The sequence below is a fragment of the Miscanthus floridulus genome, chromosome 6 (assembly GCF_019320115.1).
Source record: "Miscanthus floridulus cultivar M001 chromosome 6, ASM1932011v1, whole genome shotgun sequence".
In the NCBI taxonomy this organism is placed as follows: domain Eukaryota; kingdom Viridiplantae; phylum Streptophyta; class Magnoliopsida; order Poales; family Poaceae; genus Miscanthus; species Miscanthus floridulus.
In genome coordinates, this window is record NC_089585.1 from 76054660 (window position 1) to 76198838 (window position 144179).

General features: G+C 45.0%; 3 protein-coding genes and 2 pseudogenes across 3 annotated transcripts; 3 read left to right on the top strand and 2 right to left on the bottom strand.

Moving 5' to 3' along the window:
- The first annotated feature begins 24873 nt into the window (after nucleotides 1-24873).
- Nucleotides 24874-34580, top strand: LOC136456157 (uncharacterized; annotated as a pseudogene).
- Nucleotides 34581-35865: 1285 nt separating this feature from the next.
- LOC136456156 (uncharacterized) lies at nucleotides 35866-92716 on the top strand (annotated as a pseudogene).
- A 433-nt stretch (nucleotides 92717-93149) lies between these two features.
- Nucleotides 93150-95791, bottom strand: LOC136458399 (large ribosomal subunit protein eL19x-like). Its single transcript, XM_066458345.1, has 5 exons — nucleotides 95570-95791; nucleotides 94462-94584; nucleotides 94074-94387; nucleotides 93546-93595; nucleotides 93150-93416 (listed from the first exon to the last, which is right to left on the bottom strand). The coding sequence occupies exons 1-5, from the start codon at nucleotides 95679-95681 to the stop codon at nucleotides 93392-93394; spliced, it is 624 nt and encodes a 207-aa protein (XP_066314442.1). The 5' UTR covers nucleotides 95682-95791; the 3' UTR covers nucleotides 93150-93391.
- A 2746-nt stretch (nucleotides 95792-98537) lies between these two features.
- Nucleotides 98538-101191, top strand: LOC136460719 (uncharacterized). The gene is made up of 8 exons (XM_066460312.1): nucleotides 98538-98612; nucleotides 98715-98853; nucleotides 98991-99039; nucleotides 99494-99615; nucleotides 100112-100276; nucleotides 100369-100462; nucleotides 100679-100853; nucleotides 100949-101191. The coding sequence occupies exons 1-8, from the start codon at nucleotides 98538-98540 to the stop codon at nucleotides 100967-100969; spliced, it is 840 nt and encodes a 279-aa protein (XP_066316409.1). The 3' UTR covers nucleotides 100970-101191.
- A 147-nt stretch (nucleotides 101192-101338) lies between these two features.
- LOC136456158 (uncharacterized) lies at nucleotides 101339-105393 on the bottom strand. Its single transcript, XM_066455936.1, has 8 exons — nucleotides 105134-105393; nucleotides 104471-104589; nucleotides 104237-104319; nucleotides 103724-103845; nucleotides 102969-103133; nucleotides 102789-102882; nucleotides 102457-102638; nucleotides 101339-102374 (listed from the first exon to the last, which is right to left on the bottom strand). The coding sequence occupies exons 1-7, from the start codon at nucleotides 105351-105353 to the stop codon at nucleotides 102458-102460; spliced, it is 984 nt and encodes a 327-aa protein (XP_066312033.1). The 5' UTR covers nucleotides 105354-105393; the 3' UTR covers nucleotides 101339-102374; nucleotide 102457.
- Nucleotides 105394-144179: the final 38786 nt, after the last annotated feature.

Genomic DNA, 144179 nt, shown 5'->3' on the forward strand with positions numbered 1-144179 from the left:
ATCTTGTTTCACTAAGTGAGTGGCACATGTTGCACTTATGTGTTGCACACTTTACATTTCATAAAAGAAACAACACACATAAACTATTCAACATGTTGCAATGTTTCGAAATCATGTTTCATGTAATATAAGTTCACGAATGGATGCATGATGCTCAGTGTTCATGAAATGCAGTGCAAATGTGGAAGCTAAACACCATGGGGTGTTACAGCCCTCCCCCCTTATAAAAATCTCGTCCCGAGATTTGAAAAGCGTACCATTGTTGATAGAATTCCTTATAACCATCCCTCAAATAGTCTTCCCTTTCCCACGTTGCATCGCGTTCACTACCCTGATTGCTCCACATGACTTTATAGAACTTGACTACCCGACTCCGAGTCACTCGCTCACGAGTGTCAATCACTCGAACCGGTTTTTCTTCAAAGGTCAAATCTGATTTTAACTCGATATCCCCCAATGGAACTCTCTCTTCAGGGACGCGAAGACATTTCTTTAATTGGGATACATGAAAGACATTGAAGATAGCACTCATCTCAGGAGGTAATTGAATCTTGTACGCCACTTTACCACTTTGTCCAATGATTTCAAATGGACCAACATATCTCGGCGCAAGCTTTCGCTTCACACCAAAGCGTTGGACACTCTTCATAGGTGAGACTTTCAGATAAACAAAGTCTCCAACTTCGAACTCAATAGGTTTCCTACGTCGATCAGCATAACTCTTCTGCCTAGCTTGAGCTGCGGCCATGTGGGTTTGGATAGTACGGACTTGTTCTTCAGCTTCTTGAACGAAATCAATTCCATAATATCTCCTTTCACCGGCTTCTACCCAGTTCAACGGGGTTCTACACTTCCGGCCATACAATGCTTCAAACGGTGCCATCTTTATGCTCTCTTGATAACTATTATTGTACGAGAATTCAGCTAGGGGTAACCATTTTTCCCATGAGCCCTTAGCCGAGATGACACAAGCTCTCAACATATCTTCCAAGATTTGATTTACTCGTTCAGTTTGCCCATTGGTTTGCGGATGATAGGCAGAACTTCTTACGAGCTTAGTCCCTAATAACCCGTGTAAGTGCTCCCAAAAGCGAGCAGTGAACTGAGGTCCTCTATCTGAGACAATAGTACGAGGGATCCCATGAAGTCGGACTATCTGGTTGAAGTACAACTCCGCGTAGTCGGTTGGACGAAAGTCTATGCGGACAGGAATAAAGTGTGCTGACTTGGTCAGTCGGTCCACAATTACCCAAATTGAGTTAAAATTCCTCTGAGTGGTAGGGAGTCCAACTATAAAATCCATACTTATCTCTTCCCATTTCCAACCTGGAATAGAGAGTGGCTAAAGTAATCCAGCTTTCATGTGCACAGCCTTGACCTGACAACAAGTGTCACACCTAGCCACATAAGCGGCTATCTCTTTCTTCATTTTGGTCCACCAAAATCGAGGCTTTAAATCATGATACATTTTACTACTACCAAGATGAATAGATAGTTTAGAGGAATGAGCTTCGGATATGATTTGGTTTCTGAGCTCTCTATCCTTTGGAACTACTAACCTATCCTTGAACCATAACACGCCTTCCTCATCTACTCGAAGATGTTTGGTTTCTTGCTCTTTCATCTTGCGCTTGATGTGAAACACACCTGCATCTGTCTTCTGTAGCTCGATAATTCGACTCTGTAGAGTACAACTGACAGTGATGTTGTGCAGGACTGCAGGATGAAGGAGCTTTGACAAATGGACATCACTCTCAATCAACGAGTGGCAATGAGACTTTTTGCTTAAGGCATCCGCGACGACGTTTGCCTTGCCAGGGTGATAGTGCACTTGAAGGTTATAATCCTTGATCAACTCGAGCCATCTTCTCTGACGCATATTTAACTCTGGTTGAGTGAAGATGTACTTGAGACTTTTATGATCAGTGTAGATGTTGCACACATTGCCAAGCAGATAATGTCTCCAGGCCTTCAAAGCATGAACAACAGCAGCGAGTTCCAAGTCATGCGTTGGATAATTCACTTCATGCTTCCGAAGTTGGTGAGAGGTATAAGCGATGACTCTACCCTCTTGCATAAGAACACCTCCTAACCCAATACCTGATGCATCACAGAACACATCAAAAGGTTTCTCGATATCCGGTTGTGCCAAAACCGGAGCCGATGTTAGAAGAGTTCGCAGGGTATGGAAAGCCGCATCACACTCAGGAGTCCAGACAAACTTCATGTCTTTTTGCAGCAATCGAGTCATAGGCTTGGCTATTTTAGAGAAATCCGGGATGAAGCGACGATAATAGCCAGCCAACCCCAGAAAACTCCGAACCTCATGCACCGAGATGGGAGCCTTCCAGTTCAATACTTCTTGCACCTTGGTGGGATCAACCATAATTCCACCATCGGACAACACGTGTCCAAGAAAAGGTACCTCACGAAGCCAAAATTCACATTTGCTGAACTTTGCATACAGCTGGTGTTCTCGCAATCTAGTAAGAACCACCCGCAAATGTTCAACATGATCTTCTTCATTCTCAGAATAGACCAGGATATCATCTATGAATACCACCACAAATTTGTCCAACTCAGGCATAAACACTGAATTCATCAGATACGTAAAATGTGCGGGGGCATTGGTCAATCCAAAAGACATAACAAGGTATTCATACAGACCATATCTTGTAGAGAATGCAGTTTTTGGGACATCCTCAGGCCGAATTTTGATTTGATGATACCCAGATCTCAAATCAATCTTGGAAAAGACTTTTGCTTTAGATAACTGATCAAACAAGATATCTATGCATGGCAGAGGGTACTTATTCTTGATTGTAACTGCATTCAAGGGTCTATAATCTACACACATGCGTAGAGATTGATCCTTCTTCTTCACAAAGATGGCTGGGCACCCCCACGGAGATGAACTAGGGCGGATAAGGCCTTTCTGTAGCAGTTCATTCAACTGGGTCTTGAGTTCAGCTAGTTCATTGGGAGGCATTCTATATGGCCTTCTAGATATGGGAGCTGTACCAGGAAGCAACTCTATCTTGAACTCTACTTCTCGATCCGGGGGCAATCTAGGCAAATCATCGGGAAAAACATCCGGAAAGTCACACACGACAGGGATATCTGCCATAGACTTTGCTTGCACCGCATTGGTCGTGCAAGAAAGATTGATGTCCTTGGGTAACTGTACTAGAAAACCCTCCTGATTACCAGGATCTCTGAGCATGACTACTCTAGTTGACGTATCAATAAGCACTCCATGATGGCTCATCCAGTTCATTCCAATATCACATCGATACCTAGCCCCGGTAAAACTACCAAATCAACCTGATAACTTCGCCCCTCTATCTCAAATTGTACGTCCCCAACTACCAGCTTGGTTGGGATAATACCACTGGCAGCCCTAATACAATAACCCTCACCCTCAACAGTATATGTTTTCTGCATAAACTTGGATGCAAATGATGGACTAATGAAGGAATGCGAAGCACCTGAATCAAAGAGTACAACTGCGGGGTGTTGGTCAATCAGAAACTTACCGGCAGTCACTACCTCACCTGAAGGAATCTCAGTAATATTAGTGTGGTTCACTTGTCCTTGACGGCCAACCTGGTAATTATTCTTCTTAGGGTAAGGGCATTCCCTTGCCCAGTGGCCTGTCTTATTGCAGTTCCAGCACGGCATGTTGCTTGGTGGAGCCCTGGAACTGCCCTGACTGGTAGTGCCCTTGGGAAGAGCAACTGTAAATGCCTTGCGGAACCCAGTCTTGGCGGGATTCTTCTTCTGCGGGGGGCGAAACTTGGCGGCTGATGCTGGAGGACGGAATGGAGCCCTTTGTGCCGACGGGAGCCTTAGATTGTGAGGCACCCGCCTCATAGGCCCTCTTACGACTTTTTGAAGCAGCATACACAGCATTGTTGTTCTCTTGCGATAAAGCATCACTCACAAACTCATTAAAATGAGCGCACTTGCAATTTCCCATGGTCTTCATCAGTTTGGGGCTAAGTCCCCGCTTGAAGCTTGCAATCTTCTTGGCATCTGTGTCCACAAACTCGGTAGCATACCTTGCAAGGTTGTTGAAAGCTTGCAGGTATTCGTTCAGGCTCTTGTTTCCCTGAGTCAGCTTCATGAACTCTGTATGTTTGATCGCCATAAGACCAGGAGGAATGTAATTTCCCCTGAAAGCAGACTTGAACTGATCCCATGTGATTTGGGCATTAGCAGGCATAGTGGACCGATGATGACTCCACCAAATGCCAGCAGGCCCATGAAGTTGGTGCGATGCGTACTCAGTTTTTAGCACCTCAGTCAAGCGGAGCAGACGGAACTTCTGCTTCGAGAGTATTCAACCACTCATCAGCTTGTAGAGGCTCCTCAGCCTCCTTGAAGATTGGGGGTTTCGTGTCAAGGAAATCCTTGAAATCACTGTATTGATTTGGATCCGGTCCTTGGCGTGGACCACGGCCATCACGATTCGCAATCGTACGGAGGGCCTCGGCCATAGTGCGCTGTCCTTCCGCAAGCATTGCTATTAGTTCCGTGGGTGTGGGTGGTGGTGGCAGAAGATCATCATCATCACTCGCACCGGTGGAACGAGTACGAGGCATCTGCACAATGCGCAACCAGTAATTATTGATGATGTCAGCACATTGGAGAGGAACAATATAATCGTGCCAAACTGTATTTACTGACGAGAATGAAAACTTCATACAATAAACAGAGGCAATAATTCATTCTCCAATCCCCACATCATCAAGTAGATTACTAGCGCCATACGCAGTGCATTCCAACATGACAAGTTTTAAACTTCACCATTACGATACACAATCCCCAAGGGAGCGAATTAAAGTACATTACCAGTATGACTGCAAAAGCTTAACTCGTGAGACTTGCTAACGAACTACTCGTCGAAGTGATTACTGTCCACATTGGAGACACCTTGGACTTATTCTGGGTATTCCTCTCCTTCAAACTTCTTGCCGAGAGATTTCACTTTTAAACTTGGGATAAGCAATTATAAGGGAGGGAGTAATGCAATATGAATGTCATGAGTGAATATGATGCATGCTCGTTCCGTACGTCCTCCCAAACCTAAGAAAATTTAAGCTTTAGCGGACTATACGGTGGCATACATACGTTCTCTCAATTAGCGGTAACTAGTCGATCTACACGGTGCGTTGTTAGCGTACCTGCAGAAAAACTTCATTGCAGCCCAACCCAACAAGATATAATGCTAATTACACAAGTCATACTAAGATACTCTCCATATATACATCCCCCGATATATATACTTCGGTATCCAAGCTACCCGAGAAATGTACCCACAATTAAGTACTTTCATATATACATGTATGCAACATGTAATTACTCCAGTAACCACAACTAGCTCTCCCCTAGACCGACGGTTGGACGGTCATGCTCTCGCAACTCACACTTACCTTAGCGTAGAGGCAATTGATCCATACATTACCATTCAAACGAATGGCATCCATGCAATATCACGCCGCATGGACGACGAAATAGAGACAATCAATTCCCCCAAGTCAGTAATTATATATAAGCCACCTAGAAGTCCTTAAGTGGGCTATAAGGGATGTGATCACCAGTATACCATAAAAATTTTGATTTTTGAACACTTATATATATAATTATAAGTTTGAAAACCATTTTTACAACAAAAGCTTTTGTTTTAAATAGCCGTAAGACATGTTTAATGTTGAATCTAGCTCTGATACCAGCTGTCACGGAACCAACCAATTTATAAGAGCACAAGTACAAAAACAATCGCCGGAACGATCAAATTCTCGAACTTGAGCCCATATAAACCCGGTAGTCAACCGAAATCTCGAAGGATTTCAAACCAACTTGCATACAACCAAGATCACAGTAATCCAACATAACATATCGTACGTTACAACATTTCACAGATGTTCGCAAATAGATTACATCATCACAGAGTCATTGTTATTACAAAATGAGTCTTGTAAAACATGCGGAAGCAAATAGTTTAACTCACACACCGAGTTCAAATACACATACTGGTTCGCTGATCACAGACCGCAAAAGCATTCAGATAAGAGAAAGGAGATCATGCCCATGATCTAGTCCTCATCACCCGCCGGGTGGAGACAATACTTGCAGAATCCCTGATATAGGAAGGTCATCTGCAACAAGAGGGAATAAACCCTGAGTACGGGAATGTACTCAGCTAGACTTACCCGTCGAAAACCAAACAAATGACACCAAGGATTATGCATAGCTTAAAGTAGTGGAGCTGGCTGACATTTCTCTTTTGCAGAAAAGCATAAGTAATAATGATCAACTCTTAACCTGAACTAGCAGTAACTTTTTAGCCATTAACCTGTCATCTATATTAGCACCTGTACTAAGCAATCATTTTATTAGGGTGCAAACATTAATAACCATATCAGGTATTCATTGTGGCAACCTTATCATCATCCATTTAACCATATCGTTAAATTAATTGAATCTACGTTGCCGCTGCTCAGTCAAGTTCTCACTATCCGGGAGAGACGGCGATTCGAATCGATTCCTATCCAGCTGGAGGGGTATTCCTAAACACAAACCCTGCTTCCCCCGTCAGGGTCGCAACAAGTCACCTTTGGTACAATTCAGGAGTCACGGGTCCGAACAGATCGGCATTCTCAGAGAACCACTCTGCCAAGGTTGTTCGGGACTCTAACCCGCCTTGGACTTATGCCAATGGCTCTCCGCACATCCTTACTACCTCCAGAGTGCCGCCACTGCTCGCGTTCCTGGCCTGAATCGAGCTACTAGGCTTCGCGGTCGGAACGACTTATCCGGCCAGCTAAGTGTTAGGCTGCGTTCAACATGACATGAGGACGTACAGCGTATCGGTCCTTAAACGACTCAGACGGAGTCACTATGTTCAAACCTACACAAGACCCCGCCCGGTCTTAATTCATTATTTACATGGTTCTTTTCCACGATAGCAAATATAGCCAACCGTGATCCACCTCATCCTAAAGCTCGCAGGTGACAGGAAATCACCTGACTTCTACCGCACTAAGCATGGCTAAGCATTTAACCCGTCCTGGACTTAAATGGGATTCCAGTGCGATATCTGGACAAGGAAGGATATATAATGCAGCAATTGGTTCCAACCAATTCCTATACTTAATGCATCATCAACAATAAAAGATACTCAATGTATTTGTGAAAACATAGGAGGCTTAATATGCTCCGGGGCTTGCCTTTCAGGAACGAGGAAGGCTGGTGGTCAGGGCACTCGGGCAATTCCTCCGCGACGACTGCTTCGTCGGCTTCCTGCACTTCGGGTTCCTCCTCCTGGTTGGCTCCCTCGAACTCCAGCAACGTCACTCCCTCCGGCACACCTATTGCATGAATGCGCAAGATAAATATCATGGATGCACATGTACGAATGTCGGGGATGCTCGGGGAATGCACATGTTCGCTGTAGTTTGCATATTCCAACTTAAGCCCTATTCAAATCACTTTCACTTACCACGTTTATACAACCTAAGGTATAATTGCTCATCTTCCGTTAATGACCTAGCACCTGCACCTAAGCATATTCTTAAGTTAGGCTAACCCCTAAACAATCAACGAGAACCTTGCAACAACATACATTCAAGCATTTGTATTTCAGCAAAAATGAATACTATGTAGCGGCGCAGTAAACTAGTCATAACTGAAGATTTATAAATCCAAATGATATGCAACAAGACAATCTGGAAAGCTTATAAAATTGTCTACAATACAATTTCAGACCTCAAAGCATGATTCAAACCTTTACCAGGTCGAATTCATAAATCAACAGAATTCTATCCTCACAAGGCAGAGAATAAGCAAAATCTGCAACCTAACTTTAAACAGCTGTAGTTTCTAAACTACTGGGCCAATTGCCCTCAAATTTTGATAGGAGCTAGACACATACATTATATACAACTTTTGTATTCATCACAATCACAGAAAACCAAATTATCATGGGGAGCTTTCTAAAGTCCCCAGATCTGTCCAGAGGGACATAATGCAAACAAGTAATTAGCAACTTATGATGTACACATATAATTAGACAAAACCAACTTTACTATCTCATCACACATATCATAAGAACACCAGAAAGTAAAGTGTTCATCACCAAAACATTTCTTTTAATACCTTTCTTAATTTATTTAATTAATTAGTGGAAATAGTAAACATATATGAAAACTACCCCATTAATTCTACAAAAATTACAGTAGACACTACATGCTCTAAGTAGACTACCATAAAAATTTCACACCATTTTAGTAAGTACAACAGCCTACACAAAAATGGTAAGACAGAATGGCTTAAAATGGCATAATTAGGAAACCTTAGTGAAAAGTGTCAAGCAACAGATTTCATATTTTTCCTAGCATCTTTCAGGTACCAAGATACTACCTACCAAGTTTCATGGCCATAGGATTCATAATTAATTTACTAAAATTCACCCAAGTATCTACCAATGATAAAAGGAAAATCTATAACTCAAAAACTACACATGCAATGACTCTCAAATTTTAACCAGAGCTTCTACTATACAATACTAGCTTACCCACAAAATTTCATAATTTTTGGATCACAGAAACTCAAGATATGATTTAAACAAGTTTGCATGCATTCAAAAACACTTTTCAAGTTCCTATTTAATTCACCCAAAATTTCCACATAATATGCTCAAGATATATTTTTATTAAATACTAGACCTAACAGTGAGTCTAACAAAATTGGAAGTACTCAATTTGAATCTACCAAGTAGGAGTTACAAAATTTACAAAATAGCACTAAAAACTGGAATTTTTGAACTATCCTTAAGAACAACAGCCACTGACGTGTGGGACCCGGCTGTCAGCCGACCCCACCGGTCAGCGAGACAAAACAGAGGACACGGCTGCGACGGCGCGGAAGACGGCGCAGCTCGCCGACGGCGAGAGCTCCGGTGACACCAGGGTTACCTACATGATCTACGTGATGCGGTGAATCGATTGGTGCGACTAGCTCGAGCTATGACCTAATGGAGGTGGCTCGTCGCCGGTGATGGCGGCACGGCAGAGCTCCGGCGTGAGATGCCGGCGACGGCAAGCCACGGCTAGCTCAACCGAGCATGGCGTGAGCTACCAGAAGTCGCCACGGTGCTAACACGGCAAAGAAACAGGGACTAGGACGATTCCTAGCTACCCCGGCCACGGCGGCCTCATCTCCGGCGAGGTCACGCCCATGGCGGTGACGGCGGAAATGGTCACTGTGACCTTACCAAAGCACGAACGGCGCAGCTAGGAGGTGGAGAAGGTAGAGGAGGACACGGCGGAGCTATGGTGAAGACTGGAGTTCGCGTTTTTGCAGTGGTTCGCGAGCTCGGCGACGGCGAAGCTCGCTCGGCAGCAATGGCGGGCGCTGAGCTCGGTCGCTGCTTGCGGTGGAGGCGATGCAAATGAAAATTTGAACTGCGAACTGGTCGGGCAGGTGCGTGTGAGTGTGCCCGTCGTGGCTGGCCTTGCCAGGGCGTCCGCGGCGCGTGGCAGCAAGCTCAGGCGACCAGGCGACGCGCGGCACACACGCGTCGAGCGTTTTCTGAATCGGTGAACACTGTAGCTCGCCATTCAGTGCTCCATTCACCGACTGACAGCGTTAATTGATTGTGTTTGATTTCTCAATTCGTGGCGAATCAGTGGAAACAATGTTCATGAAAGTTGTAGAGTTATAGTAGGGCTACAACTTTGGTTTAGCAATCAACAGCCAGTTCTCCATGGATTAAGAGTTATATCAAGCCAAAGTCGGCCCATTCAAACTGAAATGGCAGTTAAGACTTAGCAAAATTTTCAAGTGTTGACTCCACCTTCAAATCTGACTTGTGGGACCTTTTTGAACATGTTGTGCACATTTTCAAGACTTGACTTCTAAACAAAGTTTGTTCCTTATATAATTCTCTACAACTTTGCTTTAGGTTGTCCAGACATGCAAACATCCTAAGCTACACTTTTTAAACAGTCAAACACAGGAGCTCTAGGGGTCCAAATTGGTCAACCATGACTTGAAAACCTAATTAGTTAAAGTGACCAACATGAACAATGTTCCAAAAGACATTCTAGGTGTAACTAAGTTACTTAAGATGATTATTAACCACACCACACATTGGTCACACAAGAATCAAGCAAGGTATGTACTAAAACAATGAAAAACACATGAAATGTTACAATTGTTTCATAGTCATGTTTCACACGTTTCATGATCTTGTTGCATAGTATTAACTAATCTTGTTTCACTAAGTGAGTGGCACATGTTGCACTTATGTGTTGCACACTTTACATTTCATAAAAGAAACAACACACATAAACTATTCAACATGTTGCAATGTTTCGAAATCATGTTTCATGTAATATAAGTTCACGAATGGATGCATGATGCTCGTGTTCATGAAATGCAGTGCAAATGTGGAAGCTAAACACCTGGGGTGTTACACTAGATCTGATCTCGGAACCACCTCCGAGGTTGCCTTCACCAACAACTCACCGCCCGTTAGGTGCTCGTCGTCAACGCCGACTAGATAACGTCATATGTCGCCAACCAGACTTTCTGTCTAAAGCTAAGTCATGCTTTAATATTTTTCTAAATATTCTCCAATCTTCGTATATCGCCATAATATTTATCTGGGCTGTTTTCTCCATATTTGCACTCCAAATGATTTTCTGAACCCCCAAACAGTCCTATTGACACTCGGACGCCTCCAGAGATGGCCCTATCTCCGGCTTCTCCCTACACGTGCACGAGCGTCTGCCCTCTGCGTTATGGGTGGTCGGCAGCGGCTCCTTAGCGATGCTTTATTCTTCTTACACGTGCACGGGCTCTGCGCCCCGCGTTATGGTTAACGGGCTAGCTAGGGTTGGAGACTCAGCTACACACTAACTATTCGGGCGGTTTATATTAAGTATAAATACATCTTTGCACCAACTGATCGCCAAGCTACATACGCTATTTTTTCTCTGGAGTTTGTTTATTTTTACATCATGTACTATCCATTCTACATATTTGTTTTCTAGGATCAGAGTACAGGTGATCGGATCACCTGGTGCTCGGACTTCTCCACTGATCAACTAGTCGAACCGCTAGGTTCATGGACTTCATCGCCGACCAGTTGATCGGACTGTTCGCCAATCGTTTCTACTCAACGCTCACTCCACCGCCATCTAGTTGACCAGACTGTTCATCGCTCATGCTTCATCGCCAGCTATGCTGGTTACTCCTCGGCCCTCGGATTCTTCATGCTCAAGGACTAAGTGGGCACACTTCACCGCACGCACGTCGCCAGCTACACCAAGGACTCCTCGGTTCTTGGACATTGCCTACGCCGGGGACTCCTTACACATTTGGTGACTGTTGTGCTGGTGGTTGCCCCCTTGTCATCTGACATTGCCCTCTGCTATTGGTAGGGCTTGACCTTGCTCCCCTGCTAATTGTAGGGTTCAACCTTGAGCTTGTCCTCCTAGAAGCTGCTGCACTGGTGGCCACTAATACTGCTCACCATTTGGTTGCTGGCTAGAACCAGGTACGTTGCTTCCCATAGCCAAAGGATTAAAGCCATTGAAGTATGCCAGTCCCACCTGATCAACTAGCACTCCAAAGAAAACTTCTATCAAAACATTATCAATTGTGTTGGCTAATACCTTATTGTGATTTGTAAAGGCTTTGTGAACAGTCTTATGGACCAAACAGGCATTAGTTCTTGCTTCAACATCTTCACTTTGTCCATGTAGGAGGGCGCTTGGCAGGAGAGTCTTATGGATGACTGAATCACTCATCCTACTATAGGATAGCAGACACTTCTCATGGAATTCCTCTGTCGCCTGCTTAATGAGTGCTTTCTGATCATCGGGTAGGTCTTCAAGGTTGACCTTGAGGATTGCTTCGTTGTCCATGTTGATGATTATGCTCCCACTGGCATGCCAAGAGTGTGTGGATGGCGAAAAGTGACAGACCCACCACTAGAGAACACATGGCAAGCCGAGAGAATCTGCATGGAGTAGATCTCGAGCTCTCCCCAGACTTAGGAGGACACCAGACCAGATGGTCATGACCTAGAGTGTGCTAGTTAATTTGACCCTATAATTAACAAGGAGACAAGATTGATCAGTAATTTAAGGTGGAACATGGCGGTGTTTGTCTAGATAGTTCCAAATGTGCGGCTAAGTAGCCAATGATACAAGACTATCGACTAGAGTCAATATCCAGCATGTTCATGATGCATGATAAGCAAGACGAGCATATCGGCAATTATCAGTTACTCAATTACATAGATCTAAAAAGCCGATGATCATGAAAACATGCAAAAAGGTGTAAGAAGTAGACATGGAAGCATTAAATGAGAAACATACTAGCTTTTAACTAGGACAAAAACAAGTAAAAGCATGTAAATAGCCAATATATTCTCAACGTATGGGCTATCGGCTAAAATAGCCGATTCTAATGAAAGTAAAGTCGTAGCATACATACATCCATCCGTTGAATGTGGATAAGTCCATACACTTATTAGATCCAATCTACCAAATCAAACAGTGGGGATAAGAGACGGACCGATGCAATTGTGATAGAGATAATAGGTTAAACCCTCAAAGCATACGAATCTATACACGCTTAACGGGATCGTGAAGGCATGCTACGATCGACTAAATAGCCGATGTAGACATAGCATGCAGCCAGGGGCTATGTTTGGCCATAAGCAAGACTTACTATTTTACGATCTTTGATCTATAGTGCTAACAGTGGGGGTCGACCGAATCGATGGCAGCCATAATAGCACTTCTAGACTAGATTTCATTAACTAGCAAGCCTTACCTAGGGCTAAACATATCCTGACCACATGCTATCTTCGATCAAGATTGGATCAAAATGACTAAGTTAACTGAAACCATCGTCGAAGTGAGATGTAAACAGGTAAAGCAACAGGACGATGAATCGAAGAGATATAAAGCCGATTTGTTTCAATCTTAATCGGGCAAGGGGTGATTTTGTTACAAATAGTAGGAAACTAATTGTAACAAGATCGATAACTAGCAAATCTATTAAAAGACGACAAGGAAGCCCTACTAATCTTAATAGATTTAGCCAATAACTAATCCGTATCAAAATTTGTACGAGATACGAGCCGGACTGATGCAACCATATGAATTTTGATAAGAATCGAGGGTAACTTGTATCAAATAATTGTAAGAGATACGAGCTGGACCAAAGCAACTTTACAATTAACCAATGATAACTAACTTATACCATGCTTGCAAGAGATCAGACTTAACTAAGGGTAGCCTTATAAACAAAATATAAGTCGTGGTGGATACTCATAGACAAATCGGTGGTCGTACTTAACCAATGGTAGCCCTGCTTGCCAAAGAATTTGCTGAGATCTACTCTACTCCTACTCCTAGGGGGTGGCGCAAGCCAAAAGGTAAAGGTACTAGTTTTTGATTGATCACTGAGATGTCTGTTACAATAGCCAGGGTTCAATATTTATACCCTAGGCTCGACTATGAGTCCAGGTCAAACAAGACCGTTCTCAAACTTGGAAAAGAAAAATGAAGCTTCCTAAATTGGGATAACTTGGGCCTCAATCTTTCCTTTCTATGAAGTCCGACGCGTCTTCTTGGTTTGTGCCTTGTCATTCTTGCCAATGGGGCCTATTCCCTTGAAATGATGGTGTCACCTTATCCAGTTGATGGCAATTTAGTTAGCCAATCTTTGCTGAATATTTTGGCTTTCCTTGATAAGCTTTTGACCTCATGGTTTCCTCATCTCGAACCAAATTTTGGTGTCAATAGAATCAATGGCATTGTAGATGGCATTGAGTGCCATTATGTAGCATTGCTTGTTGGCCTTGTCATTATTGGTGAGATTGTCTAGATCAAGAATCACATTGTCACTCTCGGTCATATCCCACACTTGGTCATTGATTGAACCAAGGTACATCTTCATCTTTCTCTTCCAATAATCATAGCATGTGCCATCAAAGAACGGTGGTTTGCCCCCACATGGTTGAACACAATTTGAGCCATCTTTTGACACCGAGGTTGTTAAGCCTTCAATCAAACGGTGACCATGGCTCCAATACCACTTGAAAGGTCCTAATATGGCTAGAGGGGGGTTAATAACCTATTTAAAACTCTACAAAGTCACTAGAGTAATGTGTTAGTACGCTAAACAGCGAAATGTAATTTGCTCTAGCTCTATAAGGGTTGCAAGCCACCTATCCAAACAATTATAGTTACTATGATTACTAAGCACATAACAAGAGCTAAGTCACTACTCACTAAGAGCTCACAACAAGACTACACTAAAGAGCTCCACTAGGTGAAACTAAGCTAGCTAGCAAGCTCTCAAAACTAGCTACACTAAAGAGCTTGCTACACAACTAGTTTTCAAGAATGTAAAGGAGTAAGTAGGGTGATTAGACCACTACATCGAGGAATCAACCAATCACAATATGAAAGCCAACAAATCACCGGGAGAAATCCAATCACAAGATGACACACAATTTTTCTTCTGAGGTTCACGTGCTTGCCGGCATGCTAGTCCCCATTGTGTCGACTAACACTTGGTGGTTCGGCAGCTAATAGGTGTTTCACAAACCTAGCTGAACAAATAGATGCTGCAAGAACATACCCATAAGTGAGGTAACTCAATGACACAAGTAATTTACTAGAGTTGCCTTTGGTGCTTCTCCGAGAAAGGTGCAAGACCCCTCACAATCACCGAGACATGGCCACGAACAATCACCAACTCATGTTGATGCTCCTCCACTGCTCCAAAACATCTAGGTGGCAGCAACCACCAAGAGAAACAAGAAATCTGCAGCCATAACGATCCCCAAGTGCCACTAGATGCAATCACTCAAGCAAATGCACTTGGAATTACTCCCAATCTCACTATGATGATGAATTAATGATGGAGATGAGTGGGAGGTGTTTGCTTTGGCTCATAAGAATGTTAAGTATGTCAAAGTGCCAAGAGAGTGAGCCCCAAGCTGGCCAACCCCTTTAAATAGGTGGCCTCAAAGAATAGAGTCGTTCGCTCTGGTCAAACGCGACTAGACTCGCCTTAGCGTCTGGTCATAGGAGTCTGATCAGCTGATGGCCATCATGTGGCCTGCCTTGGAACTACAGCCACCAGATCTCAATGGTCACTTGCAGATTGCTCGCGTTGTTAAAGCGTGATCGGACACGCTACTCAAGTGACCAGACTCACGCCCACATAGAGTCTAGTCGAGTATAGAATGTACCTCGAGAGGTTTTTCTTGGACTGGACGCATTTGGTCAGAGGTGACTAGACATGCCCTGGCGTCTGATCTCCACTCCGCTCCTCTACGCGCACCCATGAAGCTTACGTTAGCATACATCAGCGCTGACCTAACGCAGCCCCTACGTGTCTGGTCACGTGATGTCTCCCACATTCAATCACGCCATCGAGCGACGCCCTCTCTACATGCCATGATTGGACGCTACGCCGAGTTAGGTCCCTCATCTGGTCAGGACTTGGTCCTCTCGGCCAGTGCTCACACCACCTAGGGCACACTAACTAGACGTGTCTGGTCAAGCCAAGACCAGCATCCAGTCACGTGCAGTGATCCCTTTTCCTTTTTCTAACTCCTCAAACTCTTCACCCTTGCTTCCAAGTTGCTAACCACAGTGTATACAACTCATGTGCTCATGTGTTCATGTGCGCATTTTTCAAAGCATTTTACAAGGGTCAAGGTTAGCACACTAGGTTCCTAAATGCATATGCAAGAATCATGTCACCTAGTGGCACTTGATAACCGCTTAGCCAAAGATTTCCCCTCTATGGTGTCTTGAGTGCAAACCAAAAAATGGTGTCTTGAGTGCGGCTATCGATCCTAAACCACTCACACCCTCTATGGTGTCTTGAGTGCAAACCAAAAATGGCTCCTATCAATATACCTTTGCCTTGCCATTTTTGTTTTTCTCTTTCTTCTTTTCCAAATGTGAAGCACTTGATCCATCTTTTTGTTGCCATCACCTTCACCATGACCATCATCTAGCTCCACCACTTGGATTGAGCTACCTTATCTAATTCACACACTTAGATCAAATGTTAGTCCTAGGTTTCATCATCCAAAACCAAACTAGGGCTTTTAGCTGGGCGCTCTTTCAATCCCCACAACACGCCCTGAGTGGTTGCGTGATGGCAGCCGTGCAATAAAGGTGGATCTAGGAGGGCATTGGCAATGAGTCAAGTCCCCGCTCCACTTTTCACCAACCATGCTACCCACTCAGCGCATGCCTCCTTGTGGGACTTGAGGGGATCTAACTCCTCTCAGGCCCACCGGTCGCCTTCAATGGCCCAAATCCGCGCATGCTAAGTGACGCGGCCTCTCCTCCGCCAGATCTGCTCCATGTGGCCTGATGTCCCATCTCCTAGACATGGCGAGACAACATGGGAGTGCACGCCATAACTCCACCCATGGGCATGGCAACCCATGCGCCATCAACTGCCTGCGTGGGACGTCAGAAGGCAGGACGCGCTTAGAAGCCACCTCACCTGTAGACAAGGAGGCCTCATAATGGCCTTGGGGGCTATGCCAACTCCCTAGACGGAGAGCCTAGTGCCTTAATCAACGGGTGCACAGACAGCATGCCCCTAAAATGAACCAACTCTCTAGAGTTAGGTCAGGAGCCACTGAGTGGTGGACCCAATGAGGGAACCCAACAAGCTTGGTGCACTCCCCGCACCCAAGCCTATGGCTACAAAGGTCGGACCGAGAAGCTCAAGGCCTGCTACCGAAGCCCCCAGAAGGGCATGGCATGTCGGGTGATCAGGCGGCCCTGAGCTAGAGCCCAAACGCTCTCAATCACCTAACCCACAGTAGGCTCAGACCAAAAGAAGAGGGTGCCCTAGGGTCCTAGGTCGGCAACTCCCAAACAAGTTCACTGAACCCTCGCTCGGGCCACAGGCGCCTACAACATAGGAAGAAGGGTCAACACCGCCAACGCTCGGTCCTGATAGTCTAGCACCCCTGACACATCGAGAAGAGCCCCACATAGGGCATCACACTCTAGTCAGAGGAAGACATCCCTGCTATGGCTGATTTTGGTCACCAGAAGATCGAATTTAGCCTTTTGTTGCCATCACGAACTAGGTCAAGTGAGGCCACAAAGGGCTCGAGGGCTCCTGATAAGATCCTAACATATGGGTATGTTAAACCTTGAGATCAAAGGTTCTCAACCAAGAGACCCCCCGACCGACCCTTCTAGGATCGCTCGGGGGCATGGGGGCTATACCCATCGGGTATGCTCACGCACACCCTCAAGTCAGAGGATCAGGCTGAGCCTGAGTAAGCCTATCACCTCTACTTAGCGATCGGGGGCTCACTCAAGCCTGGGCCCCCCTATTGATGAGAGTCTGGACCCGATCCTTGGCCTCCCCTCGGCCTTCGACGCTAGCCAAGGCCTAGGCACAAGAAGACACACCCCAAGCCATCAGGGCTTGGGGGCTCCTAGACGCCACCCCACAAGCATGGTGTTGTCAACCACTCCTCCGACAAGGTCATGCATGGGGCGTGACATAAGAAGACAAGCTTCTCCATGGTGTGGCAGAACCTCCTAAATTATAGGGCCCACATGCACTTGTCACTGTCCAATGACCTCTGATGAGTATGCATATGTTCCTGGTAACTTAAGAAGACTATTGGGTGTCCTTGGAGAACCCTGAATCATCCACGATTTTTGAGTAGGAACCCATTACAGAGTCATTGCAGTATTACAACATTTATTCAAATATCTACATAAGAGTAAAATAGCGGAAGTCTTACAATAACTTAGTTTATAAACCAGTTGTTTCAAACCTTACAAACTAAGTTTGATAAATATTATAAACAATAGTAGTGGAGTGGCATTAGAAACATAATACAAACACACAATTTAAGTACCCTGCCCAAGGGTCACACATTCATTTATCATCATTGATCGGAACAATAGTCATGCAGCACGGTCTAAAGCAGACCTGCTCATGAGGCTCACCTGCAACAAGGGTTAACGAACCCTGAGTACAAAAGTACTCAACAAGACTTAACCGAAATAACAATAGATAAGATTTAGGAATGCAGGCTCAGGGGTTCAAGGTATGGCTTTAGCATAAACAAAGTTCTTTTGTGTAAAAGCTCTCTAACAAGATTCTTTCTTTCAACATTTAAAACCTCATAAAAACCGTATATGAATCTACCATGACCCGTAATGAGATCATGAACTTCATAACAAACTTTCTCAGAACTAGCTCAAGATTCAGTTATTAACTACGATGATGAACAGTGAGTTGAGTCTCTATAATCGAGGAGCAACGACGATTCAAACCGATTATAACCTAGCTGGGGATTCCCAGCCACACGACATATGCAGGTCCCCGACCTACATATACCAACCTATTCTTAGATCCTCTAAAACAAGAACGGGTCCGTACCACTCGAGAATACAGTACTCCACCAATCTAGCCCATTGCCACGTGGGTACACGTTATTCTCACCATCTCTCCACTCCCAGTGCGCGAGTAGCCATTCTCGTAATGGAATAGCCAAGTTAAGGCTTACCGAAGTATGTGTCTAGTACTACAAAGTCTCACCTCATGCAATTCAACAACGGACGTGTCTTAATCGACACAGGCGGAAAGAACCCGCTCACAAGACCTCCATGTCTTGTGGCTCCCATACACCGAGTCCGCCCGGTCTAAATTTATTACTCCACATGCTCATATCTCATGATAACATAAGTAACCAATCATATCAAAATCTCATGTAATTCTCATAGGTGACAGGTAATCACCCAATGTTTATTTGTCTAAGCATGACTAAGCATAACTAAGCAATTCTTGAATTAAAACGGGTAACACGGTTGATATTGAGAAACAAGGTTGGTAATGCACCAATTAGGTTTTCACTCAACTCCTAATCACTTAATGCAGTAACAAAAAGCAAAAGCGATATAAATTTGTAAAACACAAGATAGGTTTAAATGCATCCGGGGCTTGCCTTGATTAACGAAAAAGTCAGATTCCGGAGACGTTCCACAATTATCAAACCCAACCTCAACAGACGGATTAATTTCCTCCTCAACTTGATTGACTACCACGTTCTTGCTTTCGTTCACTACACATAGTAACAATGCCATGTTTAATATGATGTGAGATATAACACACGATGCTTGACGATGGATGTAAAATTAACAACTTGAATACAACTTTCCTTCGCGGTACAGTTATAAGCCAACAACTACTTAAACCTTTTTGTAAATTCAAACACTTATTTTAAGTACCAAGGATCACTTTATACTAATGACCCAAAACCATCACTCAATCAAAAATTCAAACAAAACCTAAATCATTAAGGTTTACTATTTGCTTTTATGAATTAATTATTTAATTAAAATTATGAAATAAATCAACTTTCTCCAAATGAGCTCAAAATTTTTGTGAAGGCTTATCACATGATAACTAAGTGGAAAACAATTTTCATAATTTTTGGATAATTATATAAGCCTAGAAAAATCATGGAAACTTATTTATTAATTAATTAGAGCAATTTTTATCACATTCAAAATGTACTGAAAATCAACATCTAATATTTTTCCTAAATAGTTTACATCACAGAGAGGTCACACAAAAAATTTCATAATTTTAGGAGCTCTATTTAATTCTACACATAAATAACAAAAACTTACACTATTCATCCATTTCTGAAAAATAGAAAATCCATTTTCAAATCAAACCGATACTGACAGCGGGGTCCCACCTGTCAGCACCGTCTCCCACGCTCAACAGCGACGACCGTGGTTTGACCGCCGGTAACTCATCATCGGTGAGGTCTCCGGCCACGACGAAGGTACCAACACACTCCCCACATCACAACGCATTGATTGAAGGTACTAGCTAGATCAATTGCAACAGGGTTCGAGCTCGACACTGGCCATGGTGGCCATGACGGCGCGGCTACGCTACGCTGGCGAAACAAGGCCGGTAGTAGTTAAACAAAGTGCTTGGGAAAAATCAGGAGCTCACCCCAAACACGCTCGAGCAGGAATCGGGACCGGAGGATCAACGATGAAGCGGGTCGACGATCACAGTAGCCACGGCGGCACAAGCTACGTCGGCGGTGGTGTTTCGGTGGCTGCGGTGGACAAAAGGATCAATCAACAGGGCACAAAGCACCATGGCAACATGGCGAAGCAGGAGCTACGCTGAGCAAGAGCAAAGACGCACCGTGGAGTGCTGGCCACGGCGACGCGCACTCGACGGTGGTGTTGCCGGCCGCGAGGAAGAAAAGTGTGCACAGAGGTTTCCCGGCGGAGTCAAGCTTCAAGGGCTGGTTGGCTGGATGCGCAAGGAGCAAGCGGAGCTATGACGGGCTTTGCTATGACTGGTTGGCGCTCCAACAACGGCACAAGCTTGAGGGGGTAACGGCGACGGCGACGGGAAAAACAGGGGAGAAGAACGGAGAAAAATGGCGACGGTGAAGACCTTATAACGCGGGTAGGAAGCAAGGAGAAACCACGCCATGGCCTTCTCCATGCCAACGCGAAGCCGAACATGGCCACGAGCGCGCCTAGAAGCCAGAGGAAGCTCGCCATCGGTGAGGTGTCGCCCGAAGACACTGTTCACAGAAATTATTGAGTTGCCACTCGTCTATTTTCCCAAATTACTCCCAAATTTGTATGGTAACTCAAAAATCTCCAAAAATAAAAGTTGTTCCAAATTCAAAGTTCTACAACTTTTCTTTAATAACCATACTCTAATTTGGTCTACATTTTGAAATGCAAGTTTAAAATCAAAAGGGGACACTTTAAGTACATTTCGCCTTTTCAAATTACTTCAAATTTTATATAACAACTTTGAAAACTCCAAAAACCAACTTTGTATACCTTGACAAACTCTACACTTTTTCTTTTAGGCTCAACCCCAAAATGTGCTTAGATTTTGAATTAGGTTTTTCAGGGTAAAATTAAATACTGGAAATTAGGGTTTTTGGAAATTCAATTCAATACAAAGATTTTGAACTTGATTCAAACCATACAAGTCAACACATATAACATAAAGGTAAAATTGTTTTAGTGTATGCATATCAAAATTTTCACTAACCCAAAATGATGTGCAATGCATATGATGACATGGCATGTTTTAGGATTTAAAACACCCGAGGTGTTACACGTGGCCTCTAGGGGCTTGGGGGCTCCCGGACCCACACGTTAGCCCCATGAGCCGGCCTCCTTTATGACCAAGAAGTCTCCAAAAGGCACACTTGGGGGAGGCCCGTCCAAGCTGACATAGCGTGACACTCGGTGTGTCAGGACAGAGTAGTCGGATGACGCCTAGGGCTTCTTTGGCTCCACAACATCGCCACAATCCATAGAGCACTACTCAAGACCCTCCTGGACTCTAGCGCATGTAGACCATAGGCTAATCCCCAAAAACCGCCATGTACCCGACCTATCTCGGTATATAAGGGATAGGTCGAAACCCAGAGGGGGAGGATGATCTAAGATAGATCATCCCATTCCTCACCGATCCGCTCCTGCTCGGCACCAAGAGCAGAGCAACCAAAGAGGGACACTAAGAGCTCCTCCACCACACTCATCATCTTCCTCCTCTCCGATGAGGGGAAGACTCCACCGGCAGCGAGGCAACCTTAGGATTAGCACCGAGCTAACCCCCTAACAAATCTCCCTCTTCTCATGTACACTCTGTTGTTACCCCCCAATTCTAGGTGCTCTTGAGTATAAGGATCATCTGTTGCTAGACATAGGGCACCGATTGGCCCGAACTAGGATAAATCGTTACGTCCTCTATGTGATTCTTGTGTTCTTGAGTCCACCCGAGCCAACGGCAACATATCAGGTGTAAACCAACCAACCTGTGCAAACTTAGAAACTACCGATCAGAACCACTAGATGTTTATCCAATGGATGGGGTGAGGGGGCTTAAGCGCAAAAAAAAAGACCGGCGGGTGGGGGGCTTAAGCGCAAAAAAATCCCACCTCTCACCACATCCATTGGATCAGCATCTAGTGGTTCTGATTGGTAGTTTCTAAGTTTGCACAGGTTGGTTGGTTTGCACCTGATACATTGCCTACTCTAACACCACCTCAAACAACAATGCTTGTCGCGGTTCCGACCACGCGACAATGTGCTATCTCTACTACTAGCCATTTATGTTGCAGTTTCCTTGAGTCTACAACGGTCGACCAGATGTCTCAGCCCTTAGAGCAAGTATAACATTTGTCTTATAGCCAAGCTAATTAATATTTTTTTACTGATGTGGAAGAGAGAAGATAGCTTGGTTCTCATACAAGAAACAAGCTAGACATGGGAGCCTATGCAGTGGTGCGCCCTGATAGAGTAATATGTGAGGAGGAATATGAAAGAGAATATGAGACAAGGTGTCATATAATAATAAAAATAGTTTTTTAGACAAATAGAAGACAACTATTATAGTTTGGCTCTTATAACTTTACTTATAGCCGATTACTTGGCTCTATTATTGATCTTGTTCTTAGGAGCTCGGTCATCAATCGGCTTGGTTACGATAGACAAAGGAAACGAATCGCACTTGCAATTTATATATAATATAATGTGAGTTGATGTTTGACTATGGCCCTATCTAGGGGAGGTGTAGCTTTTCCAAAAACACCTCCTAGAGAAGCTTCCTAGAAAACTCAGAAAATTGCTCTGAGGAGTTTTTTTTCTATTTTTAGTATAAAGTGTAGCTTTTAGAGCTTTTTGTCTCATTAAAGAAACAAAACCCTATTCGGGGGAGCTTCTGCTTTTTTATCTCTACGGGGAAGCAAAAGCTCTCTAAACAGAGCCTATATATATGTCTAATATTCAACACACAACGGCCTGAATGTGGATTAAAATGTGTGTGTCTGGACTTAATTAATCAGCTAGAGGAGAAGGGATCGGATGGTTTGCAATAACCAGACCAGCAAGCTAATGGCTAATAATCAAGGAACAATTTTCCTTCTTTTTCTTTATATTATACCTCCCTTCCAGAAAAAAAATCTCCAGTTTCGCATTAGTTTTGGATCGAATACTGAGATGCACATTAGTTCTTGGGTCAGATGTAGGAGTAGTAGCACCTTAGTTTGAAAGTGCATGTAGGCCCTCTAATGGGTTTTGGTGCTTAAATGACAAAACAAGGCAAGCAAATTGATAAATCAAAATGAGGCAAAAGTAAATGGATATGGTTTGGTTTCAATGATGGCTTGCTTGCATAAATGAGAAGAGATCGATAGTCCATTGGTTTTGATCATGACTAATTATGTGAAGATGTGTGATCAAAATATTAGTTGATGAAAAAGAGTTTATATGAAAGCTTGCTTGATCACAACATCAAAATGAAGATATGTAAATGAAAATAAAAGTAAAGTGAAGGGTGCCAAGCCAAAATGAAAATAATACAAGGAATTGTAAATTAACTTGCCCTTATTGATGTTGATTTATACTCCCTCCATACCGGTAAAGAAAGTCGTTTAGGACAGCATTTAGCATACCAAGGAGTGATTAATTAGGATAGAGTTTTTCCTATCTACCCCTATTAAATATGGTTGCGGGTCCTTCATAGACAACAACCTCAAGCAGCTTGATTGGTTAGCGCAACAACTCTCGAGGTTCAATTCTTCGCAGGCGCAATTTTTTGCCGTGCGCTTCGATTTTTGCCATGCGCGATTTTAGCGTTTGCCTCTATCTGTTGCGCGTGTGCGTTTGCATGGCACTGTGTGGTTGCATGGCGCGCGCTGGCCGAGCGTTTTTTGCGCTTGCCTTCGTCTATTGCGCGAGCGTGGGTGTGTTTTCGTTGCATCGCGCGCTGGCGTTCCGTTGCTTGTTTTTCCTTCTTTCGCGCGCTGGCGTTCCGTCACTTGTTTTTCCTTCTTTCGCGCGTCTGTTTTCGTTGCATGGCACGAAGGACTCCGAAGTCATCTCCATGGCACCAGCAACGATAGTGGGTTCCTGCTCGAGGTCATCCTCCGTCATTATCTCCATGGAGTCCGCCGGCGCTAACTCCTCCGACGTCACAGAGTCCACCGCTGCATCCATGGAGTGACGAAGCGGCGAGCGCAGCGTCGGCGAGGAAGCAGCGAGCACGGCGTAGGTGAGGAAGCAGCGAGCACAGCGTCGGCGAGGAAGCGTTGGCGAGGAAGCGGCCAGGCCAGGATAGACGAGCGGTTGAGGATGAAGGGAGGCGAGCGGGCGGCGCGGCATGCGAAGCGAGGCTGCGCTATTATTAGTACGCGGTGATTAAATGAGCGATAAACGGTCGACGCGGCGTGCGAAGCGGCAGAGGCAAAGCCGTCCCAAATCACGCATGCAAGCGCTCGGCGACATCCTTTACGCAAACGAGCAGAAGTCCCAGAACGCCTTCATTTTCCTGTAGGGAGGGAGTATATGTAAGATATGTAATAAAGAGCAATGGAGATTCAATGCATATTACGAATATAGGTTACTTGGTCACTTGGATGATATTCTTTATCATGAAAGAAGAATGATCAAGTGCTTATGAATTCAATGAAATTCAACGTGGAAGCATAGTTGATCACAGGAAGCAAAACATTCAAGCAAGGATTATCAGTGTTGTTTAAAACCCACTCGATTCGGCTTCCACCAGATATTCGGGACTCCTTGGCTCGCTCCCGTGCTGGCACATACGCCTCTGACAATTTTACAGAGAAGCCCTCTATTTGTTTGAAAACTAATCCGCGGTCCAGCTCATCATCCATAAACAGTATCCACGTTGAGATACTTTTACGTAAACCCCTAATGTAAATTTTATTCTGACGTGAAGAAGAGGAAATTCAAGACTTGTTCCTTTTTTACGTAAACCCCTAAGGAAGCACTAGCTCCTCCCTGCCCTCTCCTCCCCGCGCCCTCTTCTTCCCGGCATGAGTGCCATCATGGCTCGAGCATGGGAAGCCATGCGGCCTCTGTGGCATGTGGGAGCTTGTGAGATCCGGCAGTGCGCAGATCAGGCGGAAGTCCCATTGCCATCCCCCTTCTCTCCCCCGAAGAGGCTCAAGGTGAGAAATGTGGGGGCTTTTAGGTCCTAGGGTTTGGTGGGGAGGGATTTGGACTTGATCTCATGGATTTTTATGCTTTGGTGCTTCATGGCTGCCGACACGGCAGATCCGGCAGCTGGAGCCTGGCGTTGGATCGGATCTAGCACCACGGCATGCTTGCCGCGGTTCTTGGCAGGTGAGCTCACGATTGGTTAGTTTGATTCGAATCCTGCCGAATGTTGATTGATTTACCTGTGAATTTGTGATGCGTCTTCAAAGTCACGGTGTTGAGCTTCACAACGACCAAGCGGCCAGGGCACACTATTTCTAATCAACTTGCGTCTATCAAAAGTATAATCTAGATCTTTGGTTGTAGAAAAGCTTGAAACACATTTCACCAATGTACACTAACATAGGAGTACCATTTTGCCCTTATCTGCATTTGGTCAGGCTAATCTTTGGACTACCATTGAACATTTCATTTCTACAATCACTCTACAGGTGGAACTTCTGCATCTTTCTAATGGCTCTGGTAGTCTGGTCCAAATATGAATGCTAATGTTTCTTCTTTAGGGGTCAGGCATGCTTCTGCTAATTTTTTTCATATGCATATATAACTTTGGCTAGGTAATATTTATGATCTAAATCGTGTATCATGTTGTACTGAAATTAGAAATTTCCTCTGTATAGTATTGGTTTAAAGGTTTAAAATCATATGCATTAATAAAACAAATAGTTCAAATGGCACAAAATGATTATGTACAAAGTAGCCACCTGTATTTTAAAGCTTCACACATTGAACAAGATATGATGGTATTGATATGAAGTGGTGATGAAGGATCCGCTTCTTGTCCTGACTTATGTGGTAATATTTTCGCATCGATTGCAGGATTTTTTTCCCCTCTAGGCTTACCTGAATTAGATGGCAGTGACGTGCTATCTGATGGTGCTTTCTGGTCGTTAGCTAAGACACTTGTGGAAGAAATGCTGACGAGTCCTGTTGTGATATGCTGTTAGTTCAAGAAGTAAGGAAACATATTGCTTCGTCTCTCAAAAAAGAGCAGGCACATGAAAGACCATTCTTTAAGGCAATCAATGTGAAGAAAGGTATTACTGATAACAGAAGGGGGAACACATCCTAAAGCACACCAGGGAAAAAATGATGCCTCTGATCATGTGAGTTCCCTTCATGGTCTACTAAATCAAAGTAGTTCTACATGCAGGCTATTTATGGTGGTTGCCCATGTCAATATTTTTGCAGGTACAAATTCATATGAAGTGAAATAGAAATTTCTCTAGCAAGGATATTTTTTGTGTGCTTCGATTGCCTCTCTAGAATGTCAAACAACTTTAGCTCAGTCTCGACAGGTAGAGTCTTCTAATTGAAAACTTTTGTGACTGTAGCTCTCTCCTTCCTATATTCATGTAGATTTTCTGTTTGACAATATATGTGAAGGTGTCAGGAGGGATAAGTAGCGGTTCAGATACTGAAGGTGTGGACTTTAAACAATGTAAATAGTTCCTCTTGCATTGATTGATTATTGTGATTGTTTATTAGATTTGATAATTGTTGTACAATCTGCAGTGGCTAGAAAGCAAAGTACTGGTCTTTTGGAAAAAGAGCTTGCTGCTACAACCAACAGGATCTGTCAAGGAACAATGTAGATTTGTGCTGAGCTGCTACAACTAACAGGACACTACTGCTAACAAACTGACAAAAACAACTCTCTTACTTATCCTAATCTTAGGTGTTGACTCCACGCTGATATTGAGAATTACTATATTAATGTCTGCTTAGATATTCAGGGCGTTCGGCTGGTAGCCTTTGTGCTGGTTTTGGATGATTTTGGATGGTTGAATAGTATTCTGTGAGAGAGAATAAGCTGAAACAAGCGGAAATAAAGCGGAAATAAGCTGGAACTCTACCAGCCGAATCATTTAGTTATAAAGCAATGACTATCAAACTTTGATAATAGCTTTCATTCTTTAGGCCATTGTAGGGCGCCCGAAGGGCGCCTAATGTTCTAGTGATTATTGAAGAATATGGATTTCAATGTGTGACTCTATGTTTAGTAAATTGAAGCCAAACTTAGTCTATTCCTTCACTTCATCTTCCCACCTTGAGGGGTTGATGTGCTTGTGAGCTGCTCCCACACTCCTACAACAACAACAACAACAACAAAGCCTTTAAGTCCCAAACAAGTTGGGGTAGGCTAGAGTTGAAACCCAACAGAAGCAATCAAGGTTCAGGCACGTGAATAGCTGTCTTCCAAGCACTCCTATCTAAGGCTAAGTCTTTGGGTATATTCCATCCTTTCAAGTCTCCTTTTATTGCCTCTACCCAAGTCAACTTCGGTCTTCCTCTGCCTCTCTTCACGTTACTATCCTGACTTAGGATTCCACTACGCACCGGTGCATCTGGAGGTCTCCGTTGCACATGTCCAAACCATCTCAACCGGTGTTGGACAAGCTTTTCTTCAATTGGCGCTACCCCTAATCTCTCACGTATATCATCGTTCCGAACTCGATCCCTTCTTGTATGACCGCAAATCCAGCGCAACATACGCATTTCCGCGACACTTAGCTGTTGAATATGTCGTCTTTTCGTAGGCCAACATTCTGCACCATACAACATAGCAGGTCTAATCGCCGTCCTATAAAACTTGCCTTTTAGCTTCTGTGGTACCCTTTTGTCACATAGGACACCAGACGCTTGCCGCCACTTCATCCACCCTGCTTTGATTCTATGGCTAACATCTTCATCAATATTTCCCGTCCCTCTGTAGCATTGATCCTAAATATCGAAAGGTATCCTTCCTAGGCACTACTTGACCTTCCAGACTAACATCTTCCTCCTCTCGAGTAGTAGTGCCGAAGTCACATCTCATATACTCAGTTTTAGTTCTACTAAGTCTAAAACCTTTGGACTCCAAAGTCTCCCGCCATAACTCCAGTTTCTGATTCACTCCTGTCCGGCTTTCATCAACTAGCACTACATCGTCCGCGAAAAGCATACACCAAGGGATGTCCCCTTGTATGTCCCTTGTGACCTCATCCATCACTAAAGCAAACAAATAAGGGCTCAAAGCTGACCCTTGATGTAGTCCTATCCTAATCGGGAAGTCAGTCCGTGTCTCCATCACTTGTTCGAACTCTAGTCACAACATTGCTGTACATGTCCTTAATGAGCCCGACGTACTTCGTTGGGACTTTATGTTTGTCCAAAGCCCACCACATAACATTCCTTAGTATTTTATCATAAGCCTTCTCCAAGTCAATAAAAATCATGTGTAGGTCCTTCTTCTTCTCCCTATACCGCTCCATAACTTGTCTTATTAAGAAAATTGCTTCCATGGTTGACCTTCCGGGCATGAAACCAAATTGGTTCATAGAGACCCGCGTTATTGCTCTCAAGCGATGCTCGATAACTCTCTCCCATAGCTTCATAGTATGGCTCATCAACTTAATTCCCCGGTAATTTGTACAACTTTGAATATCCCCTTTATTCTTGTAGATCGGTACCAATATACTTCTCCTCCACTCATCAGGCATCTTGTTCGATCGAAAAATATGGTTGAACAGCTTTGTTAACCATACTACAGCTATGTCCCCGAGGCATCTCCACACCTCGATTGGGATACCATCCGGTCCCATCGCCTTACCTCCTTTCATCCTTTTCAACTGCCTCTCTGACCTCAGATTCTTGGATTCTCCGTACAAAGCGCCTATTGGTGTCATTAAAAGAGTCATCCAACTGAAAGGTTGTGTCCATATTCTCACCTATTGAACAATTTGTCAAAATACTCTTGTCATCGATGTCGGATCTCATCCTCCTTTACCAAGAGATGCTCCCTTTCATCCTTAATGCACTTAACTTGGTTGAAGTCCCGTGTCTTTCTCTCACGAACCCTAGCCATCCTATAAATGTCCTTCTCTCCTTCCTTCGTACTCAAATGTTGGTAAAGATCCTCGTACGCTCTACCCTTTGCCACACTTACAGCTCGCTTTGCAGTCTTCTTTGCCACCTTATACTTCTCTATGTTGTCCACACTCCTGTCATGGTACAAGCGTCTATAGCATTCTTTCTTCTCCTTAATAGCCCTTTGGACTTCCTCGTTCCACCACCAAGTATCTTTAGCCTCGTGTCCCCTTCCTTTGGTTACTGCCACATACCTCTGAGGCTACCTTCCTGAATGTTGGTTGCCATCTTGTCCCACATATTGTTTATGTCGTCTTCTTCCTTCCAAGAGCCCTCTTTGATAACCCTTTCCCTAAATACCTCTGACGTCTCCCCTTTCAGTTTCCACCACTTTGTTCTTTCAATCTTAGCTTGTTTATCCCTACGGGCACGCACCTGAAAACGAAAATCTGCCACCAAAAGCTTATGTTGAGAAACAACACACTCCCCTGGTATCACCTTGCAATCCAAGCATGCTCGTTTGTCCTTTCTTCTTGCGAGGACAAAGTCAATCTGGCTACAGTGTTGTCCGCTACTGAAGGTCACTAGATGAGATTCTCTCTTTCTAAAGAAAGTGTTGGCTATCATCAGGTCAAAAGCTACCGCGAAGTCCAGAACTTCCTCCCCCTCCTGATTCCTACTACCATACCCAAAACCTCCTATGAACTGCCTCGAAACCTGCGCTTGTAGTACCTACATGCCCATTAAGATCTCCTCCTATAAAAAGCTTCTCACTACTAGGTATAGCTCTAACCAGGCCATCTAAGTCTTCCCAGAACTGTCTCTTAGCACTCTCGTCGAGGCCTACTTGGGGGGCATACGCACTAATTACGTTCAAGACCATATCACCAACGACAAGCTTGACTAAGATAATCCTATCTCCTTGCCTTCTCACTCCCACCACACCATTCTTGAGGCTCTTATCGATCAAAACTCCTACTCCATTTCTATTCGCGACTGTCCCTGTGTACCAAAGCTTGAAACCTGTATTGTCCACCTCCTTCGCCTTCTGACCCTTCCATTTAGTCTCTTGAACGCATAATATATTTATACGCCTCCTAGTCGCGGTATCAACTAATTCTCTTAACTTACCTGTAAGTGACCCTACATTCCAACTACCTAAACGGATCCTAATTGGTTCGACTAGCTTCCTTACCCTTCGCACCCGTCGACTCTGATGCGAAGACCCTTGCTCATTTTTCACTACACCCGGGCGCCGATGTAGCTCGCCACTAAGGAAGCGACGACCCGATCCTTGGTTACTTGACACCATGCCCAGATCACGACACGGCGCGTCACGGGGGTGACGACCCGGCCCTTGCCCATTTAACACCATACCCGGGTTCCGATATGGCGCGTCGCTAAGAGGGTTACGCCCCAACGATTTTCTTTCGGGTTTCATCTCCATTTAAGTGGCTAAGTTTTTACATTGGCTCGCCACGCCTAACACAACCCTCTTCCTTTACCAGGGCTTGGGACCTGCTATGCTGGGACACCAAAGGCTCCCACACTCCTAACTGAACCAAAAGTCTTTTGAGCTCTCCTTTGGCCCTCTCTTCTGGGTGTGTGATTTGTAAAAAATTACACGTTGAGAGATTGAGATGTTGTGAGCGCGAAAGAGCAATCCAAACCTAGAGCACTTGTGGATTTCATCAATCGATCATGCATCATTTGTTACTCTTGAAGGTGAAGCATCCTACACAATTTGGGCGTCACCTGACGAACTCACGTTCTTGTGGTGAGCCACAGAAAGTTTGTGAAGGCCTCGATCTTGCCTCCTCAAGGGAAAGATCAACTTAGTGGATCGAGAAAAGTGGTTGAAAGATACCCGGATAGAGCTTAATCGTGGGTGGTCGCTTATGACTTCCTCAATAGAGACGTATAGGGTTCAAGGGGGAACCTAAACTTTGGTGAGAACAAATCTCTTGTCTCCTTTGTGCTTTACTTTGTATATTGGTGTTTCTATCTTGATCTACTTGGTTGTGTGTTTGTGAGTGGAGGTGTTTTGTCGACTTGCTAGTGGACATCTCTAAACTTATATCTTCAAGTTTAGTTTGAGCTAGAACTCTTTAAGCTTAGTTTCATCTCAACTTTTTTTCTGTCTGTACAAACTTCCAAACCAAATTTCCGAACATTCAAAATTTCTAAGGATTCCTTCAGAACTTCCAAAGATTAACTAGTTTGCTACATTTTGAGTTGTAAAATTTGTAGAAATTGCTTATTCACCCCCTCTAGGCGATATCTCAGTCCTTTCACAGTTGTATTACCGACCCAAACTCTTAATATGACCTCTCACTAATCTTTAATACTCTCCGTCCCAGAAAGAATGTAGTCTCGTTTTTCGAGTAGTCAGATGATTTGAACTTTGACCAAAGTTTTTAAAAAACACTAACACTTATAATAAAAGATAAGTACAATTAGATTAATTATATAAATTTATGAACAAATATATTTTCATAATAAATTTATGAACAAATATAAATGTTAATATTATCCATTATAAATTTGGTTAAACTTGAGCTTGTTTGATTGACACGAATCTCATAATTGCATTCTTTGGGACTGAGGGAGTAACAATATATAAAAGGTGTAACTATGTGTCTTGACAAAAATCTATATCTGTATCTATATCTATATTATTGTAATATTAAAAAGAGAAATTCTCTCCAATTTATTGTTCGTTAGCCCATCCATTGACTTTCTCACGTCTGCATCTCTTGTTGTCCACACGTTTTCAATTCAAATCCAACACAAGACCATGCTTCAAATAACGCATGTCCAACTATGGTTATAATCCAATTTCAAGATGACATGGTCGTTATATGCATAATAAATCCCTAAGCCACAAGTTATTCATGTGATCGTGTAAAAAAATTACAATTTATATCTAAATAAATTAATTTTTAGAGTTGTTTTAAGTCAAACTTTTTCATATTTGATTGATCAAATTTATAAAAGCACTAAGATTTAATATGACACCATATTAATATTATTAGATACATCGTAAACTATATTTTTATATCATACTTATTTATGTTAAATATTTATGATCTTATCTATAGATAAATATGGTTAAATATAAAAATAATTTATTTTTAAAAAAATTAATTTATTTAAGGACGGAGAGACTAATAATTTTCTTCTAGTAATAGTTAATTATTAAAGGGTAAAAGCATTGCTTCTGGACGCAGTGACGCAGTTGCCTTGCCGCCGCCGCCGTCCCGTCCCAAACGTGCTCGCGGCCTGCCTTCCCGTCCAGGCGCGATGGCCGCCGGCGCCAAGCCCGATACCACCGCGTCTCCGCAGGCGCCTTCGGCGGCGAAGGGGGTCTTCATGCGCCGCATCTTTCCCTTCCTGCTCGCGACCAACGTCTTCATCGGAGGTGAGAAAAAAAAATCCCCCTCGACAGATCTCACCCCTTTTCGCCCCAGCTTCGACCTCAGTTTGGTCCTGGTATCTCCTGCAAAAAATGTTACCGTAAGTGATTTGCGCTTGTGGTCGTTTTACCCTAAATGATTGTGAAATTAGATCACCTCAGTTTGGTCCTGGTGTCTCCTGCAAAAATGTGACATTTCTCTTGTATAAATGCTGGGTTGGAATTGGATGGCCTGGCTTGTCGTGGTTAATTTTGTAGCTGATGGAAAACGGAAATAGATCGGGTTATCTTGTGCCCTCGATGTCAACGGGACTATATGTTTAGCTGGTAAGATATGGATGATTTGTTGTTGTTGTTGAAATCTACGTGTTTTTGTCTTGTGTCGGAAGTAGAATTTAGATCTTTAGAGTTTTATTTGCTTTCATTCCTGGAGATAAAGAAAATTATACATGCACTACCGTACCAGATGTTTAAATTAATGGCACCACCTAGTATGAATTTCTATATGTTATAAATGGAAAAACAGAAGGGTAGGTACAAGAGTCCCGACATTGATTGTTAAGTGAAGTTCATCATTGGTGTACTTATTAGCACTCATGACTTGGAATTTGGTGGTACCAATGTTAGCACATGCTATGGGGTTGAAATGAACCAATAGAATTCAATCTCAGCCATTTAGAATTTAGATGTGATTACTAACACAGTTGTTAGGAAGTTCCTGGAGAATATGGTCCCCGAGTAGCTTGTGTATGCTCTCTGTTTAGTAGGAAAATGGCAGGAGACACTAAGGGTGTGTTTGGTTTCTGGCTTGTTTCCACCCAACCAAACAGGCCCTAAGTGAACTAGTGCACAGTGGGAAACTCTAGAGGATCTCAGGCAGTTATACCTGCCATATAGGGAAGTTCAATAATTGCTTCCAATTGCGCCATTATGTATAAACCACGTATGCAAGTGACATTCTTCAAAGGAGTTCAAAGGGCATGATATCGTGTATTCACAATTATGTTTATGGCTGGGCACCTGGGTATGCCAGGTTGCTAATTGCCAACTTGATTTGCTTGTAATATAGGTTAAGATGAATAGGATGGATATCCATAGAGTTCACATGAGACAAGGATGTATTATGATTTCTATCTAGTTGGTTATTATCTTGTTTAAAGAAGGAAATTACTTGTAAGGTACACGTCATGATCTGGCAGATGTATAAGTGCACACATAAAACCATTGACATCAGCTTTCATGTTGAGCATAATAACTGGTCGGTACTTGATGATAACATCGCCCTGGTTGGTTTTATGTCATCACGCCTAAACTTTCACTGTTGTATTCTCTACTTCCTGCACAAATTCAAGGTAGTACCGATTAAACCATTGAAGCATGCCAAACAACTAAATCCTAAGCTAATATATGATCTGTTAATGATGTAAGCATGCCTGCTACACTATCATTAGAGTTAATACATGTAGGAATTTCTGCCACACTACGATTACTTGCATTGCATTGCTAATTAAATGACAATTCAGACCTTTGAGGTGCTGAAAGGTACTGCAAAAGGCATTTGGCACTTGTTTAGCACTCTTGTTTTGTTTTTGTGTTTCGTCACATGCTGCAGTAAGTTGACATTCTTGTCACATGCAGTTTATGTATTTGCCAAGACCTACAAAAGAGACCAGGAAAAGAAAAAGCTCAGGCTACTGCTGCTGCTGCTGCCGCTGCAGCATTGTCATCCCCAGCAAGTACAACTGCCAAGGCTCCAGATCCTTCTCCTGCACCTGTGCCCAAAAGGGTTCTCTCACCACTATCCGAAGATGAGCAGCGGCATCTATACAAATGGATGCTGGAAGAGAAGCGGAAGATCAAACCACGCAATGCCACTGAGAAGAATAAGATCAATGAGGAGAAAGCTCTTCTCAAGGAGTTCATTCGGGCAGAGTCTCTCCCTCGTTTGTGATGGTTACATCGGCTGTCCTGCTGGTCTTGATATTTTTTTTTCTCCACCCGCAGTCCAGTGAGGACATCGTCTGAAACTATGTGCCTTGTTAGTTGGCACAAAACGTTAGCATTTCTTTGCACTATCACATCTCGTCATTTGACAGTAAGTAGGTCGAGTGGTTCCAATCTCCAGGTAACTGTTTTGTTCTGATGAAAACTTATTTTGATCGGGGATACTCGGTAGATGTTTTGGAAGCTTATTGCTGCTGCGAAGCGTTCTAATTGACCTGCTGATAATGGCTCCAACTAGCTATGCTCAGCTATTCTTATGTAAGATGTGAATTGAGCTATTCAACAGCTAGTGTGTATCCACACCCTTTTAATATGGATTGTAGTCTTGGAAATCACTTAGTCTGCATCCACGCCCCAGTCCCAATACTCCTAGCGTTGCCCAAGCCACCGGAGAAGGTCTAGTGGATTGTGCTGAGTATACGATGAGCTCGTTGGTCTCTGTAGCTCATATGTGAAATTCTGTCACCTTGCCAATTTTGTTCGACAGTAATGTTATCCCGTTTTTCTTTATTTTTTCTGCAGTATTATTGATACGAGGTGTTGTATAAGGATAAATAAAAAATACAGGAGAAAAGAGGCCTATAGTGCTTATCAGTTAGGCTAATATCAGTGAGAGTTTCATCTCACTGTTTTCAAAACTTTCATGTGTTGAAAACAGTGTAGATAAGTTTTATTCTCTATGAAACACATTTTATCCTATAAAATTTTTATCATATACCTCTTTATCAACACTATATGTCGACATCGACTTATTTAATGCTCACGAAACTCATGAAACCCCATTGAAACTGGTCTATCATCGATTGGTTTATGTTCCCGCTGTTACTGTGCGTAAAAGTACACGTGGTAGATCCTCGCTTGTGGACGATGTTCAGTTCATGTGCTCGACTGCTGAAAACTCGAATAAATAGATTGGACAATGTTCAGTTCAGGTGTTTGATTGCGAAAACTGAAATAGATAAATATACAACGGTGGACTCTTAGAGGAAGCTCGATGTCACGATAAGATCAGAAGCAGAACTTGTTTATGTTTCTCTTCCAGTTTTGTTTATGTAAATGGTTAATAGAATTCTATTTTCCATCTAAAAGAAAGGAATATTCATTGGCAAAAGGTTTGGGTTCAAGTTACTCTGTTTTGGGAGCTATAACTTTTCCAAAAGCATCTTCTAGAGAAATTTCTTAAAAAAGCCCGAGAAGCTGATCTGAGAGTAGTCCCAACGCACCAGCGCAATTAGTAGCCCTAACCTCCATGTATGCTTCAAAGCTTCATGTCACAAATATTGATGGTTTTACAGATTTGTAAAGTTACCTGCAGAGGCAACGGCTGCCCCAACTGATGAATGTACTGATGTTTTAATCAGTCTGATTCAGAGAATTGCAACAAAGATAAATTCAATCAGAATTACTGGATATCATATCATCATCCATCATACGGAAAAACAACTTTATCAAACCTTTTGCATTCATAAAACACCATGAGAAGATAACACGTCTTTCCGTTGGTAGTTTGCACAACTGCATCATGTTGCAATCACAAACCCAACTAAAATCGAAGACTTCATGCTCCTTATTACTTCGAAAGTTTGAATTTGAATATGAAACGGAAAGATGAGGAAGCGCCGTAGTGGGATTGAAATAAACTCAGATCATATATTTGGTAACCTTGTACGCAATTGGTGGACGAGTCTGTTAGGATTTCCAATCCAACGCCCTAATCAAAACGAGGATTTTCAGACGACGAATCCCTTCTTCCCTGCTCTTACTGAGCAGCCCGGCGGCGTGGTCCACGCCGGACGGCCGGAATCCTCCGATCCGATCCTGCCCAGGGTGCAAGGTCACCGCCGGCAGCCACACATGGCCCAACCACTCGTCTCCTCCAAAGATGCCCCCGATCTCCGTGAGCGCCTCTCTTTCTCTGGATTATTACTTCCGTATTTTTATCTGCTCTCGTTGCAAGTAAACAAGACGATGGCCGGTGACTAAGATTCGCAGTAGTGTCTTGCCAGAGAGATTATCACCGAATTGATGACTCCATCTTGTTTCTGAACAGCAGCTGCTCCGGAACAGAGAGTCGTGGTAGCGAACAAGCACGGCGAGAATCTTGTGGGGATGCTGCACCACGCGGGGTCCAACAAGGTTGTAGTCCTGTGCCATGGCTTTGCGGCTTGCAAGGTAGTAATATCATGCTCGCTCTGAAGAAGCTTTTTCCTTGTCTCCAAGACATGATGATTTTTTTTTTATTTTTAACATTTTTTGAAACTATTTTCAAATCTGACACTGTTTATTTTTTTTTTCAAAACTAACACTTTTGGCCGCACATATTCGCATGGCGCGGCGGCAGGGCCCATCACAGGCCCGCAGCAAGGCCTCTTCTTCCATTTCTCTCCATTCGTTTCTCTCTCGTACGCCGCCGCCGGACACCGCCGCCACCCGCCCAACCGCGCCGCCACCCTCCCGTTGCACCCGCCCACGGCCTTGGACCCTACACCGCGCCTCCAACTGTCCCTCTATCTCCCCATTCGTGTTTGGCCGTGCCCGCTGCTATCGCCCGTGCCCGTCGCCGCGCGCCGCCTCCCCTGCTGGGCGCTGCCTCCCCTTGGCCGCCACACGCCGCCTCCCTTGCTGGGTGAGCGTTCAGCCACCGTCGCCGCCGGCCTGGCGTCGCCCGTGCCCGCCGCCGTCGCACCCTCCCTTGGCTCGTCCAACGCTGGCCGTAACTCCGTACCTACGTCTGCGCCCCTCCCTTCCTATTTGGTCGTGCCCGCTGTCGTCGCCCCCTCCCTTGCCTCGTCCACCGCTGTCGATGAAATATGGTCGGCAGTCTACCTAGGGGTATGCCCAAGGTAGTAGATTGTCGGCAGACAGATGCGCAAGCCACAAATAAGACGGTGACGTAAGACAGACACGAGGTTTTATCCAGGTTTGGCCGCCAAGAAGGCGTAATACCTACGTCCTGCGTCTAATTTGTATTGCTGTATGTCAATGAGAGATGTTTTTTAGAGGGGTCCCCTGCCCGCCTTATATAGTCCGGGGGCAGGGTTACAGATCTGGAAACTAATCCTAGCCAGTTACAATTGCTATATGTGGCCGGATAAGGATTCCTATTCTAACCGATCAGGATCTTGCCTGATCGCCAAATCTACCTTGACTCCTTACGCGGGACTCCGAACAGGTTGGCTGGGCCACGCGTCGTCTTTTGGTGGACCGGACTCACCAATCCGGGCCGGCCTAAGCTTAGCCGTAAGGGTATAGGGGTTAATACCCCCACAGCTAGTCCCCGAGCACCATGTATTATGCTGCGACATGCCATTTTAACCTTCTCCGACAAGTAAGGCTTGAGTCCTTGACACCTCTGACCACCGTTGTCGCCGGAGAAGTAGGTTGTCCGAAGAATGTATGGTGCTCTTAAGAAAAAAGAAAAAGATTTCCGTCCTGGGAAGTGTGCCCACTTGTATTTCTTAACAGAAATATAAGTGCGTCTTGAAGGGTAGCGTCCTTGATCATTAGAGGCGTAGGGGTCAAAAAACAAACACATTCACCGCAAGGTGAAGTATGCCCACTTAGTCCCGAGCCTGGTAGTAGGTGACGTAGGCACGTGGTGCCAGGGTCTAAAAAGAATTCCCAATTAAGTTGAGAACCCAATTGTCGTACAAGCAATATGAGATGCATCGGCAGGTGCATCGTACCGATGTAGTCCCCGGGCTTGCTGGAAGGCGAAGTAGGAGCCTTGTAGCAAGGTCTAAATAAATGTCTCTCAACTGTATGTGAGTACAAATCACATGTAGCCGAGGAAAGCAATCTCCGAGCAGTGGTCGGGACAGTCCCCGAGCACGATAGTAATCCTTACAATCAGTCAAAGCATAAGGGTCGATTAAATAAACACATTCACCGCAAGGTGAAGTGTGCCCACTTAGTCCCCGAGCCTGGTAGTAGGTGACGTAGGCACGTGGTGCCATGGTCTAAAAAGAATTCCCAATTAAGTTGAGAACCCAATTGTCGTACAAGCAATACGAGATGCACCGGCAGGTGCATCGTACCGATGTAGTCCCCGAGCTTGCTGGAAGGCGAAGTATGAGCCTTGTAGCAAGGTCTAAATAAATGTCTCTCAACTGTATGTGAGTACAAATCATATGTAGCCGAGGAAAGCAATCTCCGACCAGTGGTCGGGACAGTCCCCGAACACGGCAGCGGTTGGAGCAGTCCCCAAGCATGGTAGTGGTCTGGGCGGTCCCCGAGCACGGCAGTGGTCTGGGCAGTCCCCGAGCACGGCAGTGGTCTGGGTAGTCCCCGAGCAGGGCAGTGGTCTAGTCCATCATTGAGCACAAGACATGCAGTGAAAGGAAAAAAGAACGCCGCTTGTATTATTATTTGGTGTATTTATTTATCTCCTTACTCTGTCAAGTCCAATCTGCCACGTCTGGTCAAAAAAGTAGATGGATATAACACGTCACTCTGCCTTCTTGCTCTTTCTGGCAAATAGTCGCTTGGCACCTATATGAAGGTGCGTCAGTGTGGGCCCTCTCACATTATCAACGAAGAGGCGCGTACGCTGGTAACGAAGGGGCGCATTTATTGGCGTAGATCTCGAGGTTGTGAAAACAACCGTCTGCGCCGCGTGCGCACGTCTCCCAAGAATCTTGGGCGGACGAAACGACGGAGCTCTTGGTTATTTATAATATAGAACTGGTAAGTTACTTTTTACCGATCCCCATTGTCATTCGCCGCCGCAACCTTCTTCTTCCTCTTGCCGAACTCTATTCCTTCGAAAATCATCACCAATCCCCCCACCACTGCATCCATCCCCTTTGTAAGGATAGATTAATGGCGAAGAGAGATGCCTAGAAGAAAGGCGGAGTCATGGCGAAGGAGTGGTGGAAGTCAAGGAGCAATGAGCAGACCATCGAAGACCTCGTCGCCATGAGAGTGCTCCACAAGGCACTCGCGGGATGGCGTGCGTCGGAAGGAGAAAGCTTCCCCGATCCATAACTAGGTGAGATTGTGGTTTTCGAGGATTTCTTCAAGCGGGGTTTTAGGGTTCCAGTGCACCATTTCCTTCAGGGTCTCTACTTGTATTACGAGATTGGGATTTGCAATCTGCATCCCAACTCGATTCTTCTTGTCTCCACCTTCATCCATCTTTGCGAAGCCTATGGTGGCTTCTAGCCCCATTTTGACCTCTTTCGCCATCTGTTTTGTCTGCGGAAGAAAGGGAGTGGTGGCTCGAAGATAGCCAAAGGCATCTACCTCAATCTGCATGACGGTATGAAGGCCCAGTACTTGCACTGCCCCTGGAACACCTCGCTAGACGAATGGTACAAGAAGTGATTCTACATCTGCGAAGAGCCAAACACAATCACCCTGTGCAACATGGGGTTGATTCCGGAGAAGAAGAACAGCTGGTCGGAGAAGCCCGAGCACTTGGAGCAGATCGCAGAACTGCTCGGGATGATCCTGTGGGGAAAGCTGGATGGTCCAAGCGTGGTCGGGAACTTCATTAGCCGAAGGATCCAGCCCTACCAGAAGAGGGTACATCCTGGCTTCGAGTACCAGGGGAGCGCAGATCCGACGAGGATCAGAAAAGAGGCGCTCGACAAGATAGAAGTAAAGGCCAGGATTGGGGAGCTATTCAACCTAGCCGATCCCAATTATGTCAGGTTAAATGACATCGAGCACGCCTTCAAGCTGGCTCGACCTCCCCCAAAGGTAAATGATGTTTCCTTGTACCTGTAGAATTATGTTGTAACATGAAATTGACTGTTGTCTCCTTTATGTTTCCCAGAGTAATGGTCGTGACCAGGCAGCAGTGTTCGTGTCTCCGCCCCCTGGTGTTGATTGGCCGCAAATTGCCGGCCCAACCGCCCAGACTGGTGCCAGGACCAAAGATGTCGACTGGGCGGTACTCGGGGTTGGGGAGGATGCATCGGCCAGAGCTGCTGGCAAGCGGCCAGCTGCCAACAAACATTGCCAGGCCATCTTCCCCCTTTCAGATGACAAAACAGAGGATGCGGACATCTTCCGACTCGTCCCTCGAAAGAGAAGGAGACAAATGGGGTCGACGAAGCAGGGTGGCTCCTCTATGCCAGCAGTGATCGCATCACCAACCACTGCAACACAGAGGACAAGCGGGGGAAGTGTCGAGCACCAAACCCTGGCGCCAGTACCGGTCATGGAAAAAGACCCGGTGTATCCCGCCGAGCACGTGGAGCGGGCGTGATCGAAGAGACGCTCCTTCGCCATGTCATTCCGTGCTTCCAAGCTATAAGTGTCTGTAACTTTGATGTAAGCTTATAATTTGTATTGAATACTATTGTCTTCTGAACTTTTCTCTGGTATATCAGGTCAGCATCCACCGAAAATCCTGACCAGCTAGCCAGGTGTGGCACGGCTTCGCCAGTACTGGCGGAAAGAACTGCTCAGCAGCTGGTTGTGGAGGAACCTATAGAAGAAATTCTGCCAGAACCTCAGCAGACGAGTGGCCAGATGTCAGTCCCCGAGCAGCTGGTCGAGAGGACAGCCGAGCAAAGTACAAGTGCTTCGAGCACTAACCCTGCTAAAGCAGATACCTTGGTGCCAAGGGAACTAGACCAAGCCAAGGAGCAGCAACTGGAGTTGGCATAGAGCACGCTAGTCGATGCTACGGCTCATGGGAAAGCCATAGTGGTCGCGGAGACTGCAGACTCCAGACCAGTGCCGCCCCGTGAACAAGAGGCCGAAGAGGACGAAGTAGAAGAAATCTTGGGCCATCCCCAAGATAAACGACAACATGTATATGTGTCGCGCTGGCGGAACGACGAGTGGGTTATGCACAAAGAAATCCTAGAGGTCGAAGAGACCCTAAAAGTTGAACAAGCGGCAAAGCATCTAGTGATAGAAGTCCAGGTATGTTTGGCTTGACCACTTGACCCTATTATATAGTCGAACTGTCTGATTTAGCTTGTTTATATGCAGGACTTGATGAAGACCGCAAAGTACTGAAAGAGGTGCTTCGACCAGATTGAGGGAATCACGATGAACAATAGAGAACTGGCGACTGAGGTGGAACGCTTGCGCCGCCAACTTGAAGCCGCCGACCAGGAGAGGATAGAGCGAGAGGCATAGAACCAGAACCTGGTCGGCCAGCTCAATAACAAAGAGCGGGAAAAAACAAGTAAGTTGTCATTTTATCACAGCAAGTGTATGACATGTTTTGTTGCGTTGTTGGTAGTGACAGCTATAATGCAGGCTTAGAAGCTAAGTAACCCACCTCCAAGAGGAGAATAGCCACGTGACCGCAGAGTGTGGTCATCTAAAGGAGGACAACGAGAAACTAGCGCGCAACCAGTCTCAACTCTAGGACCACACCACCAAAATGAAGGAGGAACTAAAAAGTAAGTATTCCAGACCACCTTTCTCATTTGTTGCCCGCCTTATCTTATCATGTCATTACATTTGATGTCTTGTACGGTGTGCAGTTTTAAAAGTCAATGCCAAGAGGCATCTAGAAGCCGTGATCAAAGAGCGTGACGGCTGGAAAGCACGATGCCTCAAGGCCACCGAGGATCAGGACACATGGAAGAACCGGTGCCAGGAAGTGGCAACTGGCATTTTGCCCATCCTCGACCTTATCGACCTGGCGCTCACAGAGGAAGAGCCAAGGATGCCCCAGCTCGAACTAGTCAAAAGATGTAGACAAGCATGGGGATGGTTCCAAGAGTTCGTGAAGGAGGCGGGTGAGTACACGGGTGCCCATGTGCTAAGCATGGTGCGTGCCCACTACCCCCTGATCGATCTCAAGCGCCTGGAGGCTGGATACCCAAAGGAGGTAGACCTAGACAAGGCGGAGGAGCTTCGAATGGCCTAGCTGGACCTATCATCAAAGATAATTGGCGACATTAATCTGTGTGGAGGTGGGACAGCACCTATACAGGGGATGCCATCGACAAGTTAGCTGGAAACGCCATCAATTGCAAGCCAACTGACGAAGCCTGCGGTCTCAACCAGCCAGGCATCGGCAGGGCCATCCCCTTCAGCTCGATTAGCACAAGAGTCCCCGAGACCTAAGTAGGATATCGGAAGCAGCGAGCAGTAGGTGTCGCACACCCCGACTAGCCAATGTAATAGGCTTAGAGCTATAGAAGGAGGGCATAGTTGTGTTATTGTAAACTTGGGCCTCTTTAGGCAAGCTTGTAATAACGTAACTATATATCATTATAAGCTTGTTTGCTTTGTATAAAATGTTTTTAAGCTTGAAACTTATGTTGGTGTAACTAAGTGAGAACATGTTAACGTTCTGTTTAGTTGTACCATTTTGCTCGACACATCATCCCAAAAAGTTTGTGCAGCCCTAGTTTGCCATGTGGTCGGAGTGTGAGGTGTGTGACCTGTGCACACGTAGACGCGGACAAGTCAAACCAAGGGGGACCTGCTGATCACCTGTAACATAGAGAGCAGATCCCATGCACGTGTTGGGAGGAACCGGAGACAGGGCCTGCTCCGAAAACCGTAGAAGGAGTGGTGGTCGACTTTTACTGGCTAAGTTAGAATAACCATAAAATTCAAAGTGACACATTAGAGTGGTTGGAGAAATCATAATAGCTTTATTGAAGTAAATCAAAGGTACAAGAGGAGTACATATCTCAGTAGTTAAGCATAGAAACATCTAAGCTTGTCGATGTGCCACGAGTTTGGTACGTCAGTACTGTCCTAGGTGAGCTAACCTGTAAGACGTTGGTCATGTGACTTCTTTGATCATGAAGGGACCCTCCCATGGGGTTGCGAGTTTATGGACACCAACCTGGTTCATCTTCCACTTCAAGACTTGGTCCCCGACCACGAAGAACCACTCTTTAACATTCTTGTTGTAGTACCTGCGCAAAACAGCAAGGTATTTGGCCATATGTACACAAGAATCGAGCCGCCTCTCTTCTGCGCTATTCACTTCTAGTTCCCGTACTTCATTGACCCTTCCTTCATCGAAGTTCTCTACCCATGCTGATTTGAAAGCTATATCTACTGGAAGGACTGCCTCAGCGCCGTAAACCATAAAGTACGGTGAGACGCCGGTGTACTGGCTGAGTTCTGAGGCCCCTAGACCACGGCTGGTAACTCTTTGAGCCATCTTCCGAGAGCTTTGTCATTTTCTCTGTACATCCTCTTCTTCAATGCATCTAAGATCATGCCATTGGCCCGCTCGACTTGTCCATTAGCTCTAGGGTACGCCACCGAGACGTATTTTACTACTATGCTCCTTTCATCGTAGAAGTCCCAAAAAGCGTTCTCGGTGAACTGAGTACCCAGATCAGTGATGATGCTGTTGGGTATGCCAAAATGGTGGATGACCTAGTCGAGGAACATGACAGCCTTTTCTAAGGATGCCTATACCAGAGGCATGTATTCTATCCACTTAGAAAATTTATCGATCAGCACAAAGACGCATGTAAATTTCCCTGGAGCCAGTTTGAAGGGCCCGATCATATCCAGTCCCCCAGCATGCGAAGGGCCAAGAGGCTGGTATTGTCTGGATCTCATGTGCTGGTATGTGGATTCTCTTGGCGAAGAACTAACAACCCTCATAGTGGCGGACTAGCTTCTTTGTGTCGACTACTATTGACAGCCAATAGAACCCTGCTCGAAAAGCCTTACCGACCAGCGTTCTTGAGGCCACGTGGTTATTGCAGGAGCTAGAGTGGATTTGGTCTAGGAGATGTTCACCATCCTCCGGGGTTATACACTTCATCAAGATTTCCTCCTTTGCGTTCTTGCGCCATAGCTTGCCATCGATGAGCAGGTACTGCTTACTGCGACGCATTAGGCGCTCGTTTTCTATCCGATTAGTATAACCGCTGCCATCTGTTAGGTACTTGATGAAAGGTATTCTCCAGTCAGGCTCGTGAGTGGTCGGAGGCGGCTCGGCGGTGCTTGACGCCGGAACCATAGCCACCAACTGCTGGTCTGGAGGCTTGTTTACCGTGGAATCTTCCTCTTCGATGGAAGGCATGAGCAGGTCTTGGATGAATATGCCATGTGGGATTTTGGCTTGGGATGATCCTAACTTTGACAGTGCATCCGTTGCTTGATTCTTGTCTCGGACCACGTGTATGTACTCGATGCCATAGAACCTGTCTTCCTAGCTTTCTGATCGATTTGCAGTATGCATCCTATCTTTTCGCTGGTCGTGTCCCAGTCCTTGTTGAGTTGGTTGATGACCAGAGCAGAGTCTCCATAGACGTAGAGATGTTTGACGCCAAGCTCAACCGCAATGCGCAAACCATGTAGGCATGCTTCATACTCGGCGGCATTATTAGATGCTGGGAAATAAATCCTGAGGACGTACCTGGAGCTGCTCCTTGGATGGTGACACGAAAAGGACTCCTAGCTCCTGCACCAGTCAATGTTGAGAGAGCCAGTCGAAGTACATCGTCCAATACTCGTCGGATCCCGGAGAGGTAGGCATGCTTAAGTCTGTCCACTCGACAATGAAATCGATGAGTGCCTAAGACTTGATTGTAGTACGGCTTGCAAATTCCTAAGGAGAAGGGGCATAGCTCCATTGCCCATTTAACGATGCGCCCATTCGCATCCTTGTTGCTAATGATATCTCGCAGAGGGTACTCAGTCATGACCACCACACAGTATCCATTCGAAGTAGTGTTTCAACTTTCGAGATGTTATCAGTATGGCATAGATCAACTTCTGAATCTATGGGTACCTGGTCTTGGACTCATTAAGTACCTTGCTGATGAAATATATTGGTCGATTGTACCTTGTAGACGTGGCCGGGCTCGTCTCGCTCGACCACCATGGCCTGTGGAGACCACTCGATTAGTAGCCAGCAATGTATAGTAGGAGTATTTTGTCTTCTCTTGGAGCAGTGAGGACCGGAGGTGACGTAAGGTATTGTTTCAGCTGTGTGAAGGCAGCGTCTGCTTCCTTCGACCACTCAAACTTTTCGGATGCTTTGAGTAGTTTAAAGAACAGTAATCCTTTTTCGCCTAATCTTGATATGAAACTGGCTGAGGGCGGCCATGCATCATGTAAGCTTCTGAACATCCTTCACCTTTTTGGGCTGGCTTCATGTCCAAGACAGCTTTGACTTTCTCGGGTTAGGGCGTATGCCATCGTGACTGACTGACGTTGCCTGAGTAGTATGCCAGAAGGAACACCAAAGATGCACTTCTTTGGGTTTAACTTCCACTGGAATGTATTAAGGGCTGCAAAGGTGCGTTCTAGGTTGTCAACAAGGGTATGAGCTTCCTTGGTTTTGACAACTATATCATCAACATAAGCCTCGACTGAGGTCATCTTTTATCTCAGTCTTTGAGGCAAGCTTGTATAGCGCGTTGGTAGGTAGCCCCGGCGTTTATGAGCCCGAACGACATGGTCAGTGTAGCAGTAGGCGCCGAAGGGCAGTGATAAAAGATGTCTTGATCTGGTCATCCTTTTTGAGAGCTGATCTGGTGATAACCAGAGTAGCAATCGAGAAAGGAAAGGAGCTCGCAACCGGCAGTTGAATCTACGACCTCGTCTATGCGAGGTAAGCCTGAAGGGGTCCTTAGGGCAGTGTTTGTTGAGATCAGTGTAATCAACGCACATTCTCCATTCATTATTCTTTTTGCGTACAAGAACTGGGTTGGCTAACCACTTCGGATGATACACTTCTTTAATAAATCCAGCTGCCAAAAGCCATGTAACTTCTACCCTAATCGCCTCTTTTTTGTCGCGAAGCGAACCGTCAGTAGCTTCTGCTTGATAGGTTTGGCCTTGCTGTTGACATTCAAGGAGTGCTCGATCAAGTTCCGAGGTACACCGGGCATGTCAGCAGGTTTCCATGCGAACACATCCACTGTTGCTCCTCAAGAACCTGACGAGCGCAGTCTTCCTATTTGGGATCTAGGTTGGCCCTGATAAGGGCCTTTTTTGCTGGGATCACCATCGACCAGCTGGATCACCTTGTGCTCCTTGGACTTGATGTTCTTGCATGGAGCCTCGAGCTCCAGGATCTCCTGGTGGTCGGTTCGAGGTCTTCTTAGGCAGTCGAGCACAGGTCTCGGCCATGCGAATAGAGAGGTCGTGAGCCTCTACTATTTTGAAACTATCATCTTCGCAGTATAAGCTGCGTACACATTGCCTCGAAGGGTTAGAACTCCTTTCTCGGTAGGCATCTTGAGCACCAGATACCTATAATGAGGTATGGCCATGAACTTGGTGAGCGACGGTCGACCAAGAATAGCATGGTAGGTGCCGTCGAAGTCGGCGACCACGAAGTTGACGTAGTCGGTGCGGAAGTGGTCTGGGGTCCCAAACTGCATAGGTAGCGTGATCTACCCGAGAGGTGTAGAGCTCTGTCTAGGGGAGAACACCCTAGAACTGTGCATTGTACGGCTTGAGGTCCGCTTGAGCTATCTTAGGGTGGGCAGACTGTTCTTGAACAGTATATCGATGGAGCTGCCGCCATCGAATAGTACTCTATCGAACTGAACCTTGTTGATACAAGGATCGAGGACCAGGGGAAAATGCCCTGGCTCAGGTATTGCGGCCCATTGGTCCTTTCTGCTGAAGGAGATTTCACAGTGAGACCACAGGAGGGAGCCATGGATCGGTGAGGAGATTGTCGGTGTTGGCCACGTTCAAGCAAGCACGGGCAAGCGACTTGCGTTCTCGTTTGGTCTCGATGGACACTTTGCCTCTGATGATGGTGTGCACGCGATCAGTTGGCTTGATGTACTTGTGACGAGGGTCTGCATCGTCGTCGTCGTTATCCTCGTTGCGCTGTTCCCCTACGTCATTGGGCTTATCGGACGTATCCAGAGCCTATTGACGCGTGTAGATAGACTTGAGGACACGGCAATTCTTCATGGTATGGTTTGACTTAGGATGGAGCTGGCAGGTCCCTTTCAATGCTTTAGCGTAGTCGTCTTCATAGTTACGACGTTCACCACCCTTTTTAATGGTGTTGACCTCGCTGTCGTCTTCCCGAGCACGCTTGCTCCTGTAATCGTCACGGCGGTTACGCCACTGATTACATTGGTCACGGTGGTCATGGGAGTCGTTGTGCTGGTTGCGGTGATCAAAATTGTCATTCTGACCATGGTTGCCATGGTAGTCGTCGCAGTGTGGGGGTGGTCGGAGCGTGGAACCCTTGCTGCTTCTTCAATAATTATCTTCTTAGCGTTGTCGGCGTCCGCATATTTCTTAGCGGTGGCTAGGAGCACTGTGACCGATTTAGGTCTCTTGCAGAGGAGCTTGTCCCTTAGGGCATCGTGGAAGCGGAGGCTAGTGATGAAAGCCTCGATTGCCTCGTTGTCGAAGATTGATGGGACCTTGATGCGCATGTCCAAGAAACGCCGGACGTACTCACGCAGTGGCTCATCTTTTCAATCTCGAATCCATTGCAGATCATATTTGTTGCCTAGTTGTTCACAAGTAGCAATGAAGTTGTCGATGAAGGCTTGCTTGAGCTCCTGCCAAGAGTCGAAGTAGTTTGCCAGCAAGCTGACCAGCCATTAGTGACCCGCATGGCCAACAGCGACTGGGAAATAGTTAGACATGACATGCTCATCAGCCATGGCTGATCTGCATGCAGTCTCGTAGAGCATGACCCATAATTTAGGGGTTTTCCTTGCCATTGTACTTCTAAAGTTTCTCGAGCTTGAAATTCTTGGGCCATATGACTTGGTGAAGGTGTGGAGTAAACTGCTTCAAACCCAGGTGGGCCATGGGCAGTGTCATATTCCATACAGCGATAACTTTCAGTGGGATGCTCGATCGTCGGCTCTCTGGTTGATGCGAGCAGCGTAGATCACGTCCACTGAGGTAATGGCAGAGATCATTATTGCCATCACTGGCGATCTTGATTGCCATCTAGGATTAGCCCTACGACCGTGGTTATCATGGCGATTATCACGGTTGTCCCAGGCGGTTATCATCCTAGGACGTCGCGGTGGTTGTCATCCTGGTCACCATCATGGCCATCGTTTCCACCTTGACGGTTGTCCGATGGGTCGTTGTTGCGCGAGCCACATTGGTTGAGTGCCTATGAGCGACTTGGGTGCTGGCGGCTGTGGCTTGACTCGACTGAGACAGATGGAGCCCGAGCTTAGTTTACAATCTCCATGGTCTGGGCCATAGCAGCCGTCAGATAGGCTTGTATTTCATCACGAACTGCTTGGGTTTCCGAGGGTGTTGGGTAGCCGTTCCATTAGTCGCCATGGCGATGGCTACGTTGGCACTTGGAGTCCTGAAGACCTGTTTGTCCCCCACCCTATCGAAAGCATCGTTGAGGTCACGTGGCTGGACCCTTATGCGTCGTGCCTCCTAGTCTACTTTGGCTTCGATTTGTCGGTGATTAAACTGGTCAATATTGTGTGCTTCGCGTGCAGTCCTTTCTTGTTCTATTTTCGCCAACTACTGGTGGTTCGTCATTGCTGACAACATAGATCAAATCTCCTCGTCTTGGTAGGAAAGACAGGAATTGTGAGAACCCTGGGGCATGGTCTGGGATATCCTAGATCGTACTTGATGCCTTCATCTTCATGATGCTGAAGCTCGGTGTGGACAGATGCATTAGATACGGTGCCAAACGAGGAGCTAGAGTCACCCTCTTGGACTGTGTGGACGGATCCTTCTTGATAATCTTCAATCTAGATCATGTTGACAAAGTTGCGTGGCTTCGGCCGAGGTCGATGCATAAAACACAGATCCAAGCGGCGTTGTAGGTTGTAGGCGTAGCTGGAGGTAGTGTTTCATAGGCTGTAGGGCTAGACCTAGTGGTTCTCCGTTGAGGCTTTGTACTCAAAGAGCCAGAGACCCATCGCGAAGGCTGGCCGGCGACGAGCAGAGCGCCCTTTAGGAGTAGATGTGACCACAAGATCTATACCAAGTCATGCGGGACGACTGGTCCAAGCTGGTCAGGTAGATCTGTTGTGGGGAGCGGTTACCTGCTCATTAGGTTGACTTTGAATCATACTTACCAGAGCTAGGGTTTCAGCGAGTTTGGTGCCGACCCGATTGATGGAGTCGAGCAGGTTAGTGTTGTCGATCTACTTCCCTTTGTAGCAGGGAAGCGGATGACGAGTTGTCAGCGTGGCTAAAGGTGATGCAGGCGTGATCGGAGCCAGATGTACCATGGTCAGAGCTAGATCCATCGTGGTCGGAGCCGTACCCATCGTGGTCGGAGCCGTATCTGTCGTGGTCGGAGCCGTATCCACCATGGTCGGAGCCGTATCCGTCGTGGTCGGAGCCGTAGCCGATGCAGGTGAAGCAGTGGTCAGTGCAGACTGAATCCACGCCTCCTCTAGGGTCATGGCGATGAAGTCGTTGGAGCCGGTGGTCCAGGTGATCTGGCCAACGGTGAACGTGAGGCCGTTTGGCGTAGCCATGGAGCCAAAGATGATGACCATCTTGTTTGCTTAGAGAGCAGTACGCACACCCCCTACCTAGCGTACCACTATCGACGAAATATGGTCGGCAGTCTACCTAGGGGTATGCCTAAGGTAGTAGATTGTCGATAGACAGATGTGCAAGCCACAAACAAGATGGTGATGTAAGATAGACACGAGGTTTTATCCAGGTTCGGCCACCAAGAAGGCGTAATGCATACATCCTGTGTCTAATTTGTATTGTTGTATGTCAATGAGAGATGTTTTTAGAGGGGTCCCCTGCCCGCCTTATATAGTCTGAGGGGCAGGGTTATAGATCTAGAAACTAATCCTAGCCAGTTACAATTGCTAGATGTGGCCGGATAAGGATTCCTATTCTAACCGACCAGGATCTTGCCTGATCGCCAAATCTGCCTTGACTCCTTACGCGGGACTCCGAACAGGTTGGCTGGGCCACGCGTCGTCTTTTGGTGGACCGGACTCACTGATCCGGGCCGGCCCAAGCTTAGCCGTAAGGGTATAGGGGTTAATACCCCCACAACCGCTGGCTACGCCTCCATACCTGCGCGCGCGCTGCCTCCCCTAGTGATAGGTTGGGGGTCAGCCCCTTGGCCACCCACGGTGCCTCCCTTGGTGGGCGGCTGTTCGGCCACCGCTGACACTGGCCTCACTGGCGGCCCTCTCCATCGTCGGGGCTGACCCCTAGGAGCTCTCCCCGTTGTTGCTAAGGTATTCCCCCTCCAAGACCCTCATTTTGGTGATTAAATTTTGAATGAATTGATTGTAGTTAGTGATTTGGTATAGTTAAGTAGTTAGGATTTAGGGTATGGTTAGGTAGTTAGCCTTTAGGTTTTTGTTAGTTAGGATATTGGGTTTGGGTTTGGTTAGTAATTTAGAGTTTAGGTTTTTGTTAGTTAGGATTAGGGGTTTAGGGTTTAGGCTATTGTTAGTTAGGACTTTGGGTTTAGGGATTGGTTAGGTAGTTATGGTTTAGTTAGTTTGTAGTAGTAATGGTAGTTAGTATAGATACTAGTTTTCATGTGTTGGTACTTAGTAGTGCGTGATACGACGATTTCGATGACTTGATAAAGTTTCTTGAAATGCTTTTGTAGATGGATTGTTGTGTTAGAGTTTTTTACGGATGAAGTGTTAGGAAAGAAGATGGTATGTTTGAGGATATGGAAGAAGAATTGGAATGGTTTGATGAACCTCCTAGCTTCGAATGACCTTTGTGTCCATTTGAATGCAAAGTTTGGCGGTGATTTCACACTAAAGGGGAGGTTTGATACTGGGAAGACTAGGGGACACTATGTCCAGATGTCCTTCCGCGACCCTGCTCACTGGTCCCGCTACTATAAGGAAAATAGACCCTAGGCTCATTTACTTTGGATTTTGGTGTTTGATGACCAACACAACCAAATTAGACTAATGAATTTGCAAGTGTTTGTTTTGTAGTCTAATAGAGTGTAAGATGTGACTTGGACAAAGGCGATGTGATGATCCCACGTTCAACACCTTAAGCAAGACCCTAGAAGCACAAAAGAAGACACAACATATCAAGCAAAGTCCAAGCACGAAGATAGGAACCAAGCCGGACGTAAGATCACAAAGAAACGAGCTCACAGAGGTGACCGGATGCTGGACTGAACGCAGACAGGAAAGCGACCGGACGCTCTGATCTAGAGGCTCAGCAACAGCAGGCGTCAGCAGCAGCGACCGGATGCACCAATGGTACTGTTCATCATTATCGGCAACACATTCAGTACTGATCGGACGCTGGTGGCAAATCGACCGGACGTAGGACTGCAGCATCCGATCGAGTACAGAGAGGTTCCAGAGTGGCAAAATTGAGACCGGAAGCATTTGGTTGCTTGTGACTAGACGTTGGCAGCGTCTGACCAGTTAATCGTGGCTCTAATGGTCGGGATGACCGGACGCGTCTGATCAGACAAACTAAGCGTCCGATCAGTAGCAGAAAAGCGAGATTTCATCCCCAACGGCTACTTTCTCATTGGGGCTTATAAATAGACCCCTCAACCAGCCATTTGAGGTGTGTGGAGCTGAGAAAACATACCAAAGGTGTTGATACACCATTTTAGTGATCTCACTTGTATAGAGCTTAGTGATTCATTGGGTGATTAGCGTAGGTGCTTTGCGAAGTGCTTAGGTTGATTAGACCACCGCTTATGCGCTTGCTCTAGGTTTAGGCCTAGTGTTTAGTGAGGTTTGCATACCTCTTACCACTTGGTGCTTGCGCGTACCATTGTTGTACATTGGAGGGGCTTGTAGTCTTGTGAGATCACACCAACCGTATTTGTGGTGTGGCCGCCACCATGTACCAGAGGGAACAAGGCCCGCGGCGTTTTGGCCGAAAGCTTGATAGTGAAGATGGCGGGAAGCATCCGGGAGAGGCTTGCTGGAAAGGCACGTTGAAGACCCATTTGTGCATGGGGAAGGTTCAAGGCTATCCACGGAGTTACGTGACTGGGAGCTTGGCCCTTGTGAGGGATTCCTTGTGAGGGGCTCTAACGAGGACTAGGGGGAAGCTTGCGCGCTTCTCGATACCTTGGTAAAAATACCAGAGTCATCGACGGGAGTTTGTATATCTCTACCTTGCTCTTTAGCTTCTGTATTTACATTGTTTACATCACTCCTTTGACATAGAGATAGCAACACACTAGCAAAACCGTAGTTGCACATTTAGATAGTTTATCTTTTGCATTGGTTTCACTAAGGGTAGAAAAAGATATCATAGTTTAGAATCAGAATTTTAAGTTGCCTAATTCACCCCCCCCCTCTTAGGCATGACGGTGCCCTACAAGTGGTATCAAAGCCGATTGACTCAATTTGGACCTTTGGCTTAACCACCGTTGAGCCGACGCTATTTAGAGTGGTTGGGATGGATACCTCTAGGCCTCCACACTTTGATGGCACTAACTTCCCCTATAATAAAGCTAGAATAGCTTGCAACCTTGAGGCGGTTGATTTGGGTGTTTGGAGAGTCACTCATGTCGGGATGAAACCCATTAAGAATCCTAAAAACCCCACAAAGGGTGAAGAAAAAGAAATGCATTTTAATGCTAGAGCCAAAATTGCTTGTTTGAATCTTTTAGCATGGATGTGTTTAACCAAGTGTTCACTTTAAATACGACACATGAAATTTGGTTAAAACTTCAAGAGCTCCATGATGGCACATCTAATGTCCGTGAGCAAAAACATTATCTAGCTAAATTAAATTATGATTCCTTTACAATGAATGATGATGAGCTTGTTCATGATATGTATTCTTGTTTGAATCTAATTATCAATGAGCTCCATTCAATAGGATTAATAAAGCTAGATGATGCGGACATCGTGAGGAAGATCATCTCCTGTGCTACCACAAAGGAAATATGCAAACATCATCACCATCCTTCACAACATGGAGGACTTGAGCACCATGATCCCGACCATACTCATTGACAAGATAGTGGCATTTGAAATGTCACGTAAGATGGGTCAAGAAGAAGCCTCTTCATCAAGCAAAGGCAAAGCTCTCGCATGTAGCAAGAAAAAGAAGATGAAGGGCAAACAAGTTGAGACAAGCTCAAGCTCAAGCTCCTCAAGTGAAGATGATGATAATTCAAGTGATGATGATCAATCTTCCTCCTCCTCCGACCTTGATGAAGAATCAATCAAACTTATCAACAAGGTGGAGAAGATGATCCAAAGGCTCAATGTCAAGGGTGTGCTCATCCAAATTCAAGATATCATCTTCACCTAATCAAAGAAATGAGCAAAGAAAGAGAGGATGATATGGATGCAGCGAGTTGGGGCACTTTGTGAAAGTTTGTCCAAACAAGCCCATGCCCAAGACAAAGAAGAAGGCATGCAAGATCCAAGCCCTCACATCAATAAGGTCATAGGATGATTCTTCAAGTGAAGAAGAACACCATCACAAGAGGTGAGGCTACAAGCACTCATCATCAAGCTCTTCTTGTATGTGCTTTATGGCACGAAGTAAGCAAAAGCTCATCCTCTAGTGAGAGTGATAGTGATGATAAAATGTCTTCTTATGATGAAATTGTGCAACAAAATCTTAACTATGCTAAAGTTTGCACTAGTCAACAAAAGAAGCTCAAAAATTAAAAGAAAAGCTAGATAGTTCACAAGAAGCATATAAAACTTTGCTTGAACAATATGAGACATTTGCTAATCTCAATAGTGAACTATCTACTAAAACTGAGCAACTTAAGGCTAGTGCAACAACAAATGCATGCACAATTAATGATGAGCAACTTGTAAAGAAAATAAAAAAATAAAGAAAAGTTAGCTAGCTCACAAGATGCCTATAAAAGTTTGCTTGCTAAAATGAAAACCATGTGCTAACATTGTAATGAGCTAACTAATAAAGTTGCTAATCTTGAAGCCATTGGTAAAACCCCCACCAAGGCATCTAAAAAGAAAAGTTCTATCTTTAACATGTCTAAAAAGAATGCCTCTACTTCTTGTAATGATTTATGTTTAGACTCACCCTTGTGCAACCAAGTTTGTGTTGAAAAAGTTGTTGTAGATACATGCACACAAGAGGTTGCAAAGGAGAATGAGCAACTCAAGCAAAAAGTGGCTCGCCTCACCAAGGACTTGACTCAAGTGAAAGGTAAGACGAAGCAAGCCCAACTTCATCAAGATAACACCGTCAAGGGAGTGAAGAAGTTTGATGAAGGACAAACTATGGTTTGCTACGTGTGCCACAAGGAAGGTCACAAGTCCTATGAGTGCAAGGTGAAGAATGGGGGAGGAGCAAAGAAAAAAGAGAAAAAGCAAACAAGCAAGCTCTCCAACACCTACACCAACAAGGTGGACAAAAAGGCCTCCACACCTTATCTCTTGAAGAAGAAAAAAATGATAAGGTGGTGGCCATCAAAGTGAACAAGCAAGCCAACAATGGGGTCAAATGCTTTTGGGTGCCAAGGAGATCATTTCCAACATGAAGAGCACCAACAAGGTTTAGATCCCAAAAGGGAAGTGAGAAGTCCGATAGACTTCGGGGAATTTGGAGACTTGGCAAAGTATGGGTACATTTCATGGAGTGTATCATTATGGACAAAGTCATTGCCAAGTAGGTTAGTGAATACTATGGGCCTAAATTCTCCTTCCCATGTTAGGTAACTAGATGTAATCTCTTTCAATTTGTATATCCTACAAGTGGTATTTCTTACAATTGGTATCCTTTTGCATCTAGTTCCTTTTCATGCCTAGGTTTGCATTTGCATGTCTAATCTTTTGTCATGCATACACTAGGTATATCATATGGTAGGCTTCGCTTGGTTTCATTCTTAACTCTTGGAGCAAACCTACATGGTTTAAATTGTTTAGGAGCATGACACATAGCTTGTTTTACAATTGTTCATCAAATATGTCACAAAGTCCAAATTGTAGATAATTTCTCCCAAATATCACCTTCAAAAATGATTCTCACATTCATGTGATGTCATCTTTCAAGTGGTATTTTTATTCTAAAATCAATGTGCATGTCTCCTACAAGTATTCCATACTTGTGTGCACAAATTTAGGGGGAGGTTACTCTACAACTCAGATGCTTTGAGACTAACATCTTTTCAAGCTTATCATGTGTGTAGTAGTCTCATTGTAAGGAAAATGGAGTTCCCGGAGTTAAGCATCATACTTCAAATATCCACCACCTATTGCAAGTGGTAGAAATCAAATTGGTTTCCACATGTGGTATTTCTAAACTGATATCATCATGTTAATTTCATTTTGATATTTATATGCTTTCTCCATGCATTATATAGATTAAATTCCCTTGAGCAATAATTTGCCAATTATGCATATGCTTTGCCTTCTACCATATGTATGCATATATTTAGGGGGAGCTTAGTCTATACAATGTGAGAGTCAAATTTTGTGGCCTATTCCACTCTACATACAAAGGTTCACAAAGTTTGACCCTCCCTTGTGCTACTAATGTCTTCCTTTTTAGTGTTTGATTCCAAAGGGGGAGAATTTAGAGGACCAAAAGCAAGCATTAATTTGTAGGACCAAAAGCTAGATCATAATAATTTACAAGTGGTAATGGTCTACAAGTGGTAATGGTCCGAGAAAAGGAGGATAGTGGATTATGGATTAGCCTATGTAATGGAGAGAATTTGTAGAAAGCAAGGCTTAAATCCATAATGCCACATGGGGACATTTGCTAGGGCAAGATAAGTCTTACAAGTAGTATCTTTTAGCATCATATAACCTTGCCCCTTTGCATTGCATCCTAGCAAGTAGATAGTTTTTAAATTCCAAAATTTTATTATTTGCTTGCTTTGGTTGTGTTGTCATCAATCACCAAAAAGGGAGAGATTGTAAGGAAAATGGACCCTAGGCCCATTTACTTAGGATTTTGGTGTTTGATGACCAACAAAACCAAATTGGACTAATGAATTTGCAAGTGTTTGTTTTGTAGTCTAATAGGGTGCAAGACGTGACTTGGACAAAGGCAACGTGATGATCCCATGATCAACACCTTAAGCAAGACCCTAGAAGCACAAGAGAAACACAAGATATCAAGCAAAGTCCAAGCACGAAGATAGGAACCAAGTCGGACCCAAGATCGCGAAGAAACAAGCTCACAGAGGTGACCAGACGCTGGACCGGACACAGGTGAAAAGCGACCAGACGCTCCGATCAAGAGGCTCGACAACAACAGGCGTCAGCAGTAGTGACCGGACATTGAGTACTAAAATTGACAAGACACATCGATGGTACTATTCATCATCATCAGCAACACATTCAGTACTGACCGGACGCTGGTGGCAAATCGACCGAACATAGGACTACAGCGTCCGATCGAGTACAGAGATGTTCTAAAGCAGCAAAATTGCGACCGAACGTGTCTGGTGGCATGTGATCGGACGCTGGCATTGTCCGATCAGTTGATCATGGCTCTAACGGTCGGGATGACCAGAACGCGTCCGATCAGGACAAACTGAGCGTCCGATCTATAGCAGAAAAGTGGGATTTCATCCCCAATAGCTACTTTCTCAAGTGGGGCTTATAAATAGACCCCTCAACCAGCCATTTAAGGTGTGTGGAGCTGAGGAAACATACCAAGAGTGTTGATACACCATTTTAGTGATCTCCACTTGCATAGTGCTTAGTGATTCATTGGGTGATTAGCATAGGTGCTTTGCAAAGTGCTTAGGTTGATTAGACCACCGCTTATGCTTTGCTCTAGGTTTAGGCCTAGTGGTTAGTGAGGTTTGCATACCTCTTACCACTCGGTGCTTGCGCGCACCATTGTTGTACATTAGAGGGTCTTGTAGTCTTGCGAGATCACACCAACTATGTTTGTGGTGTGGCCGCCACCGTGTACCAGAGAGAACAAGGCCCGCGGCATTTTGGCCGAAAGCTTGATAGTGAAGATGGCGGGGAGCATCCAGGAGAGGCTTGCCGAAAGGCACGTCAGGAGACCCACTTGCACATGGGGAAGGCCTAAGGCTATCCATAGAGTTACCCGGCTAGGAGTTTGGCCCTTGTGAGGGATTCCTTGAGAGGGGTCCAACAAGGACTAGGCGGAAGCTTGTGCGCTTCTCGATGCCTCGGTAAAAATACTGGAGTCATCGATGAAAGTTTGCATATCTCTACCTTGCCCTTTAGCTTCTGCATTTACATTGTTTACATTACTCCTTTGCGGTAGAGATAGCAACACACTAGTAAAACCATAGTTGCACATTTAGATAGTTTATCTTTTGCATTAGTTTCGCTAAGGGTAGAAAAAGAGGCCATAGTTTAGAATCAGAATTTTAAGTTACCTAATTCACCCCCTCTTAGGCGTCATGGTCCCCTACAGCTACAATCAGGTGCTCCAAGGTTCCAATGTGCCCATGGCTGAGGTGGTGGTGGAGAATGGGTACATGATGTAGGGTGTCATGGACTGGGTCGTCCATTGACGGTGTTGGAGGCAATGAACAAGAATTGGGGTCAAAGGGGAAGCAACTCAGGGTATCATGGATTTGGACGGTCAGTTGATGTAGGAGCAGTTTAATTCAACTCTAGTAGGCTGTATAAGCAATGACTTCGATGCGAACTGAGTTCAAACAGGAAGAGGAGGAGTAGGAGGAGGAGGACAGGATCGATAATATAGTTAGCAGTGATTCAAACGATTCTAATAATGACCTAAGGAGGTACATTATTAATATAGCTATGCCAACACCAGTTCATGCCATGCCAGCACCGATTCATACTATGCCATTACTAGTACCAACTAAGGTACTTCATGCTATGCCGGCTCAGGGTAGACTAGTCATAGATTTACCAGAGGATGGTACCCCTATGATTTATGGGGTAGAATTAGCGAAGCACAACAGTACATTCCACCTACCACCTTACATAGTGATGGAGCTTATGCAGCTGAGGTTGATGAACGTACCTTTCAGTGGCATTTCAAACTATGGGGATGTCAGCGTAACGGATATGGCAGTTTGTGACACCGGTTTGCAGATGTGTAGGAAATCATTGTACGACCATAAGAATGAAACCCTTAGTAAGGGGATGATATTCAATACAATGTCAGAGATGAAGTTGTTCCTTAGGACTATGTTGTGTATCACCATAGGCCATACACCATCACTCATTTGGACTAGGAGTTGAGGTACCATGTGATATGCAAAAATGGTTGTATGTGGATGTTAAATGCATGAAAGAGACAGAGTGATGGCAAGTGGAGGATAAGTAAAGTGGTCCAACCCCACACTTGTCTATCAAATAAGGGGAAGGAAAATCATCAGTAGCTCACTACATGTTACCTTGCCTGTCATATATAGGGGCTCATTGATGACAATAATGACATTTTGGTGTCTTCGTTACAATAGTCCATATCTAGATTCGTTAATTATGATGCGAAGTACGGAAAGGCTTGGCATGCTAAGCAAATTGCCCTGGCGATTCGTTAGGGTAGCTAGGAGGAAGCGTACAATAGGGTACCCCAAATATTATGTGCAATGCATTACTACAACCCTGGCTTGAAATGGTTTGTAGACACCGAAGGGATGTATTTCGGGGACCCATTGAGGCATGTCCTGCATCGTTTGTTCTGGTTGTTCATGCAGACACAACATGCATTCTAGTTTTGTCAGCCAGTCATACTTGTTGATGGCACTTTCCTAATCAAAAAGTATAGGGGCACCATGATGATGGTTGTTGTTGTTGATCTAGAGGACCAGATAGTACTCATGGCTTTTGCTTTGGCAGAGGGAGAGAACAATGAATCGTGGTCTTAGTTCATGCGGCTTCTACATGTACAAGTGCTTGGCCCATCTCACACTATATGTTTGATCTCAGACCATCACGTAGGGATTCTTAATGTTGTAGGTGAACATATCGATGGGTTCCTGCCTCTAGTGCACAGATGGTGCATGCGAAACTTTGCCGCTAATTTCTGGCGGATGTCAGAGGAAGAAGGAGATTTGTGACAAGGTAAAGGCTCTATGTTGTTATGTACAGAGCATCAGTTCAAGGAAATAAAGAGAGAACTAGACAAGATGGTCAACAAAGCGAGCAAGGCCTGGTTAGAGGCCCTAGATGGAATAGAAGGCTAAGTGGGCGTTAGCATATGACAAGGGTGGTTTCAGGTATGGCATCATGACCACCAACTCATCAAAGTCTTTCAACCATGTATTCAGAGGAGTTTGATCGTTGCCTATGTCTGGAATTATTGAGTTCTTGTTTTACAAGTGCAACGAATATTTTGTCAAGAGGTGGGAACTTGCCTAGAGGAATATAGCTGAGCATGGGTGATTTGGAAAGTCTAGAATAGAACATTTGAAGGAGGCCAAGGAATTGGCCAAGCAGCATATCATCGAGCCGCATGGACCTCGCCGGCATGTCTTTAGTGTATGGGGGAAGGGTGGCACAAGCTTGGGCTGCGAACATTATGATGGATGGAACTACTGAGTTTATCTTGACAAAGTAGAGTGTAGTTGCAACATCCCTTAGATCATGCATGCCCCTTGCTCTCACATGATCATGGCCTATAGGGTCCGCAGATATGACTTCGAGGGTCTACCTTATATGTCACCTTTGTACCTCTGTTCGAACACCCTTAGTATTTGAGAGAGGAGCTTTGAGCCATACCTTGACCCAACACAGTGGCCACCTTATCATGGTTATGACTACATGATGAATCCAGACCTAATGAAGGTAGGGAAGGGTAGGAGGAAGAAGAAGTGACTTAAGGGGGACATGGATGCAATGAGACGATATAGCGAGGACATGTACGGAGAAGGAGACTTCAATGAGACCCATGATAGGAATCTTTGCTCCATTTGCAAAGAACCTGGTCATAATGCTAGCTGGCATAGAACATGAGGGCAACAGGTCCATACATAGAACTTGTTTTTTTCCTAGTAAAGTTGATTCATATGTTTGTTAATGTTACTTTCAATATGTACATGGTCTTTCATATTTTTTCCATGTTGCTAAGCATGTAGTTGAAATTTTGCAATGGTACTTAATGTATTATTCATAATGTTTGTTCTAACCCTTTGTTTGTCAATTTCAACCAGGATGGCCCATCCCATGTAGCATCTGATGTACCCCCGTTCTTGAGGTGGAGTACAACGACGAGCACCGAGCTCACATGTTGACCGATACCGATGCAGAGGTGTCCTTGCCTCCATTGTGGCCACGCACTCACAATAGGGCGCACCAGTGGGACTGAGCGTCACATGCTATACATATGGCGTGCTGGCTTCTTCGAGCTTGTCTGCATTGTCAACTATGGTCTTTCGGCCCTTGACCCCGCACTTCTCACTAGTAGCTATAGACAGGTGCGAGTCCCTTCATTCTCTGTAAACATTCTTATAATGAAATTGAGGTAACTGACAGTCATTCTATTTTCATAATCCAACCTCACAGGTGGAGGCTTGAGACCCACACATTCCACCTACCTTGCGGCGAGATGACCATCACCATGCAAGATGTGAAGGCTATCTTTGGCCTTCAGTTGGGGGGACTTCCAGTGATAGGTATAGTTGACAACAATCACTAGAGAGAGCTGGTGGCTCAGTTCTGTGGTTTTCTTCTACCGGATGATGAAGATTAAAAAAAATAAGTAAGCAATTCAACCCTATTTAATACTTGCGTTGCTTTCCTAGATCCATCACGTCTCATTGTCTTTGGTGAATTTTAGGAAAAATTCTGGTGTTTCATCATCATGGATCATAGAGCGCTTCGAGAACTTACACCCACAAGCTGATGAGGCTGAGATCGACAAGTTCACTAGAGTGTGGCTCTGACACTTCCTTGGCGCTTTCCTATTCCCCAACGCATCAGGCAACACCATCAACTAGATTTTCCTTGACATACTACGCTAGCCATGGGAGAACATAGTGACATATAGCTAGGGCAACGCGGTCCTAGCATGGATGTATCAACAGCTATGCGTTGCCTGTCGTTGCACCTCAAGGTTTGAGAGCCTTGGTGGTTGCTCCTACCTACTCCAGGTTTGGTGTTGGGAAAGATGGCCTATTGGGAGGCCCCTTCTTGATGGTTTTCCTGTAAGTACTTTGGTTCACTAGTTAATTCTAAGCTGTTACATATCATGAATTTATGATTGGCTAATTCATTATCATGTTCAATGCAGCATTGGAACAGCCAGGATACACTACCTACTACTCTGTATATCTAGAAGGAAGCAGAGTTAGTTTGAGGGAATCTGCGACGCAAGTACAGGGAATACACGGATTACCTCGACGTCCTAACATAGCACCAGGTTATGCTCTCTTTGGTAACATACATGTGTCTTTATGGATGTGCACTATGTTAGAAGCTAACTTAATTACGAAATGTTCAAGTGACTTGGTGTCCTTGGGATGCTCTGGAGCTCTAGCAGTACCTGAGTCCTATCACTAGGGAAGAGTCCAACGAATATCACTGCAACATCCCTCTTATTTTCTTCCACGTGGTCAAGATCCACTTGCTCATCAGGGTTTGTAGGTAGTTCGGAAGAATTACAAGCTACCCACCACCGCTTTACTCCACAAACCAAAAATTACACAGGGTGCATTATCGATTCATAACATAGCTACAATATCAAGCTATGTGTGTGGTAGAATTAACCATCATTTTGTTGCAGGTATGACCATAGGAAGAGGTACAAGGACAAGGATTGGCACGTAAAGCACTACTGAGTTCATCCAACTATGGGTGTAACAGAACCGACCAAATTATAAGAACGTAAGTACAAAAATAATCACCGAAGTGATTAAATTCCTATACTTAAGCTCCCATAATCCTGGTAGTCCGGAAATCATGAAGGATTTCAAACAACTCCCGACATACAAACCAAGACCATAGTGATTCAACACAACACATCATTCATTACAACATTTCACAAGTGGCATTCGGATTACATCCATCAGAGTTCAAATAAAATATTACAAACCAAGTTCAAATTTGCGGAAGCAACATAGTTTAGTACATAACTTCATAGTTTCAAATACATTACCAGATCTTAGTCATGTCCCACAAAAGCATCTTCAGGTACGAGAACTAGGAGAGACCACGCCCAATGGTCTAGTCTTCATCCCTAGCCAGGAGAAGGCAATACTTGCAGCAACCAAAGTAGAACTGGTCATCTGCAATAGGTGGGAGATAAACCCTAAGTACGAGAAGGTACTCAGCTAGACTTACCTAGTCAAAACTAGAAATAAAGGACACCAAGGGTCATGCAAGGCTTATGAGGTGGGCTAGCTTGACATAGTTGCATAAAAGAGCTTATGAATATAGTGACCAGTTTAAACTTAGCATCAAGTTTATCATCATTTACCTGTCCACTAGATTAGCACCTGTACTAGAGCACTCACTTATTAGGAGCAATCAATATTAACCATAGCAGGTATAATAAGGCTTGTCATCATCATATCATCAATTCCTGAACCATTATGTTATTTAGTGTATCTACTTTGGAGATAAGCCCGTCAAGTTCTCACTAACCGGTGAGAGATGGTGACTCGAATCGAATTACAACTCAGCTGAGGGGGTATTCCTAACTCTCACCCTGGCATACTTTGCAAGGGTAGCCGTGGGTCACCTTTGGGACAACTCAGGAACCAAATTCAGTGGGTTCGATCAGCGCCAGCACTCTCAGGGATTACCCTTCTGCCAGGACGATCAGGACTTTTAAATCACCTACCCTTGGACTCACTGCCTACGGATCCCTTCCAAGGCGTACTTTATACTTATCGACTCCTAGCCTGAGGTGAGCTACTCTGGCTTCATGGTCGGTCTCCAGACCCTGGCCAACTAAGAGAGAGGCATGCGTATCAAAAATAACCCTATTGAAAAGTGTGCCAAGCAATTGGACAAATAGAACTTGCTTGTATCAAAAATAACAGATGGCAGGTCTATTTCTAGCATAATTAGGAAACCCTATTGAAAAGTGTCAAACAACAGATTTCACATTTTTCCTAGTATCATTCTAGCATAAGAATAGCACTCACCAAATTTTACCTTTACTGGATCTATAGAAAAATTATGAAAATTCACACAAGATCCATCCACTGCAAACAAGAGAATTACCTAACTCCTACATATAGTGTCCAAAGTGTATGAAAATTTAACTACAAGCTATTCATGATATGAGCAGTACACCATAAAAATTTATGCCATTTGGAGCTACACAGAAAAAATATATAATTACCCCTATTTCCCACATGATTAAAAGAGATAATTAGCAACTCCATTTTTCATAGCAGAACATGGCATAAATTATATTTTTAATATAAACTAGACATTACCTAGGAACTCAACAAAATTGGAACCACATCATTTGGATCTACCAACCAAGAGATATATATTTTTGAATCTATACCCAAATCTGTGAAAAAGAATAAAACAAAACAAAAATGGAAAACCTAACCAGCTACTGTGCCAGCCCAGAAAAACATGGTGGCCCACGACGCACGCGTCTGCATACGCCAGTGCAGCCCAGAAGCATAGCACGGCCCACGGCCGGCTCCTGCCTACGTGCGTCAGCTGACAAGCGGGGCCCACCGGTCAGAGAGACAGACAGGGGAGGGGAGAAGAACGACGGCGGTAGCTCATCGTTGGTGGCAGCTCCGGTGAGGCCATCGGTACTAGCGTGTTCACCTCACCCATGCGCACCTAGGGGTACCATCAATTGCAGCAATTTCAGCGGCTAGGGGAAATGGCTACGGCCATGGCGGCGTACGGCCGCGGTTTGGCCAGCTCCGACGAGCCGACGGTGTCATGGCCCTAGTGGTCTACCCTATGAGCATCAGCACCACTCATTGGACCAATAGCAAGGGAAAGAGGGGGTAGTAAGAGGCTCGAGCGGCACAGCCACATGCGAGCTCGGCCGGCGGCGGTCATGGCGACCCGGTGGAGTCGCCTTCATGGTGAGTTCTACCTAAGGCGAGGACGAGGTTATGGTGAGGTCGAGGACGTGAAGGAGCTCATGGTGATGCTATGGTTTAGAGGAATCGGACAAAGGCGCTCGGTTAGGTGTTTTGGCTCGGTGGCGTCACTGTGTTCCCGGTCACTGCGCTCCCGTGGAAGAGGATGGCAGAGAGGAAATGGCGAGATGAAGAGGGAGTGAGCGAGGCGCTGGCTTTCATCTGGGAGCATGGCGTGTGACATGGAGGTGCTAGCAGAGCATGCACGCCACATGGTGGCCAGCCTCTAAATCGATCGGCCACGGCGTTCTCTGAAGATTTTCTGAAACGCCTGAATCGGAGTCCGGTGGCACGACTGATAGCGTGACTTTGGTGATCCATATCTCCCAAACTATGGCGATCTAGTTCATGGTGTAGTTGACAAAATTGAAGATCTAAGTGAGGACTACAACTTTGTCAATTGGAGCTTGAGTTGGTTCAGCCTGGTTAGGGAGATACAAGGCTCCAAACAATGATACAAGAAACTGAAAATCAACTCTTGGACTTAGAAAAATTCTAAGTGTAGAATTCAACCCCAAATCTGACTTGTGGGCCATGTTTGAGACTATTCCACACATTTTCATGAGTTGGTCATAAAATAACTTTTGTTCCTTGATAAATTGGCTACAACTTTGGTAAAGGGTGCACATCCATGCAAGGTCTCTAGGTTAGACTTTTTAATCAGTGAAATAGAGTCACTCTAGAGGTCATCCTAAGTCAAACCTCCACCTAGAGGGCAATTTAGTCATTTTGGTCCACATGAACAATGTCCCATCAATTACCCTAAGTGTAGTTAAGGTGTATTAGACCATAATTAACCACTCTACACAAGTGCTACACCAACTTCTAAGTATCACATGTGATGAAACAACAAAACACTCAATTTACCCTAATGTTGCAAATCCATGTTTCACATGTTTCATAACTTTGTTGCCATTTTAAAGTTGTCATATTACTACCATGTTTCCATGTTTCAAGGTATGAGAAGCTCATGTTGCATTTACATGTGGCACTAACTACCATTCACAATCAATCAGGTATGAAACAAACATAAATGAGAATGTTGCATATACATGTTTCCAGTAACAATGACATGATGAGGTAGATGATGCACATGTTTATGAAATGAAATGCAATTTTGTAGGAGCCAAACACCTAGGGTGTTACAGTGGGAGACCTAGCCAGCGGATACCGGTCCATGCGGATCCACCACACGACCAACACACCTTCGACGAGTACCTCCGGTGGCTTCACAGGTCCACGAGGACACATATCAAGCCCCCCTACACTGAGGATGCAATTGACTAATGACTCAGAGGAAGATGTCATTGAAGATGTGTACGACATTGCCATTAGGGAGGACACGCAACCATAGAGAGCTCTGCTATAGAGATACGTGGTAAGATACTTGAATGCTACAAATTGTTATCCATTTGGCATTTACTAAGTGTAGTAAAACTAGTCCAACATCAGTTTCTGTACCCAGGCCACACAATTGTCAAGGTTATTGAATGAAGTAGAGTTTCGACTTCACGAGTCTAGAGGGCAGGGGTCAGGTGTTCTGTAGGCTTTTGTGGAGGTACATAGAAAGTTGTCCATTATGAAAATGTTCATTTAGTCTCTATGTGCTTGGTGAATAATTTTTCTTTAACCTATGTTGATGCAGAAAGTGAAGAAGAGACTGCAGGAAGCTAGCTCAAAAGTTGAGCTACATGGATACTCCATGGGAGGAACCCCACTACTTGACTTCTTTGAGGACACCAACCTGTTCTTCTGAGCCAATGACAAGTGCAACTTCTGCTGTGTGTACACCACCCCACCATAGCGCTAGGGAAGGGCCCTGCAGAAGAGGACAACGAGGAGGCCCTAGGCTTCCATATACACCACCACCAGTGGGACCCTTGGCAGCAGGATGAGATTGGCATGTCTCAGCTAGGTGGTGCCCCGCTTGGTACCCAAGGAGATGAACAGGTACTAACAAACCTACTTTTTTAAATACCTAACCTGTATGAACTAGCAATGATAAAGATTGTAACTAATCTTACCTATCTTATACTTGCAGGGTATGAGCCGTACGCAACAGTATGGCCGTCAGCCCCCGCTATCATGACCGCACTAACATTGGGTACACTCCTAATGTGTTGCCTACAAATCCGAAGAGACAGAGGCAGTCCAAGGGACCCTTACACTCCTAGGACATAAGGGAATAGGTAAGCATAGTCCATGTTTTTTTCAAGTTTCGTTAATTGCAAAACTTGATGTATTGCCTCCTTACTAACCATTGTGATGATAATGTAGGTACACATTCAACAAGGCCTTCAAATGCATGAAGATCATCAAGGATCATGTCAGGAAGACGTCCATCAACTTGTGCACTTATGTTGGATTTCATGTAATACCCAAATTATGTACTTGTTGCACTTGTGGTTCAAGACCTTCGTACCAACTTGTGCGCTTGGTCGACTTATTTGCTTCGTGTTGTATGAATCATGTAGTGTCGAACTTATGTTGTCATGAACTTAATTTGCTTCAAGTCTTATGTAGCAACTAGTCGTGTCGAACTTATGTCAAACCAATGAAGTATTGTGTACCAATATGTTAACTTTGTGCACTTGATCGACTTTGTTCAATTTGTTATCTTGTGTGTCCAGCTTGCATCAGTGGTGGTATTGATGTGTCGTGGAGTCTGGTGCTTGGCTTTGTTCTACTCCAAACAGCATCCAGGCATTGCCATGCCATTTGCCCTGGTGCATCAGGCTGCCGCGCCATTTCCCCATGGCGCGTCAGGCTGGCCGCGCCTCTGGTGGTGGTGCAGCAAAAGCTGGGCAGACTACGCGCAGCAAATGGCTTATATGGTGACGATCCAAGGGAGTTTCTCGCATGTCTCGCAAGCAATATTGGATTAGATAAGTTTTGTGCCGTTATAGAAAAAATAAATAACCTCTCCAACCCACATCTAAGGTACTCATATACGCTATTATTAAAAAAACTTGGGTTATAATTGGATGGATCGGAGGGTGACAAACAGGATGGGATGAAGATACTTGTTCAGGATCAAACATGGGTACTTCCGAGTACATGGAAGATACATGGGTATAGTACAACAATACTTCATTAATAAAGCATGGAACTAACAAATCTGAAGCATGGAACTACCACATAGCGCACTCACAAATACTCAGCCAAAAACATACTATGTAAGCAACTCATCGTCCGAGTACCAATCCTCTACCACAACCTCATTGTTGTGGCTAGGCTCACCTGCATTGCCCTAATCTGCCTATCACCTATAGTAAGCAGCCTCCACTTCATCTATAGCCTAAGACAAGAATGCGTTCTCCTCTGCCTCAGTTCATGTGGGCTCACTAGCATTGCCCTGATCTGCCTATCGCATGTAGTAAGCGGCCTCCGCTTCATCTATGGCATCTGTGGCTTGAGAAAAGAATGTGTCCTTATCCTCCTCCGCCTGCAAGCCCGCCTCTGCTAGAGCGATGAGCTCGCTTAGTCTGTCAGTGTTGTCCTCATCCTTCTCCACCTGCAAGCCGCCTCCGCTAGAGCGATGAGATCGCTTAACCTGGCAGTGTCGTCCTCATCCTCATCCCCCTCATTGTCGAACATAATCGGAGATAGAATGTTGCGACCAGCTCACATTCTGTGCTCATGTAACTTCTTTTCCACATACCTTGCATGGGCCACCTTTGTGGCATGCTCCCCACTGCATCCAATCCCTTCATGTATAAAATGCAATAAGTTAGCAACGTGATTATATTACATATAAAAGCAGGCAACGAAAATAACAAGGCTTCCAATGACTCACTTAGACACAATGTAGCAATATGATCATTCAAGACCTACATATGTACTCTTGCCTCCTCCATTACAGCCTTCCTTGCCCTCTCCTCTAATGCCCTCCAGTCTCTCTAACCCCCATTTGTCAAGCCTAACACCGATCGGGTTATGAATACCACTCTATCTAGCAAACTCACGCATGTCCTTCTTCCGCTATTTAACGAACAAGTCGACGTAGTTAGGTCCATATCCCCTCTTCCGTGTAATTACTTGCCTCCCCTTCAACTCATCCAAGAACCTAGCTTGACCATCATAAGATTCCCACTTGCATTTCCTAATGCTCGGTTGAAACAAAAAATTAGATCATAAGTCTAAGCTAAAGACAAAAAATACAATTTCATGTTTTCCACAACAATAACCAACCTCATCATAGTCAACCATATGGCCGCAATAATGGCCTATTCTAAGCTCCGAAGGGACTAGTCCATAGTTGGATTTAACACCACATTCGTACATGACTGGTGTGCTTTGAAAATTACCCTTTCTTTCTTCTTTTTCTTTTCCTTTTCCTTTGGTGGCTCTAGCCATTGATTCTTAGGACCATAGAGCCACTCCTTGAAATGACACTTCACAAATGCAAACACCTAAAAGAGGTGACATTAGTACATGAACACCTATAGCTCAACATTTCAATAGATACACTGTCCACCTACTTCATGCTTGTTTGGACACACAAACTCTAACGTATTATCAGGGTTTATCACAGCTCGATCTTTGCACTAGCATAGAGGAGGTTCCTCGAGTCGTCTAACTATGGCTAAGTGCTTCTCCTTAGCCATCATTGGCGAAGGGTTAGGGGGAGGTGGAACCCACCGCTCAAAGTGCTCACGTGGATGTCTCCCTCTCCAACAATCGTTGAAAAGGAGGTACCTTGGGTCAAACTTGTCTGCACCATCGATCCACTGAAACAAAAAGCACCTCTCATGGGCCTACACAACAAGATTCCAACAAAATATTAGTAACCTAGTAACACAAATGAAGAAAAAACATATGGAAAGAATTACTTACATTAAAACGACTATATGTGTAGAAGCAACGAGCCGCTGTGTCAGGATATCTTGATTGAAACACGTCGGCTAGACAACCACAGTCACAGTTAAGGATAGGGAGGTCAGGAGGGATGGGGGCATCTTTGCTAGACGCGTTGGGGTACAATTCTCTAGGACGACCCTATTTTTGTCACAACTGCTCCTGATACATGTCTTGCATCCAATAAAATGGTTGTCATTTAACATCAATCAAAACATCCCAAATTAATGTAAAGGAGAACCATTTGCATTACAACTAAAGTAATAAACCAACACTTATAGGAACAAAAATAAACCTTACACTAAACATGGTAATTACACCTAAAGTAATATAACCAACTGAAAGGTCCTAATATGGCTAGAGGAGGGTGAATAGCCTATTTAAAAATCTACAAATCAACTAGAGCAATTTGATTAGTATGACAAATAGCATAATGCAAACTTACTCTAGCTCTACAAGGGTTGCAAGCCACTTATCCAACAATTCTAGTTGCAATGATTACTTAGGCACACAAACTTGCTACTCTAAAGAGCTCAACTAGATGAATGTAAACAATAAAGCAAGCTCTCAATTCTAATTACACTAAAGAGCTTGTATCAACTAGTTTGCAAGAATGTAATCAAGTAAGTAGGGTGATTATACTGCCATGTAGGGGATGAACCAATCACAAGATGAAGATCAAGCCAATCACCGGGAGAATGCAAATGACAAGGGACAATCGATTTTCTCCCGAGGTTCACGTGCTTGCCAACACGCTACGTCCCCGTTGTGTCGACCAACACTTGGTGGTTTGGTGGCTAAGAGGTGTTTCACAAACCTCATCCACACGATAGGACACCGCAAGAACCAACCCACAAGTGAGGTAACTCAACGACACGAGCAATTTACTAAAGTTACCTTTTGGCACTCTGTTGGGGAAGGTACAACTCCCCTTACAATCACCGGAGATGGCCACGAACAATCACCAACTCGTGTCGATCCTCCACCACTGCTCCAACCGTCTAGGTGGTAGCAACCACCAAGAGAAACAAGCGAAATCCGCAGTGCAATACGATTACCAAGTGCCACTAGATGCAATCACTCAAGCAATACACTTGGATTCTCTCCCAATCTCACAATGATGATGGATCAATGATGGAGATGAGTGGGAGTACTTTGGCTAAGCTCACAAGGTTGCTATGTCAATGAAAATGTGCAAGAGAGCTACCTTGATCTGGCCATGGGGCTATAAATAGAGCCCCAATCAAATAGAGTCGTTATACCCCTTCACTGGGCAAAACGTGCTCTAACCGGATGCTCCGGTCATACTGATCGGACCCTGGACTCAGCGTCTGGTCGCCCGATGGATGCCACGCATCACTTGCTTAAAACGATGTTCGTCAGATTCCAACAGCTATAAAACTGATCGAACGCACCGGCAAAACTAACCGGACGCTGAAGCCCTAACGTCCGGTCGTTTCTAGTAAGCTCCCCGAGGCGTATTTCTTCAACCGGACGCGTCCGGTCCACCTTGACCGGACCCAGACCAGCGTCCGGTGCAATACCCTAGGTACTGTGCCGACCGACCAGTTTGACCGGATGCACACTGCCAGTGTCCGGTGCTTTCAGACCCAACGTCTGGTCAGCTGACCGACGCCAGCGTCTTCGCGACCAACTCGTTTTCACTTCTAACTTCTTCACCCTTGCTCCAATGTGCCAAGCACCAAGTGTATCACCTTGTGCACATGTGTTAGCATATTTTCACAAATGTTTTCAAGGGTGTTAGCACTCCACTAGATCCTAAATGCATATGCAATGATTTAGAGCATCTAGTGGCACTTTGATAACCGCATTTTGATACGAGTTTCACTCCTCTCAATAGTACGGCTATCTATCCAAAATGTGATCACACTCACTAAGTGTCTTGATCACTAAAACAAAATGGCTCCTACATTTTATACCTTTGCCTTGAGACTTTTGTTTTTCTCTTTCTTCTTTTCCAAGTTTAAGCATTTGACCATCACCATGCCATCACCATTGTCATGATCTTTGTCATTGCTTCATCACTTGGAGTAGTGCTACCTATCTCATAATCATCTTGATAAACTAGGTTAGCACTTAGGGTTTCATCAATTATCCAAAACCAAACTAGAGCTTTCAATCTCCCCCTTTTTGGTAATTGATGACAACCCTTATACAAAGATATGAATTAAAGTACATTTGAATCCATGTTGCTTGCCCAAGCATATTTACCATGTGTAAAGGTAATGGACAAGTTTTATGAACTCCAAATGGTAGTAATTGCTCCCCCTACATATGTGCTAAGAGTTTGGATTGTAGCTTGCACATATGCTTAGATAGGAAATATAGGAGTCAGTTTCTACCAAGTGATGCTAAGGTATAAGAGATGGACCTTTGAAGCGTGATACCAATCGGAGTGCACCAATATACCATCCTTAGCATCATTAGTAACTAGACATACACAAAAACTAGAAAACCCCATGAGATCAATATTAAAAGCAAGGGTCTAGTTTTCATAATGTGAGCATGAGTCTAGTTACTTTAACCTATGAGTTTTTCATTTCATCATTCAAACCTATAACTAGCATACGCCATACAAGCATGGATATTGAAACTTAGAACTTGTACCATGCAAGCAAGTTTTTCATTTCATCATTCAAATGCACCATACAAGTTTATGAGCTTGCTCCCCCTACTTGTGTGCTCAAAATTTTAATTGATCCCTTTCCTTTAGCATATCTCTCCCCTAATGTCCAATACTCCCCTATCACTCATATCTTTGTTTCTCTCCCCCTTTGTCAACAATTAGCACAAAAGGTGAGCTCAAATTATGGATAGGCTGGGGTGAAACCATGTGAAATAAGGATCATTTTCCCAATTTGGTTCAATCTAGATTACTTGCACAAGATATTTAACTCGGTTTGATCCAAGGACAAGCTTCTTCACACCTCCAAATAAGGGTTATCTTGTGCCATGTTGAGTTAAACACTTATAGCTCATTTTCTAAATCAAACACTAGGTTTACAAGCCCACAAACATGTCATATGCTACCACTAGATCATTTCAAACATACAAGCAATAGGGGTACCATACAAGCATCAAATTCATTTGATTTTCATGAATGAGCCTAGGACATGATGGGAATGACTAGATGCACTAAACACGTCCTTAGTAATGAATGGATGACATGTCAATCAACTTTACCTTGCTTTGCTCGAAGGAGAGGCATGTCATATAGTGGGGGTGCATCAACACATGTTGGAGAAGTCAAGTATGTTCAATTCATTCCTTAGCTTGTAAAACCTCTTCTCATCAAGTGGCTTGGTGAATATATCGGCAAGTTGATCTTCGGTGCCCACACTCTCTATGCAAATGTCCCCTTTTTGTTGGTGATCTCTTATGAAGTGATGACGAACATCTATATGCTTTGTTCTTGAGTGTTGAACTAGGTTGTTGGTGAGCTTTATGGCACTTTCATTATCACATAGCAATGGCACTTGCTTGAACTTGATTCCAAAGTCACTCAAAGTAGCCTTCATCCAAAGTAATTGAGCACAACAACTACCGGCTGAAATGTACTCCGCTTCAGTGGTTGAAAGTGCTACACTATTTTGCTTCTTTGATGACCAAGATACAAGTGATCTTCCCAATAGTTGACATGTGCCCGATGTGCTCTTTCTCTCTACTTTGTATCCCGCATAATCGGAATCCGAATATCTAATCAACTCAAATCTTGCTCCATTAGGATACCATAATCCAACATGTTGTGTATGCTTCAAGTGCCTCAATATTCTCTTTGTTGCCTTCAAATGACTTTCTCTTGGTGAGGCTTGAAATCTAGCACACATGTATACACTAAACATCACATCTGGTCTTGATGCGGTCACATAGAGTAGGCTTCCAATCATAGACCGATACATCTTTTGATCCACCATGTTGCCACTAGCATCACTATCTAAGCTTCCACTTGTCCCCATTGGTGTACTAATAGCTTTACTCTCATCCATTTCAAACTTCTTGAGCATGTCCTTGATATACTTGCCTTGACTCATAAATGTGTCATTCTTCATTTGATTGATTTGAAGGCCAAGGAAGTAACTAAGTTCTCCAATCATAGACATCTCAAACTCACTTGCCATCATCTTACCAAACTCCTCACAAAATTCTTGATTTGTTGATCCAAAGATGATATCATCAACATAGATTTGTATTACAAACAAGTCATTTCCAAGCTTCTTGGTGAAGAGAGTGGTGTCAACCTTTCCCATCTTGAATCCCTTAGAGAGTAGGAAATCCCTCAATCTCTCATACCATGCTCTAGGTGCTTGTTTCAATCCATACAAAGCCTTTCTCAACTTGTAGACATGGTTGGGTTTCTTTTCATCTTCAAAACCGGGAGGTTGCTCAACATACACAAGCTCATTGTTGTACCCATTTAGAAATGCACTCTTCACTGCAATTTACTAGAGTTACCTTTTGGCACTCCGCCGGGGAAGGTACAACTCCCCTTACAATCACTGGAGATGGCCATGAACAATCACCAACTCATGCCGATCCTCCACTGCTGCTCCAACCATCTAGGTGGTGGCAACCACCAAGAGAAACAAGCGAAATCCACAGCGCAATACGAATACCAAGTGCCACTAGATGCAATCACTCAAGCAATACACTTGGATTCTCTCCTAATCTCACAATGATGATGGATCAATGATGGAGATGAGTGGGAGTACTTTGGCTAAGCTCACAAGGTTGCTATGTCAATGAAAATGTGCAAGAGAGCTACCTTGAGCCAGCCATGGGGCTATAAATAGAGCCCTAATCAAATAGAGCTGTTATACCCCTTCACTGGGCAAAACGCGCTCTGACCGGATGCTTTGATCATACTGATCGGACCCTAGACTCAACGTCCGGTCGCCCGATGGATGCCATGCGTCACTTGCTTAAAACGTTGTTCATCAAATTCCAATAGCTATGAAACTGACCGGACGCTGAAGCTCCAGCGTCCGGTCATTTCCAGTAAGCTCCCCGAGGCGTATTTCTTCGACCGGACCTAGACCTGCATCCAGTGCAATACCCTAGGTACTGTGCTGACCGACCAGTTTGACTGGATGCATGCTGCCAGTGTCCGATGCTTTTAGACCCAGCGTTCGGTCAGTTGACCGATGCCAGCGTCTTCGCGACCAACTCGTTTTTACTTCTAACTTCTTCACCCTTGCTCCAATGTGCCAACCACCAAGTGTATCACCTTGTGCACATGTGTTAGCATATTTTCACAAATGTTTTTAAGGGTGTTAGCACTCCACTAGATCCTAAATGCATATGCAATGATTTGGGCATCTAGTGGCACTTTGATAACCACATTTCGATATGAGTTTCACTCCTCTTAATAGTACGGCTATCTATCCAAAATGTGATCACACTCACTAAGTGTCTTGATCACTAAAACAAAATGGCTCCTACATTTTATACCTTTGCCTTGAGCCTTTTGTTTTTCTCTTTCTTCTTTTCCAAGTTTAAGCATTTGACCATCACCATTGTCATGATCTTTGTCATTGCTTCATCACTTGGAGTAGTGCTACCTATCTCATAATCATCTTGATAAACTAGGTTAGCACTTAGGGTTTCATCAATTATCCAAAACCAAACTAGAGCTTTCACCAACACTTATGGGAACAAAAATTAACCTTACACTAAACATGGTAAACATACTTCTAATCCTTGAATCCACCATTCAAACTAATATTTCCCTCCAAACCCTAGCTATCAATCCTAATCCTTAATCCACTATTCAAACTACTAATAAGAGCATTGTTACCTTCACTAAGGCCAAGGAGGAGCTTGGGGAAGGTAGGGAGGGGGCGGCAAGGGAGGGAAGGGTGGATACCAGGCACAAGGGAGTCAAAAGGCGGCGGCATAGGTGCCTCGATCCCCCTCACTTCTAGTCGAGTAGACAGATAAAGGGACAGAGCTAGGGAGGGAGCCCATGGCACGATGGTTAAGTCGGGCCTTGCCACGCCATGCGCTGTTGCGCATCAGTGTCGTGCCCTAATCTATGACAAGGTAGCCCTGGCCACATCAGTGTTCAATGGCCCTGCTCGCTGCCACATCGTCTCTCCTACCATGCCCCCATGCATGGCACGTGAAAGCATCTAGGCTCCTAGTTGGGTTTCGGTGATTAATGACAATACGAGATTACTATGACTAACGTGTGTTTTGTAGAGGCAATTAAGTTAGGTCATGGTAATGACAATTGACTGGGCAATCAAGGTTGTCATGCCCCTATGATGGAAATCATTTTGGTTTTCAAAGGATGGACAACAAGGTTAAGGATGGACTAGTTCTAAGTGTCGTTTGGTGTTGAAGAGACACTTAGAGTAGTTTAGGACTTTGTTTTTCCTTTGGCCATACTATTAAGGGGGGTATGGACTAGTAGCTTGACCCAGGTGAGTCTAGTGGGTTAGGTGTGGGGCACACTTGTCAAATCTAGCACTAGGTAGCTCAGGAGTAGCCCTAAGATCAATTAGAGCAAACTTCATTCACATATGATTTCAAGTTGGAAGTGAATGGAGGGTCAAATGACTGACCGGACGCTGGTCTAGTTGTGACTAGACGCTAAAGGGTGAGTCCAGTCAGTTCATTTGAACAACTAGAGCCGTCTGGTTGTGACCGGATGTTGAGTGAAAAGTGACCGGACACTGGGTGCTAGAGTTCGGTCAACTCTAGAGAGGTTCCGAGAGGGAAATTCCTGATCAGACACGTTCGGTCAGTGCTGACCGGACACTAGTCAGGATCCAGTTACTGACCGAACGCTGAACAGCGAAGTGACCAGACTCTAGGTGCCAGCGTTCGATCAACATCAGTAAGGTTCTAGAGAGTAGTTTTCATGATTGGACACATCCGGTCAGTGTTGACTAGACGTAGGTCAGAGTTTGGTCACAACTTAATGGCTCTATGGCAGGGATAACTGACCGGAGCGTCCGGTCACCTTGATTGGAGCGTCTGGTCACCCCGTAGAGTGCTGACTCAACCTCCTAACAGTTTGTTTTGAATGAGGGGTATAAATACTTCCTATGTTCATCCAAGGGAGGGCTCTTGCCCATTTGTTCAGCTGAGAAACACCCTTGTGAGTGCTAAGGAGAGCAAGAGCCTAGTGAGGTGATTGAGATTTGAGAATCCAAGATTAAGGCCTCATTAGTGCAAGGAGAGTAGCAAGTGTGCATTCACCCTTCTCATTAGGATTGTTGTGGTCAAGTGAGAGTTGATGCTTGTTACTCTTGGTGATCGTCATCACCTAGACGGCTTGGTGGTGATCATCCGGTGGAGCTTGTGGATGACCCAACTCAAGTTGTGAGTGGTTATGGGCGATTCACCGCGATAGAGTGTTAAAGAATTTGCCCATAGAGAGCACTTGACCCTTGCGTGGATCAAGGGGGAGCTATACCCTTGCACGGGTGCTCCAATGAGGACTAGTGGGGAGTGGTGACTCTCTGATACCTCAAAAAAACATCATCGTGTTCCTTCTCCTCTCTTTACTTTAAGCATTTACATTTGAGCAATTCATTTCTTATCTTTACATTCTTAGAATTGCCATGCTAGAGTAGGATTGAAACATAGAGAGCTAAACTTTTATGCTGTAGATCAATAGAATCACATTCTAGGCATAAGGGGTGAAGTGGGCTAAGTGTAGGGTTTATTTATTGTAGAGAATTTTAGAATTAGCCCAATTCACCCCACCTCTTGGGCATATTGATCCTTTCAATTGGTATCGGAACCTCATGCTCACGAATTTAGGCTTAACCGCCTAGAGAAAGATATCCCACGAGGATGGACCTCCTCCTATCTTTGATGGAGATGATTTTCCTTATTGGAAAATCCGCATGGAAGCTTACTTAGAAGCTCTAGATGTTGGAATTCTTAGAGCCGCCTCTCAAGGTTTCCCAAAACCTAAGGATTCCACACACCTTCAAGGTGATGAAGTCAATTATGAGAAATGGAATGCAAAGGCTAGAAACACTATCTTTAGAGGCCTTTGCAAAGATGTGTTTAATCGTGTGTGGAACCACAAGGATGCCCATGCACTATAGTCAGACATTTGTGCGCTCCATGAGGGAACAAAGAGTGAGCATGAGGAACGCTATCATCTGGTTATGAAAAAGCTTAATTCATTTGAGATGCTTCCGAAAGAAAGTGTTAATGAAATGTACTCATGCTTGAATTTTCTTGTAGAGAAAGTCAATGGGCTTAGACTTACACAAATGCAACCATCCAATGTTGTAAGAAAGATCTTGAGTGTCCTCCCCATTGACAAATATGGGCATATTGTGACCATGCTTCATTAAGGTGATCTTTCCACCGCTACACCAACTCAAATCTTGGGAAAGATCAACGCACATGAGATATATATGCACATCACACTACAAGATGGCTCTTCTTCCACCAAGAAGAAAGACTTGGTATTCAAGGCTAGCCAAGAGAAGGGCAAAGCAAGAATTGAATATGAGAGCTCAAGTGATGATGAAATTGATGATGCAAGCCTTGCTCTTAGGGTGAGAAGAACCGCCAAGATGCTTAAGAAGCTCAAAAAGAACAGTGTCAAGTTTGATGGCAAAAAGAAGTTCTTCACTAGCAATAGAAGGAAGCCAATGTGGTAGAACCTCCTAAGTTATAGGGCCCACATGCACCTATCACTGTCCGATGACCTTTGACATTTATGCATATGTTTCCATTAACTTAAAAAGACTATTGGGTGTCCTTGAGGAACCCCGAATCATCCATGATTTTCGAGCAGGATCATGTTACAGAGTCATTGCAGTATTACAACATTTATTCAAATATCAATACCAGAGTAAAAACAGTGGAAGTCTTACAATAACATAATTTACAAAACAGTAGTTTCAAACCTCACAACTAAGTTCGATGTTTATTACAAAACAAAATAGTGGAGTGGCATTATAATATAATACAAAACACACAATGAAACTGCCCTGCCCAAGGGCCACACATTTACTTCTCATCGCCATCATAAGGAACAACTGTCATGCAGCATAATCCAAAATAGATCTGCTCATGAGGCTCACCTGCAACAAGGGGTCAACGAACCCTGAGTACAAAAGTACTCAACAAGACTTAACCAAAATAAAACAGATAGAACTCAAGAATGCCAGCTCATGGGATTCAAGGTATGGCTTTAACAATAATCAAAGTTCTTTTGCATAAAAGCTCTTTAACAAAATTCTTTACTTCAAAGGTAAAACTTTATAAGTACCACATATGAATCTGCCATGATCTGTAATGAGAACATGAACTTCATATCAATCTCTTTCGCAAACCTTTCTCAAGTTCCAGTTATTAATACTACGATGATGAATAGTTAGTTGAGTCTCCATAACCGAGGAGCAACGACGATTCGAACCAATTAAAAACCCAGCTGGGAATTCCAGACCACATGACATATGCAGATCCCTAACCTCCATATACCAACCTACCCTCAGATTCTCTAAAACAAGAACGGGTCCATGCCACCCGAGAATATAGTACTCCACTAATCCAGCCCATTGCCACGAGGGTACATGCTATTCCCGCCATATCTCTACTCCTAGTGCGTGAGTAGCCATTCTCATAATAGAATAGCCGAGTAAAGGCTTACCAGAGTATGTGGTTAGTACTATAAATTCTCACCTCATGCAATTCAACAACGGACGTGCCTTAATCGACACAGGCGGAAAGAACCCGCTCACAAGACCTCCATGTCTTGTGGCTCACACGCACCGAGTCCGCCCGGTCTAGATTTATTACTCCACATTTCCATATCACATGATAACATGAGTTAACCAAAATTCCATTCAAAGTTAGCAGGTGACAGGTAATCACCTGACTTTCATCGTTCTAAGCATAGCTAAGTAAAACTAGGCATATACGAATTTAAAACTGGTAATATGGTAAATATAGAATAACAAGGTTGGTAATGTACCAATTTGACTTGTACTTGACTCCTAATCACTTAATGCAGTAAAAAGAAGCAAAAGCGAAATCAATTTGTAAAATACAATGTAGGGTTGTATCATCTAGGGCTTGCCTTCGTTGACGGAAAAGTCTGGTTCCTGCGACATTTCACAAGTATTCGATCCGACCTCGACAGATGGATTAACCTCCTCAACAACTTGGTTAACTATCACGTGTTCACCTTTGTTCACTACACGTAATAACAATGCCATGTTTAACATGATGCGGAATACGAAACGTGATGCTCGATGATGGATGCAACAATTAACAATTTGAATACAACTTTCCTTCGCGGTAAAGTTACAAGTCAAACAAACTAAATCTTTTTTGCAACACTTACATCAATTACCAAGGATCATTATCAACAAATGACCCAAGGTCATCACTCAATCAAAATTTCAAACAAAACCTAAATCATTAAAGGTTACTATTTGCTTTTATGAATTAATTAATTAATTCAAAATTATGAAATAAATCAACTTATTCTAATTGAGCTCAAAATTTTTGTAAATGTTCATTACATGATAAGTAAGTGGCAAAACAAATTTTATAATTTTTGGACAATTAAATAAGCCTAGAAAAATCATGGAAATCCATTTATTAATAAATTGAGCAATTTTTATCATATTCAAAAAGTACTGAAAAATATTATTTCATATTTTTCTTAAATACTATACATCACAAAGAAGTCACACAAAAATTTTCATAATTTTTGGAGCTCTAAATAAATCTATACAAAAATAACAAATTACATCACTATTCATTCAAATCTAAAAATAGAAAAAATCCATTTGAACACTGGGTTGCTGACACCATGACCCCACATGTCATCTTCAACCACCGACATTGACTATGATGACGACGGTGCTAACCGGCGCAAACTCGCCGACGGTGAGATCACCGGCGACAGACAAAGCTCTAATACGTTCACGACAACAAGACGCATCGATTGGTGGCAAAATCAAGACCCAACCGCGACTGGACCGAGCACAACGCTAGCCATGGCGGACGTGAATGCACGGCGGCACTATGCCAGCGACAACAGACTGGTAGTAGTTAAACAAAAGGTCTAGGAAGCATCAGTAGCTTACCCCGAACGGTTTGGAGTCAATTACCGAGCCTAAGGAGCAACAGCAAGGTGGTTCGACGATCAGCGCAAGCACGGCGGAGCAAAACGTCGTCGGCGATGGTGTACCAGTGACTGCAGTGGTCAAAATGAGCAACCAACTAAGGATTAAATACCACAGCATCGAGATGAAATGGAATCAACCAAAACCAAGGACGGAGATGCACCGTGGAGCTCTGGCCGCGACGAATCGTGCTCGGCGGAGGGGTTGCCGGCAGCGAGGAAGAAGACGACGCAACTCGAGTTCCCAACGAAGACAAGCCGAATTGGTGGGTCGGCTGGATGCGCAAGGAGTAAGCGAAGTTGGAACTAGCTTATCAGCGACGGTGGAGCACAACAACGACGGCACGAGCTCGCCGGAGATGAGCAAGGCGACGGGAAAAAATAGAGCAAGGAGAAAGGGCAAAGACGACGGTGGCTCAGGCTATAAAGGGGGCCAAGAAGCTCGAGGAAGCCGCGCTGTGGCCTTTACTGTGCCAGCACGACGCCAAAATGGCCACGACCGCACCTGGAACGCCGAAGAAGGAAACGCCGGCAATGTAGCTTCGGCGGTGGACACTGTTCACAAAAATTACAGATTTGCCATTCGCCAAAATTCACAAATTACTCTTAAATTTTCATAACAACTCAAAAATCTCCAAAAACAAAAGTTGTTCAAAATCAAAAGTTCTACAACTTTGCTTTTATAACCATCTCCTAATTCGGTCTAGATTTTGAAATGAACTTTTGAATTTGAATAGGGAAATTTACCGAATTACGCCTTTTTGAATTACTCCAAATTTTTCTAAACAACTTGAAAAACTCCAAAAACAAACTTTGTATAACTTGTCAAGCTCTACACTTTTGCTTTTGGGCTCAACCCCAAAATATGCATAGATTTTGAAATGGATTTTCACAGTAGGGTTTAAATATTGAAAATCAGGATTTTCAGAATTTCAAATCAATACAAAGATTTCGAACTTGATTCAAACAATACCAAGAAATGCTTATAACATAAATGTAAACTTATTTTAGTGAATGCATACAAAGTTTTTAATATGACCAAATGCCTTGCAATGCATATGATGACATGGCAGTTTTAGTATTTAAACACCCGGGGTGTTACAGCCAATCTCTGAGATGGATTGCTACAATTGTGGAGAACTTGGTCATCTCGCACATCAATGCCCCAAGCCAAAGAAAGACAATACAAGAAGAAGTACAAGGGCAAGAAAGATGACTCAAGCAATGAAGATGATGATGAGAAGAAGAAAAACAAGCCATACAAGAAGGATTTCCACAAGAAGAAGAAAAATATCATGGCATACATCGTCGGTGATTGGCTCACGAATATTGATTCATCAAGTTGCTCATCCAATGATGATAGTGAGAATGAGAAGGTGGCCGCTATTGTGATTGACTCTTCATCATCTTCACCGACACCACCGCCACCATCATCTATACACCTATGCCTTATGGCCAAGGGTGGATGAAATGTATCAAATGATGATGATAGTAGTGGTGATGATCATGCTAGCAATGATGATAGTGATAGTGATGATGAATTTGAATCACCTTCATATGATGATCTTGTCAAGTTGCTCAATCAATATACTAAAATCATTAGAAAGACAAGAGCTAAAAATAAACAGCTAGAACTTAAGAATGATTCACTTTTAGCTAAATATGACATAGAGGAAAAAGCTAGTGTTGAGCTTAGAGAAGCAAATGAAGCTATGTCATCCAAACTCAAGGAGCTCAAATCTTCTAAGAAAGAGCTTAAAGAAAAATATGATAAACTTGAGGGGATACATAATGAGCTCACCACTAGCTACAATATGCTAAAAGAAGAGTATACCAACCTCAAGGTTAATCATCATAATCTTGTTGTCTCTCATGAGTTTTTATCCAATGAGCCACATGATGCTACTAACCATGTTGTTAAGATTGATATAGCTACATCATGTGATGATTTGATTATTGAGAGGATTGAGCAAGGTTCTAGTAGCAAAGGTAAGCAAGTGGTTGAGTCCAACAACTATGATGAGTATATCAAGATCAAGAATGAGAATGAGAAGCTTAAGAAAGATCCTGAAAAGCTATCAACCACCAACACCATTGTGATAGAGAACCTTGACCATGATAGTGATCTAGCTCTTGAGAATGAGATGCTCAAAGAAGAGAACAAGAGACTAAAGAAGGAGAAAAATCATGATGAACTCAAAGAAGAGAACAAGAAGCTCAAGTTAGAAAAGAACATCTCAAGACTGGCTTGAGCAAGTTTATAAGAGGTCAACATCTTCAAAGTGAGCTACTCATGAACACCGTCATGAAGATGGATAGAAGTGGAATTGGATACTTGACACATCAAGAGAAGAAGGCCCAAGCTCAACACCAACAACAACACAAGCCAAAGCCAAAGCCAAAGCTAAAGAGGTGTTTTGAGTGTGGACAAGAAGGTCGCTTTGCCCATGAGTGTTAAACTCCACCACCACAACCCTTGCCTAAGCATGCTAGACCTTTTGCTTTCAATGCTCATTACATTCTTAGAAAGGACTCTAATGGTAAAATGAAAGTCATGTTCTTAGGACCTCCCAACAAGAATAGGCCTAAGAAAATTTGGTTTGCAAAGTCACTTGTTGAAAAAGTCAAGGGCCCTCAACAAGTTTGGGTCCCTAAACAAGCTTGATCTCTTATGTGTAGGTAAACTACAAGACCAGTGGAAGTCATTGGGTAATTAATAGTGGTTGCATTCAACATATGACCGGTGATCCTCGTATGTTCACCTCACTAGATGAAGAGGTTGATGGTCAAGAAAGAATTACAATTGGTGATAATTCAAAGGGCAAAGTTAAAGGATTGGGCAAAGTGGCAATATCAAATGATCATTCAATCTCAAATGTGCTATATGTTGCTTCTTTGCGTTTCAACTTGTTATCCGTTGGACAATTGTGTGATCTTGGCCTTTAATGCTTGTTTACCAAGAAGAAAGTGGTTGTATCTAAGAAAGATGATGATCAAGTTATATTCAAGGGATTTAGATACAATAACCTATATCTAGTGGATTTCTCCTCTGAAGATGCTAACTTGAAGACATGCCTATTCACCAAAACATTACTTGGGTGACTATGGCATAGAAGACTTGCTCATGTTGGGATGAGCTCACTCAAGAAGCTTTTGAAGAATGAATTGGTGAGAGGGTTGAAGGATGTGAAATTTGAGAAGGACAAGTTTTGTAGTGCATGTCAAGCCGGCAAGCAAGTTGTAAACACTCATCCTACAAAAGCTTTTATGTCAACAACAAGAGTGCTAGAGCTCCTTCACATGGACTTATTTGGACCAACAACTTATAAGAGTTTGGGAGGAAATCTTTATTGTCTTGTGATTGTTGATGACTACTCTAGATATACATGGGTATTCTTCCTTCATGAAAAGACCAAAGTTGCATCATGTTTCAAGAAGTTTGCCAAGAGAGCACAAAATGAGTTTGAAGTGAAGCTTGAGAAGATAAGAAGTGATAATGGAAAAGAGTTTGACAACACAAACATTGAAGCTTATTATGATGAAGTTGGGATCAAGCATGAGGTCTCCGCAACATATACTCCTCAACAAAATGGTATAGTTGAGAGAAATAACTGGACACTTATCACACTTGTAAGAACAATGCTTGATGAGTACAACACACTCAAAGTTCTATGAGCAGAAGCTATCAACACCGCATGTTATGCATCCAACCATCTATTCCTTCAAAAGTTTCTTGGTAAGATACCTTATGAATTCTCAATGGGAAGAAGTCAGACGTCTCATTCTTCTAGGTGTTTGGTTGCAAATGCTACATCTACAAGAAGTGGCAACACCTAGAGAAGTTTCAAAGACATGATATTGGTTTTCTTGTTGGTTACTCATCAAAGTCTAAAGCATATCGAGTATTTAATCATGCCACCGGCTTGGTTGAAGAAACATATGATGTGGAATTTGATGAATCTAACGGCTCCCAAGGAGCACATGAGAATCTTGATGATGTAGGTGATGAACAATTGAGGGAGACTATGAAGAACATTCTGGTTGGAGACGTCAAACCTAAAGATGATGAAGATGATGTACAAGTGATTGATCCACCTTCTTCATCAAATGTGCCACAAGATGGTGATAAAGATGAGAGAGTAGAAAATGAAGATACTTATGTCTCTCATAATCAAATAGTGGCACAAGCACAAGATGTTGATGCTCCACAACCTCCCCCTCAAGTGGCTAATAGAAGAAATTCACCTCTACTATAAGCACATCCACAAGATCTTATCATAGGGAGTCCTTCAAAGGGTGTAATGACTCAATCTTAAAAACTTGATTTATTTATTGAATATCACTCTTTTGTCTCTTGTGTTGAACCTAAGAATATAGAAGAAGCTCTTTAAGATTCCGATTAGATAAATGCCATGCATGAAGAGTTGAACAACTTCACTCGTAATGAAGTTTGGACTCTTGAAGAGTGACCACAAGGTGCAAGATTCATTGAAACAAAGTGGGTGTTCCACAACAAGCAAGATGATCAAGGCGTTGTAGTGAGGAACAAGGCAAGACTAGTTACAAAGGGGTTCTCTCAAGTTGAAGGGTTGGATTTTGTAGAGACCTTTGCATCAGTTGCAAGACTTGAAGCCATTCATATCCTCCTTGCATATGCATAGCATCATGAAATAAAACTATATCAAATGAATGTTAAAAGTGCATTTTTAAATGGCTTCATAAATGAACTAGTCTATGTTGATCAACCTCCTAGGCTTGAAGACCCTAGATATCCTAATCATGCTTGTAGGTTGTCCAAGGCGCTATATGGGCTTAGCCCCAAGAGCGTGGTATGAGCGCCTTTGGGATTTCCTTATTGAGAAGGGCTTCACCATTGGGAAAGTCGACACCATACTATTCAACAAGAAGCTTGATGGAGAAATCTTTATTTGTCAAGTATATGTTGATGATATCATCTTTGGATCATCAAATGAAGATTATTGCAAAGAGTTTGGTGAATTGATGTTGAAGGAGTTCGAGATGTCAATGATTGGAGAGCTTACATTCTTTCTTGGCTTTCAAGTCAAGCAAATGAGAGAAGGGATTTTTATCTCTCAAGAAAAGTATACTAAGAATCTTCTCAAGGGGTTCAATATGGATGAATGTAAGCCAATCAAGACACCAATGCCATCTAATGGACATCTCGACCTAGATAAGGGAGGTAAAATGGTTGATCAAACTTTCTACCGCTCTATGATTGGTAGCTTGTTATATTTGACCGCATCTAGGCCTAACATCATGTTTAGTGTGTGTATGTGTGCTAGATTTCAAGCTAATCCTAAGGAAGCTCATTTGGTAGCCGTTAAAAGAATCCTTAGGTACCTTAAGCACACACCAAGCATTGGTCTTTGGTATCATAAAGGAGCTAGATTTCAATTAGTTGGCTATTCCGATTCGGATTATGCTGGTTGCAAAGTTGATAGGAAAAGCACATCCGGAGGGTGCCATTTGCTTAGTAGATCACTTGTGTCTTGGTCCTTCAAGAAGCAAAATAGTGTGGCTTTGTCCACCGCCGAAGTGGAATACATTGCTGTGGGTGTTTGTTGTGCATAAATACTTTACATAAAGCAAACTTTGCTAGACTATGGTTTAGTTCTAGAAAAAAGTACCTCTTTTGTGTGACAATGAGAGTGCGGTAAAACTTGCTAATAATCTGGTTCAACATTCTCGCACCAAGCACATAGATATCCGCCATCACTTTCTTAGAGATCATGTTGCTAAAAATGACATTTCACTAGAAGGTGTAAGGACTGAGGATCAATTGGCGGATATCTTCACTAAACCGCTAGATGAGGTGACATTTTGTCGGTTGAGGAATGAGCTTAATTTGCTTGATTTTAGTAACTTCACTAGAAAATGAGCTTGTGTTGTCCCTTGCATTGCATTGTAGTATACAACATGTTTAATTTTTAGTAATGCATTTAGGGCTTGTCTAACATGGTTAAGATAACCGTCGAAAAGCGTGTGAAGAAGCTTAACCTTGGATCAAACTTGACAAGCAACTACAATTACATTCAAGTATTGCATTGCATATGCATGTGTGTTGTTTTATTGTTTCCTTTCTATTACCCTTTTATTGCATATTTTCTTAAAAAGAATTCTAGCCTAAGGCAAAATACTTTGAAAAAATTGAGGGTTTGAGAGAGGTCACTCACATCAGTCTGAATTGGTGTTTATTTGAGTCTTATTGAAGTTGGGACTTGATTGGGGAACAGGCAGCGTGAAGAAACATTGAATATTTGCTGAAAAAGGGCGACCGGACGCTGCACCGGACTCTGGATTCCAGCATCCGGTCAGTTCATAGGAGGTGAACAGAAGCGTAAAGGAGTGGCCGAACGCTAAAATAGCACCTTTCCTGCATCCGGTCAGTTGGTGTCCCTTCGTCCGATCAAGCAAAGAAGATGTACACAGGATCGACCAAACTCTAGCTGCGTCTAGTCAAGGGTAATTGGATGCGTCTGGTCGCAACTTGAGGGGATTTGGACCTCTCTGTGGTCGACCGGACTTTGGGTGGCAGCGTCCGGTCGTTGCCACCGGAGCGTCCAGTCAGTTGAAATCGTGCGGATCCAGAACTCTTTCTCCTTTCCTTATCCATCATGTGGGGGCCACCATATAACCGTGCCGCTATTTGACCTAAGCCTGCATCCACCGTGATTCCACCGACATCGCCCGTGCCCTAGCCACCGCATCCACTCCCACACTATACCTTGCTCCATGTCGCCGTGCCATGCAGCAGTGTCGTGTGCCCGTGTCCTAGTGTCGTTGTGCCCGCACTTCTATCATGTGCCCGCGCTGCACTGCGCCACCACCTTCCCACGCCTCAGCCATCGAGTCGCCAGCTTCCATGCCCGCAGTCATGCTTCCTTGCCACAACAGCATCGCCACGCCCATGCCCTAGCTCACGCCTATGCCGCCATTCACTACCTCTATCATCGCATCATCACGCTTGCATTCGCACGTCACTAGAACCCTAACCCTAGCCTTTGCTGACCCAGTGGTTCCCCATGATTCGTTCCTTTGTAGTTTGGTCATCGATTCGTCGGTTCGTCAGGTAGCGAGCCATCGCCTCTAATTTTGTATCTAGTGCTTGCTTCTTAGGGTTTTGTATCTCTAGATGTATATTGTAATTATTCATATGTTCGATCTACTCTATCGTGTAGCGAGTCGGTGTTTTTGAGGTTGCTTTGGCAGTTGTCAGTTAACTCAGGGCCAAGCCCATGAGTACGGATCGAGGCCAAGCCTCGTGAGTGTCAGTTGATAGTTGGTTCTTGTCTATGGCAGCAGTTCATTTTAGCTCCAGCAATGGCATGAGTCAAGAATGCCGAAGGTGGTCCAGGTGATGAGGATCTGAGGCCTCCGCCTCGCTTGACTGCTTAGAAAAAAAAGGCAAGGCCAAGAAGACTATGATGAAGAAGTGGAAGCTCGTTGATGTAGAGGCTAAGAGAGTAGCAATAGTGGCAGCCGTAGTAGAGCATGCAGAGAGAGAAGGGGCTCGGAGTGGTGTTCGTATTGCAGACCAGCTATCTCCTGCTCAGAGGGCCGTCGTCGAGAGGGTTGAGAGTCTTCATGGTAGTCTAGCTGGGACTATCATGCTTGGAGGACGACGTGTTGCCTTAGAGGAGAGTCAGCCTTAGGGAGAGCCACAACAGCAGACATAGCCACCAATGCAGTCAGAGGATACTCAGCAGGCTGAGCAGACTAAGCAGGCAGAGTAGACCGAGGAGACAGAGCAGGCACCTCAACCACAGTTATGATGCTCTGGTTGTACTCGTGCTCAGGTGACACCGAGGCCTGAGACATAGAGGAGGGGTTCTTGTCCGCCTCCTAGACCACAGGGTCTGCCTCCGGTGACTCACCTTGACTTGAGGGCAGCCATAGCCAAGCAGGTGCAGCAGCTCCGCTTTGTGTAGTTTGAGGACTAGTTTCCGCCGAGGCGGGATGAGCGTGCTTTAGAGCACTTCTATACACCACTACAGGAGAATTTCTATCAGTTATACCTTAACAGTGGAGTTCCTTTCAGATTACAGAGAGTGTGTTCTATTAAGGCACTTGTAGCAGTAGCAGGCGAGCAGATCCATCCACACCTCTCTTATCTACCAGGGTTGACAGACCTACTTGGACAGACTGGCCGATATGTTCCATCATGGTTCCATGAGTTCTACTCTTCACTTTGGATTGACCCGAGGCATAGGTTCATACACTTTGCATCCAGAGGCCGTGACTACAGGCTATAGAGCTCGAGGGTTAGAGAGATTCTTAGGATTCCAGAGTCACCCATCCGCCTTCATGAGGTTTGCTATGGTCAGATAGAGCCTCCTAGACGCCCTCACGGCGGTCTTGTGCCTCCTACAGATCTGGTCTGACCTTGCTTCATAGAGCCTTATGGTGAGGGGTCAAGCAGGACACCTAGAGACCTTACTCCTACAGCTAGGCTGATTGATGCTATCATGAGGAGGACCCTGCTCCCGAGGATGGGTTATCACGAGGGATTGACTCGCGTCTAGTTGTGGCTAGTGAACTCTCTAATACAGCAAACAATATTTGATATTTGGGATGTTATTCTTTCAGAGATGGAGGACACTCTTGCAAAAGAGTTCAGAGGTCACAGACAACTACCTTATGCTCACTGGATCACATTCTTGATTCGCAAGGCAGTTACAGTGAAGTCCCCAGAGACGATGGCTGAGTACACTGGAGCTACTACAGAGTTCCCTCCCTATAACATGACTCAGATACTCCGCCATAGTACAGCAAGGACACCTAGCCAGCCATGTCATCGCCCAGAGGACACCTAGTTCTAAGTGTCGTTTGATGTTGAAGAGACACTTAGAGTAGTTTAGGACTTTGTTTTTCCTTTGGTCGTACAATTAAGGGGCGTATGGACTAGTAGCTTGACCTAGGTGAGTCTAGTGGGTTAGGTGTGGTGCACATTTGTGAAATCTAGCACTAGGTAGCTTAGGAGTAGCCCTAAGATCAATTGGAGCAAACTTCATTCACATATGATTTCAAGTTGGAAGTGAATGGAGGGTTAAATAACTGACCGGACGCTGGCCTGGTTGTAATCAGACGCTGAAGGGTGAGTCCGGTCAGTTCATTTTAACAACTGGAGCCATCTGGTTGTGACCGGACGCTGAGTGAAAAGTGACCAGACGCTGGGTGCCAGAGTCCGATCAACTCCAGAGAGGTTCCAGAGAGGGAAATTCCTGATCGGGCACGTCCGGTCAGTGCTGACCGGATGCTGGTCAGGATCCGGTTACTGATCGAACGCTGAACAGTTAAGTGACTGGACTCTGGGTGTCAGCGTCCGGCCAACATCAGTAAGGTTCCAGAGAGCAGTTTTTGTGACTGAACGCGTCCGGTCAGTGTTGACCGGGCGCAGGTCAAAGTCCGGTCATAACTTAACGGCTCTATGGCAGGGATAACTGACCGAAGCATTCGGTCACCCCACAGAGTGCTGACTCAACCTCCTAACGGTTCATTTTGAATGAGGGGGTATAAATACTTTCTCTATTCATCTAAGGGAGGCCTCTTGCCAATTTGTTCAGCTGAGAAATGCCCTTGTGAGTGCTAAGGAGAGCAAGAGCCTAGTGAGGTGATTGAGATTTAAGAATCTAAGATTAAAGCCTTATTAGTGCAAGGGGAGTAGCAAGTGTACATCCACCCTTCTCATTAGGTTTGTTGTGGTCAAGTGAGAGTTCGTGCTTGTTACTCTTGGTGATCGCCATCACCTAGACGGTTTGGTGGTGATCGGGAGTTTGGTGATCATCCGGTGGAGCTTGTGGATGACCCAACTCAAGTTGTGAGCGGTTGTGGGCGATTCACCGTGACGGAGTGTCGAAGAATCAGCCCGTAGAGAGCACTTGATCCTTACACGGATCAAGGGGGAGCTACACCTTTGCGCGGGTGCTCCAACGAGGACTAGTAGGGAGTGGCGACTCTCCGATACCTCGACAAAATATCGCCGCGTTCCTTCTCCTCTCTTTACTTTAAGCATTTACATTTGAGCAATTCATTTCTTGTCTTTATATTCTTAGAATGGTCATGCTAGAGTAGGATTGGAACTTAGGGAGCTAAACTTTTGTGCGGTCAATTAATAGAATCGCATTCTAGGCACAAGGGGTGAAGTAGCCTAAGTGTAGGGTTTAATTATTGCAAAGAATTTTAGAATTAGCCCGATTCATCCCTCCTCTTGGGCATCTTGATCCTTTCAGCGCGGCAACGTGATTTCGCGGCGCCATGCGAATAGGCGCGGCCAAAAGTGTTAGTTTTGAAGAAAAAAACAGTGTCAAATTTGAAAATAGTTTAAAAAAAGTGTTAAAAAATCGACATTATTGGCTAAACCTTACTTTCAAAAAAAAATTGAACCGCAGGGTAAGACAGTCCCCAGGCGTTGTGCTTAAGAAGATCTTCTCACGCAGGTTGAGAAAATCCCCGAACATCTGCCCCACCCATACACAGTGGCACCGGAGCTCCCGTGAGACTGGGCTGGCCTTAGACCTGTGATTTGGCGTGGGGCAGACGAGGGGATTTTTTTCAACGCATAGATAAACTACGCCTCCTCGGCCAACAAATCCGGTGGGAACATACATAATTTTGTTCCTAATCTAATATAACGTAGCACTCTGTTTTCAGGATGATAGCATCATGATTGATCTTGCAGCTGCATTGACAAAGAAAGGGATGAGTGCGTTTCGCTTTGATTTCAGTGGAAATGGGTAAGCTGCTCGTGAAATTGTGGATCTACCTGATACATCCTGACTATATTATACTGCAGTATTGCCTTAATTTGAGATTTTACTTGTATCATAGACCTTTATTGTATTTTTACGCACAGGGAGACCCACTTTTCTTCTCCAGATCCAGAGAAATAAACATACAAAACATGTGTTAAACGATTCCCCTTTTTTTTCTGTCTTGCACCTAAACTATTTGAATTGGAATTTGTTGGTGTATTTGTTTTGTACTGTATATTTTTACTTTGAATAACAAAAACTGGTTTGTAGCTACATTCACATCATGCCTCTGATCATGCTTTTCAGAAAAAGCCAAGGTAATTTCCAGTATGGCAACTACAGGAAAGAGGCAGATGACTTGCATTCTGTCGTCTCACATCTTTACCAGAAGTATGATGTAACAGCAATTGTTGGCCACAGCAAAGGTGAGTTATAGCAGTCCTTCTACTGTTAAGTTGCTATAATTTATTATTTTTTTAATAAGGTGTTGTTCCATTGAACATAGGTAGCGAAAAGAATGTATAAGTTCGACAAGAACTTGCATAGGGAATCATACTTTGAAAACTTTGTTGTATATTTGTGTATAACCACGTGCAGGCATTATTTGAGTTTAAAAAAATGAAAAATGTAGCTCCAGTTAAGTGTCACTCAGTAAGAATATATCAAGTTAGTTTTCTTCTTTTATGTCTTTCTTTTGTGAGGAAAAGTTGGTTTTCATGTAGTTAGATGCTATGTTTTCATCCTCTATCTGTCTCTCTAATCTCATTTATCCAAAATGAAGCTGTAGCCACCCCAGCTATCCTTGTAATGATCTAGCTAATTTTGAAAAATCTCTGAATTTGTATTTGTTTACCTCCAGGTGGAAGTGTGGTGGTTCTATATGCCTCTATCTATGGCGATGTTCCTGTGGTTGTTAACCTTTCTGGTCGATTTTACTTGGAGAAAGGCGTTGAAGAGCGTCTAGGCAAAGAATTTATGGATCGGATAAACAAAGAAGGCTACATTGATGTCTTGAACAAATCAGGTAAGGAAACATATATGAACTTTTATATGCATGGCTATCTACATATGCAGCTTATTTCTCTTTCGTGGGCATCTACTGACGTTTGTTGATTCCAATGTAGGAAATTTTTTGTACAGAGTAACAAAAGAGAGCCTGATGGAACGATTGAACACTGATATGCATGCAGCAAGCCTTTCCATCAGCAAGGAATGCAGGTTAAGAAATTAGTCTAAGCGTTATTTACCCTTTCGGCTAATCAACAATTAGAGAAACTAGCCGCATATAATATTTACGTTATACTTGTAATTTCCATGTCTTTTACAGAACCCAAAATAGTTCATTTCTTGCATGATTGGCTAAGTGTGTTAGAACAAAATTGTCCTCATGCAAATTGTTCATCTACTCTTTGTCCAGGTTCTTCACTATTCATGGTTCAGCAGATAAGATCATACCTGTGGAAGATGCACATGAGTTTGCAAGGCTTATACCAAACCACAAACTGTGTCATCAAGAGAGCAAATCATGGGTATACTTCTCATCGTAGACAACTTTGTGACGCTGCCATAGACTCGATCACATCCAACGTGGTATAGAGAAACTGCAATTCGCCTGTTATTTTCTTGGTAACAAGTGTTCTGCAATCGGTGGAGAACACTAGGCTAAGTGCACCTGCAATCTGTGGCGAACATTAGACAAGGTAAAGGAGCGAGTTCAGATGTGGAAATCAAACAAGAGCTTGAATTCCCAACATACATCTTGTTTCAGTAGGATGATTGTAAGCATGCCTTTTTCGTAGATGAATATGAATTGCTGCCTTTTCGACCACTCTGGTTTCTTTTTTGCTCTCCCTTTCTTTTATATAAAAACAACGAGCACTGACGTCCCTCCGAGCTCGCCTGCGCGCCGGAGCACCTGAGCACGAGGCGAGGGGCGAACCACCCCACTGGTTCACCGTGCACGAATGCACGATGCTGGAACGGCCTGATGCAGCACTATGCGTTGACAATGGAGGGGGATCATTCGCGATGGAGGCTCTTTTGGACAGCCAAATGGTGTTCACGGTCAAATACTTAGTGTACAGGATGATGACATGTGATCACTAACTACTAATTTGCGAGACTTGATCAAGAGATATTCACCACAAAGAATGGGATACCGTTGGTCAATCACACAAGAACAATAAGACTAATTTTCATAAAACATAACCACATTCCCAGAATCATCTGTCAAATAAACATTTTTTGGGGGATCCTGTTCCAACGAAACTCCATAAACTCTACTGCATTATCCAACAGAACAGTCGAGATACGATACTCAGAATATCGAGACAGGAAACCATATAATAGCAAAATAGTTCAGGCGCTCCAAAATTATGCTTATATAGTACTAGAAAGTTACAGCTTTGTTCCAATACTTCACTTCTTTGCTTTCTTTGGTGCCCTGTGACATGGGTCAAATGAAGAAAAAACACATCAATCAATAACAAAAACATGAATGAAGAAAACACATCAATCAATAATAGAAACATGATAAATCCAAGGAAACAAAACCAGGTTCCACGGCACTTACCCAGTAGATGGAGCTGTGGTTGAGACTGGTGCTGTTGGTTCTCTCGGGCCCTATACGATAAAAGCAAACCTTTTAACATAGATTCTAAACGAACCATAAGACCTAAATGTACCAATCATGTTCCCTCCATTCCAAATTATAAAATGTTCTGGCTTTTCTAGATGCATTGATTTTACTATGTATCTAGACATAAGTGTATATCTAGATGCATCGCAAAATGTATGTATCTAGAAATGCCAAAACGTCGTATAATTTGGAATGGAAGGAGTAGCCATTTTAAAAGGTTAAGGAAACATAAACTACAATGCAGCCAGAGTAATATACCTAAAAATCAACCTAGCAGCATGTCATTTAAAATGTTAGCACATTGATCCACCATTTTTATTCAACAAATCAAGACCATAGCAATTGACAAATTTCACTACACTGTAAAAACCATTAAAGATATTCCAGAACATTATGAGAAGCAGCAGCTGCACCCATGTTCAGAAACAAATGCAGGTATGGATCAATATAGCATTATCATACCTGGGCCAACCTCTCTTCCCTCCTAGCAATCTTCCTCTCGCGGCTCGCCTTGCTCTTTGCTCGCTTGGCCTCAAACTGATCAGAAAGTGTCTTCTCTCTGAGCTTCTCAGCCTTGGACTTGTGGATACTCTCCATAAGCACCCTCTTGTTCTTGAACATATTACCCTTGACCTTCATGTACATGTCATGATACATGTGCTTGTCGATCTTCTTGGCCTCACGGTACTTGCGGAGCAGGCGCCTCAGAACACGCATCCTCCTCATCCACAGAATCTTGGTGGGGAGCCTAGCCTCCCTGGTGCCCCTACGCTTGCCTATAAAGACATCGAATTAGCACAAGTTTACCCATCATTGAAAACTGTAACATAAATGAGTTGTAGCAGCATACCGTATCCAGAGTGCCTTCCCTTCTGCTTGGCCTCATGTGCCCTTCTTGCACGGGATCTTGAGTGGATCTTCTGAGGCTTCTTGATGATAAACCCATCCTTAACCAACTTCCGGATGTTCTGGCCTGTAAGCATTGCAAAAACATGGTCAGCATATGTTCCTTTAAAAAGTTAGCAGAATAACAAGCATAGAAACAACCATGCTTGCCTACAATTTCAATGCTCTAATCCATTGTGTGAAGTAAATGGGAAACATAAGTTCATGTGCAAAGCCCAGCAAAATCCCATGATTGTAAACTACTTGAGCTAAGGATTATCCCGAAGAGCCCAGTCATGGTCGGCATGATAAGTTGAGATTTGAGAAACAATACCAATCTAAATTAGCTTTACACAGGAACATATAAAACTGCAGATACATGACAAAATCTGAATTGGCTAAGCAGTGCAAACATTTAGCAAGACAGACATGGCCAGAAAATAATCAATGTAAAATCAATAGTGACCAATAACCAAAATGAGGATTGCATGTGACAATTATGTCAAGCTATGCAATGGTATTGCTTCCTTCCACACAATTCATAATTTGATACACATGTAATACCAGTCCTAGCCAAAATCTACAAGCACATACACATAAACAATACATATAATACATAAAAAGAAACAATCACAAACTGGATTTGTTACTTCAAGCAAACTATAATTGCATCAGATTAACTAGTATCATAGACATATTAGAAACTGCACGGGTACACACATACAAGCTAGAACAGGTACAGCCTACAAACTAGACATAAAACAATAGTCTTTAAGGGTGACCGCAGGTAAACAACACCGTAACATGATGGTGGAAAGAATAAGGCAGCGATTGATCCAATATAAGCACCGGCAGCCAGGGCATACAAACCAAAATCAACTATCCACCTTTGACCATGCCCATAAAGTTAATCGGCAGACCCAAACAAGAATTCCAAAAATCACGGCGAACGTCGAACATATTCCGTCCAATCGAACTATCCCGAACGAAGCAGGTAAATACCTCATCCACAGATCCATACGACCCCAACCCAGTGAGCAATTAATCAACGTGGGGAAGAGGATAAGTCTTACGGGAGTTGGCCATGGAGATCTCGCTGACTTCATTGGGGTCAAGCCAGACTTTGCCTTTGCCACACTTGAGGACGCTCGCGGCGAGGCGCTTCTGCAGCTTGAGCGACACCATCTTCGCTGCCGCCGATAAGCTCTCGCTACCGTGTGCCGCGTGTGGTGGTGTGGCGGCGTCCCAGGGGAATGCGGCAGGCGGCGCAAGGGACTCAAGCGTGGATATGTGGTGATACCTGATGGAATGGGGATTAGGGTTTTTTTGTGGGCTCTAAGGTGGACCAGGCCTCCGTTCACTCATTCCTATTGGACCATGGCCCATTTACAAAACAGCACAGCTGAGCCACGGCGGCGTTGGCGAGCAAAGCACGAGCGGAAGGTGCAGATGGGCAACGATTCATCGAGTGTGCCGAAAGCACTAGTATAACATAACATCTCTGCAGATTAAACCTATCTAAGCATGGACTTTGAGGCTTATATCTAAGATTGAGTAACAGCGGAGATGTCATAATTGTTTTCTTCTTTAAAACGTAACGATAGACCAAGTTCGGAACGATGATATACGTGACCGTTTAGATATAGCACCAATTGAAGAAAAGCTTGTCCAACATCGGTTGAGATGGTTTGGTCATGCCCAAAGAAGATTTTTAGAGGCACCAGTGCATTGTGGAGTCATAAGTCGAGATATCAACGTGAGGAGAGGTAGAGGAAGACCGAAAAAAGAGATTTGAATGGTTGGGGTATCCCTAGAGTTTTTTGTTTGATGCGACTGCTTGGAAAGCAGTTATTGACATGCCTAAATCATGACTAGGGGCTCATGTTGAATTTCAATTCTAGTCTACCCTAATTTACTTGGGACTAAAAAGCTTTGTTGTTGTTGTTGTTGTTTTAAACGCAGTGTAGACGTAAACAAAGTTCACAGACGAAGAAAAAATGTTGTGCAACCTTATTTCTATCTTTCTTCTTCTTTATCTCCATATCATCAATTTCATATCAACATTGGGATTGATCATTTACAAAGTTAATAGATGCCCGCCTATCATTTCTCAGTTTAATTAATTTTATAATTAGGAAGATCTGATCCGATGCAATTTAGTAGAAATATTAGACACCATTTAGCTTTGGCATGGCAATCCCTCTCCCACTCACACACACCACTGCCCTTGAGTCCAACGAAACAAGATCGTTTCATGTACGACTACGACACGAGGTGAGGTAGCCACTGACATGTGAGACCGGATCCATACGAGGTGTTTGTTTGAATGGAGAGTTTATAGATCAGTTTATGTAAACTTTTTAATATTGAATTCCAGGAGAACCAGTTTTAAGTTGATAAGATTAAGATGATATTTTATCGTAAATCATGTTTGGTATATAAATGAGAAAATTGGAATTTTACTCCTATGAGTTTTGCTCAAATGCCAGCGAAGTTGTGGGCTTCGTCAGAGTACCTTTATGAAACGGGTCTTTCACACTATATTGCTATTTTAAATCTAAGCCAACTTTTGAATTTTTTCACCTCAACTTTTGACTTGCTCTAACCATTTTGCCCCTGGGCTCATTTCCCTTGTCCTCTCATTCTCACACCTTCACGCGATCTTATCTCTCTCGTGTCGAACACAGGTGCAACTGCCGCTAGCATAGCCAGCCCTTGCCCACGCCGACCCCCAGCCGCCGCGCACGCTACCCCTGCCCATGTACAGCCGTCCCTTGCCCGTGCCGCCCCTGCCCACACCTTCCCTAGGCCAGTGCGTCCCCCCAAGCCACCACCCTCGCCCCCCTAGTCGCGCCTACCCAAGCTCTGCTGCCTCCATGACCGGAAAGGAGCACCACCATCCCAGCCATATCTTATGAATTGAGATGTGAAATACTATCAATACAAGCAACTCGTGCTGATTTTTCCACACCCCTGCTAATTTTTCAAACCACATACAAGCAACACATTACTTTGTTGAAACATTAATTTCATTCATGCTCGATGGAGAGCTAAGCTTGGTCCAGCGCTACGGATTCGGTTGACAGGGGCGCAACTTCATGTCACGGTGGTGGCAAGGCTCGACCTAAGGGAGGCGCGACACTAGGGCAGTGGCGACGTCGGATTGAGAGAGAGGAGAGTTCGTGACAGAGAAGAGAGAGATTGAGGGGATGTAAATGAACACGGGTAAAAAATCGTCGGAACATGTTAACAATTGAGATGAAAAAGATCAAAAGCCAGCTTAAATCACAAAATGGCAATATAGCGTTCTGTCAAAGTCCACAACTTAGGTGGCATTTGAACGAAATCTATCTGGCATATGCCTAAAATTCTAGTTTTCTCTATGTGCATCCGGTGTTAAGTGTTTTACTATTTTCCACGAAACTCAAGGCGTGTTTAGATCCAAAAAATTTTGGGTTTTGGCTACTGTAGCAGTTTCGTTTTTATTTAGTAATTAGTGTCTAATTATAGACTAATTAGGTTCGAAAGTTTCGTCTCGCGATTTCTCACCTAATTGTGCAATTAGTTTTTTTTCGTCTATATTTAGTACTCCATGCATGTGCCGCAAGATTTGATGTGATGGGTACTGCACAAAAAATTTTGGGAACTAAACAGACCCTCACTATTCCCAGTTTTCTCGAAATCGGTTGCCTCTCACGTAAACAAACAAGGTTTGGGTGGTTAGCAGAAAAGTTGATTTAATGGAAACTGTTTTTTCGTAAAACCACGCAACCAAACAACCCCATCGAGTCGCTACTGCTACTGGTAGCCACACAGGCGGTTAGTTAGTCAACCGACGCCGCCGGTAGGTCTTCACTCTTCACGGATCCCTCCCTCTCCGGCCTCCTCTACTCACTCCACTCACCTGCCTGCCGCACACCAGTCACCTCTGCCTCTGCTCCGCTTGACGCGGCCGGCGGCGTCCGCAACACCAGCCTCCTCCGATTCGATCCCGATCGGGACACACGTTCTCCGTGGCGGAGCAGCTCAGCTCATCCCAAGATGCCCCCAATCCCCGTGAGCACCTCTCTCCTCCTGATCTTGTCTTACTACCCCTGTTGTGAATTGGGATTGCCAGTAACATTTCTCCGCAGAGATTACTGGTGCTCCAGCCCCGGAGGCCCGGACTGTTGAATTGAATCCATGTGGTTTGGTTTCTGAACAGCTGCGCCGGCATAGAGGGTACTGGTGACGAACACTCATGGGGAGACTCTCGTCGGCCTGCTGCACCACATGGGGTCCGACAAGGTTGTAGTGCTCTGCCATGGCTTTAGGGCTTCCAAGGTACTACATATTGATGAAGAAATTTTGCTTTCTAATCTTTGAAGACATGGCTGCATAAATAGTAATTATTGCGTGTTTTTCTGCATGCTGTTCATGTAATTATTATTGATGTGGCGAAATTTGACGCTCTCTTGCCGGACGATAGCCTCATTACTGATCTTGCGGCTGCACTAACAAAGCAAGGGATTAGCGTGTTTCGTTTTGATTTTAGTGGAAATGGGTTAGTCGATCGTGGAATTAGGGATTCATCATCCCCTTCTGCGCGTGTTTTGTAAATATTATTGTATTGTTTCTTCATAAAGTCATTGCATCCATTGCTTCCAAATTTCTCTTCTGTAAAAGGTAGGCTTCACTTGGACTAAATGGAGCTTCCTGACTCTGTACATTACATTATCACTTGAGTTTGATACTTCACTTGTCTCTCAGATCTGCATTTTTTCAGATAAATCAACAGTGGAACACTTTGTAAAACAGTTATTTCTGTTTGAATTCTCTGTGTAGCATACAAATTATTTGAATTTATATTGCTTGCTTCATAATCCGTAGTTTTTTTTAAAAGAAATTCATAATCTATAGCTTTTAACAATACTTCGTAGTTTGTTACTATAATTTTTAGTTACCATGCATGCTCCATAGTGTCAGTGATATGATGATTTTCATTGCATACTTTTCAGAGAAAGTGAAGGTGAATTCCAGTATGGCAACTACAAGAAGGAGGCCGCTGACTTGCACTCTGTTGTCTTGTATCATCGCCAGGAAAAGTACGATGTAGCAGCAATTGCTGGTCACAGCAAAGGTGGGTTATATGCATCGTTTGGTTGACATAATCATGGAATTCATTATTCTTTCCATCACGACGTTCCATTGGGTTCATGTCATGGGTAAGTCATACGTCCAAAAGAGTTTGTTCAGTTTCTGAACAAAACTTGCAATACGATTACATACAAGTCAAACATAGATAAATATTTCCTGTATTTTTGTGCATTAATGCATAACCATGTACATCGTTAGTCATATTCAGAATAGGAAACTGCGATGCAATCAATTGGAATCTATCAGGTTAATTTTCATATTGTTATATGCGTTGTTTGTTAATGGATTCCTTTCATAAAAGCGTCAAAGAGGGGCGTTGTTATCCTTAAACGCAAGAAAGAGAAAACAAATTAGAAGTTCATCCTTGTCTCACTGAAAGCGAGCTGTAGCCGCCCAGCTATCCTTCTCATGCTATTTACCTTGCAATTGTCTAGCCATTTGGAAATTTGGTCATTAAGTCTGCATCTCTTTTTCTTCAGGTGGAGATGTGATGGTTCTATATGCCTCTATCTACAACGATGTCCCCATGGTGATTAACCTTTCTGGTCGGTTTAATTTGGAGAAAGGCATTGAAGAGTGCCTAGGCAAAGAGTTTATGGATAGAATAAACAAAGAAGGCTACATTGATGTCACAAACAAATCAGGTATGGGAACATCATATCTTCTGTCTGTACTCTGTAGTTTATTTATTTATCTTTCATGTGCATCTAATAACTGCTTATCTGTTGCAATGTAGGAGAGGTTTTGTACATAGTAACCAAAGAGAGCTTGATGGAACGACTGAGCAGTGATATGCACGCAGCAAGCCTTTCCATCAGCAAAGAGTGTAGGTTATCAGCTTAGTTAGGCATAATTTTCCTTCATGCAAATTAACAACTGAGTGGCCAATTATAGCAGCACACAATATTCATGCTTGTTGAACTTGTTGTTTCTGTGCACTCATACAACCCAGAATAGTGTGTGTATATTACATCTGTTAGCTAGTTCATCAGTGTTGTTGAATAGAATCTTTCCTCACAGAAACTATTATTGGACTCTTTGCCCAGATTCTTTACAATTCATGGTTCAGCTGACGAGATCATACCCGTGGAAGATGCATACGAGTTTGCAAAGCTTATACCAAACCATAAGCTGCGTGTCATTGAGGGAGCAAATCACTGCTACACTGCTCACAGTAGAGAACTTTCTGATGCCGTAGTAGAAGCCATCACATCCAGTGAGGTATATATAGACAAATAACAACTCACCTTCATTGCTTGGAAAGTGTTTCAGCAATGATAATTGATTTTGTATCCCGGTGACTGATTTCTATGCAGGCAGGGGAGACCACATCCTAGAGCAGATGCAGAACGGCGTCCTCCTCCAGCCTGCCATGCCACTCATCTCATCACCTCCAGTCACCTCACGTTATATCATAAAAGGCTTAGATTAGACATGGACAGATCCAGGTTTTGCTCCTCCATCTGTCATTCTCACTTCTCGAGAAATTAAATATTTTCAACTTTGATCAAATATGTATAAAAATTATTAATATTTATGATGCATAATGAGTATCACTAGATTAATTGTTGAATATATTTTTATATTAAACTTATTTGGAGATACAAATGTTGCTAATATTTTCTACAAATCTAGTCAAATTTATGAAAGTTTGACCAACACAAAAATCCTATGCCACATCCTTTTTGGGATGGAGGGACATTTGTGTTTCACCATTACTTATAGTACAACCAATGAATTCTGGTTGACAGATTGATCTGCAGTCCTGCACGCCCCCAGGCACCCCCCGCAAGCATGCCAGGGGACTCCACGGCGTGAGGCTGGTGTTTAGTCTTATTTGGAGATAGAATTATAGAATTATAACGTGCTCTCTTACGAAACGACACAAAAGGGGTCATATACTCATATATGATGCCAGACAACAAGTGACACAGAAGGCTGACTGCTGAGCCTCACTGGAGTAGGCAACCAGGCGACCAAGCCGATCCGGCACAAAGAAGTGCTCCATGCCTCCATCTGCGCTGGTTGAACCAGCTGGTGTCGTCTTACCACAAGTTATTCGCAATAGCTTGTGATGCAATGTTAGCAAACATAGATGTTCAGTTTCAGTGATTCTGAACTATTAACACTGATATGTTGCAGTGTCCTGAGCAGCAGCCATTTGTGCTGAACCATGAACACGCCGCCACCAGGTGAGACATAGTATTTGACAAAACAAAAATCCTGTGACAAAACCCCATGCACGTTCATGGTTTTTTGAGGCGTTGTGAGTCATGCCTGGACACCTAGGCGATTAGGTGTAACTAAAACCTTGTGGCGGTTTATGGTGTGCACTAATGCTTAGGCGATGCCTAAAAAACCATGTGCATATTTATTATAATGTATACATATAGTCCTATGTTTAACATCTACTGAGATGATCAATCCAGAACATGTAGCACAAGTAGTCTGCTGAAACTTCATCAATTATACAACAGCAACATACAAGTCCTACCGGGAGTTCGATATTTACAGGAATTCTTAAAGCACATACCAGCAACATCATATCAAACCTGCATGACATTGGTTTTCGGTCCAGAAGATAACACACCCCTAGTACCATGCAAGTCTTTGTTGATTATTGCCCCGAAGGGTCCCATTTAGATCTGTACCGCTCATGTACACCAATGGGAATAGGTGCATGAACAAGTGTTAATCGGGCAGGAATGGGCATTCACCTCTTGGAGACGTGGGCTCCCCAGCCTGCATTACAAAAAGAAAACTTCTGTCATATGGAATATCTGGACATACAAAAAAGTAAAAAAGATAAATTTTAAATAAATACCTTAAACCCCATTGGACGTGATGAAATCTACTACTGCATCAGCAACTTCTTTGCGATGCGCGGTGTAGTTATGATTTGCTCCTTCTATGACATGCAGTTTATGGTTGGGTATATGCTTCGCAAACTCATGGGCATCTTCTACAGGTATGGTCTTGTCAGCTGAACCATGGACTGTTAAGAACCTGAATAGAGACAATAGCATGTCTGAAAGCATGCACAATGTGCGAGCTATTCTAGCACAATGGAAACTTAATGAGAACACAAAGGTAAGTCATCTTTTTCAGTTTGGAGTATAAACATGAGGGTCATAATGTCTGAAATAGTTTCCATACCTGCATTCCTTGCTTATGGAAACACTTGCCGCACGCATATCGGTATTAAGCCGTTCCATCAAACTTTCTTTGGTTACCCTGTAGTTGACATGTTCTACATTGGTTCCAACGTGGTCAAAACACACACATGAAAGTGAATAAGTGATTACACAGCAAGAGCTACCTAAACCTCATTCATACCAGATTTGTCCTTCACATCAAGGTAGCCTTCTTTATTTATTCTATCGATAGACCCTTCCCCTATTCGTTCTTCAATGCCTTTTTTTAAATCAAATCGGCCTGATAAATTAACAATTGTGCTGACATCATTGTAAACAGAAGCATACAGAATCACTACATTTCCTCCTGCAAAAGAAAATGCAGTTTCACTGAGTCAAATTTCCAAAGTGATATGTTTACAATTCAATAAGATATGGGAACTGAAGTCACAGGAAATAATGGTCAAACACAAAGTGTGGCAAACTAGAATACCATCGACAAAAGGAATCTTGTGGATTTGCTTCACTTAGTTGCTAACACTGGAAATCTAAACCAAAATTAATTGTTAAATACAATGGATAAGATATGCTTAATGCATTTAATAGAACAACAATACATCGTAAGGAAAGTAATAACCACATTTTTTTCTCGACTACGCAAGAGAGCTGCGTATGGAAAGTAAAAACCAACATCAAAACTTCTTATGAGTTTCAAAAGTGCAAACCCATAACAAGTTACTAGGCCCAAATAGATGGCACAACTAGGTTTCTGTGTTATCATAATTCTAATAGTACACTACTGTCACTACATGAGCAGAATTTTCTTACTTCTTGCGATGCAAATTCTGGTTTAACTGAACAAACTCTTTTAACACGTTACTGATGAAAATTCAATGGAACTCACTAGCAAAAATGATGCATGACCAAACTACTAAAGACAGGGTAGACATCACCAACCTTTGCTATGACCAACAACCGCTGCTATATCATAACTTTTTTGATAGAGATACAATACAACAGAATGCAAATCGTCAGCCTCCTTCCTGTAGTTGCCATACTCGAACTGACCTTCGCTTTCTCTGTGTATAATTAAAAATAGATCACCCAAGGGAGGTTTATATGAGTGCATTCATGTCAAACATAATGTGGTACTATAAGAAATGGTACTGCAAAATCATATATCATCAAGCAACAGGAACTTAAACGACCACATAAAGGAAAAACCAACGGGTACATACTTTGATAATTTGCTAAGGACATCTAACAATTTATATATGTAAGACTTGACATAACAAGCATGCAGGACCTCAACTCATCAAATAGCAAAACTACTAAGCCAAAATTTTGGAAAATGGTTTGATTTTAAGATAACAAACAGGATGATGTCACTATAAAGAAAATTTTCTATAATTGCTTCAATAACCTGGTTAACATTGCTGGTGACTACACAGTTCTGGTGGTGCAGCTTACCCATTTCCACTGAAATCGAAGCGGAAGACACTGATACCTTTCTTTGTCAACGCTGCCGCCAGATCAAGAATGAGGCTGTCATTCTGGAAATGAGCAATAAGTTGCATGAGGCAGCAGTAACTATTTTAACAACATTAAAATGCCTGGCATTTCCCATACAAAGTAATAGTTGGCTACTTGGCCTGCAATTAAGGGATATATATAAATATCTTGAAGGCAACAGGGTATATTTACCTTGGAAGCTATAAAACCATGGCACAAGACCACAATCTTGTTTGAAACGGTGTGATGCAGCAGCCCCACAAGCCTCTCACCATGTTTGTTTGTTATCACAACCCTTTCTTGGGAAACAGCTGCACAGAGGTGGTTATGTGCTTCAGTTCAACAGAGTCTACTCAATAGTCAATACTCGTTTACAGTACATTGCGCCAAAATAGCACTACAGCTTGAAGGAATCCTTTCAGCGGCTCTAAAACTATTCAGTTATACCCCACACCGTTTAGTTCGAAGCACATCCACATGGAACGACAACATCCACTTGAAGCCCCAATTCTGAACCCAGCAAGATTTACTCGCTGGGTGAGGCTGGCGCACAAGGCATCATTCTCATAATCTCATGCGTCATAGAAGGTAAGCTTACTAGGAGTTTTGTTTATTGGACCGGTGACTAGTCACTAGCCAGGTGCTGGGGTTCATCAGCATGCACTGATCTAACCACTGACGCTGAACAAAACTGTAATTTTCAAGCGACTTTCACAACAACAGTCTGCAATTACAGGCAATCAGGCATACTGATCCCGGAAGGACATGAACCAGTTAGGTTACAGGGGCGGACCCAAAACATGGAAGCAGGAGGTGCGGTGCGGTAAATCGATGCGTAGCGCGCAGGGGTCTTACGGGGGCTGAAGGCGTCGTTGTCGTTGGTCTGTGCCATCGCGGGGGCTGGCCTGCGTCTGCCTCGGGGTCGGGGATTAGCGTGGTCGGAGCAGAGGAGGGCTCCGGCGCGGACAACAGCAGCAGCAGGAGGAGGGGTTCGTCGCTGGTGAGGACGAAGGGGAGGGGAGAGAATCGAAGGCGAGGCTGTGGCGGCTTTGAGCCGGACGACGACAGTTATCATATCGGGGAGCTGGGGGGGCAGGCTTCTCGGGTATCAAACGCTCATGGAAAAAAAGTCATTTCCATCTCAAACTAATGGCCCTGTTTTGTTACAGCTTCTATGCAAATGCAAAGTTCTTCTGTGAGAAGTGGTATCAACTGAGAAAAATATGGTCAGATGATTTAACCCAATTTTTAGGTTTTATAGTACAAAAGGTCTGTTTGGTACACCTTATAATGTGTTTATTGCTAAAATAAACTAAAATTAGAAGTCAAACAACATGTTTTTTTAGTTTTTTCTAGTGATACTTCTCCCCACAGTCGTATTACTAAACCACATAGAAATCGGGTCATACCAGCTTATTTTAACTATGTTTTTTTTAATTTATTTAGCTTTTTCAGTGAAGCTATACCAAAACAAGGCTAAAATAGATGGAAAAGGCGCGGTAAGAAAAAGTTGAAGAAAAGCATGTTGTTTGGCTTTTAGTTTCAACTTACGTTTTAGACTGCTAGACGTCGCTCGTGAAGCTCCAAATATCTTGTGGTGAGGTACGGTTTGTATTTGCTCGATTCATCTAGGAGAAACCTCAAGCTTTGATCTTTGAGAGAATTCTCCGTGTGCCATTATAAAAGATCGTAATTTTCTATGTGCCCCTGAAAAAGTTCAGCGGTCTTCAGCGTCACTGCTCCAACTTTTTCGTGCCCTCTATGTCACTTCCGTCAGTTTGGGCTCTAACGTCGTCAAACTGCAGATGTGAAAAGATGAAAATACCCTTAAGTCTAAATATGTCATTAATTTTTTTTGAGCATCTTAACGACTTCAAATGAAAAAACTCAAAACTATAAAGTTGTGGATCTCGTCGAGATCTATAATTTTCATATAAAAATTATTTTTATTTAATTCTGCAAAAAAATATGATTTGATATGATTAATATATCTTAGAAAAATTATATTTTTTTTTGCAGAATTAAATGAAAATAATTTTTATATGAAAATTATAGATCTCGATGAGATCTATAACTTTCTAGTTTTGAGTTTTTTCAAAATTAATGGCATATTTAGACTTAAGGGTATTTTCGTTTTTTCACACCTGGAGTCTGACGGCGTTAGAGCCCAAACTGACGGAAGTGGCACGGAGAGCATGAAAAAGTTAGAGCAGTGGCGCTGAAGACCACTGAACTTTTTCAGAGACACACAGGGCATTGCAATCTTTTATAATGACACACAGAGAATTCCCCCTTATCTTTATGGTCGCTTGAAAAGAGAATATATCGTTGGAAGAGACTTAAGATCTTTATGGCTTCCTCAACAATGTGAGCTTCGGCATACCTTGATTGTGTTGTCAAATCTCGAGTAAAATCATTATGTCTGTTGTAGTTATTTGTTTGGATACCCACTTTTGCGTTGACTTTAGGGTTGCAACTTGATTTGCTCGTGTGGAGTTCAAACTGCAAGGAATAGCTCTACTCCACCTAAAGAAGTGGAATTTGTTTTTCTAGACCATTTACTTGGTGATTTCGAGTTGATGCTGAACTGCAGAACTTACAAAATTTTCTGCATAACTCCCGCACTTCTGAACAAATCTACAAAACTTCCATGGTTTTATTGATCCACAACTTTGAGTTGAACAGATTTTTTTTCAAATTTATCTATCCTAACCGACCCACCTCCTCCCCCTAAGTGGCTAAGTGTTGAAGTTCTAAAAAAAACTATGGAACTTCTGCAATTATTGATCTAGTGATTTGAGTTGATTTTTTTAGGTTTAATCTATTCATCCCCCTCCCCATCTAGACATTGGTTATCATTAGCCATTAGTTTCTTTTTCTTTTTCTTTTCCTATTAGATATGTGCTGAATATTATGCACTAAGTTTGGTTATGCTAGGACTCTGGGTCATATTTGGCAGTATAAGATAGAGTTAGAGTCAAACTCTGTAACCTGATCTCCTCATAAATATAAGAGGATGGTTGTTGTAACCATGACGATATAGCGACAGGTTCGTGGAAGGGCAGTGGCACGTTGCCGAGACCTTGGAGCGTCTAGTGTTGCTGGTTGATGGGGACGAGTTCCCGATCTTCCGTCAGGTGAACATAGGGAGGAGTAGGCTTTGTCTACGATCTTGCATGTTGGTCTCGATAGATCTGATCGACGTAGCTTCTTGTTGTGGAGGTTAATTTCTAACATTTTCTCTTCACCGTGACGCTGGTTTCTTTCTATCTTTTTCTTCATTTTCCGTGTTCTTTCTGTTTTTATTTATTTCTTGTGGTTGGTTTCTTTTATTTTGAGAGATTGCCTCGTACGTCATTACCTTTGTTCCAGGGGGGCTATGAGGCTGTGGAGACCATGTCATGAGCTTCTGGTACGTTCATAGACCACCAACTTAGGAATACAGAACCAATTGAAGGTTTAGGGGGACACTATCTCAAGTAATTATAGAGGAATTGAATACGGATTTTTTAGGAGGAACTAGGGATTGGGAACAGGAGCAGCGAGGAAAGATTTCTAAGACAGTTAGAAGACAACTTCGTTTATGTGTTCTTCTATAAGGTTTCTGAAGTTGTCGCTCTAGTCGTCCGTAGATGGGCCGTTGATCTTGTCCTTCGTAGATGGGCCGTTGCCGCACCCTCGCCTCGTATCCGGTACATGGCAACTTCATATCATCATTGCCGTAGTACTGTAGTAGTACGTCCTCTGCATTTTTCATCGCTGGCGGGGGGATAATCCTGACGCGTCATCGCGTGACATTGTCAGCCCCGGCCCACAGGCCACAGCTGAGATTCTCGTGCTCTGCTCACGAGTCGTTTGACCGTGGCTTGTCGTAAATAATTGTAAATTTTTAGTTGAAATAATATTTTTCTTTCATACAAATCAACTAATAATACTTCCTCACGAACGAGCGACGATATGAACCAGCCAACACACTGCACGACGACGGGCGAATCAACGGCCGGCCGGCAAAGATTCTCCGAGTCATCTAGTAGGACCTCCATCCAAGCTAGCAAGTGAAGTGACGTGACGGTGACGCATACCAGTACGACACGCGGTCTCTGTTTTTCCAATTGCCATCGAGCATGGGCGTGGAGTGGACTCTCTTCTCTGAAGGCGCAGGCGCAGGGACACGACACCAACACCATGTGTTGGCCACTATCTCTCTGGCCCATCCACTGAAAGGATAGGCGAGCGACTAGCTCTAGCTGTGAGCTCGTGTGTACCACATCGGCACATCCACTGATCCACATGAGATGATCTGAATGCTCCTTTCCACGGTAACAATTTCGTTGTACGCCGTGGCCACAGGCAGAGCATTCATTATTCAGGTCCAGGAACGTCTATGCTCGGCTCGGCTCGGCATGACAAATAATTACATTCAGCAGCGACGTCCCCCTTACAACGAGACGCCTATGGTATAATTCTCAGAATTCTCAAAAAAAAAAATCTTCGGTAAAAAAAAAAGAGTTGCATGCAAGACACGATGGCGCACTTGGATTTGATATTTCCTGTAGCCCCAGTATAAAGCCGGATGGCCATGCAATAATGCATGTCTAAATGCGTAAGATACGGGACGGTGGACCGAGGATGAAGGAGATCGAGGAAAGATGGTACGCCGGTCTCCAGATAAGGCAACAATGGTCCTGTTCACTTTTTTTTATAATCCCTCTTTTTCAGTTTATTTTTTTAGCTAGAACAATATTTTTTTCTTATAACAAATTAGTCGGAACAATATTTTGGTTTATTTTTTCAGCAAAGCGAACAGGGCCAATGAATCAATGATTATGTGAATGGTATCATCAAAATATAGTACTCCCTTTGTGGGGGTATTAACCCCTATACCCTTACGGCTAAGCTTGGGCTGGCCCGGATTGATGGGTTCGGTCCACCCGAAAGACGACGTGCGGCCCAGTTAACCTGATCGGAGTCCCGCACAAGAAATCAAGATGGATTTGGCGACCAAGCAGGATCCTGGTCGGTTAGAATAGGAATCATTATCCGGCCACATATGGCAATTGTAATTGACTAGGATTAGTTTCCAGATCTGTAACCCTGCCCCCCGGACTATATAAGGCGGGTAGGGGACCCCTCTAAAAAACATCTCTCATTGACATACAGCAATACAAATCGGACGCAGGACGTAGGTATTACGCCTTCTTGGCGGCCGAACCTGGATAAAACCTCGTGTCTGTCTTGCGTCACCGTCTTGTTTGGGGCTTGCGCATCTGTCTGCCGATAATCTACTACCTTGGGCATACCCCTAGGTGGACTGCCGATCATATTTCGTCGACAGTGGCGCGCCAGGTAGGGGGTGTGCGTACTGCTCTCCAAGCAAACAAGATGGTCATCATCTCCGGCTCCATGGCTACGCCCAATGGCCTCACGTTCACCGTCGGCCAGATCACCTGGACCACCGGCTCCGACGACTCCATCGCCATGACCACGGAGGGGGTGTGGATCCAACCTGCACCGACGACTACTTCACCTGCATCGGCTGCGGCTCCGACCACGGTGAACACGGCTCCGACCACGACTAATACGGCTCCGACCACGGTATATCTGGCTCCGACCACGCCTACAGCCACGACGACAACCCGTCATCCGCTTCCCCGCTACAGAGGAAAGCAGATCGACAACACCGACCTGCTCGACTCCATCGGTCGGGTCGGCATCAAACTCGCCGAAACCCTAGCTTTGGTAAGCACGATTCAAAGCCAACCTAATGAGCAGATAACAGCTCCCCACAACAGATCTATCCGACCAGCTCAGACCAGTCATCCTGCGCGATTTGGAACAGATCTCGTGGTCGTATCTACTCCTGAGGGGCGCTTCGCTCGTCGCCAGCCAGCCTTCGCGACGAGTCTCCGACTCTGCAAGTACGAAGTCCCGACGGAGAACCACCAGGTCCAGCCCTACGGCCTGCAAAACGCTGCCTCCAGCTACGCGTACCATCTACGACGCCGCTCGGATCTGTGTCCTGTACACCGATCTCAGCCGAAGCCATGCAACATCGTCAACATGGTCCGGATTGAAGATTATCAAGAAGGATCCGTCCACACGGTCCAAGAGGGCGACTCCTGCTCCTCATCCGGCATCGCATCCAACACATCTGTCCACACCGAGCTTTAGCGTCACGAAGATGAAGGCATCAAATACGATCTAGATCTACCAGACTACGCCCCAGGTTTCCCCCAATTTCCGTCTTTCCCGCCGAGACGAGGGGATTTGATCCATGTTGTCAGCAATGACGAGCCGCCAGCGGTCGGCGAAACAGAACAAGAAAAGACTACATGCGAAGCACGCAATATCGACCGGTTTAATCGCCGGCAAATCGAAGCTGAAGCAGACCAGGAGGCACGACGCATAAGGGTCCAACCATGTGACCTCAACAATGCTTTCGACAGGGTGGGGGACAAACAAGTCTTCAAGACCCCAAGCGCCAATGTAGCCGTCGTCATGGCGACAATGCAACGGCTGCCCAACACTCCCGAGACCCAAGCAGTCCGTGATGACATACAAGCTTATCTGACGGCTGCTATGGCTCAGACCGCAGAGATGAATCAAGCCCGGGCTCCATCCGTTTTAGTTGAATCAAGCCACAGCCGCCAATACTCAAGTCGCTCATAGCCGCTCAACCGACGTGGCTCGCACAACAACGACCCGTCGGACAATCGTCAAGGCGGAAACGGTGGTCATAATGGTGGTCGGGACGAAAACCGCCGCCGGGAGGATAACCGCCACGACGTTCGAGGTGACAACCACCGTGATAACCGCGACGATCGCCGTGATAACCATGGTCGCAGGGCTAATCCAGATGGCAATCGAGATCGCCGCGATGGCAATAACGATCTCCGCCATTACCTCGGTGGACGCGATCTGCGTGCTCGTATCAACCAGAGAGCCAACGATCGTGCATCCCATGAAAGCTATCGCCGTATGGAGTATGACACCACCCACGGTCCATCGGGTCTAAAGCAGTTCACTCCACACCTTCGCCAAGTCATATGGCCCAAGAATTTCAAGCTCGAGAAACTTCAGAAGTATGACGGCAAGGAAAACCCCGAATTATGGGTCATGCTCTACGAAACTGCATGCCGCTCAGCCATGGCTAACGAGCACGTCATGTCTAACTACTTCCCAGTCGCTGTTGGTCATGCAGGTCACCAATGGCTGGTTAGCTTACCGGCGAACTATTTTGACTCTTGGCAGGAGCTCAGGCAGGCCTTCATCGACAATTTCATCGCTACTTGTAAACAATCCGGCAACAAGTACGATCTGCAATGGATTCGAGATCGGAAGGATGAACCACTGCGCGAGTATGTTCAGCGTTTCTCGGAGATGCGCATCAAGGTCCCATCAATCTCCGACAACGAAGCAATCGAGGCTTTCGTCACCGGACTCCGCTTCCACGACGCCCTAAGAGACAAGCTCCTCCGGAAGAGGCCTGAATCAGTCACAGCGCTCTTGGCCACCGCTAAGAAATACGCGGACGCTAACAATGCTAAAAAGATAATCGTTGAAGAAGCAGCAAGGGTTCCACGCTTCGACCACCCCCCATACCGCAACGATTACCGCGGCAATCGTGGTCGGAACGATAATTTTGACCGCCGCAACCAGCGCAACGACTCCCGTGACCACCGTGACCAACGTAATCAGCGACGCAACCGCCGTGACGATTATAGGAGCAAGCGTGCTCGGGAAGACGACGGCGAGGTCAATACCGTGAAAAAGGGCGACGGACGTCGTAACTACGAGGACGACTACGCTAAAGCATTGAAGGGGCCCTGCCAGCTCCATCCTAAGTCAAACCACACCATGGAGAATTGCCGCGTCCTTAAGACTATCTACACGTGTCAACAGGCTCCAGGTACGTCCGACAAGCCTAACGACGCGGGGGAACAGCGCAACGAGGACAACGACGACGATGATGCGGACCCTCGTCATAAATACGTCAAGCCAACTGATCGCGTGCACACCATCATCGGTGGCAAGGTGTCCATCGAGACCAAACGAGAACGCAAGCTGCTCACCCGCGCTTGCTTGAACGTGGCAAACACCGACAACCTTCTCACCGATCCGCGGCTTCCTCCGTGGTCTCACCGTGAAATCTACTTCAGCAGGAAGGACCAATGGGCCGCCATACCTGAGCCAGGGCATTTTCCCCTGGTCCTCGATCCTTGTATCAACAAGGTTCAGTTCGACAGGGTACTGATCGACGGCGGCAGCTCCATTGATATACTGTTCAAGAACAGCCTGCCCGCTCTGAAAATAGCCTAGGCGGACCTGAAGCCGTACGAGGCACAGTTCTGGGGCGTTCTCCCCAGATAGAGCTCCACACCTCTCGGGCAGATCACGCTACCTGTGCAATTTGGGACTCCGGATCACTTCCGCACCGACTACGTCAACTTCGTGGTCGCTGACTTTGACGGCACCTACCATGCTATTCTTGGATGACCCTCGCTCACCAAGTTCATGGCCATACCTCATTACAGGTATCTGGTGCTCAAGATGCCTACTGAGAAAGGAGTTTTAACCCTCAGGGGCAACGTATACGCAGCTTATACCTGTGAGGACGACAGCTTCAAAATAGCAGAGGCCCACGACCTCTCTATTCGCATGGCCGAGACCATACTCGACGCTAAGAAGACCTCGGCCGACCACCTAGAGATCCCGGAGCTCGAGGCTCCGCGCAAGAACATTAGGTCCAAGGAGCACAAGACGATCCAGCTGGTCAATGGCGATCCCAGCAAAACGGCCCTCATCGGGGCCAACCTGGATCCTAAATAGGAAGACGCGCTCGTCAGGTTCTTGAGGGGCAACGTGGATGTGTTTGCATGGAAACCTTCCGACATGCCCGGTGTACCTCGGAACTTGATTGAGCACTCCTTAAATATCAACAGCAAGGCCAAACCAATCAAGCAGAAGCTACGACGGTTCGCTCGCGACAAAAAGGAGGCAATTAGGGTAGAAGTTACACGGCTTTTGGTAGCCGGATTTATCAAAGAAGTGTATCATCCGGAATGGTTAGCCAACCCGGTTCTTGTACGCAAAAAGAATAATGAATGGAGAATGTGCGTTGATTACACTGATCTCAACAAACACTGCCCTAAGGACCCCTTCGGCTTACCTCGCATAGATGAGATCGTAGATTCAACCGCCGGTTGCGAGCTGCTTTCCTTTCTCGATTGCTACTCTGGTTATCACCAGATCGCTCTAAAAAAGGATGACCAGATCAAGACATCTTTTATCACGCCTTTTGGCGCCTACTGCTACATGACCATGTCGTTCGGGCTCAAAAACACCGGGGCTACCTACCAACGAGCTATACAGGCCTGCCTCAACGATGAGATAAAAGACAGCCTCGTCGAGGCTTATGTGGACGATGTAGTTGTCAAAACCAAGGAAGCACGTACCCTTGTTGACAACCTGGAACGCACCTTTGCAGCCCTCAATACGTTCCAATGGAAATTAAACCCAAAGAAGTGTATCTTTGGTGTTCCTTCTGGCATACTGCTCGGCAACGTCGTCAGTTACGACAGCATTCGCCCTAACCCAGAGAAAGTCAAAGCTGTCTTAGACATGAAGCCCCCAAAAAAGGTGAAAGATGTCTAGAAGCTTATCGGATGCATGGCTGCTCTAAGCCGTTTCATATCAAGATTAGGAGAAAAAGGGCTACCGTTCTTCCAACTGCTCAAAGCATCCAAGAAGTTTGAGTGGTCGGAGGAAGCAGACGCTGCTTTCACGCAGCTAAAAGAATACCTCACATCACCCCCGGTACTTACTGCTCCCAGAGAAGACGAAACTCTCCTACTTTACATTGCGGCAACCGATCGGGTGGTTTCCACTACAATGGTGGTCGAGCACGACGAGCCGGGCCACGCCTACAAGGTACAGCGGCCAATTTATTTCATTAGCGAGGTACTCAATGAAACCAAGACCAGGTACCCACAGATTCAGAAACTGATCTATGCCATACTGATAACATCCCGAAAGTTGAGACATTACTTCGACGGATATCGTGTGGTGGTCATGACCGAGTATCCTTTGGGGGACATCATTCGCAATAAGGATGCGAACGGATGCATCGTCAAATGGGCAATGGAGCTATGCCCCTTTTCCTTGGAATTTGCAAGCCGTACTACAATCAAGTCTCAGGCACTCGTCGATTTCATCATCGAGTGGACAGACTTAAGCACGCCTGCCTCTCCGGGATCCGACGAATATTGGACGATGTACTTCGACGGTTCTCTCAACATTGACGGTGCGGGAGCAGGAGTTCTTTTTGTGTCACCATCCAAGGAGCAGCTCTGGTACGTCCTCAGGATTTATTTCCCAGCATCTAATAACACCGCCGAGTATGAAGCATGCCTCCATGGTCTACGCATTGCGGTTGAGCTTGGTGTTAAACGTCTCTATGTCTACGGAGACTCGGCTCTAGTCACTTCGAATTTTGTGGTTATTCTGACTTAGCTAGTACAAGTCGACCACCACTCCTTCTACAGTTTTTGGAGCAGGTCCTGTCTCCAGTTCCTCCCAACACGTGCACGGGATCCGCTCTCTACGTTGCGGGTGATCGGCAGGTCCCCCCTGGTTTGACTTGTCTATGTCCACGTGTGCACAGGTCATATTACCTCACACTCCCACCACATGCCAACTAGGGCCACACAAACTCTTCGGGATGATGTGTCGAGCAAAATGGTACAACTAAATAGAACGTTAACACGTTCCCACTTAGTTACACCAACAAAAAATTTCAAGCTTAAATAAGTTTTGTACAAAGCAAACAAGCTTATTATGATATACAGTTACGTTATTACAAGCTTGCCTAAAGAGGCTCAAGTTTACAATAACACAACTATATCCTCCTTCTACAGCTCTAAGCCTATTACATTGGCTGGTCGGGGCGCATGGCAGTTACTGCTCGCCGCCTCTAATACCCTACTCGAGTCTCGGGGACTCTTGTGCTAGTCGAGCTGAAGGGGATGGCCCCGCCGGTGCCTGGCTGGTCGAGACCGTAGGCTTCATTGGTTGGCTCGTAGCTGATGGCATTTCCAGCTGGCTTGTCGATGGCATACCCTATACAGGTGCTGTCCCACCTCCACACAGTTTAATATCGCCAATTATCTTTGACGACAAGTCCAGCTGGGCCGTCCGAAGCTCTTCTACCTTGTCTGGGTCTATCTCCTTCGGGTACCCAGCCTCCAGGCGTTTGAGATCGATCAGGGGGTAGTGAGCACGCACCATGCTTAGCACATGGGCACCCGTGTACTCACCCGCCTCCTTCATGAATTCTTGGAACCATCCCCATGCTTGTTTGCATCTCTCGACCAGTCCGAGCTAGGGCGTCCTTAGCTCTTCCTCTATGAGCGCCGGGTCGATAAGATCGAGGATGGGCATAATGCCAGTTGCCATTTCTTGGCATCGCTTGTTCCACGTGTTCCGCTCCTCGGTGGCCTTGAGGCATCGTGCTTTCCAGTCATCGTGCTCCTTGATCATGGCCTCTAGGTGCCTCTTGGCATTGACTTTCAAAACTGAATGCAGTACAAGACATTAAACGTGATGACAAGACAAGACAAGGTGGGCAATAAAATGAGAAAGGTGATCTAGAATGCTTACTTTTCAGGTCATCCTTCATTCTAGTAGTGTGGTCTTGGAGTTCAGACTGGCTGCGTGCCAGTTTCTCGTTATCCTCCTTCAGGCGACCACATTCCGCGGTCACACGGCTATTTTCCCCCTAGAGGCGTGTCACTTTAGCTTCTAAACCTGCATTACAGCTGTTACCGCCAAGAACACAATAACCCAAGTCCTACACTTGTTATGATACGGTGAAAACTTACTTGTTCTCTCCTGCTCTTTGTTATTGAGTTGGCTGACCAGGTTTTGATTCTGGGCTTCTCGGTCTGTCCTCTCCTGGTCGGCGGCTTCAAGTTGGCACCGTAAGCGTTCCACTTCAGCCGTCAGCTCCTTATTGGTCGCCGTGATTCCTTCAATCTGGTCGAAGCACCTTTTTCGGTATCTTGCAGTTTTCATCAAGTCCTGCATACAGACAAGCTACGTCAGGCAATTCGACTACACAACAGGGTCAAGGACTCAAGCCAAATATACCTGGACTTCTGTCACCAGACGCTTGGCCGCCCGTTCGACTCTTAAGGTCTCTTCGACCTCTAGGATTTCCTCGTGCATGACCCATTCGTCGTTCCGATAGCACGACACATATACATGTCGCCTATCTTGGGGATGGCCCAGGACCTCTTCTACTTCTTCCTCTTCAGCCTCCTGTTCGGGAGGCGGCGCTGGTCTAGAGTTTGCAGACTCCACGACCACCAGGGCTTTTCCACGAGCCGTCGCATCGGCAAAAATGTCCTGCGCCACTTCTGGCTGCTGCTCCTCGGCTATATCCAGCTCCCTTGGCGCCATGGTATCCGCCTCAGCAGGGTTCGTGCTCGGAGCACTTGTACTCTGCTCGGTTGTCTTCTTGACCAGCTGCTCGGGGACTAGCGTCTGGTCGTCCGCCTGCTGAGGCCCAGGCAGAGTCCCTACTATGGGCTCCTCCACGGCTGGCTGCTGGGTAGTTTGTCCCGCTGCTGTTGGCGAAGACGTGCCGCACCCAGCTAGCTGGTCGGGGCTCTTGGTGGATGCCGATCTAATGCATCAGAGAGAAATTTAGAAAATAATAGTATCCAATGCAAAATGCAAGCTTACATAAAAAATATAGATACTTACAGTTTCGACTTGCGGAATGATGTGGCGAAGGAACGCCTCCTCGACCGTCCCTACTCCGCTTGCTCGGCAGTTTCCGGCGGGACTCTTTCCACCTCCGGTACAGGCGTCGGGGTATGATGCTGGACGTTTGCTTCGTCTGTCCTCTATGTTGCAGTGGTCGGTGCTGTGACCACGGCTGGCCCCGAGGAGCCACCCTGCTCCGTCAGTCCCACCTGCCTTCTCCTCTTTCGAGGGACGAGCCGGAAGATGTCCGCATCCTCTGCTTCGTCGTCCGACAAGGGGAAGATGGCTTGGCGTTGTTTGCTGGCAGCCGGACGCTTGCCAGTGGCTCTGGTCGATGCGTCCTCTATAGTCTTGAGTACCGCCTAGTGAACATCGTCGGTCCTGGCGCTGGTCTAGGCGGCTGGGCCGATAGCTTGCGGCCATTCTACACCAGGGGGAGGCGACACGAACACTGCTGCCCGGTCATGACCATTACACTGAGACACAAAATGGGGACAAAATAGTTATTTTCTTGCTGCAACGTGACTCTACAGTTAAAAGGAGGCGTCATTTACCTTTGGGGGAGGTCAAGCTAGCTTGAAGGCGTGCTCGATGGCGTTTAGCGTGACATAATTGGGATCGGCCAGGTTGAACAGCTCTCCAATCCTGGCCTTGATTTCCATCTTGTCGAGCGGCTCCTTCCTGGTCCTCGTCGGATCAGCGCCTCCTTGGTACTCGAAGCCAGGATGAATCCTTTTCTGGCAGGGCTGAATTCTTCGGCTGATGAAGTTGCCGACCACACTCGGGCCATCAAGCCTTCCCCATGGGATCATCCCGAGCAGTTCGGCAATCTGCTCCAAGTTCTCGGGCTTCTCCGACCAGCTATTCTTCTTCTCTGGAATTAGCCCCACGTCGCACAGAGTGATGGTGTTCGGCTCTTCACGGATGTAGAACCACTTCTTGTACCACTCGTCCAATGAGGTGTTCTAGGGGCAGTGCAAGTATTGAGCCTTCATGCCGTCACGCAGGTTCAGGTAGACGCCTCCGGCGATCTTCGAGTCACCGCTCCCTTTCTTCCGAAGACAGAACAGGTGGCGAAAGAGGTCGAAATGGGGCTGGAAGCCACCATAAGCTTTGTAGAGATGGATGAAGGTGGAGACAAGAAGAATCGAGTTAGGATGCAGATTGCAAATCCCAATCTCGTAGTACAGGCAGAGACCCTGAAGGAAAGGGTGCACTGGAATCCCAAAACCCCGTTTGAAGAAGTCTTCGAAAACCACAATCTCACCTGGTTGTGGATCGGGGAAGCTTTCTCCTTCCGGTGCGCGCCATCCCGCGAGTGCCTTGTTGTGGAGCACTCCCATGGCGACAAGGTCCTCGATGGTTTGCTCATTGCTCCGCGACTTCCACCATTCCTTCGCCATGACCCCGCCTTTCTTCTGGACATCTCTCTTCGCCATTAGTTCGTTCCGCTTAAGAGGGTGGATGCGGGAGACCGAGGGGATTGGCGATGATTTTCGGAGGAATAGGGTTCGGTAGGAGGAAGAAGAAGGTTGCGGCAGCGGATGACAATGGGGAACGGTGTGAGTAACTTACTAGATCTACATTATATAAAACAAAGAGCACCGTCGTTTCGTTCGCCCGAGAATATTGGGAGTCGTGCGCACGTGCCGCAGACGGTTGTTCACACAACCTCGAAATCTACGCCAATAAACACGCTCCTTCGTTAACAGTGTACGCGCCTCTTCGTTGATGGTGTAAGAGGGCCCACACTGGCACACCTCAATACAGGTGTCAACCGACTGTTTGCCAAAAAAAAAGAAGACAGAATGACGTACTATACCTATTTACTTTTTTGACCAGACGTGTCAGATTGAACTTGGCAGAGAATAGAGAAAAATAAATACACCAAATAATAGTACAAGCAGCGCACGTGATCATGGATTTGCCCTGACCACTACTGTGCTCAGGAACTGCCCAGACCACTACTATGCTCGGGCATTGCCCAGACCACTTTTGTGCTCGGGGACTGCCCAGACCACTCTCGCGCTCGGGGACAACTCCGACCACGGTGACTGCTCCGACCACGACCGTGCTCGGGGACTGCTCCGACTATTACCATACTCAGGAACTGCTATGACTACCGCTGTGCTCGGGGACTCTACCGACCACTTCTTGGAGTTTTGCTCTCCTCGGCTACATGTGATTTGTACTCACATACAGTTGAGAGACATTTATTTGGACCTTGCTACAAGGCTCATACTTCGCCTTCCAGCAAGCTCGGGGACTATGTCGGTACGATGCACCTGCCGGTGTATCTTGTTTTGCCTGTACGGCAATTGGATTCTTAACTTCAGCGGAATTTCTTTCTAGACCCTGGCACCACGTGCCTGCGTCACCTACTACCAGGCTCGGGGACTAAGTGGGCACACTTCACCTTGCGGTGAATGTGTTTGTTTAAATCGACCCCTGTGCTTTGAATGATTGTAAGGATTATTAATATGCTCGGAGACTGCCCCGACCACTGCTTGAATAATGGTTCTTCTTGGCTACATGTGATTTGTACTCACATACAGTTAAGAGACATTTCTTTAGACCTTGCTACAAGGCTCATACTTCGCCTTCCAGCAAGCTCGGGGACTACGTCGGTACGATGCACCTGCCGGTGTATCACGTTTTGCCTGTACGGCAATTCGGTTTTCAACTAAACTATGAATTCTTTTTAGACCCTGGCACCACGTGCCTACGTCACCTACTACCAGGCTCGGGGACTAAGTGGGCACACTTCACCTTGCGGTGAATGTATTTGTTTTTCGACCCCTACGCTTCTGATGCTTCAAGACCACTTACGTTTCTTTTTAGAAATACAAGTGGGCACACTTCTCAGGACAGAAATCTTTTTCTTTTTTCTTAAGAGCACCATACATTCTTCGGACAACCTACTTCTCTGGTGATGACGGTGGTCGGAGGCGTCAAGGATTCAAGCCTCACTTGTCGGAGAAGGTTAAAATGGCGTGTCGCAGCATAATACATGATGCTCGGGGACTAGCTGTGGGGGTATTAACCCCTATACCCTTACGGCTAAGCTTGGGCTGGCCCGGATTGATGGGTTCGGTCCACCCGAAAGACGACGTGCGGCCCAGTTAATCTGATCGGAGTCCCGCACAAGGAATCAAGATGGATTTGGCGACCAAGCAGGATCCTGGTCGGTTAGAATAGGAATCCTTATCCGGCCACATATGGCAATTGTAATTGACTAGGATTAGTTTCCAGATCTGTAACCCTGCCCCCCGGACTATATAAAGCGGGTAGGGGACCCCTCTAAAAAACATCTCTCATTGACATACAGCAATACAAATCGGACGCAGGACGTAGGTATTACGCCTTCTTGGCGGCCGAACCTGGATAAAACCTCGTGTCTGTCTTGCGTCACCGTCTTGTTTGGGGCTTGCGCATCTGTCTGCCGATAATCTACTACCTTGGGCATACCCCTAGGTGGACTGCCGACCATATTTCGTCGATACCCTTCGTCCCTAAATATCTATTGTTTTTGCTTCTCGAGAAACAACTTTAACTAAATACATATTAAAATATGTTAATACTTATGGTATATAATTAGTATCATTGAAAAGATATTTGAATTTAGTTTTTATAAATAAATTTATTTAGAGATATAAATATTACACGTATTTTCTATAAATCGAGTCAAATTTACGACACGTATATCGACGGTGATAGATATTCAGAGAAGGAGGGAGAACTTGGTAGCATCAGGATGGCCGGCTACCTTGATCAGGAACAGGGACCAGAGGAAGAAGTATGGGTCATTGTAGTCAACAAATGAATGAAAGCGTGACGATGGAAATGGGAGAATGTCTGCTGCAAGCACAGAGATGCACATGCATGCCCATCTAATCTGACAAAGCGGCCAGAGCCTGGAGACTGAGGAGGCCGCTGCCCGCTGGAGTCTGGATCTGGACGCTGTCGCTTTCGACGCCGGAAGGAAAATGCCGCGTGGATGGATGCACATGCAGGACGGAGAAAGAGGATTGGAGCGAGGAAGTATTCTACGGAGACAAGGAACGCGCAAGCAACAAATTAAGGTACCGTCTAGTTTCCTCCCAAAATATTAAATTTTTCAAGATTTCTCGTCACATCAAATTTTTGAACACAGACATGAAGTATTAAATATAAATAAAAAATAAAACTAATTACACAATTTAGACGAAATCCACGAGACGAATCTTTTAAGCCTAATTAGACTATGATTAGACACTAATTGCCAAATAACAACGAAAACTGCTATAGTGTCATTTTGCCAAAAAATTCGGCATCTAAACAGGCCCTAATTCTAGGGGACCATAGAATAACTTTTAGAAGTGGTTATTGAAAATAAAAATTATCGTATAAGATTTAGGAGAACCATGACTCTGTAAGACATTGGATGCTTGCACATGAACACTACTGTGTCGTAAAACCGTGACGCGTAACACTTCTCAGTCACTGGTCCACCATGTTTAGTGTAGAGTGCTTTGATGTAAAACGAGACTCAGGAAACAAAATGAGAGTGGAAACACTTTTTTATTCATTGATTCATGGTTATATATATTGAAGAGGAGCCGTCGGGTTCATAAATCCGGAGTTTCTCATGGGCTTGCTTCTCAGCTAAAGCTCGGCCTAGCAGACGACGTTGCGAATGATGCACAGCTCCTGGGCCGACCCAAATACTTAAACGATAGGTCAGAAGGGCGATCCAATCTCCGACCGAAAGGTCTGGCCAAGGAAGAACAATGCCTGCTTCTGACTCCGGCCCGCCTCTCCGACCGGAAGGCCTGGCCAGGAGGAACGGCGCTCGCTTCCGACTCTGGCCCGCCTCTCCGACCGGAAGGCCTCGTTTTCAACTTTGGCCCGTCTCTTCGATCGGAAGGCCTGGTCGAGGAGAAACAGCGCTCGCTTCCGACTCCGGCCCGCTTCTCCGAACGGAAGGCCTGGCCAAGGAGGAACGACGCCCGCTTCCGACTCCGGCCCGCCTCTCCGACCGGAAGGCCTGGTCAACGCCGCTTCCGACTCCGACGCGCGTCTCCGACCGAGGATGCACCAAACCTCTGCTTATAGCTCTTCTCCGACTGGCGCAATCGGAGTTGACTGGGACCAACCGACCAGGGACGCCCGCTCGGTGAGGACCTAGAAAATGAGCGGACCAAGTAAGGCAGGGCACACAAGTCAACTGCAATACCAAGAACCATACCCTGTACACCTGCAGGAAAATACCGATAGGGCATGTCAAAAGGGTGCCCTACAACCTTCTAGGCATGTCAGAACCCAAGCAGTGTTGTGGGCGCCGACGTTTGTCCTATAGTGTTGTGGGCGCCATCAATTCTCATACCAGGCAAACACGGTAAAACCCCCCACATGCCTCTGGGCATCGACAGTGTTGTAGGCGCCGTCATTTGCCATACATGGTGAATGCGGTAAAACCTCCCACATGCGTATGACACAAACAGTGTTATGGGCTCTCTCTCTCTCTTGTAAGGTCGTCCCCTTCATCTATAAAAGGGGATGCGCTCTCTCCCAATACAGAGGACAACAACTCCAAGGACACTCGAACACAATTCGAACAACCAATGATCGATTCACCCTCTGCTAGCTTTAGACTCTTTAAGCTACATAGAGCACATGCTTGAATACTTAGCGCGCGTAGGAGCTCCCGTCACTCTCGGCCCTTTAGTCTGGAGTTTGACCGGACCTCTTGCACCCCCTATTTTACTCCCTTCCGTTTGTAACTCCACAGCAAACTTTGAGCACCTAGGCTCAGAAATAAAGTCACTGACCGACTCAAACTGGACGTAGGGCATGTTGCCTGAACCAGTATAAACCCTGTGTCATTGAGTGCTAGGCCACATCCGATCACAACGTACGACAAAACTATAAATATTTACGTGTTGATCACTTTCTGCACCGACAGTTGGCGTCGTCCGTGGGGAGGACGTCGTACGTTCACGCTTTTGGTCATCGGATGGCCAACCTTTCCGCCACCTTCACCATGGCAAGCTCAAGTGATACGACTTGCTTTGGCTCACTGGAGTCTCCCACACTCCCACCTATTGGGATGTGGGTTCCACCCATCTTCGAGCTGTCCTCAGCCTTCCCCTTCGAAAGCCTAGACTTCATCGCCGACCGGCCCGGCGTGCTACACCTCCACGAGGAGGTACTTGTTCCGGCGCCCATCGGAGGAGGCGCATCCTCCGTCGGCTCCGGGGCTCCCGACGACTTCAATGACGAGGCGCCTGCGCTTTGCTCTGAGCCGACGCAGGGCTCAAACCCAACTATGAGTAATGTACGCTTTGTTATTTACTCGCTATTTACTGTCTTTCACCGATTCTTCGGAAGGACCCTGTTGTCCCTGCCACGACCGCCATGCGACCGGTTCCCCTATGGCCTCACGTCTCCCATGGATGCATACACCCGGGGGCTCCAAAGGAGGCTGGCACTGCCCCCTCTCACATCCAAATTCATGGGGATGACGAGCTACGCTCCTGCCTCTTTTCACGACCTCATGGATGATGATGTTGAGAGCGACGACGCCAGCATCGGCGACGTCGTGGCACCCAACCACCCTCTGTCCCGAGAGTGCGCTATGGCAGATGCTCCGAGACAGCCGCTAGTGGTGGCAGAGTCTCTATAGACCCATACCCCTCTGAACCCTCGCACGGATGCCCTCGCATGTGCCCAGGAGCATGGTGAGGAGCTACAGCAATGGCGGCAGAACCAGTTGCCACCTACATCGGCACGCTCGGTGCAGCACGCTGCGCCCCATGCGCATAACCCGGCGAGCGGCACCCGAGGTCACGCCCGCCAAGTTCAGCGCAACATCATCGACGGGGGGAACGATCCCCCACAATTAGCTCGGGCTGGTCAGAACATCGCCGCAGCGGCAATGCTTCTGCGTGGCTTTCCTGAGCCCATCGACCCATAGGAATAGGTGGTCCACCAGAACCTCCAGGCACTAGTGGAGACCGCTGCCGTTCAATAGGCGGAGAGCTCTACGTCGCGACACCGACTCGTGGCCTCTCTCCCCACCAGGGGGTGGGGACGCACCAGACACATCGCTCCATCTCCTCGCCACTATAGCCACTAGGCGTAGAATAGGAGGCTGTAGCTACGCCACAGCCTGACCCGGCACCAACTCCACACCAACCACCTGTGCGGCAACACCTCAGGCTGAACCAAGACACTCGTAGCGTCATCAACAACCGGCGTCAGGCCCAGCATGATGATGATGTCCATCGGGCGGCGGTGAGAGCAAATGACACGGGCTTTGGTCAGACCATCGAGGGGACTGGTGAAACACACCCTAGGCATGGTCACCGACCCAATGATCGGAGTCCTAGACCAGATGGCCTGGGACCATGAGCCTTTAGCTGGCGCATCTAGAGAGCGCCATTCCCATAGCGCTTCCGACCACCGAGCAACATCACCAAATATACCGGGCAGACGAATCCTGGTATATAGCTCAAAGACTTCTGGCTCGCCTGTCGAGCCGGGGGAGTGGATAATGATCACTTCATCATTCAGTACCTCCCCATCTGTGTGGGAGAACATGTTTGAGCGAGGCTCGAATTCCTCCTGCACGACAGCATCCGCGACTGGGCGGACCTCAAGAGGGTCTTTGTCGGGAACTTCTAGGGGATGTATGTCCACTCTGGAAACTCCTAGGACCTCAAGAGCTGCCAGTAGGAGCCCAATGAGTCCCTACAGGATTACATCCATAGGTTCTCAAAGCAGTGCAACTCCCTTCCTGATGTCGTCGATGCGAATATCATCAGCGCATTCCTCTCTAGGACAACCTACGAGTCCCTAATCCACAAGCTTGGTTGCCTGAAGCCCCCGTGACCTGGTCGATGTCATCACAAACCATGCCTCGAGTGAGGAGGCGGTCGGAGAAGTTTTCAACAGAGGCCAGGACAAGGGCAAGGCCAAGTGCGAGGACCAAGACGATGGCCCCTCCACATAGAGGGGCAAGAAGAACAAGAAGGATCGGCGTCGACCAGCCAACACCGCATTGGTCGTTGTAGCTGATTGCGTGGGCAAGCAGCCCCAGCAGGGCTTGTCTGACCACTTTGACAAGCTCATGGATAGCCTGTGCACCAACCATGCCTACACCATCAAACACCTCTACAAGGACTATGAACTCCTCAAGCGCTTCCTATGATAGGCCGGCGGGCCAAAAGAAGGAAAGGGCAAAGAGGCGGTAGCCAAGAAAGGAGGCGTAGTGGGCAAGGACGGGGACAGCTTCCCTGACCCTAAAGAATGCATCATGATCTTTGAGGGATCCGATGTCATCTACTCCAAGCGCCAGCATAAAAGTGCGCTACTGAGAGGCATGCGTCGTAGAAACGGCTGTCCCCTCCTTCCTTCGCTGGTCGGAATCTCTGATCACTTTTGATCGGAGGGACCATCCGTCCCACATCGCTAGACTAGGGTGCTACCCGCTCGTTGTCGACCCTATCATCCGTAAGAAGTGCCTCACCAAGGTGCTGATGGATGGAGACAATGACCTCAACATCCTCTACATCGACACCATCGACGCCATGCGCATCCCCCAGTCAGAGCTCTGCTCGGCGAGCTCTCCCTTCCACGGTGTGATCCCAGGAGCACAGGCATACTCGTTCGGGCAGATCGACCTACCCATCATGTTTGGCGACCGAGCCAACTTCTACTCAGAGGTGCTCACCTTCGAGGTGGTGGACTTCCTAGGGTCTTACCACGCCATCTTGGCGGCGGCCATGCTACACCAAGTTCATGGTGGTCCCGAACTACACGTACCTGAAGCTGAAGATGCCAGGACCAAACAACATCATCACTATGGGCAACACCTTTTCGCACACCTTCATGTGCGACAGCGAGCATTTTGAGCTCACCACTATCGTCATCAACTTGTCTAAGCTCCCGCGCCTTAGGGAGTCATCGACCCCAGCAGTCCCAGACTACAACAAACCAACCTCCTCGAGGGCCTTCCACCCACTCGAGGAAACTAAGGCAGTGGGGGTCGACCCCATTGACACAACCAAGATGGTGCGGATCAGGACCCAGCTCCCGACCAAATAGGAATGCGAGCTCATCAACTTCCTGCACGCCAATCGTGATGTCTTAGCATGGAAACCATCTAACATGCCAGGCATACCGCGTGAGGTCACCGAGCATGCACTATGCCTCATCCTAGGCTCAAAGCCCACCAAGCAACGCCTACGTCGCTTTGACGACAAGAGGCATAGGGCCATAGGCGAGGAGGTCGCCAAACTCCTGGTAGCCAGATTCACCAGAGAGGTATTCCACTCCGACTGGCTTACTAATCCTGTTCTTGTTAAAAAGAAGACCGGGAAATAGAGAATGTGCGTTGATTATACTGACCTCAACAAAGCGTGTCCAAAGAATCACTTTCCTTTGTCATGCATAGACTAGATAGTTGACTCTACCTCAGGATGCGAGATCATCTTATTTCTAGATGCCTACTTAGGCTATCACCAGATCACGATGAAAGAGACTAATCAGCTCACAACCTTGTTCATCACCCCGTATGGTTCGTACCATTATGTAACCATGCCCTTTGGTCTAAAGAACTCTAGCACCACCTACCAAAGGTGCATGCAGCAATGCTTCACCGATCAAATCGACCCGCTCGATTAGCCTGATCAAGCCAAATGGTCGAAACCAACAATCGCCGTCTATGTTGATGACATAGTGGTCAAAACGGCTAAAGCTTGCAACCTGATCACGAACTTGGACGCGGCATTCATGAACCTCCGAAGGTTCAACACCAAATTGAATCCCAAAAATGAGTTTTTAGGGTTCCAAAGGGGAAGCTGCTTGGATACATCGTGCCCGAGCACGGCATCAAGGTCAACCCCAAAAAAATCACGGCCATCTCCAACATGGGATGTATACGCAATGTCAAGGGCATACAAAGGCTCATCGGCTGTCTAGCCACCCTGAGCCGGTTCATCTCCTGGCTCGATAAGCGAGGGATGCCTCTCTACAAGCTACTCAAAAGGACAGACATGTTCATCTGGATTGAGGAAGCACAACAGGCTTTGGAGAACCTCAAAGCATCATTGACGTTGGCCCCAATCCTCGTCACTCCTAAATGGGGAGAACCCCTCCTCCTCTACATCGTGGCAAGCAACCATGTGGTGAGCGCTGCCATGGTCATCGAAAGGGAGGAGCTGGGACACCACCTTAAGGTCCAATGACCCATATACTTCATTGGAGAGGTACTCACCGACCCCAAGGTCTGGTACCCCTAGGTGCAAAAACTCCTATACGCCATGCTGATGGCGACCCAAAAGCTCCTGCACTACTTCACCGACCACAAAGTTGCGGTCATCACTTCATACCCACTTGGAGACATCGCCCGCAACTATGACGTCATGGGATGGATCTCCAAGTGGGCACTTGGACTCATGGGCCACAACATTAGGTATATCCCTCGTACCACTATTAAGTCTTAGGCTCTCATGGATTTTGTCGTTGAATGGATGAAGGTCCGGCTATCGAACCTAGATGTCACCCACGAGTACTAGATGATGTATTTCGATGGGTCTATCATGGCACCCAACTCGGGGGTTGGAGTGGTTCTTATCTCCCTAGATGGGAGTAGGCTCTACTACGCCATCTTGCCTCCACTTTTCAGCCTCAAACAACGCCGTGGAGTATGAGGCCCTCATCAACGGACTACGCATTGCCATCGAGCTTGGCGCTATGCGACTCTACGTTCATGGTGATTCAGAGCTGGTCGTCGACCAGGTCATGAAGGAGTCCTCCTACAAAAGCACCCTCATGGCGGCATACTGCCAAGAAGTGTGCAAACTCGAGGACAAATTCCAGGGGATCGAGCTACATCACATCCCCTAAAAGGACAACGATGCCGCTGATTTTCTCGCAAAATTGGCCACTAGGCAAGGATCTGTCTCCGAGCGGGGTCTTCATCAACGACCTCCATGAGCCATCCACCTGCATCCTAGAAGGTCCGATCTAGACACACCCCGACACCAACCCAGCGCTAGGGGCTCTGACCCTCGACACCAAACCAGCATTTGGGGGCTCCAACCCTAGTGCCTCTATGATGACATCGCCCCCTGATGTCTCTGTGCTGGCACTTGATCAAACTGACTGGCGAGCACCGCTACTCACCTACCTCCTCGAGTAGGTTCTCCCACCCAAAAGGAGTGAAGCTCGATGGATCACTCGACACGCCAAGACGTTCATCACCATTAGTGATGAACTCTACAAGCGAAGTCCATCGGGGGTACTCATGAAGTGCATCCCTAACAACTAAGGGAAACAACTCCTCCTTGAGGTTCATGCTAGAATCTATGGACATCACGTGGCCCTGAGGTCGCTGGTTAGAAAAAACTTTTGCCAATGTTTTTACTAGCCCACCGCACTACGAGATGCAGAGGAGGTCATCCGTAGGTGCGAGGGATGCAAGTTCTATGCTCGGCAAACTCATCTGCCGGCACAAGAGCTCCAAACCATCCCCATCACCTGGCCATTTACGGTCTGGGGCCTTGACATGGTAGGCCCCTCAAAAAGGGCCCATGCGGCTTCACTCACCTACTCATGGTGGTCGATAAGTTCATCAAGTGGATAGAGGCCAAGCCCATCACCAACATCCGCTTAGAGGAGGCAGTCAAGTTCTTCCTCGACATCATCTACCAGTTTGGCATTCCTAACTATATCATCACTGACCATGGAACTAACTTCACTGGGAAGAAGTTCTTGAACTTCAGTGATGGGTACGGCATCAGGATCAACTAGGCCTTGGTTGGACATCCGCGTGCTAACGGTTAGGTCGAGCATGCCAATGGCATGGTCCTCTAAGGACTTAAGCCACACATCTTTGACTGACTCAACAAGTACGCTGGGTGATGGGTTGCAGAGGTCCTAGTGATCCTCTAGAACCTGAGAATGACCCCAAACCGATCCATAGGGTTCACACCCTTCTTCCTAGCCTATGGAGCTGAAGTAGTGCTGCCCTCCGACATCAACCACGGAGCCCCAAGAGTGAAGGCCTTCGACCACGACCAGGGCCACAAAGGCTCAACAAGCTACAGTTGACCTGCTTGAGGAGGCCCACGAGACGACCATCATCCGCTCCACTCGGTACCAGCAGACTCTCCGTAGGTACCATGAGAGGAAAATCAGAGGAAGGATCCTTGAGGTTGGAGGCCTCATGCTTTGAAGGACCCAATCAACCAAGGAGAAGGACAAACTCTCTCCGCCATAGGAAGGACCCTATACGGTGACCCAGGTGATCCGACCAAGTGCCTACCGACTGAAGGACGACAACGGCGATGTTCTCACCAACACTTAGAACATCAAACAGTTACATTATTTCTTCCCCTAAATTCGGTCTTTACCATTTTTTCATTCAACGTTCGCTCCTACAAAGCACCCTAGCCCTAAACACTTTTGGCCTAGGGTCGCTCGGGGGCTCCATGGGGGTGCGATACCACCTCTCTCTTTTTTACTATCATATGGTAAAATACATTTTTTACCCGAACAAAAGGGTAGTCCGTTCCTTTAATTGTCTTACGTAACTTTGCTTCAATGTTCTGACCGATCACACCCCACCTCTACCTATGGTTATGAGCAGCTAAGCCTCAGCAGGCCATGCCTAGGCTCTTAAGGTTGTCAGCCTACGGGATGAACAGGCAGGTGTGAAAAAGAAAGAATAAAAATAAAGCTATGCTAAGGTAAAAACAAGGAACGGACATGACAAGCTTCCCCAAATGAAGTAATTCATCACAAAACAAAAATTGATGTATTCATCAATACAACTATCCACACGAGGGCTCCCCCACAAACTTAAACTATTACATCTGTTGGCTACTTCTACTATGGCCGCTCGACGTCATCAGCTAACGACACAACTGGCAAAGATAAAGGTTGCTCGCCCTTTGATGGGGCAACGCTCGGCTCAGACGGAGCTTCCGACTCGACCACCACTCCATCCATAGGCTAGGTGACATCTTCTTAACACATGCCTTTAGCCATGCTCGCACAGGTGAGCCTCCATCATCCACTACACGGAGACTTGCTTGGCCACCAAACTATGCGTGTGGTAGCAAGCTTTCCCCGAGCGCATAGATGGCGTCCGTGCTCCAGTCATCGGCGTACCCTCTGCAGATGGCGGCAAAGTCTAGGTCCTAGGTGTCTTCTGGAGGCAGGCACCAAGTACCGCAACAAGTTCATAAGTTCATGGGCATCATCCAAGAGCATTTTCTACCACAAGACATAACCACCACCACAAGGGCCCCACCTAGTTCCGCTCCCTCGACTTCGGCGAGCGCAACGGTACCTCAAGGGCATCGCACCCATAGATGCTCAGCAGAAGAACATGGAGCTCCGAACTTTCCCATACAGACGGGGCAGCTCCTAGACTAGGGACTGCTGCATGCCGAAGTATGGCCACCATGGCTAGAGGACGTCTCTGACATCTCATCAAACTCTATGAACTAGCCTACCTAAGGAGCTATGGGGGCGAACCCCCCCCCCCACCAGTGTGGTCCTAAGCGGCTTCCCCTCTAACAAAGCTTGCCCGATGAAGATCCGCCAGAAAAAATCCACTGTGCGGCTCCATCCCAAGGAAGGCCCCACAAACAGTGACCAAGCCGGCGATGTGCAGCACTCTAGTCGGATTGAGGTGCTATAGCTCTAGGCCCCACTCACTAAGAAGCCCGCATAGGATCTAATGCGCCACTTCCTTCAGTGGAAGCAACCCCTTCTCAGCGATGGTGGCCAGCACCGTCTTGTCCCACTCTGGATGGCCTCCAGCTCGACATTGTGCTCCTAATTCATGAATGGGTCTATGAGTTCTCCCCCTCGCTTACCCTCTCTCTCACTTAGGAACCATCGCAGCACTCAAACGCTCTTGGCGAGAAGGAAGAAGGAGAAGAGGTGGCAGATGAGGAATAGGTGAAGGAACATGATGAAAGCCCTCTCCCTTCCCTTATTTAAGGAGAAGGCACAGCAGTTGGAGAAAGGCGAGGGATTGGGGTAAAAAAACCCTCTCCCTTCCCCCATTCAATGCGGATGGGATATGATAGGATGCGCCCTAACCGATAGGACACACCCTGTCTGACGAAACGGCGCCTGGTCAGACAGGACGTGGCCTAGGTATGGCCCACCACTACCGCACGTTGGGTGTGAGAAACAAGGCACAACAACATGTAGGCGGCCCTCCTGCCTTCCTAGTCAAGACTTGGAAGGGACCCAATAACAGAATCTCTGCCCAGGAGAGACCAACGGGCTTCCTGAGTTGAATTGGATGGCTCAAGAGAATGCTGAGAGATAGGTAAGGAGCAAAAGGATGCCCCATGTGGGCCATGCTGACTTTGTCATGAATGATGAGCGTGAATCCTAGTTGAACATACCCGATAGGAGCTCCTCAAACCCCATCACTCGAGTCATCAAGGTAACATTACCAACACCCGCTATTTCTTTATATGATCATTCATTCATTCATACATGCATTCACACATTCATTCATACAAGTCATTCATTCATCCCATACATCCGAAGCATCTCATATGCAGTTAAATGCATAACAATGCTCCATGTTGCATCATGAAGTGGCAGTTGCCTCATTCAACATGAGTAAACAACCGACCAAGGTTCGAAGGCTAGCCCATGAAGGGCTCGAGGCTGCCCTATATCAAACAGAGCCAGGGGAGAAAACACAGATGAGCCCTGAGCAGCCCTCACCTAGTCTGCTCTAAAGCGAACAGGGTCATCTCGACCTTCTTGTTCAATCCTAAACCTCGAGCCATGCCCACATAATCTCCATTGAAGGGGAGGCCAGCGGGCCACCTGGGTCGGTCTCCGGAATGACCTAGGCATCTACCAGGACACAGGGTTAAGGAGCAGTGAAATACCACATGAGGGCTATGCTGACCCCAGTCACAAATGATGGACCCAGATTTCACTTGAGCGTGCCCATTAGTGAGCTCACCGAGTGCGTCACTCGAGCCATCGAGGCAAGCGACGTTAGCTCAGCCCCTCCAGTTACAGAAACCATGGATGGGGTAACACATGAAACTCAACCAACCCCTTCCAAGCCTAACGAGGCTCAGGGGCTTGGGACGCCCAACACCTCAGGCATGACCTCGGCTGCACTTGGATCCATGACTCTGACTCACTTGATCCCTCGGCATGCCAGGTGCCTAGATCTGTGACTCCGACTCACCCGATCCCTCAGCACGCCCGATGTCTGGATCCACGACTCTAACTCTCCTAATCCCTTGGTGCACCTGATGCCTAGATCCAGTGACTCCGACTCACCCGATCCCTCGGCATGCCCGATGTCTAGATCCATGACTCCGACTCGCCCGATCCCTCGGTGCACCTAACGCCTGGATCCATGACTTTGACTCACCTGAACCCTCGACATGCCCGATGCCTAGATTTGTGAGTTGGACTCACCCAATCCCATGACTATCCCTTGGCTACGCTCAACACCTGTGTATGTGAGTCTATCTCGCCTGATCCCTCAGTTGTCCCTTGGCTGCGCCCGACACTTGGGCCCGTGACTCTATCTCATCTGATCCCTCGGCTGTGCTCGAGGCCTAGGTCCATGAGTCCATCTCGCCCGATCCCTCGGCTATCCCTCGGCTACGCCCGACGCCTAGGTCCACGACTCCATCTCGCTCAGTCCCTCGACCATGACCAAACGCCTGGGACCGCGCTCCTAGAAATGATGGGTCAGAAACTGGAAAGAAGAGGCTACGCCAACCAAGGTGCACACACTCAAACCCGCTGACAAAACCCCCCAGGCAATTCTACCCAAATCGCCCGGGGGCTCGGGGGCTACATTAGCGAGTGCGCTCACATGCACCCGCTGTCAAAACAAAAATTCCCCCGCTGGCAACACAAAAAAACCCAGATGATTCTATCCAAATCGCCTAGGGGCTCGGGGGCTACACCAGCGAGTCCGCTCGCGCGTACCTGCTGTCAAGATAAAAATCCCCTAGATGATTCTATCCGAATCGCCCGAGGGCTCGGGGGCTCCTGTTGGGTTCATAAACCCGGGGTCCCTCATGGACCTGCTTCCCAGCAAAAGCTTGGCCCAGCAGACAACGTTGCGAACGACGCAAAACTCCTGGGCTGGCCCAAATACCTAAATGATAGGCCAGAAGGGTGATCCAATCCCCGACCAGAAGGCCTGGCCAAGGAGGAACGATGCCCGCTTCTGACTCTAGCCTGCCTCTCCGATCAGAAGGCCTGGCTAGGAGAAACGACGCTCGCTTCTGACTCTGGCCCGCCTCTATGATCAGAAGGCCTCGCTTCCGACTCTGGCCTACCTCTTCGACCGGAAGGCCTGGCCGAGGAGGAACAGCGCTCGCTTCTGACTTTGGCCCGCTTCTCTAACTGAAAGGCCTGGCTAAGGAGGAACAGCTTCCGCTTCTGACTTTGGCCCGCCTCTCCGACCGGAAGGCCTAGCCAATGCCACTTCTGACTCTGAGCCGCGTCTTTGACCGGGGATGCACCAAACCACTCCTTACAACTCTTCTCCGACTGGCGTAGTCGGAGCTGACTAAGACCAACTGACTAGGGACACCCACTTGGTGAGGACCTAGGAAACAAGTGGAGCAAGTAAGGCAGGGCGCATAAGTCAACTGTAATACCAAGAACCGTACCTTGTACACCTGTTGGACAGTACCGACAGGGCATGTCAGAAGGGTGCCCTACAACCTTCTAGGCATGTCAGAACCCAAGCAGTGTTGTGGGCACCGACATTTGTCCTATAGTGTTGTGGGCGCCATCAATTCCCATACCAGACGAACATGGTAAAACCCCCACATGCCTCTAGGCATCGACAGTGTTGTGGGCGCCATCATTTGCTATACATGGTGAATGCGGTAAAACCTCCCACATGCGTCTGACACAAACAGTGTTATGGGCGCCTACAATCATCTTGTACCCTACGGCGTGGGCAACAAGACTCAGTAGCATACGTACGCTCTCTCCCTGTCTCTTGTAAGGCCATCCCCTTCATCTATAAAAGGGGATGCGCTCTCTCCCAATACAGAGGACAACAACTCCAAGGACACTTGAACACAATTCGAACAACCAACGATCGATTCACCCTCTGCTAGCTTTAGACACTCTAAAGCTACATAGAGCACACACTTGAATACTTAGCACATGTAGGAGCTCCTGCCACTCCCAGCCCTTTAGTCTGAAGTCCGATCGTACCTCTTGCACCCCCATCTTACTCCCTTTCGTTTGTAACCCCACAGCAAACTTCGAGCACCTAGGCTTAGAAATAATGTCACCGACCGACTCAAACTAGACATAGGGCACGTTGCTCGAACCTAATATAAACCCTGTGTCATTGAGTGCTAGGCCACATCCGATCACAACGTATGGCAAAACTATAAATATTTATACGTTTGTCACTTTCTGCACCGATAGGTGCCTTTTGAGAGAGCGGTTGATCACTAATAAAGTGAATCATAACACTCCCCCTTGATCAATAGCGTCGTCCATCACTTAGATCAATGTATTGAATAATTTCTCCAAAAACACTGTGGGCAAAATGTAGAGAAATATGTGTGGATATGCCATTAAAACTCTTTAAAACTCATTGGAAAAAATACAGAGAGAAATGATATGACATATGTTGATTATTGTCTCATTGTAAACTTATATGGGAAACCTTGGAAGGAAAAAACCCATAACCAAGTTTAGATAACAATAAATATGATCTAATGATCATAATTGGAATTATGTCTTTGATACCCTCTCAAAAACCCCCATGGAGGAAAACAGAAGATATTACATAGGTTATGTCTTAGATACCCTTTACAAAAAACCCAGTGAGGAAAATAAGAGATATGACATATGAACTTGTATTGATATTGCCTCATTAAAAACCTTCTATGAGAAACCTATGTGAGAAAAAACTCATAGAGGAAAAGAGTACAATATGATGTTTTGAACAGGTTATAGTTTCAAGAGGAGTCTCCCCCTGAATCTTGCAACTCTCAAAATCATCGCTTACCAATTTCAACAACACATTGTAAAATATGGAAATTGGTAGGGACTTTGTGAATAAAATCTCATGGAGTTATCATTTGATTTAATTTGTAAGGTGTGTATCTCCTCACTTTCATGAGAATAACACATTTATATAAGGCAATATAGTGATATTGCTCATATATAACCCTGTTTACATCCAAGCAACACAAGTTGCATTATCTTTGAAGATAATGGTTAGTGATTCGATGGAATCAAAAGTGACCATTCAATGAAGTCATACATGGTCATGTAATACTTCAGAATGAGGAGTGGAAGTAGCCACTAGAGTCAAGTTTGATGACTCCCATGAGAACTTTACCACTATAACATCAGTATGTGATCTGGCTCTATGGGGATTAAATAGCCAATATCTCTATACCCAACTATGATCATATCTTAATTCATATAACAATAAATCAAGATTCTTTTTGCCATATAGATATCTGTGGATATCCTCTTTGACTCCCACCTTTCGGTGTTATAGAAGTTGCGCTATTTCAAGCTATAGCAAGTATCTGCAGATGCAATATCAGACCTGTTGCGATATGCAAGATACATAAGCGCTTTATGGCACTAAGGTTGTCATCCTAGGGTCAGAATGAATATTGATCCATATTTAGGGATTGAATGACCATTAGTGTTGATAGTACAATTGTCCAATATTATTTGGATATTGATAGACAATATCAATTAAATATTGGATGACTGATGTACATGCTTAAGCTATAGACTTAAGCGTAATTTGGTTTTACCCAAATATTACATCTCAAATTCCATCTTATATGATGAGTACCTATCTTTATATGTGCCATATGAGATGTATAAAATCCAATTGGAATTTTATTATGAACACACTGGTCAAATCATCAAGATGGGAGACATCCTTCTGTGGAAGGAACTCGCCAAGTCAGTTGTACCACAATCAACTTGACTATTTGAAGTCATAGAATGACTCAATTTGTACATAAATGTATGTTGCGATTTGTGTTTTGATTCAGAATACAAAGTCAATTTGGGACTTATAATCTGAATCTATCCAAATTAGTTTTGATCCGCCAATTATTGATATAGGAACATAATTTCAAGACATACCAATGGGCTGTGTTATGCTAGGTCTCTGCATGAAACTATGTGCTACAAGCTCTCACTATTTCACCACCTTATGGATTTGAAAAATCCATAATGCTTCCATAGGGTAACACATTGTGAGGAGAAGTCATTACAAAAGTAAAGACATCTCACTATTGAGTGAAAGCAATTCTCCTTAATTTTTACCTTTAGTTGACCCAATATGAGTGTTTGAACACTCTGCCTAGGTGAAAGTGCATCTAGCCTTTAGTGGGTTTTGGATGATTGAATGACAACATGATTAAAGGTCTAACCCATTTGCTATGTGTGGATAGGTAATAGGTTATCTCACAGGTACTTAATGAAAGCCAAAATGATGTGTTGTTGTATAAACAATCTAGTTCAAGCATAAGACAACAATGCAAATGGAATTCATGTAAAGGCTTATTTATTGTGGGATTTCCATGTACTGTGTGAAAGCAAGCTCCGTAAGAATTAATTAATGAGACATGAGGGATTGCATATGGAATGGTCTCATATTTGAAGCTTGCTAAATTGAAATGAAAAAAATAACAATACAAATAAATGGATGATTCAACACAATATGTGACTTGATAGCTTGAGATGGTGAAGATAGCAAGGAAAGGCTTCAAGGTACTAAGCAAGGGTGAAGGGCAAGTGATGGCTTAGGCGGCTGAAGAACCTAGCTAGGGTGAAGAAGGAAGTACTTGCATTTAGTTGAGGTACTAATCAAGCTATGATGGTCATGTTAATATGAAGGATCAAATCACTATTGGAGTGTTTGATGGAAGTGACTTGATACATTTGGGATTATTCAAAATTTGATGAATGGAATCAAGTCATGTGCTCAAGATGGCTATGCTCAAGTGAAAAAGATCAAAGTTGACATGTTGGCACCCTCACTTGATAAAGATTGGAATACACAGCTTCGGTTGAAAGAGATCACCTCAAAAGGTTTAAATTCGTTATACTTTTAAATTTGAGTTAATAGGAATGCCGTACTATTAAGAGGGATGCATCATGTTGATAGATAATGTTTCATAAGTGCTCAAGCCAACCCATGTGAGTTTTGAGTGTTTGAGAGACAAAAGAGCTAACTTGTGTTTTGCTGATCTGGCAATACCAGGACCGGATGTGTCCGGTATGTGCCTAGCCATGATAAAATTCTTGTTGTTCTCGGGTTGGTTCATCGGGAGTTCCGACGTGAGTCGGAAGTTCTAACAATGGTCAGGAGTTCTGATGTCTCACGCTTAACAGACTTAGATGGTTCACTGTCCTAGTCATACCGTACATGTTCGGTATTCATACTAGACATGTTCGGTATTCATACCAAACGTGTCCGATATGGATGACCAGAGGCCAACGGCTAGTTTTTCAAATGCCTTGAGGGTCAGGAGTTCTGACGGTAGGAAGTTCTGGCATGTGTCAGGAGTTCCGACACCTCATAGACTTCAACTCAGTGACTTATTTTTCAAATATGCTGAGGGTCGGGAGTTTTCAACGGTCGAAAGTTCCAGTATTCATCGGGAGTTCCGATGCCTCACATTGTCATTGTAAGTTAGTTACCATTGGGGCAGTACCGGTATGGCAACAGCTATAAAACGGCTAATTTTTCCAAGGGGGCTATAAATACCCCCAAGCCTCCACCTTTGAAGGCTACTGATTCTGCTGATACACATACATGTTTTTGAGCCTTGTCAACTCTCCTAAACCCTCTCTTAGTCAGTGTGTGATCCAAATCACAAAATCCATTTGTGGGTTAAGAGAGAATTTGAAAAAGAGAGCAAGTCACCACTTGAGCACTTGTGCAAATTGTCAATCTCATGATTCACATTTGTTACTCTTAGACTCTTTGGTCCTAGACGGTTAGGCATCATCGGAGAGCACTCAAGAGATTGTGGTGTGCCTCAAAAAGTTTGCAACGGTCGATTCCACTGCCTCGGAATCAACTAGTGGAAGGAGGAAAAGGACTTGGAAAAGACTCCAACTAGAGTGACCTTCATGGTACCCTATAGGGCTGACCTTCGCTGGGTCACCCGCAGCCCCCTCAATGGAGAGTAGGACTCAAATGAGTCTGAAATTTGGTAAAACAAATATCGTGTCTCAATTTGCATTTCATTTGATATTTGTATTGCTCTAGCTCTTGTGCAGGTTCTCTTTGTATATTGTCATCTCTAGTAGGTGCCTTGTAGTTTGGTTTGAAGATAGAAATTGAAAGAAGCAAGTTTAGGGCTGCTTTGCAGAAATCGTGTATACCGGACATGTCCGGTATTAGAGCTCAGTGCTGAATATTATTTGATCTCTATTCTAACTTTGTGTTGCAGGGTTATAGCTTCTAGATATATTCTTTATACCTTGTTTACTCTGTGGCTAACTTGTGAGTGGTGGTATTACTCTTAATTTGGAGTTTCCATTTTGGAAACTCCCTTTTTCTATTTGTTTCTGCATTTAAAGGTGTTAATTTTTAGAAACGCCTATTCACCCCCCTCTAGGCGGCATCCTAGGTCCTTTCAATTGGTATTAGAGCGAGGTTCTCACTTAAAGCTTCACTGTTGTGAGAAAAGGATGTCGACGCCTATCGAGTTGGAGCCTGGTGCTTCTCCAAAATGACGGTTCAAACTTTCTGCCTTGATCAATTCATGTACTCAATGCTTTTAGGGATATCAGTCCTCTTATTGAGCATATTGTGGATGCAAGCATACATCTTCCTATAGTTGATTAGAGCAACTACAAAAATTTGTCAAAAGAGGAAGAGATATGTGTGCAACTCAATGCTCAAGATATTAATATTAGTTTGAGTACATTGAGTGTAGAGGTTCAAGATGAGGCAATCTTCAATGGACAACCACCTCCGGAGAGTGTTCATCTCATTTGGACTAGACTTTTTGATTTATATGGAAAATCCAAATGTGATAATGCACTTGAGATTGAGTCAATGGAAAGTATGTCCATTGTGTCATCATACAGCAAAGAAGCCTCACAAGATCTCAAGAGCGCTGAGCCAGAGCAAGAAGTGTAAGTAGTGCATGACCTGCTGTCTGCCTACACATACCGTCTACTAGACGTGTCTAGTATGGCTAAGGCAGCAGAGCAGTAAGCAGCTATTTGCAACGATGCTCAAGCCCGGTGGTGACCAAGTGATGAGTCAACCTCAGTATCTCATGATACTCATCACTTGTGTCTCATGGCCAAGAAAAGCAAGAAGAAGAGTAACAAGAAAGATTAAGAAAAGGAGAAAGCACAAGTGGATGATCAAGATAAGAGTGATGTTGAAGTTGAAGACAACTACAACCTTGATCATCTCAACCACAAGGACAAGTTCATCATCATGAAGATAGTTGAAAAGAATGATGAGCTTGAAGAAGAGATTGAGAAGCAAGAGCAATCACTTCAAAAGCAAGAATTGTTTCTCATCTCAAAGATGGAAGAACTAAAGGCTCCAAGTGAAAGGTATGAAAAATTGTCAATTGAGCATGCTTTAGTTACTAACTCCTCTTCTAGTGTTTCACAACTAGAGAAGGAAAACTTTGAGCTCAAGGCAAGGCTAGATGAACTATCAAGCAAGTATAATGTGCTACAAGCAAACTATGTTCATCTAAAGTGCTCTCATGAGGAAGTAGTAGAATCAAGCATCTTGCTTGAGGTAGCACATGACGTTGTGATCACATCGGTAAAATTTTCTCAACCTCTTACACATTCACTCACTAGTACACCATCTCAATTAAATATTTCTTGTACTAATGAGTGTACTCCTCAAGCAAGCCAATCTTTGATTGAGCTAAATCTCATAGAAAACATAGAGCTCAAAGAAGTGGTGAAAAGATTAAAGAAAGATGTGATTCGGTTGAAGGGTAAGGAGAAAGCACAACCTTCTCAAGATAACCATGATAACATGGTGAAGAAGCTTGAGAAGGGTTCAAACCTTGCTTCCTCCAAAACCCAACAAAAGAATCACATTTCAAGTAGGGCCAACACAATCAAGAGCAAGAAACATGGAAAAATGGTATGCTATGGTTGTGGATTATATGGACATGAGTGGGCCATGTGTCCACATAAGAGTTGGGCCAACAAGTGTGAGGCGGTCTAACAAAAGGCCTCAAACAAGTTGGCCAACCAAAAGAAAAGTGATGGACAAAGCACTTGTCTCATGAGCAAGAAATTGGGACATCCTACTAAGAAATGCCCAATGTATCAAGAGGCAAGAAAGGAAGCCCAAGTTGCAACAAGAAGATGCTATGGATGCAATGAGATGGGCCACAAGGTTGATAGATGTCCATACAGGCAAAGCAAGCATAGAGCAAACAAAGGCCGTATATGCTATGCTTGTAGAAGAAAGGGGCATCTAAGCTATGAATGCCCAAATGGTAATGCTCCAAAGACGAACACATTTGTTTATAATGATATGCTTAGGAAGACCACAAATGGAGTTAGCACTAGCAAGGTGATGTGTTCACCACAAACTAGTGCTAAAGCCATTTGGGTGCCTAAGCACTTGTTGACTAACCCAAAAGGACCCAACAAGGGTTGGGTACCAAAGTGTGCTTAGGTTAATGATGTAGGTACTTGGTGATGAGATGAAGGCTTCAGGGTGGTTGAGCAAGGAAATTGATAATACTCACTCAATCTATCAACCAATTCTTATCATAATCCCTTATATAGTTGACCCGAAGATAATTTAATGAATATATCATTTACTTCATCTTCACCATTGGTAACAAGTACCTAAACCTTATAGGATAGCCACTTTATTTGTTTTGTGCTCAATGACTCACAAATAGGCATGTTGATGAAAAATTGAAAGTGGCTAATTAGTTTTACTTGATAATTATCATGTTTGCCATATGGTGCTTTTAATATGTCTCTAGTAGAGCAATTCATTTGTTGAGACGCAAGTATACAATAAATAATAAAGCTAAACGAAGAATCACAAGCAATGAATTATTTGTTTCTGTCCTGCACCTATCGGACGTGTCCGGTATTACTATCGGACGTGTTCGGTATGGCCAGGGACACAGAGAAAATGTTTCTGTTCAGCGTATTTTGGACGTGTCCGGTATACCTACCGGACGTGTCCGGTATTGAAGGAACCAGAACACTAATAGAATTGCAACTGAGTCTTTGATCCATATATTTTCATATATCCTCAATCTACTCAGAAGCTTGTGGTTTACCAAATCTAAATAGATTGTGAGCATCTCTTAAACTCAAATTTAAATATGGCAAATTATTTGGTTATGGTTCAAAATAGAAAATTGACTCCCATATTCTTAATAGAATAAAGTGTTAGATAAAAGTCATTCAAATTACTTAAAGCACTTATTTAGGGGGAGCTTAGTTTCTATTTTACACCTTGTGGACTAACAAATTTATCTAGCATTCTTTGTAGTCCTTTGGATAAAAAATTGATTTCATATCTAGCATGATTGTTTGGCAACTAAGGTCAACATAAAGATTATCATGCTATGTATCTTCTTAGTGGTATTCTTGTGGGCTCAAGGCAAAGGTATGTATTTACATACATGCATTGTAAGTGCATCTAAGGCCCTTTATATGTTAGAATGTGCATTTGTGTGACATAGGAGAGATGTTTTTCAAAACCCCTAACTAGCATGTGTAGGTGGTGTGAATTTGAAAAACTATTTGAATCTTGGTCTTTGTGACCTAGCCGTGTCATGTGATAATTATAGCTCTCCTTGATTGTTTGATTGGCTAATTACACATGATATGGCTTTCTTAAGTCCACAATCTACTATGTCTCAGAATACCTCTCTCAAGTAATCATGTTTATGCCAAATATTTAGAAAAGAGAAAATCGATTTATGGCATTAGATAAGAAAAAGTGATTATACTCAGTTTGGATCAAGATTATGTACCTTTTTTTACTGAGAAATAACATAAAAGGGGATTGGAAGAGAGAAAATACCTTTTGGAATAATTTGGGCCAGCCCGTGTATATCGAACGTGTCCGGTATGGTACCGAACTTGTTTGGTATGAGCGGGATTATAAAAACAGTCGGTACCCCTTTGGCCAAGTTAGGTTTTTCTTCTTCCTACCAACCCAGCCGCCTCCCCTCGACCTTCATTGGCAATTTCAAGTTTCCACCATGAAAAGGAAGAGAGGAAGATTGGATTGGAGGAGATTTGCATCAAGATCGAAGGCTCTGGGACTTGGATTTTCAATCGTATCTTCATTCACTCTCTCAAGGTACCCTAATCCCGGACCTCATCTGATCTAAGCGATTAGGGCATGATTTTGAAATCCCTTTGGTAGAGATGCTACATTATCTGTCTAGAAGCAATGCCTAGAGTTTGGATTGGATTGGTTGAAGATTGAGCGAAGGACCCTGGTTAGGGTTGTTATCCACTCATACCAGACGCTATGGGACAATAGAGCAGGATTTGCTCCCTCGTTTCAATCTTCTTGGTGGTTGATTCATAGGACTAAGTTTGATTGTCTATTGTGTTTTGTGAACCTTGTGACCTAGTTTGGTTGAGGTGATTGCAAAGCATATGATAATTATTCTTATTTCTATATTTCAATTAAAATAAGCTATCGTTTATGCATGTATCTAAAATTCCTTGTATATCTTTGGATATAGGACAATAGTCATGAGCGGAAGATAGGAGCCTAGGTCCAAGCATAGGCATGATCCAGCTTTGGAGAAACACAAGAAGGCAAGGCAAGACATGCATCTCAGATTCAGTCAGCAGGAGCAGGGTAGTAGCAGGAGACCCTCTAGAGCCACTAGGGGTGCTCCACAGTACAGAGAGGGTGGTGATGGTGATAGCAGCCCCTCTTCTAGTGATGAAACTGATGATTACAGACTTGAGCACAGGAAAAGGAAGAGCACTGACAGAGACTTAGACAGAGATCCAGATGATGGTGAAGCTCTGAGGAGATAGAGGAGGAGGAGTAGGCACCTCCAGTGCACCACCTAGGTCAGGGCATGGACTATGGCCTTCTTGAAGTACATGCTCCCATTTTACCCAACTATGTTGTTAGAGTCAACTACAAAGAAAAGGGTATGACTATGAGAGCAAGAGATCAGAGGAGTATTGATCCTAGATGTTTGCCTAGGATTTAGTATGATCATCGCTTTCACACTATGTTCCATCTGGATTATTATACTAGTGTGATACTTGCTAGGAATCCTATGGTAGCCAAGTCTCAGTGGATAGATTGGAAACATGTCAAAGAGCTATGGAAGTCCTCCATTGACTATGCTATTGCCACTTGTTAGCAGCACAGGTGTATACACGCTCATGGAGTTTGTGCATGATTAGAACTCTGAAGTCATTGCACAAGTTTTATGCCACTCTATTTGTGGAAGAGGAGCCGAGGCGTATGCATTGGATGCTTGAAGGCCAGTGGTACAGTGTTGACTATGATGCCTTTGTAGTTTTTCTTGGCTTCTCAGAGGAGGACCTTCAGAGAGACAGGATCCACACAGAGCAGGTGATACCTCCTGAGTAGCTCGCCTACATGTACCCACTGAGGAGGTGAGAGAGGAGCAGTGGGGAAGGTTCTAGGTCTTCACCCTACCTATAGATACCTAGACAGGATGTTCAGAAAGACCATTGACTACAAGGGAGGAGACAAGGGCAATATTGCAGATTATTCTAGGAACCTGCTCCATAGGATGGCACCTTGATGCATAGTCATTTAGTGTGTTTGACTTTATTTGGTCAGAGATCAGGAGTGTGGGAGAGAGGTCCCCTCAAGGGCTGTGGATTTGCACCTTACATCATGTTTATGATTGAGAAGGTCATAGGACATACATTTGAGTATGACAAGAAGCATAAAGTCCTGAAGATTGTAGATGACTTGACAGAGATTGGGGTACCTCCAGCAGGACTAGGAGGAGGAGCAATAGCACTAGAGGTAGATTCACCTACAGGTGGTGCTATAGCTGGACGAGCTTCTCCTCTACCACATGCTCCTTCACATTCTTCTTCACGTCACCGTAGTCCTCCTTCTCCTATT

Coding starts and splice junctions, on each gene's coding strand:
- LOC136458399 (XM_066458345.1), bottom strand. CDS start 95,681: ATGGTGTCGCTCAAGCTGCAGAAGCGCCTCGCCGCGAGCGTCCTCAAG. Junction 94,585..95,569: donor GATCTCCATGGCCAACTCCC/GTAAGACTTATC, acceptor CAATGCTTACAG/GCCAGAACATCCGGAAGTTG. Junction 94,388..94,461: donor GGGAAGGCACTCTGGATACG/GTATGCTGCTAC, acceptor ATGTCTTTATAG/GCAAGCGTAGGGGCACCAGG.
- LOC136460719 (XM_066460312.1), top strand. CDS start 98,538: ATGCCCCCAATCCCCGTGAGCACCTCTCTCCTCCTGATCTTGTCTTAC. Junction 98,613..98,714: donor GTTGTGAATTGGGATTGCCA/GTAACATTTCTC, acceptor GCGCCGGCATAG/AGGGTACTGGTGACGAACAC. Junction 100,854..100,948: donor AAGCCATCACATCCAGTGAG/GTATATATAGAC, acceptor ATTTCTATGCAG/GCAGGGGAGACCACATCCTA.
- LOC136456158 (XM_066455936.1), bottom strand. CDS start 105,353: ATGATAACTGTCGTCGTCCGGCTCAAAGCCGCCACAGCCTCGCCTTCG. Junction 102,883..102,968: donor TGATGTGAAGGACAAATCTG/GTATGAATGAGG, acceptor GAACCAATGTAG/AACATGTCAACTACAGGGTA. Junction 102,639..102,788: donor TCCATAAGCAAGGAATGCAG/GTATGGAAACTA, acceptor GTCTCTATTCAG/GTTCTTAACAGTCCATGGTT.